At 40.6% G+C, this 124,730-nt stretch overlaps 2 protein-coding genes, 1 long non-coding RNA gene and 1 pseudogene across 3 annotated transcripts; 1 reads left to right on the top strand and 3 right to left on the bottom strand.

Annotated features, from left to right (window-relative positions):
• The first annotated feature begins 24,330 nt into the window (after positions 1-24,330).
• Positions 24,331-49,073, top strand: LOC129639349 (progesterone receptor-like). The gene is made up of 4 exons (XM_055564451.1): positions 24,331-24,833; positions 34,318-34,462; positions 36,034-36,133; positions 47,992-49,073. Exons 1-4 carry the CDS (start codon positions 24,563-24,565, stop codon positions 47,998-48,000), a joined length of 525 nt encoding a protein of 174 aa, XP_055420426.1. The 5' UTR covers positions 24,331-24,562; the 3' UTR covers positions 48,001-49,073.
• A 9,758-nt stretch (positions 49,074-58,831) lies between these two features.
• Positions 58,832-61,501, bottom strand: LOC129638928 (uncharacterized). The gene is made up of 3 exons (XR_008708095.1): positions 60,336-61,501; positions 60,060-60,166; positions 58,832-59,550 (listed from the first exon to the last, which is right to left on the bottom strand). It is a non-coding gene; the product is annotated as an uncharacterized LOC129638928 (long non-coding RNA).
• A 31,975-nt stretch (positions 61,502-93,476) lies between these two features.
• On the bottom strand, positions 93,477-95,397 carry LOC129638900 (germ cell-less protein-like 1). Its single transcript, XM_055563631.1, has one exon. The coding sequence runs from the start codon at positions 95,376-95,378 to the stop codon at positions 93,894-93,896; it is 1,485 nt and encodes a 494-aa protein (XP_055419606.1). The 5' UTR covers positions 95,379-95,397; the 3' UTR covers positions 93,477-93,893.
• Positions 95,398-113,396: 17,999 nt separating this feature from the next.
• Positions 113,397-123,967, bottom strand: LOC129638899 (endogenous retrovirus group PABLB member 1 Env polyprotein-like; annotated as a pseudogene).
• Positions 123,968-124,730: the final 763 nt, after the last annotated feature.

Here is a 124,730-nt window from a genome sequence, read left to right as displayed (position 1 = left end):
CGTGAGCATTCAGTCTGGTCTTTGACGTGAAATATGAAAGAAAGGTGAGCGAGACAAGTGCGTGTGTAACCACACGGAGGATGGAGGGCAGGATGGGAGAGGGGGTTGAAGCCAGCGAGTCTTGTGGGTGTGCTGAGGAGGTGGCAAGGGAGGCTGATCAGAGGCAAGAGCTGAAACTCTAGAGTTAGACTTCATTTTTCTCCTTACACTTCTGTTTGCTTTTCATTAAAATGGGTAAGTGATACCCAACAGGAAAAGTTAAAGGACTAACTATATGCGTAGAACTTTACTTCCATGACCTCAGACTCTTAATCTTTTTTTTTTTTTCTTTCCTTAACAGGTAAAGAAATTGGAGCTTCAGTTCAGTTCAGTTCAGTCGCTCAGTCGTGTCCAACTCTTTGCTACCCTATGGACTGTAGCACTGGGAAAACCATAGCCTTGACTAGACGGACCTTTGTTGGCAAAGTAATGTCTCTGCTTTTTAATATGCTGTCTAGGTTGGTCATAACTTTCCTTCCAAGAAGTGTCTTTTAATTTCATGGCTGCAGTGATTTTGGAGCCCCCCAAAATAAAGTCAGCCACTGTTTCCACTGTTTCCCCATCTATTTGCCATGAAGTGATGGGACCAGATGCCATCATCTTAGTTTTCTGAATGTTGAGCTTTAAGCCAATTTTTTCACTCTCCTCTTTCACTTTCATCAAGAAGCTCTTTAGTTCCTCTTCACTTTCTGCCATAAGGGTGGTGTCATCTGCGTATCTGAGGCTATTGATATTTCTCCTGGCAATCTTGATTCCAGCTTGTGCTTCTTCCAGCCCAGCATTTCTCATGATGTACTCTGCTTATAAGTTAAATAAGCAGGGTGACAATATACAGCCTTGATGTACTCCCTTTCCTATTTGGAACCAGTCTGTTGTTCCATGTCCAGTTCTAACTGTTGCTTCCTGACCTGCATATAGGTTTCTCAAGAGGCAGGTCAGGTGGTCTGGTATTCCCATCTTCTTCAGAATTTTCCACAGTTTACTGTGATTAAAGATGATATAACTTGGAACTTCCTTGGTGGTCCAGTGGTTTAGAATCTGTCTTCCGACAGACGGGATGCGGGTTTGATCCCTGGCCGGAGAACTAGGATCCCACATGCCGCAGGACAACAAAGTCTGCGTGCTGTGACTAGAGAAGCCTGGGAGGTGAAACGGAGACCCAGAAAGTGAAGCAATCTGCCCAGAGACACGCAGATGGGCAACGGCAGAGCCGAGATCCAAGCCCAGGCTGGTCTGCGTCTGCCACGCTTGCTTCTAGCCACTGCCGATGCTGCCTCCCTCTGTACGTCTGATGTCCGATTGTCAGGAGCACCAGGTGCTTGCTTCGGAAACCACAGCTACTCAGGGAAGGAGTACACACCTCCCAATCGCCATCCTCTCCAGGAGAGAGATCCTTGCTCCTCTCCCAACAATCTCTCCCCACTCCCCTTTATTCCTGAACAGGCAGGTTGGTCCACATCCTGCCAGGTTAACTGTGACTCTATTATTGTCAGTGTTGCGATGCCCCAGAGAGGGCGGATGCAGTCTCCTTCAGAGGAAGGATCATTTATTCTCTTCAGATCTCTCTCCTCAGCTAGTGGGGCATTTAGTAAGTCCCTGATTAAAAACAGTCACCCCTGGTCTCTTGGTGGCAGGGGCCAGGGGGTGGGTAGGGGGCTTGGTTCCAGGATCCCTGAGGATACCAAAATCCAAGCATGCCCAGGTCCCTTATATAAAATGGCACAGTATTTGTGTATAGTCTATACACATCTTCCCTTACACTTTAAATAGTCTCTAGATTACTTAGAAAACCTAATAAAATGTAAATGATACGTAAATAGTTGTAAATACAAAGTAAATACTATTGAAAATTCAAGTTTTGCTTTTTGGAGCTCTCTGGAATTTTTTTCTTCTTGCATATTTTCAATCTGCAGTTGGTTGAACCACAGATGGGAAGCCTACAGATACGGAGGGCAACTGTACTTCATGTTTGATGTACAGCCAAGACAAGGACTGATGGAGGGTGGGAGTGACCACATTTCTCAGAGCTTCTGTGGTTCACTGTGAGATCCTGACCTCTTGAAATGTGTCACTGGCAGACAGGCCACTGAGCAGCCTCTGAGTCCCAGGTGCCATTCAATTCTGAAGTCTCAGGGGACCCCAGGAGACTGCAGCAGAAGGGGGAGACACATATATCATCCTCATGACATTTGTGTTGACTTTAAGGGTTTAGCTTTAATCACAAGTGTGCATGCATGTGTAGTCGTGTGCAATGCTTTGCAACCCCACAGGCTGTAGCCCACCAGGTTTTCTGTCCATAGGATTTTCCAGGCAAGAATACTGGAGTGAGTTGCCATTTCCTTCTCCAGGGGAATTTTGCTGACCCAGGGATCAAACCTGTATCTCTTGCATTGGCAGGTGGATTCTTTACCACTAGTGCCACCTGGGAAGCCCAAGTGGAGGTTTAACTTTTGGAAAAAAAAAAACCCCAATCTTTAGAAGTAATTTACATGAAAACATACGTCTATACAAAATTCTGCATATGACTGTTCATGGCAGCATTATTCAAAATAGTCAAAAGTGGAAACAATCCAAATGTACCTCAAATGATGAACGGATACATGAAGTGTGGTAGCTCCATATAATGGAATATTATTTGGGGGAAAAAAGGAATGAAGCGCTGATACATACTACAACATGAATGAACCTTGAAAATTATGCTAATTCAAAGGAGCCGGGCACAAAAGACTACAAAGGGTAGGATCTCATTTATATGAAATATTCAGAGAGAGAAAAAGCAGAGCAGTAGTTGCCAGCGGCTAGGAGGAGATGCGGAAATGATAGCTATTGTGTGTGGGGTTTATCTGAGGGTGATGAAAAATGTTCCAAAATTGATCATGGTGACAACTGCACAACTCTGAGGATATACTAAAAATCATTGAATTATACACTTCAAATGGGTGACTTTCTAGTGTATGAATTATACCCCAAGAAAATTATTACAAATACAAAATAATTTACAATGAACATAGCTGTTTTCTTACAATTGATATTGATTCCAATTATGCCAATCACTGAGATGTCGTCTACTTCATGGTTACTCTATTTCACCCTGTTTGCTCTCAAATCAGCTACTTTTCAAGGGCATTTGCTGATTTCATTTTCCTTTCAAGACCACAAAAAAGGCATAAGGATTTTTTTTTTTTTCAAATCTGAGATCTTTTTATGATCAAAGTGATCCATTGTTAAAAATTCATACCATACAGAAAGAGCATAATAAACCTCAAACATCTACTCATAACCCCTTCCCCAAAGACTGCCACTCTAATAGGTTGCTTTACAGCCTTCCTGAGCTTTAATGAATGTATAAACATAAATGTAATTTGCACGAACTTGATCATCCAAGTACACTGTTCTGAAACCAGCTTTTTTTCTTTGACAGCCTGTCATAGATGACTTTCAACGACCAAATATTTTGATATACACCATCATTTTTAATACCTGCTTAATATTGTTGAATAGATAACCCCCAGTTATACTAGTCAACTCCACGTTAACGGATATTTAAGCTGTTGTCATGTTTTTTCTATGCTAAACAAGCTACAAGGACATTCACTGAGATATTAGGCTGGCCAAAAAGATCATTCAGGTGTTTTCCATAACATCTTACAGAAAAACCTGAATGGATTTTTTTTGGCCAACCCAATACATGCCTAGAAATGGCCAAAGGAGTCACGTATTTTACAACTGGATGTCTATTCCTTGATCTCCTTCTAGAAAGGAGGCTAATTGGGAGGATCCTGCATTAAAAAGTGTCTTTTAGACCTCAGCAACTGGAACCAGGGGACTAGCAAGGGGCTCCATTTGGCTGTCCATCACTCCCCACCTGGAGGCAGAGATGAGGACATCATATCTTTTCACTTCTGGTGAATTTCCACAGGTGGAAACCAGCCAAATCCTTGAGTTATGGCCATTTTTTTCAGTTCTAAGATTCCAAGGATTTCCTCTCTCAATTTCTGGTAACCTCTTTGCTACATAGTCCAAAGATTTCATGGTGATTTCCAAATTTAGACAAAATTCGTTATGTCTGAAAGTAATTGGAAGAAAGTTTAGGATCACAGAGTGCATGAGATGTTAGTACCAACTAAGGATGAGTTCACAGAACTAGTTACAGCAAAAAGAAGAACTCTTCAAGGTCCCAAAGAATCACTTGGTTTTTTGTGATCTTCTAACCTGTGGTGGATTCATTTTGATGTTTGGCAAAACTAATACAATTATGTAAAGTTTAAAAATAAAATTAAAAAAAAAAACCACACAACTTATTTTCAGAACCAGGCATTTAGCTACAAGGCCTGACTGGCTTCCTGGCAAATTTTAAAGCCTACATCCCTTAAATAAACCCTGCTTCTCTCAAGTGAAATAGAAGTTTCTATCCTTCCCTCAAACATGCTGTATTTTCCTACCTTGTGTCTTTGCCATTAATAATAAAAAGCTGGCACCATTTCCATCTATTATATTCCAGGCACTCTTCTACATGCTTTGGGGGGGGATATTTTAGGTAATTCAACGAGGCAGGTACTATTTCTCCCCATATACATGTAAGGAAAAATGAAGCTAGAAAGGTTGAGTGACTTACCCAGAGTCACACAGCTGCTCAGGGTCAAGCAGATCACGTCATCCTAATTCCAACACTTCTGCTCTCAATCTCCCCCTCTGCATTGCCTGACACCCCCCACTCTCTCTGGCTCCCAACAACCTAAATCCCTCAAGAGGCACCTCAAATTCCATCTCTTCTGACAGGTCCCCACCTTCAACCCCATGGAAGTTCTTTCATCATTCTGAATTCTTACTGTCTGAACTCCGAGGGGCTTATTGTCCTCAACACAGTTTCTTCAGCAGCTTTCAAGCACCAGACTGCCAGTGTCCAGCCCCAGCCCCAGGTCTCAAGGCGGTGCGGCCAGAGTTGTGTCTGCCACTAGACTGCAGCCCATCGGAGGCCGGTGTGACGGGTACCTCCCTGTATCTCTGGGGACGGCGGCCGCCCAGGAGGCCCACAGCAGACATTTCTGGGTTCACTGGTGAGTTAGGTGGACGATGGCAGTGTGAAGGGATGGCTGCTTTTCTCCCCCTGCCCACGAATCAGGGCCTCTGAGTCTCTGCCTGTTCCTGTGACCCACTGTTCTATGGATTCACCCCTTCCTGTTCTGAGGTGTTTCTCCTCTCACTGGGGAGGCAGCTCTGGCCAGATAATTTATCTCCATGCCCTGTCTTCTGCAGAGGGCGACGTGCAGCCTGGCAGGTGCCTGATAACAAATCCATTAAACCTCTGTCTCTTCTCCCAGCATGAGCTCCCGGGCACTCCAGAGTGTTTATCTTCCCTACCCAGCAGCCGGGTGGATGAGGAGGGTCTCCTTTCACGTGCAGCAAGTAGGAAAGAGACTGTACTTTGAGCCCCAAGTCACCTGAATGACACCCAAAAGACAGAACAACAGGAATTGTACCCTGCATGGCGTCCCCTCCCCTGAGGACCAGGGTTGGGCTGAGATTACTAGAAAACCAAACCCTGATGTCCACCCCCTTTCTCCTTCTGATGGCTCCTCTGCCCTCACACACACACACACACACACACACACACACCCCTACACATACACAGACAGCCCCTCCTTCCCTGGGCCCCTGACAAGAAAACTCAAAAGGGAACCCTGGTGAGGGCAAAGCCATTGAGATTATGTCATCCAAGGGTCTGGGGTAAGTGGTACCTGATCCCCGTGGTACAATTTGAGAGAATCAGGCAGAACTAACTCCTGGGCTACCTGCCACCAGGACCTGAAAGTTATCATTTAGGATTGTTGCCTGAGTTGGCCTCACAGTCTCCCTTTGGCTTCATGGCACATGGAAGAATCCCCACATCTAGTTTTATTCTCTTCAGTCCTGAAGGGCTGATGCTAAAGCTGAAACTCCAATACTTTGGCCACATGATGTGAAGAACGAACTCATTAGAAAAGACCCTGATGCTAGGAAAGATTGAAGACAGGAGAAGGGGACAACAGAGGATGAGATGGTTGGATGGCAGCACTGACTCGATGGACATGAGTTTGAGTAAGCTCCAGGAGTTGGTGAAGGACAGGGAAGCCTGGCGTGCTGCAGTCCATGGGGTCTCAAAGAGTTGGACACAGCTGAGCAACTGAACTGAACTGGGGGCCATCTTGAGATTCCTAACAATTTTTAACAAGAGTGATCCTTTGTTTTCATTGTGGGCTGGGCCCCACAAATCATAAAAGCTGCTTCTATTGATCAGAAGGGAGCAAGATTCTTCAGAAAAGGATGAAGAACGAAACAGTTTCTTGAAGGGGGAAGGGGCAGGAGAGGGCTGAAGGGCTATCCCTGAGAGCTGGGGGAGCTTCATGGGTTCCAATCGGCCCCAGAAGCTCAGGAAAGCTGAGGCTGGGCCACCCTGTGTCTTGCCCCTCCCCCATCAGCCTTTCCCAAGTCACTGAAGCCGGCAGAGCACTGAGAGCTGGGTCTCACCGCGGCCCCAGGAAGATGTCAGAAAGCACCCTCCCTCCTCGAAGGCAAACTAGTGCAGCCACTCTGGAAAACAGTATAGAGGTTCCTTAAGAAACTAAAAAGAGAACTACCCTGTGTCCAGCAGCCCCACTGCTGGACATATATCTGGAAAAGACAAACCCTCCAATTTGAAAAGATGTTCACCGCAGCACTATTTACAATAGCTAAGACATGAAGCAACCCAAGTGGCCATCAAGAGATGACTGGATAAAGATGTGGTATATATCAATATATGCAATGGACTATTACTCCAGCCATAAAAAAAGAATGAAATACTGCCATTTGCAGGAAACTGGATGGCCCTAGAGATAACCACACTAAGTCAGACAGAGAAAGACAAATGTCACACAACATCACTTCTGCGTGGAATCTTAAAAAATAGTATACAAATATATGAAACAGAAACAGAATCACAGACATAGAAAACAAACTGATAGTTACCAAAGGGGAAGGTGGAGAGGGATCTATTACAAGTATGGAGTTGGCAGGTACAAACTACTATACATAAAATAGATAAGCAGTAAGGATTTACTGTATAGGGAACTATATTAAATATCTAATAATAACCCATAGAGGAAAATAATCTGAAAAATATATACATATCTCTAACTGAATCACTTTGCTGTACACCTGAAACTAACACAATATTGTAAGGCAACTATACTTCAATTGTTAAAAAAAGCGTCCCCCTGCCTCCCGGCCCTGGGTGTGCACAGGGAGTGTGATGGTGGCTCCTCCTATAATTACACTCTTCTGTCCAACAGGCCCGGGGCTCAGCCTCCGGCTCCAAGTCCTTCTACAGGCCCAGAGCCACGGCAAGGCTAACTCTGAGCAATCCGCTGCAGTTTGCCAGGTGCCTTCAGCCACCGCAAACTGGGACTGGGAGCCCCTGGTTCACTGGAGTTGAGCCCATGCCACAGAGAGCCCATTTAAGGCTCCCTGTGATCCAGAGCCTCGTTAGGGAGCAGAAAAGTCACGCCCAACCTCATCCCCAGCAGAAGCCCTGCCCCGTCCTCTGGGAAAATCAGCCCTTTATTAAAGCCGGGAGCTGGGCTTTGTGAGTGAGAGTGGGGACTTCTTTCAAGCAGGATCCAGGTCTTAGACTCCTGTGTATTCCAGGATCAAGCTCAGATCCCTGGTAGGAAAGATGCAGAAAGGAAACAAGGGAAGGAGGGAAGGATGGATGGATGAGTTGGTCACCTAGGCCTGACTATTCAGAAGAGCACCTAGGAAACCCTCCTGTCTTCTAATCTCCAGAACAGCCTGTCAGATTCCACCAGTATTGCTGCATTTCTTAAGAACATTTTGGCCTTGAGAAGCCCTACTAAAATTCAAATACTCCTGGAAATAAACTCTGTGAGCTTTCTTCCAGGGAGATAAAGGGTGGTGCTCGGAGTCTGGTGAAAGCAGAAAGAAGGCGGGGAGGAGGAGGGAACAGAGGCAGCAGTGACAAACACAACTGCCCCGGAAGGAACACACCCGCGGCCACGGTGGGGAGAGGCCCTGTGAGCTCACTGCTGCCTATAGTGCAGATGGATCCAAGCGGTTCCTGGGCTGCGGTTTGCTGAGTTCTGCTTGTCCTAAGCTCCTTCGTGTCCCAGCTCCCTCAAGTCCAGGACCTGAATCCCTCTTCCTTCCTGAGCAACCCAAAAGCAGGGCCTCCCTTCACGGAGGGGAAGATCCAAAGCTACACAGTGGGTGGGAGCGCAGATACTCCGGGAGCCCTGCCTCCTGGCCCCTCCGCCCAGCACCCCGCCAGCCCCGCTGAGCCCCCAGCCGAGGTGCTTGGAAACGGGGCCTCCCGCTTGGTCCCACCGCAGCAGGGGCAGTGGGAGGAGGACCCGGAGGGCCTGCTCCCAAACCCTCCCTGGAGACCCCATCTCACTCCACAGGCTGTGACCTCGTTAAGGGGGCCTGCTGGAAAGCGGATTAGGCATCCCAGTGAGTTCCCGTCATGTGGTTATTATTATCCTCAGTTTTCATCAGAATTCGGAACCGGTGCCCTCTGGCCAGCTGCAGCTGCCCCCGGATCAGCTGATCAGCGTCAGCCCCCTACTGTGCCGCCCCCCTCCCCCCAGCCCTACCCACATTCCCCCTTTCAATCCATGTGGATTCATCAAGTGGATTCATCAAGTACTCAGCCGGCAGTTATGCTATGCTAAGTCACTTCAGTCGTGTCCGACTCTGTGCGACCCCATAGACCGCAGCCCACCAGGCTCTGCCGTCCCTGGGATTCTCCAAGCAAGAACACCAGAGTGGGTTGCCATTTCCTTCTCCAATGCATAAAAGTGAAAAGTGAAGTTGCTCAGTTGTGTCCAACTCTTAGCCACCCCATGGACTGCAGCCCACCAGGCTCCTCCGTCCATGGGATTTCCAGGCAAGAGTACTGGAGTGGGGTGCCATTGCCTTCTCCAAGCCGGCAGTTAGACCTGCCTAAAAGTGAAGTAGAGCCTCCCCACCAGAGAAGCCAGGATCAAGTGCTGGGGGGCGCTTCCCAAGAGGGTGCGGCCAGAGCAGAATGGGGCAGTGGGTGCTGGAGTAGCCAGAAATAAAGGCAGCCAGAGACTTAAGCACTGGCCTCTGCTCCCCTGTCTGGTCTCTGATAGCCTGGAAGGTTCCCTGTAACTGCCCCCTAAAGCAGCAAAAGGCATTCTCCTGTGAATTCTAGAAATCAAAGTGGTCTTCCCTGACCCCTGGCCTCCCCACGAGCTCCCCGACAGGCCTGGGAAGTGAGGATCACTTTTTTTTTTTTTTTTTTAAACAAAACAAGTGCTTGGGGAGTTATTTTTTTTAATAAAACAAGTTAGTCCAACAATTCCAAGGTACGGACTTAGCCAGTTTTGAACTGATGGATGACAAGGGCCCAGAGGTCAGTCTTTCCACAGAGGAATGGTCTCCCTGATGCCCTCCTTGGTCACGGTGAAGATTCTGAGTGCGTCCCCAGGGCACGCATCTCTCTCAGCAGCAGAAACACAGACGTCTAGCGGGAGCATCTCAGCTGCTCTTCACACCCGCTGCTTCGACCAATCAGAGGGCAGCCTCCAGGGTCCGTCACCCTTTCCCTCCCCCCTTCAACCTGGAACAGTCTCCTGGGGTGACCCGAAGCCTGGGGGCCAATTCAACCCCAGGCAGCCCCTTAGCTACTTCTCAGTGCTCCCCCTGACTGGAGAAGCTCAGCTCAGGGCTGCACAGGGCGCTCTTCTCACACACAAGGATGGCCGTTCAGGTCGTGGTCCCCGGGGTCCCGTCTCACCCACGGTGTTCATTCATTGGCTCGGCCGGATGTCTGCTGAGCAATTACTACAGGCCGAGCACTGGTCAGGGTGGAGGACAGCAAACCCACTCATCCTCAGGCAGCTCCCCGCCTGGGGAACAGACAAGGAGCAGGGCTGGGTGGAGATGACCATCGTGTGGGAGGCACTGCGGGGAGTTAGTTCCACGGCGTTTGCCTTCAAGAAGCTTAGAGTCAGGTGGCCAGGCTGACTCAGTGCCATAAGGCTGGAAGCAGGTCAGAGGGAGGCAAGAGCGAGCAGCTAAGAAGGGACATCCAAGAAGTGCTTAAGATAGGGGGATGAGACACAAGGCAGAGGCGTGGCAGACCCACAACAGGGATGGATCTGGGAGCTGGAGCTCAGGCGGGAGAGCAGAGGCCCTCCACTCTAGGCAGAGCCCTGGAACAACCACGTTTATGCTCTTTTTTAATTTTTTTAAGATTTTTAAAATTTTTTTGATGTGGACCACTTTCAAAGTCTTTTTTGAACTTGTTACATATAATATTGCCTCTGTTTTAGGTTTTGGGTTTTTTTGGCCCTGAGGCATGTGGGATCTTAGTTGCCTGACCCGGGATCAAACCTGCATCCCCTGCAGTGGAAGGCCAAGTCTTAACCGTGGGACCCCCAGGAAGTCCCCCCAGGTTTACATTTTAGAAAGTAACTGGCCAGAGCTGGGAGGACACTACCCTGGGGGAGTCTACCTTTGTTTAGTGAGCGATGCCTGACAACTGAACTCAAGCAACAGAGGTGAGGCAGGGCAAAGGGGCAAAGTGAATGGATTTAAGGAGGGTGAGGGGACAGGATGTGGTGACTAATGGATGCAGGCTGTGGGCCAGAAGGAAAACGACACCTGGCTTCTGGCTTGATCGGCCAGGAGGACAGCTGAGCAACTAAAGAAGGCAGGGAACATGGACAAGGGGCAGGATGCTGCGAATGATAAAGGGTTCCGTTTCGAACTTGTTGACACTGAGGCGTTTGTGGGACAAATAAGAGATGCTGGAAAGCTGACAGATGGTGTAATGGATTTGGAAGACATGGCAAACTGAAGGCATACAAGGACCTGAGATCATCCAGTTTGTAAATGATAGCAAAGTTAAACCCTGAGGAACACCATCAAGTAATCCAAAGGAAAAAGAGAGGAACCTGGGAAAAGTTGAACAGAATGATCAGAAATAGAAGAAAAATCAGGGGAGAAGGAGAGGACGTGCATTTTCCACATGTAACCAGAAAAGTCAATTCAAACTGATATAAGTAATAAAAATTATTTAAAGGTGCATGTAATTGGAAATCCAGGGCCAACAGTGGCTTCAGGTTCAGCTTGATCCAGCTGCTCAACAACATCAAGGATTCAGTTTCTTTGTGTCTCTTGGTTTTGCCTTAGGTAAGATGAGCTTTCTTCTAATGCCAGTTGCCAAAATGCAGGTTTCTTATCATCCCCTCAAAGTCAGGGGAAAGAAACCCAAACAGCAAGATATCTCCCAGAGAATCAAGGAACTTTTTTACCTGGAAAACTGCCAAAATTTTTCCCCAAGCTCATTGGCTTGAATTTGGTCATATCCCCACCCCTGAACCAATTTCTGTGGTTCTGACTAGCTTATACCCAAAAAGCACTTTCCCCAGGCTTAGAGCATAAGACAGACTTGGTTTTCCACAAAGCACTTAGAGGAGTAGATTCTTTAAATTTTTTTAAAAAAATTACTAAAAAATAGAAAGAATGCATGTTATGGGTAAGCATCACAGATGAGATCCTTTCAAGGAGGAAGTAATCAACAGCATCAAAAACAAAGAGATGGGGACTTCCCTGGCAGTCCAGTGGTTAAGACACCACATTTCCACTGCAGCAGCTACGGATTCGATCCTTGGTCAGGGAACTAAGATCCTGCACATGTGTGATATAGCCAGAAAATAGAAGGAGAAGAAAAAAAGAACAAAAAACAGACAGACTAAGAGTCATCTTTTTGTATGAGCTGGAATGGAAATAGCTGTGAGGGTAGGAGTCCATCTAGAAGTTTCCCTAGAAATTGTGGTCCCCAAAGGGAGTCAAGCCTAGGCATTGGACATTATGTGTGAGCACGAGTGTACATGTGTTGGGTGTGTGGGTGTACAGCGGATGGCATGGCCACAGTGGACCTTTGGGAAACTCACTCTGGCCTGAGGGAGGGGATACAGTGAAGGGGCAAGGAGCTGGCTCCAAGAGCAGGGGATGCTCTCTTAGGTACCTGGGAATGATCAGCCAGGTGGTGGTGACCGGGGATGGAGAAAAAGATAGAATGAGTGATGTTAAAGGACTGGGGAGTGTTTGAAAGTGAAGGGTGAGAAGGGGTGGTACTCTGGGTGTGAGGACAGGGCTGGACAGCCCCCACCGGCCACCATCGAGGATGAAGGCCCTGCCAGAACTCTCCTCCCCTCCCCAGCTGGTCCATCCACCGCTGAGATGCCAGTGAGGTCACACATGCTGCCACGGTCAGGATGACTAACTAGTCACTGCGGAAAGGAAATCGCGTATACACATGTGGGAAATGCCCCAGGCTCCAGCTGGCCCCACAGGTGGGGGCGGGAGGGCGAGCTCCAAGAGGAAGGGACCAAAGGGAAGAGATGCTCCCCCATCAAATTTTTCTACAAAAGTGCAAGTGGAAGAGGATTTTGCCCCAAGGAGCAGCTAAAGCAGAAGAACAGGATCTTCGGTCTCCATTTTGGAGGCAGCTCCCTCAGTGGCTGGTAATTTTTCTTCTGGAAGGTGAAGTGTTTGCAGTTCTTGTTCCAAGAACTTGAACCCCATGTCTTTGTTTTTTTGTTTGTTTGTTTGTTTTGCAGACTTTGGCTTTGGTTGAATGGGAGATGCTGGAAATCTTTCTGCAGGAGTCTGGACCAAGTTGCACTCTTGGCCACACTTCCTTGGGCTGGGCTCCATTTGCGAGGGGAAGAGGAGAGGGCTGGGGGGGGGGTGGCGCTGACAGAGCGGAGAACACACAGGGGGATGACAAAGCAGGGATGGACGGCTCTTCGCAACAGCCCTGGGAAGGAAAGACAGGAAGGAGAGTCCTGGCAAAACAGCTAATCCTCCATCTCTGCTTCCTCGCTCAGCATCCACAGGCCTGGACTTCTCACCCTCTCACTCCAGGTGAGAAGGAGGCGGAGGAGCTTCATATTTCTCACTCTCCTCTTTCACTTTCATCAAGAGGCTCTTTAGTTCTTCTTCATTTTCTGCCATAAGGGTGGTGTCATCTGCATATCTGAGGTTATTGATATTTCTCTCAGCAATTTTAATTCCAGTTTGTGCTTGATCCAGCCCAGTGTTTCTGATAATGTACTCTGCATATAAGTTAAATAAGCAGGGTGACAATATACAGCCTTGACGTACTCCTTTTCCTATTTGAAACCAGTCTGTTGCTCCATGTCCAGTGCTAACTGTTGCTTCCTGACCTGCATATGGGTTTCTCAAGAGGCAGGTCAGGTGGTCTGCTATCCCCATCTCTTGAAGAATTTTCCACAGTTTATTGTGATCCACACAGTCAAAGGTTTTGGCATAGTCAATAAAGCAGAAATAGATGTTTTTCTGGAACTCTTTTGCTTTTTTGATGATCCAGTGGATGTTGGCAATTTGATCTCTGGTTCCTCTGCCTTTTCTAAAACCAGCTTGAACATCTGGAAGTTCATGGTTCACGTATTGCTGAAGCCTGGCTTGGAGATTTTTGAGCATTACTTTACTAGCGTGTGAGATGAGTGCAATTGTGCGGTAGTTTGAGCATTCTTTGGCATTGCCTTTCTTTGGGATTGGAATGAAAACTGATCTTTTCCAGTCCTGTGGCCACTGCTGAGTTTTCCAGATATGCTGGCATATTGAGTGTGGCACTTTCACAGCATCATCTTTCAGGATTTGGAATGGCTCAGCTGGAATTCCATCACCTCCACTAGCTTTGGTCATAGTGATGCTTTCTAAGGCCCACTTGACTTCACATTCCAGGATGTCTGGCTCTAGGTCAGTGATCACACCATCATGATTATCTGGGTCGTGAAGATCTTTTTTGTACAGTTCTTCTGTGTATTCTTGCCACCTCTTCTTAATATCTTCTGCTTCTGTTAGGTCCATACCATTTCTGTCCTTTATCAAGTCCATCTTTGCATGAAATGTTCCCTTGGTATCTCTAATTTTCTTGAAGAGATCTCTAGTCTTTCCCATTCTGTTGTTTTCCTCTGTTTCTTTGCATTGATCACTGAGGAAGCCTTTTCTATCTCTTCTTGCTATTCTTTGGAACTCTGCATTCAGATGCTTATATCTTTCTTTTTCTCCTTTGCTTTTCGCTTCTCTTCTTTTCACAGCTATTTATGAAATAGGAAAAGGAGTACATCAAGGCTGTATATTGTCACCCTGCTTATTTAACTTATATGCAGAGTATATCATGAGAAACGCTGGACTGGAAGAAACACAAGCTGGAATCAAGATTGCCAGAAGAAATATCAATGACCTCAGATATGCAGATGACACCACCCTTATGGCAGAAAGTGAAGAGGAACTAAAAAGCCTCTTGATGAAAGTGAAAGTGGAGAGTGAAAAAGTGGGCTTAAAGCTCAACATTCAGAAAACGAAGATCATGGCATCTGGTCCCATCACTTCATGGGAAATAGATGGTGAAACAGTGTCAGACTTTATTTTTCTGGTCTCCAAAATCACTGCAGATGGTGACTGCAGCCATGAAATTAAAAGATGCTTACCCCTTGGAAGGGAAGTTATGACCAACCTAGATAGCATATTCAAAAGCAGAGACATTACTTTGCCAACAAAGGTTCATCTAGTCAAGGCTGTGGTTTTTCCTGTGGTCATTTATGGATGTGAGAGTTGGACTGTGAAGAAGGCTGAGCGCGGAAGAATTGATGCTTTTGAACTGTGATGTTGAAGACTCTTGAGAGTCCCTTGGACTGCAAGGAGATCCAACCAGTCCATTCTGAAGATCAGCCCTGGGATTTCTTTGGAAGGAATGATGCTAAAGCTGAAACTCCAGTCCTTTGGCCACCTCATGTGAAGAGTTGACTCATTGGAAAAGACTCTGATGCTGGGAGGGACTGGGGGCAGGTGGAGAAGGGGACGACAGAGGTTGAGATGGCTGGATGGCATCACTGACTCGATGGACGTGAGTCTAGGTGAACTCCGGGAGTTGGTGATGGACAGGGGGGCCTGGTGTGCTGCGATTCATGGGGTCGCAGAGTCAGACACGACTGAGCGACCGAACTGAACTGAACTGAATTGATGCATATAATGCATATGACCTATATGAAACAATGTAATGAAAATCCACATATGAATTCATCTGGCTTAGGAAAGTTTATTACCAATGCTCTTGAAACTGACTGTGTATTTCCTCCTGGTCCTTTCAGTTTTCCCAGGAAACTTCTAGCTTTAATTTTAGGTTTTTCGTTCTGTTGTATAATTCTGTAGGCTTTCTGATTATCTATGTGTCCCTTAACAATATATTCTTATGTGTGTTTTGACTTTGAAGGCTATTGCATACAGTGCAGCTGTGAACATTCTTGAGTCTTCTAGTGCTCATATGCAAGTTTCTATAGGTAAGGTATGCACCTGATTATAATATATGTTCATCTTGGTTGTACTAGATAGTGCTAAACTGTTTTCAAAATAATTATACCAATTCACATCCCATATCAGCTCTCTATGAAAGTTCTTGTTTTTGTATCTTTGCCATGCTGGATAGGTTGTATTTCATGGTGACCGTAATTTGCATTGCTGTAGTTACTAATGAGATCAATTGTATTTTTGTTCCCTGTTTTTATTTTTTCTTCCTCTGTAAAATGTCTGTTTATGTCTTTCTCTCTGATTTAAGGGATTCTTTGTATACTGCCTGGAGAAGGAAAATGGCAACCCACTCCAGTATTCTTGCCTGGAGAATTCCATGGACCGAGGACCCTGGCTGCAATCCGTGTGGTCGCAAAGAGTCAGACACGATTGAGCTACTGACACTTTTGTATACTATGGATATATATGTTACAAATATCTAATTAAAGAATGAGAAAGAAGAGCCTATCTGATAAAGTGGTTATGGTTGTTGTTTAGTCACTAAGTCGTGTCTGACTCTTTGCAACCCCATGGACTGTAGTGCTCCAGGCTCCTCTGTCCATGAGATTTCCCAGCCAAGAAAACTAGAGTGGGTTGCCATTTGCTTCTCCAGGGCCTCTTCTGAGCCCAGTATCGAACCTGCATCTCTTTTTTTTTTTTTTTTTTTTGAACCTGCATCTCTTGCATTGGCAAATGGATTCTTTACCACTGAGCTACCAAGGAATTTTGGCCAAGTGGTCATTGGGCATAAATCGAAATGAAATGAGAAGTGAATCTTGTACATATTTAGATGAAAGACCATTTTAGGTAAGGGAAACAGAATAAAGGCCTGAGGCAGGAACAGAAGCAAGTTCCTCAGAACTCAGCGAGTTCCAAGAACATGGGCATCAGGTGGATGGAGCTGGGGACACTGTAAGAGTCTTTGCAGAATGATATTGGGCTTTGTCGAGTTTGATAAAGAATTTGGATTTCATTCTAAGTAGGATGAGTAGTCACTGAGTGTATTGAGCAAGGAGTGAAATAATCCAAATGAAGTTCCCCCACCCCATGGGAAAGCATTCTATTTTAATTATAGCAGTGTGTACATGATTGAAGTTGTGAAAGGCCCATTCAGCTGAGTAGAGAATAGGCTGTGGAGGTACAAGGATGAAAGCTGGGAAATCAGCCAGCACATGTTGCAGTAGTACAGCTCTGATGACGGTGGCTTAAACGATGGAAGAAGTGGAAATGGGGAGAAATGATTGGATTTGAATTATTATTTCATAGTAATGCACCAGGATCTGCTGATGAATTAGATATGAAGTGAGAGAAGAAGTGAGGTAGCAAGGATGACACCAGAGTTTTTCCAGAGCAATAATGTAAATGGAGTTGAAAAATGGAAGCTTCAATTTGGGGACAGGTGTATCAAAGTTTGCTTTAAAAACATTAAGTCTTGGGGAGGGTGTTATTAGTTATACAAGCAAAAATGCTGAATAGTAAGTAAGATAGTTGAGTCTCGAATTCCCTGAGAAAGTTGAAGCAGGAGTTATACATTTGCAACTGTTCCATAAATACATGGCATAAAGATATGAGTAGATGCAGACACGTATAAAGAGAGTATAGCTGTGTAGGAGAAGTCTGCGGACTGAGTTTGGAACGCCACGATTTAGAAGTTAGGAAGATGTAAAGAACAAGCCAGAGAGACTAAAGGAGTGGCCACAAGAGGTATGTGGAAGCCAAGAGACTAGAGTGTTACAAGTAGAAGGAAATGATCAACTGTGTCGAGCACCACTGATGGTTTGATTAAGATAAGTAGTGAGCAGTGACCATCGTTTTTTGACTGGTGGAAATCACTGGTGTGCTTGCCAAGAGCAGTTCTATTGGAGTAGGGAGAAAAATCTGACTGGAATGGGTTCCAGGGAGGATGGGAGGAGAGAGAGTAATCTCACTTCAGTGGATGGATTGTGCATGAGAGGATTAGAGGATGCAGGCACAAGGGCAGACAGTTGCAGAGAAAAGTCCTTGAGTAGATGAAGAAAAATAAGATTTAGTGCTGAAGTGATAGGGGCACAGGCAGTCCATGCATTGCAACAGGAAGGAGGCAGAGTATCAGGCTACCACTAGTACGTGTTGATTACAAAGAAAACACTCTCTAGATGGATCTCCTCTTTCCCTAAGCCTCAAAAAATTAGCTTCTCTGCTTCTGTTTCCATCCTCAAAACGATGTCCATTAGGTGGAATGAGGGACAGCTATCAAGTCTTTCTCTCCACATTATTTCTAACACCTCCATGCCCATCCCTTAGCATCTGAGCCCATCTTCCCTCCTTCCAGCAAAACATTGAAAACTCCTGAAGATAGATGCCGGGGGGTGAGTTGAGGGTGGCTACTGGGCTCACACACCTAGTCTCTACTTAGGTTACCAAACCACCAGGTACTGTTGTTTTTCAGTGTACATAATGTTACATATTATACAGTTATTATGTATTTTTACTGAATTCTGGGTATTTTTACCATTATCTTTTTTCTCAGTCAACAGTCATATGAAATTATATAGATTTGTTCATTATATTAACAGCGATTTTTGTACATGAAGGTTAGGAATCACTTCTTTGAAAGACCACCTTATATGAAATTCAGCAAATCAGGAAAAAAATCACATTGCTGTTCCCATTCTCTTCTTTGTATTCTTGCTGGGATATTCCTTTTACAAGCTCTATGTTAAGCCAAAATAATAACTTCAGTAGCTCAAGAAACATTCCCTGGTGGCCCACTGTGCGGTAGGCGGTTTGGAAGACTTCAGGTCTGCGTTAACTGCAGGAGACCTGGCCCTTGTCCTCATGGGGCCTGGTGGAGGCGGTGGTTGTGTACTCGGAAGGAAGCAGATACAGCAATGGAGAAGAACTACAGAAAGACATAATCATATATTCTTTCATCCATTCAGCAGAGGTTTATTGAGGCAGTACCAGACACTGAGTGAATATACAAAGCTGACAAAGAGGCGATCTCTTCTTTGAAGATCACTGTAAAGAACAAGGGGACTTTCTCTTTAACCCTTTTCTTCTCTTAACATGATCTTCCCTTGGGGACTCTGATTTGTATCTACAACACTGTATGTGGTTACAATAATTGTATATCTAAATTTAAATATCTATCCAAATTTTAATCTAATGTTGTCCTCTGTGGAGCTCTGGACCTTAACTTAAAATTGCCATTTGTGGCAGAAATAAAGAACACCACTCCCTTCTATATTTTGCTCTATGATGAAACAAAGGCAATTTAAAAGTTTGGTGCAGATGTACCTGTGTTTTTACAGTTCACATGTTATATAATGTCAAAAGGACTTAAGGTTAACTGTATTTTTAATAACAGCTGATTGTTTTATTTAACTTGCTAAGAGAAAAGTCAGAGACCGGATGCTGGACAATGGAACTAATGAGGTCCAACTCATAGTGAAAAAGTAAAAGTGTTAGTCACTCAGTCATATCTGACTCTTAGTGACTCTATGGACTGTAGCACACCAGGCTCCTCCGTCCATGGGATTCTCCAGGCAAGAATACTGGAGTGGGTAGCCATTCCCTTCTCCAGAGGGTCTTCCCAATCCAGGGATTGAGCCCAGGTCTCCCGCATTGCAAGCTGATTCTTTACCGTATGAACTATAGGCTTGATTTCGAGTGCAAACCTCATCGAGAAAAATATTCTGAAGTAGTGTTTTCCAAACTGTTAATTCCCTGAGATACTAACAGATCTTTCATCAAGTAAAAAGGCCAGATAGACTTGGAAAGCACGGTATATTAACATTTTTCTCTTAGAGATCCATAATCCAAACAATGTATTGAAGGTTCTCAGATACAGGACTAAGTAAGGTAAGGATATCACTTTAACTTTATTAACACAGCATTGCTTAAACATATATGCCCATAGAAGCCTGTGTTGTTTGTTTGTTTCCTTGGGTTTTGGAGGAAGAGGAATATACGTGATTAAGAACATGTTTTAATATCAGAAAATTCAAACAAACAAAGTTATAGTTTTCACTTCCTCTCTCAATTATTTCTAATCATGTTTCAAAAGTCAGAGCTAATGTTAGTGAGTGTCTGCTATACCAGGCACTTGACCACATACCTTACACATTATCCTATCTAGACTGATGACAGTATTGTGAGGTAAATTCCCTATTTAAAAGCTGAATAAACTGATACTTGGATAAATAAAATAATCTACCCCCCATATAATGTTTTTAAATGATAGGATTCATACACAGATACGGCCAACCCAAGGTCCATTTTTCCCACATGCCACACGTTCATGAACTGTAGATAGATGAATTATTACATCTCTTAAGATGTGTTTTGGGAAGAACAAACATGTCTTGTAGGGGGTGGAGTATAGAGTGGCAAGATTGTAACAATTTAGAGCTTCAGGAAGAGTGCTTCAAGAAAAGCCAGAGCAATCAGAGATCAAATTGCCAACATCTGTTGGATCAACAAAAATGCAAGAGAGTTCCAGAAAAACATCTACTTTTACTTTATTGACTACGCCAAAGCCTTTGACTGTATGGATCACAACAAACTGTGGAAAAGTCTTAAAGAGATGGGAATACCAGGCTAACTGACCTGCCTCCTGAGAAATCTGTATGCAGGTCAAGAAGCAGCAGTTAGAGCTGGACATGGAACAGCAGACTGGTTCCAGATTGGGAAAGGAGTACGTCAAGGCTGTATATTGTCACCCTGCTTATTTAACTTATATCCAGAGTACATCATGAGAAATGCTGGACTGGAAGAAACACAAGCTGGAATCAAGATTGCCGGGAGAAAAACCAATAACCTCAGATACGCAGATGACACCACCCTTATGGCAGAAAACGAAGAAGAACTAAAGGAGCCTCTTAATGAAAGTGAAAGAGGAGAGTGGAAAAGTGGGCTTAAAACTCAACAGTAAGAAAACTAAAATCATGTCATCTGGTCCCATCACTTCACGGCAAATAGATGGGGGAGACAAGGGAAACAGTGACAGACTTTATATTTTTAGGCTCCAAAATCACTGCAGATGATGACCGCAGCCATGAAATTAAAAGGCACTTGCTCCTTGAAAGAAAAGCTATGACCAACCTAGACAGCATATTAAAAAGCATAAACATTACTTTACCAACAAAGGTCCGTCTAGTCAAATCTATGGTTTTTCTACTAGTCATGTATGGATGTGAAAGTTGGACTTTAAAGAAAGCTAAGTGCCAAAGAATTGATGCTTTTGAACTGTGGTGTTGGAGAAGACTCTTGAGAGTCCCTTGGACTGCAAGGAGATACAACCAGTCAATCCCAAAGGAAATCAGTCGTGAATAGTCATTGGAAGCACTGATGATAAAGCTGAAGCTCCAGTACTTTGGCCAGCTGATGCGAAGAACTGACTCATTGGGAAAGACCCTGATGCTGGGAAAGATTGAAGGCAGGAGCAGAAGGGGATGACAGAGGATGAAATGGTTGGATGGCATCACTGACTTGATGGACATGAGTTTGAGCAAGATCCAGGCGTTGGTGATGGACAAGGAGGCCTAGTGTGCTGCAGTCCATGGGGTTGCAAAGAGTCAGACATGACTGAGCAACTGAGCTGAACTGAACTGAACTGAGTGCTTCAGGAAAGCATCTTTTAATAATACTGTACATTTTTTCAATTCTTGTTAATTCTCCTGGTGTGCAAAGTTCTCCTTTAACATATACTGTTTGATCTGCTCTGAGTCATTAGCCTACAGATTTAGAGAAATAAAGGCTATATGAAGGGGCAGCAGTGTGGTCTGGTGGAAAGACCGTAGTCTTTCCCTGACCATTTTTAATTCTGTCCTGTTCCATCAGGTTACTTTCTATTACTGTTATCCATTTCACTCATAGTGCACACTATTGTTTGGTATTATCTTGCTCTTTATTTGTTTACAGGTCCTCTCCATCTTCCCCTCAGAATACAAGCCCCACGAAAACAGATACTTTGTCTGATTATTCAGTGCTGCAGTTTCAGAACCTTAAATGATGCCTAGCACATAAAACCACTCAATAAATGTTTTATGAGTAAGTAAAAGAAAGACTAAAAGAAATTAACCCTTGATTAATATCTCTGCTCTGGCATTTATTATCTCTATAAACTTAGCCAATTACTTAGCCTCTGTAAACCTATTCCTCATCTTAAAAAATGGAAATGCTAGTGTTTATTTCAAATGGTTGAGCATCAAGTTAAATTATATAAGATAGATATGTAAATAATCTAGTTTAATGTTAGTTCACCTTTCAATTTTGCTTTTATTGCATGTCCCCCATTCTTTTTCACTGGGATTCATGAAAAGACTGGATCACAAACAGAAATGTGAACATTTCTATATTAATTCAAATTGCACTTCGTATAATCAACATGTTAGGAAATTGTCTTGGAATTTATTTTGTGTATAAGACTTGTTACACGAATCAAAGTGTAAAATATTTGCTTTGGTTTTCAGTAAAATTACATAGTTTCATAGTGTAATCAAATCCTGATAACACCAGAATTGAACTCAGCTATGGAAAGGAATGCATTTGAGTCAGTTCTAATGAGGTGGATGAAACTGGAGCCTGTTATACAGAGTGAAGTAAGTTATAAAGTGCAACACCAATACAGTGTATTAACACATATATATGGAATTTATAAAGACGGTAATGATGATCCTATATGCAAGGCAGCAAAGAGACACAGATATAAAGAACAGACTTTTGGACTATGTGGGAGAAGGTGAGGGTGGGATGATTTGAGAGAATAGCACTGAAGCGTGTATATTACCATGTGTAAAACAGATGACCAGTGCAAGTTTGATGCATGAAGCAGGGCACTCAAAGCTGGTGCTCTGGGACAACCCAGAGGGATGGGGTGGGGAAGGAGGTAGGAGGGGGTTCAGGATGGGGGACACATGTGCACCCGTGGCTGTTTCATGTCAATGTATGTCAAAAACCATCACAATATTGTAAAGTAATTATCCTCCAATTAAAATTAATTAATTTTTTTAAATGAAAAAAAGAGAAAGGCGGTTAATGCAAATTAAAAAGAAAACCATGCTGGAGTTGTTGGGGAGAGAAGAGGCTGGTAAGGGTGTTAAGTCTTATTTTCTGTTAATCACAATATTTTAGGATTGGAAGGAATCAAACCTTTGTGCTTTTTTCCAGCATCTCTCATGTGCTTTTTTCCAGCATCTCTCATCTAAACTTCTTTTTCAGAATCCCCCCAGATGACCATGAAGTCCTTGCCTGAAAACCCAGGGAGATTGTGTGAGAAAGAGTTTGAACTCAGAGTCCACATCATCCAAGTTCTATCACTCTAATATTGGGCATGCCATCTTCTCTACTCTTCTTCTTCCTAATTTATAAATGGAATTAATAATTCCCACTTACTGTGAGGCAACATGATACATATATAAAGCAGATACCCCACAAACGTTAATTCCTTCCCCTCAAAGAACTCATTCCTTCGCAAAGAAACCTTCATCTCCTTAAACACTTCTGGATCCTTTCTGTGTTTTGACTGGCATTTGCTTATCTGTCCCCTGCAGGATCTAGCACAGTATGGGGGGACTCCATAGAATAAATAGAATCCTTTTTCTTAATAACAATACCTGAGCTGAGAAATCACCAGGGCAAGTGCTTGCCGAGTCCAGGCAGGTCATTTAAGTGGGCAGAGTGATCTGATTTAAGAAAACTGACCAAAGGCCTACCACCAGTTTGCGGGCTATCTGTGCCCCGTCCAAAGCAACAGCTGCAGCGTGGCTTTAACAGATTGTTGCCACCCAGCTAATTCAGAAATGTTTTCATAACTCTGGGAAGAATCGTGTGAGCCAAAGAAAACACGTCTGTGAGCCAGAACAGGCGTTTGAAGACAGCCGACTGCAACCTCTGCTTAGATGATTGCAAAGCGTTATCAAGCCTCCCTTAGCCTTTTTTTTTTTTTTTTTTTTTTCCAGGCGGAACAGCACAGACACTTGATACCATTAAGCAGCCCATGCCTGGCATAGAGTCGGCAGGGGCTGGAGTCCGGCCTGCCCTCTGATCACCCCAGGGCCTCTGGGAACTAGCAGTGGCCCAGTTGTATATCTTGGTCCCCTTCAACCACTCCTCACGTGGCGGATTTTCTACTCATCTTCCTGTCAGCCCGTTTTTCTTCCTAACACATCACAATTCAGCAGTGGGAAGAATTCTAGAAATAGAAATTCTACAAATGGTCTAGAAATACAAATGTGGTCTGACCAGCACAAGATGCGGACTCTCTCCCCCCTTAATTTAGAAATGAGGTTCTTTATTTTGGGTCCTTAGATCTCATACTACTCCACGTATTGATTTCAGGGAACTTCAACTGATCGTGAACTCACTGAAATTGTGTACAAGATTTTGTGGGGTTTGCATGTGTATATGCATATCCTTTAACAGATTCTTAAAAGAATAAAATTCAAAATAATACTCAACATCTACTAAAGGTTGTGTTTTAATTAATGTAGTTTTTAGCAATAATTTTGGGACAATTTGGTCAGAATAGTAATAACTATTCTAATACTCCTATCAGAATATTGGCCAACACTGAACTTGTGTGCGTGTGTGCTAAGTTCACTTCAGTCATGTCTGACTCTTTGCAACCCTATGGACTGTACCCCACCAGGCTCTTCTGTCCATGGGATTCTCCAGGCAAGAATACTGGAGTGGGTTGCTGTACCCTCCTCCAGGGGATTTTCCAGACCCAGGGATTGCATCTCTTATGTTTCCTGTATTGGCATACGGGATCTTAACCACTAGCGCCACCTGGGAAGCCCCCAAAACTGAGCTTAGTCTCTACTAAGAGCCATTTGTCTTTTCTATGTGTTTTTGTTTGTTTGTTTGTTTTGTTTGTTTGTTTTTTTACTGCAAAGCTCCATAACCTTGCCTTGGATACTGGTGGTGTAATTAATTCTTTAATCCATGTCTGAGACCTAACCTTTTTACTTACTAGGTCTCATTGTATTAGACTGATAACCAAAACCTATAACGCTATAATGCTGTAATTTTAAGACATTAGAAATAATTTTCTGCTGGAATATTTAGTTTCTGTGTATTTACATGATCTTTGTTTCTTCTTTTTTTCTTCTCTGTAGGCCGAAAGTTTAAAAAGTTCAATAAAGTTAGAGTTATGAGAACACTAGATGCTGTTGCCCTCCCACAGCCGGTGGGTATTCCAAATGAAAGCCAAGCCCTAAGCCAGAGAATCACTTTTTCACCAAGTCAAGACTTGCAGTTGATCCCCCCACTGATCAACTTGCTCATGAGCATTGAACCAGATGTGGTCTATGCAGGACATGACGACACCAAACCTGATACCTCCAGCTCTCTGCTGACAAGTCTGAATCAGCTTGGCGAGAGACAACTTCTTTCAGTGGTCAAGTGGTCTAAGTCACTGCCAGGTAATAATAATTTGTATATAATAGCATGTAACAAAAATTTTTGCTATGGCTTCATACTAGTGGGTGGCTAGATAAAACAGGCCATGCAATAAATTAAATGGAGTATAAACAGGGGGTTGTCGTGTGTGTTTCAGCAGTTCAAAATATTTATCTAGGCCCCTATATTATATACTGTTTGTCTAGGACCCTACTGTGTGCTATGGAAATAAAAAAGACATAGATAACATTTTGAGTCTTGTTGATGAATCAAGAAGTACATATATGAAGCAGTTAAGGAATAGCATAACTCTGTATTATCTACTAGATAGTATTATAGTTCACAGAAAGACAAATTGACCATCTTCTCAGAAACGTCTAGTTCATTCCAAATCCAAATTTAACCAACCTCATGTGGTTGAAAATAAGACTGAATGTATCTATTCATATAACAAGTCAAAATAGTATTCAGAGTGTAGCAGAGTAAAGTCAATTAAGAAATAAAATTGCTAAACCTAAAACAAATAATTTGGACACAGAGAAACCTCCAGTCACTATTTTTGTGAATTTATACTCAGACAGTGAGAATTTGAATTATGTCATCATGAAAGGATTTTCGTCACTTTATTAGTTACTTCTGCTCTCTCAGCACAGTTCCATAGGAGCCAAGAGACTGAAAGAATTACAGGGATGTAGTTCTCACCTGCTAAACCTTGGACTGCAAAGCTAAGAGAATAATACATGGGTAGTAATTACTTGTCAAATGGTGCTAGTGGTAAAGAACCTGCCTGCCAGTGCAGGAGATATAAGAGACACTGCTTTGATCCCTGGGTTGGGAAGATCCCCTGGAGGAGGGCATGGCAACCCACTCCAGTTTATTGCCTGGATAATCCCGTGGACAGAGGAGCTGGACAAGCTACGGTCCTTAGAGTCACAATGAGTCAGACATGACTGAAGCAATTTCACACGCATGTACAGTTACTTGTGGAGGCATTAATCCCATAATTAGAAATAAAACCTTTTTTAAAGTTATTTTCTCTTCACACTGATAGTAACCTTATACTCCTTTAGACTAGTTTATCGGATCAAGAATTAAACATATTATACATTTTAGTCTCCAAGTAAATTTAATAGCCTTTTTTTTAAAAAAGAATTCACTTCCCAATTTGCCTTAATACTATTTCTCAGTTATTCTACCTGAAAGGTTTGAAATATAATAGATGAATCGTTACTGAAAAGTCAAGTTTACATGAGACAGAAAGAAAAATAGATTCCTATTTGTTGACTCTTTAAAAAAATACATGTTGAGAAAGTTAATTAAGCTCGCTATTCTAGTGAAGATAAAGTAACATCAAAAATCAAAATGCCCAGGTTCTTATTAGTTTCACTCTTGTTGAAAGGCTTTTGACAGGTAATTTTTTTTAATTAGAAAAGTTCTGAATTTTTTTTTAAAGTTTACTGTAAAGTGGTTATCAAACTTAATAGATTTTTATTAAAATATTACAATAACATTGGTGAACTTTTTCGGTTTTAAAATATTAGTGTTTATGTATTTAAACATTTATGTTTTTCCATTATTTGGAAAGGTTCTTTCTTTGATTTTTGTTGACACAGCTCCTATTTCTTTGGTTTTCATTTTGTAGATTCTCTACTGTTAAAAAAAGACTCTATTATCATTTGGCAAAGTTAGAAAATAACCAATTATAATTACAAAGATAATTTATTCATTTTGGAAAAAAACTAATTGAGTCTCCTAAGTTGAAATACAACTATCTGTCTAGACTTTTGATCCCCACACACCCTCCAAAAGAGTGAGAGAAAATTTTCACATTGCATTTGGTGATGACTTTTTTAATGTTGCAAAATGTTATTTGTGTATAAGTAAAGAAGAATGATGGCATCACCAGTATTACACATGTTGTTTTCATTAACTGTATAATAAGGGAAGCATTAAAATTATCAAAGTACTGAGTGGCCCATGGTCTTTCAAACCATATTTTCATGGTCTGAATGCTGAGAGTAACTTGAATGAATGATGAAAGCAGTCAGTGAAACAGAGTGACCATACTGACCTCTGTGGGAGGACTCAGAAGGACACGTGTATAACAATTTGCTCTCAAAACTACTCGCTGCTCAAAAACTTCCAGCTTTATTCACATCAGTCACTCAAGAAATGTCTATTGCACGTTTCCTTTGTGCAAGACGTAACCCTTACTCGGTGGTGGTAGAGGAGCCAGCAGGCTGGGCTCGTGATGGCACTGCATTGTCGTGCAGCACATCCTTGCACCTGGTCATCAGTTTTGTCCATAAGGGAAACTTCTTTTATCTATCCACTCACAGGGTTATTGGTCCGTGAAAGATGGACTTAGTTAAATGAAGCTTATTGATCGATTACTTATTTAAAGTGGGAAAAAAAAAAAAAAAAAGATATTGCTCGGAAAACAAGTAGGTAGATCAGGCAGTTCTTTCACAAACAGAAAGTGTATTTTGGGAGTCAGCTTAAGATAAGATTTCAGGCCTTCTGAGGCATCAGAGAAGAGAATCTGCCCCGAAGCTCTGGAGAAAGGAATCATGGCCCTAAACTAAACAGGGACAGCGCTTATTCACAATATCCTTCGTTGTCTGATTAGGCTCAGACAATAGTAGACCTGTAGGGATTTGAAGTGAAAACACCATATGTAATAAGTGTTTGTTCAAGACCTAAAATTCCTTGGGTATATATGTTTATCCAAACAAACCAATGCCCTTTAACTTTGCAAAGAAAAAAAAGATAATTTTAAACACTTCTCTGGGAGAGAAAAAGATCAGATGCAGGCTGATGATCATCACCAAGGTGTCAGCACGCATGAGAGCCACAGGGCGCGTGGCTGCAAGCCCCCGAGAGGACTTGAGCTGCCTGCTCAGGGACTCCCGTTGCATCTTTGTCTGTGCTCTCCTTTGTCTTCGACGGGTCACAGTGATCACAGCATACCTGACATCTTTACCATACTATTTCAGAAATACCTTTCTTTTTCTATTTAATGGAGACTCACAAAATATGCCTCATGACAGTACATTTACAAGTGATCTCTGAGGTTACATTGTCTGTGACATATTGTATCTATATATGAATGATTTTACATTGACACTTAGCTCCAACTTCAGTGGGTAATGTTTTCCTTTTTGAAACTTGAAGTAGCATAATATTTGCAAAATTTAAAAAATGAGCAAGATGTATTCCCTCTGTTAAGGAACATTCAAAACAGTGTAATGAAAGATATTCAAAAAAGTGAAAGTGTCGATCAGTCGTGTCTGACTCTTTGCGACCCCATGGGCTATAGCCCACAAGTCTCCTCTGTCCATGGAATTCTCCAGGCAAGAATATTGGGGTGGGTAGCAGTCCCTTATCCAAGGGATCTTCCTGACCCAGGGATTGAACCCAGGTTTCCTGCATTGCAGGAAGGTTCTTTACCATCTGAGCCACCAGGGAAGCCTCAAACAGCTGTACAATTGATCCTAGTACAGCGAGGGAGTTAGGGGCACTGACTGTCCAAGCAGCCAAGAATCCACATATAGGTAAGAGAAAGCATTCTGAATAGAAGGAATAGTGTGGCTAATACTGTAAAATGAGGAAATCAAGAGGTATGTTTGGTGAGTAATAAATTAGACCAGGTCTGCACCCACAGATTCAACCAACCATGGATCATATAGTACTATAGCACTGAAAAAAATCTTGGGTGAGTGGACCCATGTTCAAATCTGTGTTATTCAAAGATCAACTGTAGTAGTATGTGAAAGTGACATAAGGTACGGATTTTAAAAACTGGAGACAGAAGAACATTTTTGTCTTTAGGGACAAGAGAAGGATTCCGAGGCAAGGTATCAGTTAAAGTACACCATGAAGGAGAAGTGAAACTAATAAATAGTGTTAAGAAGAGAAAGCATTCTGGATAGAAGAAATAGTGTGGCTGATGGTGTAAAATAAGGGAATCATGAGGTGTGTTTGGTGAATAATGGTAGACCAGCATAAGAATGGTTCTAGAAGAGTGAAGGTCCCTTAGTAACGTAAAAATGTTATCATACCTTCCTCCCACAGTATAGTAATTAAAATTGTTAATAGCTGCTGGTTGAGAGAATACAACTTGCATATGGTTTCTCAAACACCACTGGCGTTCTGGGGGTTTCATCATCCAAGAATTAAGAAACCACTGAGAAACTTATATTGGAAAGAATCGCAGAAAGTAAATTTAGAGGTGTACATTGTGGGCTGAGTCAGGGTAGACTTTGGATATTAAATGTTTAAGTACTCATTCCCAGTCCAACTTCATCCTTATTCTTTATTCTGTGTATTATAGCAGAATACATCGTAGCAGAATTGATGTGAGAGAAAGGTTCAGGAGAAATATTTCCTTTGCATAAATTTTGCCTTGATTCTTCTATTTATTTGCTGGAAAAAAATATTCAGGCCAATGCTTTGACATTTGTGAACATATTTTACTTTTCAGCCAGACTACTTGCATTCATCAGTATCAGAAGACTAGAACAGTCCTTTGCCTGTTTTGTTTTTTTGTTTTTTTTGTTTTTTTTTTGTTTTTTTTGCCTTTGAAGCATGCCAAAATATCTTTTGAGTCAGTAATAGCCATTGCATGCATGACAAAATATTTTTGTCTCTCTCCCCAAATCAAATGAATAAATTAAACTACTTCTCCCAAAAAAAAAGTGATGGAAAAGAAATGAGATTAGCCCTCTTGGAGTAAAGTCAGGGTTTGATAGTATTTTCATGAAGACACTAAAAAATGATTTTCTAATATTCTATTTCACTGAAACTACTATTGTCAATGTCACCAAAATCTTTTGTCAAATCAAATGAGTACTTTCAGCCCTTACCATGTTTCGCGTACCTCTGAAGCCATGACGGAGGAGCCGTGTCTTGCTGAACTCTTCCTGTAGTGTTCATTCCCTTCCAGGCAGATATGTTTCTCTCGATTTACACATCTGTTTCCTTTGTGGACTTGTTCTCCCATGAATTTGGCATTTCCTGGTTCCATCTTCTAGTCCAGTAGTTTCTCAGTCTGCAGGGCTGGATTTGCTCACTTACGGCCTTGTCTTCAGCTCCCATTATATTCTCATGATTCCTACTTACGTGGTGACAACCTAGATTCTCTACAAAAGTATTGGACCATATATTTATTGTGCTTATTACACATTTCTACCTACATGAGCTTCCAAGCCAGCATGACCTTCTACTCCATAAGCCTAAGACCTTTCTCTGTATCTTGAAATGGCACTGCAGACAGAATCTTGGTTATAATCTTTTGCTCACTTTTCTCCTTCACCTCTGTCAACTCTGCTTATTATATGTATGATTCATTATACATGCTATTTACACTGCTACTACCTTGAGCTATTTTAAGTCCTTATCATTTTCCCCTAGGTTTCAGTCACAGCCCCCGGCTGACACTATTATCACAGTTTCACACTGCCCACAGATAGTCCTCAATTCTGCCACTAGGATCATCTTTTCAAAAGCAATTATCACCTGTTATATTATTCCCATCCCTTTCCAGAACAACGTCAAACTTCTTAGCCTTACTATTTCAGGTCCTTCCGGCTCCTGAATTTACATTCTCTCTCCCTCTCCCACTTCATGCACCTCTGAGGCTTGGTTCCCACAAAACTCTTTGCTCAATTTCCAGCCTTTCTTCATCCACTTTGTTTTCCCTACCTGGTGGCCCTTCGCTTCTCCCACATTTTCCCCCAGCTAGTCCCTAACTAGTCTTCAGGATGCTAATCAGCTTGCCCTAGGAAGATTTCCCCAAGCCTCCCCAGATTGAGTTGAAGGTCCCTTAGCTTTTTGAGGACTATGCTGCCTTAAATCTTTACACTCAAGGTCGCATTTGTGCATAAGTTCATCAAACATATGGTAGTGATTACACTTGCTGTGCTGAAGCTTCTTTGTGCTTGTGTGGGAAGGTGCTGAGATAGGTGATGCTCTTCCCTTGTTATAGATTAACTGTTTCAGTACATGACAGTTTTTACAGGAGCACAACCGGTATATTGTATCAAATCTTTGGGATTAAGCCAGGAGAACCTAGAAGGTCATGTAGGCCAGGTGTTACCGTACACTTTCTTTTCAGTTTGTTTTAGGCATTAAGGCTTGGACAGTTTGTGACAGAAATTATCAGGTCAAGTCACTTAAAAGGAAAGAGCATTTTTCTTTACTACTTGTTGAACACAATTACAGGTCATCCACCACTTCTCTATGTGAAGGTTTTCATTTTGATCCTCATCTCAAAAGTACTGAGTTTACCTGATCATTATCATCAATGGGAATTTGATCTCAGTGTTCCCGTCTTTGTTTCAGTATAAAGTAATGAATGATATTACAGTTAATGGCTTCAAAAAACTGCACTTCTGTACTAAGCATGTTAAAGTCAATTTAACATTGTACACTTATCTCAGATAAACTCACTTAAAGGGGGAGTTAATAGAGTTATTTTTCTGATTTTTTTTTTCATTCTGTTACATAGAAAGAATATACTTTCTGCTATAAATATTGGTAATTTTATATTTTATTTCACCAAGATTTGCCTTTTATATTATAACATACCCAAAATAAGCCAAGTCTATATGTGCCTCCCTTGAGGGAGTCTTGCTTTTCAGGAATTAGGAAACTTTATTATTTATCTCTTATCAAATGATCCTAAACTTAATGGAAGAAGTAATTACCCATTCTTTAAAGCCTATAAAGTATGTAGTTTACAAGTGGCATTTCTATACTAGATGTATTGAGTGACTCATAATTTAAAAAAAAAAAACAGGTAATATATAAACATGAACTTCAAGATGCATGTATGACATGAAAATAAAGAGAGAATTATGAAAATTGCGTGCCAAGTTTTTCTTGGCTAGTTATTTTTAGAGAGTCTTTCTGTACCTGAGTCAGTCAGGAAGTAAGCAATAAACACCAACTCTACAAAGTTTTAAAAACCAAAAACATCCTGCTATCAAAAACCAGACAAAAAAGAAAAACATAATTTTCTGAAAAGACGTCAGGGCTTCACTGAATAGAAGGACAAGTTTGAAGAGGAGACAGAAACCAAGGCCTCTCTGGAGGGCCAAGACAAGCATCACAAATGACCCCATTGGATCCCACTGTCATTAGGCACCACCACCATCATAAGTAAAGCCTACCCATATCTTGATCTTTGTTTTACTATTTTTGGCTTCAAAGTCCAGATAGTAGGTATTCTACGGATCAAACCTAGATCACAAACCCAGGGAACCAGAGGCCTTAGCCAGCTTCCTTGTGGGAACGTAGGGTACTTGCTTTTGTAGTTTGGTTGACCAAACTGCAAACGATGGGAAGCTATTCGCATAGAGGGAAAAAGAGACAGGGAGGGGGAGGGAAGTCCCGCTGCCTCTAAAGGGGCAAATACCTGCTGTGGTACCGCTGATTATGAATACGTGCTAAGGTTGTTTTCAGTCTCTCTGAGACTAAGAATTTCCAGGAAGAAAAGAGTAGTCTTCCTGCTATTCATACGAAGATGGGAATAGCAGGAAGTACATGAAGGAAAGATAGCCTTTTCTGTTTACTTTGAGATAATTAACCAAATCAGGAAATAAAGTTCTTTTACCCTTGAGATCTAAAGAATTAAGTTTGACTCTTGAAATAGGTCCTTTGTAAGTGGACTTCAGCAGAGTCTTAGAAGGAATAGATGTTATTTTAAAAGTTTTATAGAATGTGGTTGATGATCCTACCAAAATGTTTGTTTTCTTTATACCTTCAATGGAATATTTCACCCACTTTTACTGTTTCAAGTACTCAAGTACAAATAATTTAGAGTTGTATATCTTTTGCTCCATATGTCCCCATACCTCTAACTCCTATGCAAACGGATCTTCCATTGGTCCCTCAAACAGGCCCAAAGCTTACTTATTTTCTCTCTCGCCTGTTTTTTCTCCTTTATTTTGTCTCAGTAATGCTGTTATCATCATCATGCACCATTCAAGTAAAAACTGAAACATCTATTTGACTTCCTCTTTTTCCAATCTGTATATATTCAGTTGCCAATTTCTTTAATTTTACTCTTTAAAACTTTCTCCTATGTGCTCTATCTTCTCTACTCCTACCTGTTGACTTATTTCGAGCTTTTATCATCTCTCTCCTGGCCTTTGGCAATAGCTCCCAATTTCTCTCCCTAACTTCAGTCCTTTTCCCTTGAACACATCCTCCACATGGCTGCCAGTGAGCCCTGCATAGTGTAAATCAGGCTATATCACTCCCCTTGCTGCTTCATAGGCATGCAAGACCACCCATGATCCAACACCAGCCCACGCCTCCAAACACCTCTTTGCCTTACCCTCCTTTACGTTATCAGTGCTAAACTGGTTATCTTTCCCCAAGCAGGCAAAAAGAGAATTGGAAAGAGCTGGGAAAAAACACTGACTATGTAAGTCACGATGCATTTGCCCTTTTCCTGCCATTCTTCCTCTGCCACCAAAACCAGAGAAAGATCTAAAAGGGAGAGGTTGTGAAGGTGTGAAAGACCAGGACACTCACACCACACACACACACACCCACACACACACCCATATACATACAGACTTTAAAGCTCTTAAGCCATAGGGGAGTTTAAAATGAAACTGGATTAAGTTTCAGAAGGCAAAAGTGATCAGAAACCTGTGGAATCCACTCAAACTTTAATTAAGAGTTGTTAAAGAAAAATTAGAGGTAGCAAAACTGAAAACAGGGGTTTCACAAAATAAACCAATTTATGTTTAAATCCCAAAGAGTTGAGATTCCTCAGCAGTCTGACTTTCTTCTGCTCAGGCATTATCTCTGTCTGGGGCAGTTTTCCTACTCTCTCTACTGCCTGGTGGATTCCTTCTTACCTTCTCTATCCTTTAAGATTCTTTTTAGGGCAAGGGTTTTGTCTTACTCATCTTTGTAATGCAGCATTTTAACACAGTGCCTGGTCCATAATTGACTCCCCATAAATAAATGTTGCATGAATGACTGATACATGTTTGATTTAATTAGCGAGTTCCCAGAAATGCTAAATCACAATGACTAATTTTAATGAATTCCAATCTCTTATCCTTTTTAATTTTTTCTGACTTTATTATTATTATTTCCTGATTTTTTTTGTATATAAATATTTTGACTGAAAACATTACCCTTGTTGTTGTTGTTCCGTTGCTAAGTCATGTCCAATCCGTTGCAACCCCATGGACTGTAGCACACCACGCTTCCCTGTCCTTCACTATCTCCCAGAGTTTTGCTCAAACTCGTGTCCGTTGAGTCAATGATGCCATCCAACCATCTCATCTTCTGTCACCCTCTTCTCCTCCTGCTCTCAATCTTTCCCAGCATCAGGGTCTGTTCCAGTGAGTCAGCTCTTTGTATCAGGTGGCCAAGGTATTGGAGCATACCCTACTTACATCTGTTTTCAAATGTTTATTTTTCAGGTTTTGACATAGTGATTTTTGACACAGGGATCATTCTATTTTTAAATTCGTTTTGTAGGTTTTCGGAACTTATATATTGATGACCAAATAACTCTCATCCAGTATTCTTGGATGAGTTTAATGGTATTTGGACTAGGATGGAGATCTTATAAGCGTGTCAGTGGACAGATGCTATATTTTGCGCCTGATCTAATACTAAATGAGTAAGTAGTAACTTGACTTTTGTTGTTGTTATTATCAAAAGTGTATATGTAGGATAATCTTGAAAACTACATTTCAGTAGATGATCATACACCCAGTGTCCTAAATAATAAAAATTTCCTGAAATGTTTCTTGGAACTACCTCAAAATATAACTTGAACTGACAATATTAGTAAAAATGTATTATTCGTGATTTGCTATTTAGAGCTTTCTCTTTTATTTCAATATATAGTAGTTGTCACAAATAAAAATTTCTTAAACTTCAGAAATGTATCAAGAAATACATTTGGTCTTCTTAAAGACCAAATAAATGTTTAGTTTATCAAGTTAAAATTTTTACATTGGCAGTAATGAAGATAATGAAGTAAACGAGGAATAATTTTGCTTAAAGGTATTGACTTACCTTCAAAAAGTAAAAATATTATTTGTCTTCCTAGAGGATAAATTAGACTGGTAATTTATTTAAAACATTGAAAGATAATAAAATTGAATCCAATTTGCTTGATTATATTGGAATTACTATACTTAACTTTCTACATATAACTTTAAACTGAATAAGAATCTTTTCATGAAAGTATTTGTACTGAACTAATTGAGTCTGTTGACTCAGAATTATGTAAAATGATAAGTTATACTAAACTTTACTAAAACTTACTAAACTTTACTAAACTTACCAAACTTTACTAAACTTTAGAGATTGCAGGTAACTTTCATATGTTATTCTATTTTATCCCACAGTCCCTTGAAATTTGTAAGGAATCAGCACCCTTTATTTCACAGTTCAGAAAACTAAGGCAGAGGAGACTTCGTAATTTGCCAAAGAATCCAAGTGATGGTTGGGATTAATTTTATCTCTCCTGAGTCAAATCTAGTTTTGTCTTGTTTTTCCCACTATTCCTGATCACTTCTTTGACTAGTGCAGATACTACAAAACAGTACATAGCTGAGAAAATACCTTAAGTAAATGCCCTTGGTATTTCAGAATTCATGTTTGTCTTGTCAATTATTTAATGCCGCTAATGTTCTCTTTTCTATATCACCATATATTTCCTCTAAAATCATTCACAGTGTAGCCATTTTACACGAATATTCTAAACTGAATGCACCAAAGTATTCTACACTATTCAATTTCTGTGAATTCACTCTCCCATTGGATTGCACACGAAATTGTACATAGTTTATCCACAAGGAAAAAAAAATCAGTAAAGAAATATTTTCTGAGTGTTTCTCAGCACCACATTTTTAACTGCTACAACTTTGCTCTCCTTTCTTGGGTTAGGTTTTTAAAATGTGATAGTAAAAGTGAAGAGCAACATTAATCTTAGTTAATGTGTATTTAAAATAAACTTCCAACTTCAAAAATTTTTAACCTCAAAATCCATCAGTGTGAGTAAATTTAGAAGACGTTTAAAATTCCAAATATTGAGTTTGTTTATAAAAAGCCATGTTCAACAAATCAGGTAATAAATTAAACTCATAACCGTTCATAAATTACTTAAACTAGCTAAGACCGTGTGTGTTTATTTTTTTTTCCACTGTTGGTTTTTCTTTTGTGTGTTGTGTGTGGTGCAAGACAGCGGATGAAGGAGTCATCATTCTATTCATTATGCCTAACCATGTGGCAGATCCCACAGGAGTTTGTGAAGCTTCAAGTCAGCCAAGAAGAGTTCCAAGTGAGTATAAGTAACTGAATGCAAGAGATTTGCTTTTTTAATTTTTAATTCATTAAGGAAACCTCAAACAACAGTACTATTGTATGATTATAGATGAGTTATGAATCTTAATGAGTTGGAAACTGCAAAAGAGAAGCATCTATAGACTATAGTAAAGTTACCTCATATTTCTCAGATTTTATCTATCACCTAATACTAAAATAGCCCATCAAGTAAGCCAGTTTCTATTCTTTTTTTGGGTAAAACATGATTAAATAACTTTTTCATATTCATCCAATTAACTATTATAAACTAATTAATACTGCGTAAACACAGTCTATGCTTCCCTTCACCCCCACCCTACAAAGGATTTACTCTATAAAGCACACAGTTTTATTTGTAACTGTTCACGTTATGTCAGGATAGTTATATATGTCTAACAGTTACAACACATAACTGCAAGAATCAGTAGCATAATATAATAACAGTTTATGGACCACTCACAGTCAGTCCAGAGGGTTGGCCAAGAAAACCCAGGCTCCTTTCATCCAGAGGCTCTACCCTTTGTATCAGCTTGGAGTCTTCCATTTTATCTGACTAGAGGATGAGCACTGAGTAAGAGAAGGTTTGAAGACTAGATCTGGAACTATCTTCCACCCACGTTCTATGCTATGCTATGCTAAGTCACTTCAGTCGTGTCCGACTCTTAGCGACCCCATGGACTGCAGCCTACCAGGCTCCTCCGTCCATGGGATTTTCCAGGCAAGAGTACTGCACCCTAATTGTGGGAGAGCTCGGGAATGCCCCCTAGCTGTGTACCTAGAAGAAATCGCGCTGGTCACCACAAGAGTGGGCAGACGTCCATTCATTCATTCTCACACACAAAGAACATGTGCCCCTCTGCCTCCATGGATCTCCCAGGGTCTGTGTGGAACACTTTTTAAATTGCTTCCACCTTTTACCCTTTCCTGTGCCCTTCCCACACACAGGTAGACTCAACCTTGACTGTTTGAATTGGTTCCTCCTTCAGTCATTGTGATTTGAAAGGAAACCACAGAGAGCTAAGACCTGAGGTAGGAAGTGAGACAGGAGTCTTTCTCAGAAAAGATTTCTGCAAGGATTTCCTTCTAGAGGCATGGATCTTACATGGTAGGGCCAGGGGAGCATATCAAGAGGAAAGGCAGAAAAGCTGAACTCGTAAGAAGGCAGTTTACCTCATGAAGTCTGTGCTCAGACACAGATCGCTTTCATGCATTGGAGAAGGAAATGGCAACCCACTCCAGTGTTCTTGCCTGGAGAATTCCAGGGACGGGGGAGCCTGGTGGGCTGCCGTCTATGGGGTCGCACAGAGTCGGACACGACTGAAGCGACTTAGCAGCAGCAGCAGCAGCAGGGAACCATAGCCCTTTACCCGACCCTTGGGAAGTCTATCTGGAGCACAGACCTTCAAGCATAATTTGATTAAAAAAAGCACAAAGTAGACAAAGGAATTGATATGGGACTGGCCAACAATCAACTGAAAGAACTTTAATAATACAGCAGTCAACTCCTGTCAATTCTTTTCTTGGTCGTAATGAATTCAATAGTAGATGTATCATAGATGGTCCTAGGTCTCCCAAATTAGTTGATAGCGTTAACATAATACTGTATTTATGGGTAGGCTACATTATGCAGGGAACCAAACAAGCCCTAAACCTCAGTAGCTTTCAAAAATTTCAAGTACTTATTCTTCTTACTATATTTTCACTGCAGATCTACAGGGAGACTCATTGTTATCACTCAGGTGTTCAGGCAGATGGAGGCAGCATCTTGACACCTGCCTCCATAATCACTAGAGCAGTGCTAAGGGAAGACAGTTGTAAGGAAAGGAAGGGAGATACACATGACTTCCACTCACATACCATGGAAGGCAAGGTTTTCAGCCATTTTCAACTTTAAGAAAAGGGAAAATCATGTACTTAGTGAATAGTACTACGTATAGAAACATATATAAATTATTTAGTATTATATGTAATAATTTGTGTAATAAAATCTACACAGATTTTAATGGGATTTTGAGGAGACACTTGGCACAGCTATTGAAATTCATCTTTAAATCTTAAAAAATAGGTAAGTATTACAAAAATATGGGGATGGGGAGAGAATTAGAAAGTTAGAATAATGAATAATGTGGAAAATACATACTCTGAATTCTTAGTCAAATCAGACTATATATACTAGAACTTTGTATCCTATAATGGAAACACTAGAAGTCTTTGAGTATGGAACAAATAAATATTGTTGAGAAAAGAAGCTTTATGTTTGAGGAAAACTTAGTTTGAATATTTAGCTAAAATTGTATCCTAAAATAAGTGGCTCATAGTTGTAAACACTTTAGCTTGTTAAAAATAAGCTAAAAGGAAAAAAAAATAAGCTAAAAGGAATAAAAATGAGAAATCTCAAAGAATACTTTTAAAAAATATATGCAATAGGAAAGTTGGCCAAAGAAAAGTTCAATGACTTGATAAGAATTTAAACCACCCATCTGCCATTAAAAATTAAAATACAGATACCCAGGAAAATATGGCAGGTTGAATACACACTTTAATCATTGTTCCTTTTAAACTACATAAAACTATTAGTCAAGGGATTTCTTTAAAAATAAAATAAAGTAAATAAAATGAAAGAAATATCAGTAGCAATAAAATCCCACAAGCCAGCAAGCAGAAACTAATTTAGTGTACCTGAGAAAGTGGAGGGCTTCCCGGGTGGTTCAGTGGTAAAGAACCTGCCTGCCAGTGCAGGAGACGCAGAAGATGCAAGGTTCTGTCTTTGGGTCAAGAAGATCCTCTGGAGGAGGAAATGGCAACCCGCTCCAGTATTCTTGCCTGGCAGAACCCATGGACAGAGGAGCCTGGCAGGCCACAGTTCACGTGGTCTCAAAGAGTCAGATGTGACTGAATGAGAAAGTGGTTTCTAAGCCAGAAGTAAGAAAAGTCAAAAAGCAAGTACCTTGATTTGTATCACTGAACCTCTAACATGTTTTGCAGTTAGTGACAACAGTGATCTTTTTTTTTTTTAATGAGAGTGAAAGTAGAATTAAAAACACCAAGTTCTCTTGAAAATGTGTTTCTAAATATCCACCAATGGTGCAGTTGTTCTGCAACTAAGGCAGAGATTGTAGGTTTATTCCCTGAAGAGGATGTAACAGAAGGCAGTTGGGTTGGTGGACTGCAGGCACTGATGAGGGTGAAGGGGGATAGTGTGAACAGATTAAGATTATATACCAAATGCTGAGACAACACCCTCCAAAATCACCAGTCCTCTGGAACACTGTCATCCAGGTTTATATTCTCCAGATAGGAAAATGAAAGATTCTTGTATAAAGAATTTATTAAGCTAGAAAAAAAAGAACTAAATATGCTAATAGCAAGGCTTTCTCTTTGAAATAGCTCAACCAGAATGCCCTACACTAAAGCTTATAGTCAATAATAACTACTCATTCAAACAGAACTAGCAATCAGCTTTATAGTTTCCATGCTTGAATATAAATAAACAACCAGGGCATCTGAGGAAGGTCTTTGATATCAAACATAAAGACAAAATAGAAAAATAATTTAGAGGAAAGAGAGACCATGGAGAAATTTAAAAGCTATCCTTTGTTGTTGTTGAGTCACCCAGTCATGTCCGGCTCTTTGCGACCCCATGGACTGCAGCACGCCAGGCTTCCCTGTCCTTCACCATCTCCCAGAGCTTGTTCAAACTCATGTCCATTGAGTCAGTGATGCCATCCAACCATCTCATCCTCTGTCGTCCCCTTCTCCTCCTGCCTTCAATCTTTCCCAGCATCAGGGTCTTTTCCAGTGAGTCAGGTCTTCACATCAGGTGGCCAAAGTACTGGAGTTTCATCTTCAGCATCAGTCTTTCCAATGAATATTCGGGACTGATTTCCTTTAGGATGGACTGGTTGGATCTCCTTGCTGTCCAAGGGACTCTCAAGAGTCTTCTCCAACACCACAGTTCAGAAGCATCAATTCTTCAGCACTCAGCCTTTTCATGGTCCAACTCTCACATCCATACATGACTACTGGAAGTGAAAGTTGCTCAGTCGTGTCTGACTCTTTGTGACCCCATGGACTATACAGTCCATGGAATTCTCCAGGCCAGAAGACTGGAGTGGGTAGCCCTTCTCTTCTCCAGGGGATCTTCGCAACTCAGGGATCAAATCCAGGTCTCTGGCATTGCAGGCAGATTCTTTACCAGCTGAGCCACAATTACTACTGGAAAAACCATAGCTTTGACTAGACAAACCTTTGTCAGCAAAGTAATATCTCTGCTTTTTAATATGCTGTCTAGGATGGTCATATCTTTTCTTTCAAGGAGCAAGCGTCTTTTAATTTCATGGCTGCAGTCACCACCTGCAGTGATTTTGGAGCCCAAGAAGATAAAGTCTGCCACTGTTTCCATTGTTTCCCCATCTATTTGCTATGAAATGATGGGACCGGATGCCATGATCTTCGTTTTTTGAATGTTGAGTTTTAAGCCAACTTTTTCACTCTCCTCTTTCACCTTCATCAAGAGACTCTTTAGTTCCTCTTTGCTTTCTGCCATAAGGGTAGTGTCATCTGCATATCTAAGTGAATGAGTGAGTGAAAGTTGCTCAGTCATGTCTGATTCTTTGTGACCCCATGGTCTGTAGCCTGCCAGGCTCCACTGTCCATGGAATTCTCTAGGTAAGAATACTGGACTGGTTTGCCATTCCCTTCTCCAGGGGATCTTCCTAACCCAGGGATCGAACCCAGGTCTCCCACAGTGCAGGGGGATTCTTTACCATCTGAGCCACCAGGAAAGCCCTATCTCCATATCTGAGGTTATTTATATTTCTCCTGGCAATCTTGATTCTAGCTTGTGCTTTATCCAGCCCAGCATTTTGCATGATGTACTCTGCATGAAAGTTAAACAAGCAAGGTGACAGTATACAACCTTGACATACTCCTTTCCCAATTTGGAACCAGCCCATTATTCCATGTCTGGTTCTAACTGTTGCTTCTTGTCCTGCATACAGTTTTTGCAGGAAGGAAGGAAGTTGGCCTGGTATTCACATCCCTTTAAGAATTTTCCAGTTTATTTTGATCTACCCAGTCAAAGGCTTTAGCATAGTCAGTGAAGCAGAAGTAGAGGATTTTCTGGAATTGTCTTGCTTTTTCTAAGATCCAGCAGATTCTGGCAATTTGATCTGTTGTTCCTCTGCCTTTTCTAAATCCAGTTGAACATGTGGAAGTTCTCGGTTCATGTACTGTTGAAGCCTCACATGGAGAATTTTGAGTATTCCTTTGATAGTGTGTGAGATGAGTGCAATTGTGCAGTAGTTTGAATATTCTGTGGCATTGCCTTTCTTTGGGATTGGAATGAAAACTGACCTTTTCCAGTCTTGTGGCCACTGCTGAGCTTTCCAAATTTGCTGGCATATTGAGTGCAGCACTTTCACAGCATCATCTTTTAAGATTTGAAATAGCTCAGCTGGAATTCCATCACCTGCACTAGCTTTGTTTGTAGTGGTGCTTTCTAAGGCCCACTTGACTTCGCACTCCAGAATATATGGCTCTTGGTGAGTGATCACACCATTGTGATTATCTGGGTCATGAAGATCTTTTTTGTGTAGTTCTTCTGTGTCTTCTTGCCACCTCTTGTTAATATCTTCTGCTTCTGTAAGGTCTATACCATTTCTGTCCTTTATTGAGCCCATTTTTGCATGAAATATTCCCTTGGTATCTCTAATTTTCTTGAAGAGATCTCTAGTGTTTCCCATTCTATTGTTTTCCTCTGTTTGTTTGCAGCGTTTACTTAGGAAGACTTTCTTATCTCTCCTTGCTATTGTTTGGAATCTGCCTTCAGATGGATATATCTTTTCTTTTCTCCTTTGCCTTTCACTTCTCTTCTTTAGAAAGGTAAAAGAACATATTCTATTCATGAAACAATACTGAATATATGACAAAGGAATAACACAAAGAAAAGAATTCTTGGAAAAAAATACATACATATATATAAAATTTTAAAGTGCCTAGAGATTTTGAAAGTTGGAAAACCTCTCAAAAGCAGAGGAAAAAATATCACTGTTCAGAAGGAAGTGTGCTTGTGTGCATGCTCGGTCATTTAGTCACGTCCAACTCTTTGTGACCCTATTGATTGTAGCCCACCAGGCTCCTCAGTCCTTGGAATTCCCAGGTAAGAATACTGGAATGAGTTGCCATTTCCTTCTCCAGGGGATCTTCCAGCCCAGGGATTGAACTTGCATCTCCTACAGGCAGATTCTTTTCCACTGAGCCACTTTGGATGTCCTAAATAGATGTTGGCAAAATTTAAAACTTCGGTGCATCAAAGGACCCAACACAAAGAAAGGTTAATCCATTGATTTGGTCAAAATATTGAAAAAGATATCTGATAAAGTAAGAGTATTAATATCCAGATGACATAAAGAATCTCTGCAATCCAACAACAACAAAAAGTAAACCAATTTAAAAATAAAGGCCTTAATAGACATTTCTCAAAAGATTTACAAATAGCCATCAAGCACATGAAAAGATGCTCAGCATCACTAATCGTTAGAGAAGCACAAAAGCCACAGGTGGATACCACTTCACACCCATCGGTATGGTTACTTACTGTCAGTAAAACAAAAAAATTATACGTGGAAAGAAGTCCTAGTTAATTCTATATGACTTGACTGTGATAACATTTTACATAGCTAAAATAATAAACTCTAAATATTGATCTAAGAAATATTATGAAAATTTTATTAGGAAGATGAGGAAAAGGAAGTTCTTCACATGTGAGTATATGATTGTGGTATAGGGGTGATCAGAGAAGGCAATGGCACCCCACTCCAGTACTCTTGCCTGGAAAATCCCATGGACAGAGGAGACTGGTGGGCTGCAGTCCATGGGGTCGCTAAGAGTCGGACACGACTGAGCGACTTCACTTTCACTTTTCACTTTCATGCATTGGAGAAGGAAATGGCAACCCACTCCAGTGTTCTTGCCTGGAGAATCCCAGGGACGGGGGAGCCTGGTGGGTTTCCGTCTATGGGGTGGCACAGAGTTGGACATGACTGAAGCGACTTAGCAGCAGCATAGGGGTGATGATCTGGAATATGGAAATAGAGCTTTAGCCCTATTTTCCTTACTGTTAAGAATTCAAATAACAGCAATATAAGGATGTCACTTAAGAAGGAAAGACCAAAATAAATAGTTGAAAAAATTGAAAGCATTGGCTTTCTGAGCATGGGAAAATTGGGGTTGCCTAGGTAGGACTCTTTGCCTTAATAAAGTTACAGCACTGACTAAATATTTTAAAACTGGGCTTTAAACCACAAACTTAGAAAATATATCTTAGTGCAAAAAAAAATGAGTACAAAACAGAAAAAAAAATTTAAATAAAACCAAATCACTAATAAGCATTCGCAAAGAGTCGGACACTATGATGAATGTCATTTCTGATATTTAAAGGATATATTCTTATAAGTGGAACTATTAGAGTAAAAGATATTAACTTTCTTAACACTCAAAATAAATATTTCTAAATTATCAACACTTCTTACTATTTATGTTGGGTGGTTGGTTCTGAGCAATTTTCATTTAGGGTAATTTTTTTTTTAGAGAGAAAAATAAAATATCATCTCATTTTCATTTCTCCAGTTGTTAGTGAGGTTGAATAATTGTTTTTTTTTACATTTTATTTATTTCTTTTATATATATATATAAATAAAATTAAAAAAAATTTTTTTAAATAAATAAATAAAATGTAAAAAAAAATAAAATAAAATAAAATGAAAAATTATTCAACCTCACTAACAACTGGAGAAATGAAAATGAGATGATATTTTATTTTTCTCTCTAAAAAAAAAGATTACCCTAAATGAAAATTGCTCAGAACCAACCACCCAACATAAATAGTAAGAAGTGTTGATAATTTAGAAATATATATTTTGAGTGTTAAGAAAGTTAATATCTTTTACTCTAATAGTTCCACTTATAAGAATATATCCTTTAAATATCAGAAATGACATTCATCATAGTGTCCGACTCTTTGCGACCCCATGGACTGCAGCATGCTAGGCTTCTCTGTCCATCACCAACTCCCGGAGCTTACTCAAACTCATGTCCATTGAGTTGGTGATGCCATCCAACCATCTTATCCTCTGTTGTCCCCGTCTCCTCCTGCCCTCAATCATTCTCAGCATCAGGGTCTTTTCCAATGAGTCAGTTCTTCCCATCAGGTGGCCAAAGTATTGGAGTTTCAGCTTCAGCATCAGTCCTTCCAATGAATATTCCGGACTGATTTCCTTTAGGAAGGACTGGTTGGTTCTCCTTGCAGTCCAAGGGACTCTCAAGAGTCTTCTCCAACACCACAGTTCAAAAGCATTAATTCTTCAGCACTCAGCTTTCTTTATAGTCCAACTCTCACATCCATACATGACTACTGGAAAAACCATAGCTTTGACTAGATGGACCTTTGTTGGCAAAATAATGTCTCTGCTTTTTAATATGCTGTCTAGGTTGGTCATAGCTTTTCTTCCAAGGGGCAAGTGTCTTTTAATTTCGTGGTTGCAGTCGCCATCTGCAGTGATTTTGGAGCCCCCCAAAATAAAGTCTGTCACTGTTTTCACTGTTTCCCCATCTATTTGCCATGAAGTGATGGGACCGGATGCCATGATCTTAGTTTTCTGAATGTTGAGCTTTAAGCCAATTTTTTCACTCCCCTCTTTCACTTTCATCAGAAGGCTCTTTAGTTCTTCTTTGCTTTCTGCCATAACAGTGGTTTCATCAGCATATCTGAGGTTATTGATATTTCTCCCGGAAATCTTGATTCCAACTTGTGCTTCCTCCAGCCCAGCGTTTCTCATGACGTACTCTGCATATAAGTTAAATAAGCAGGATGACAATATACAGCCTTGACGTACTCCTTTTCATGGAACCAGTCTGTTGTTCCATGTCCCGTTCTAACTGTTGCTTCCTGACCTGCATACAGGTTTCTCAAGAGGCAGGTCAGGTGGTCTTGTATTCCCATCTCTTCAAGAATTTTCCAGTTTCTTGTGGTCCACATAGTCAAAGGCTTTGGCATAGTCCATAAAGCAGAAGTAGATGTTTTTCTGGAACTCTCTTGCTTTTTCCATGATCCAGCTGAGGTTGGCAATTTGATCTCTGGTTTCTCTGCATTTTCTAAATCCAGCCTGCACATCTGGAAGTTCACATTTCGCGTACTGTTGAAGCCTGTCTTAGAGAATTTTGAGCATTACTTTACTAGCATGTGAGATGAGTGCAAGTATTGTTTATATTAGTAAAATATTGCATGATGTTGCATGATGCAAGTGTTGAATGATAAAATAATTAAATAACTTGCATTTACTACACATTTCTGTGATATTAAATTTTACGTGAGAATTAAAACATTCATATATGAACAATTTTGAATGATTTGATTATGTAAATATTCTCAATATAATATTATTAAATATCCCAAACTATTGGATTGTAGGAGCTCAGGTGACTTATAATTTTCTTGGTATTTTCGGTATTTTTCAAAATTTTTCTAATTGATACACACTATTTTTAAATAACTAAATCAAAAATAAGTATTTTTTAAAGTATTCTCATCTAAAATAGCAAGCATATTGCTAACTGCCCTTGACTCACTCTCTCCCACTTGCCACTAATATATTTACAAGAAATGCTGAAAACCCACATATGGAATCAATAAGAATCTCAGAGAAAATTCTCCAGTCATGTAATGCTGAGTAATAATTAAGAAAACAATGAATTCATATAAAGAGCTCAAATAAAATAGAAATAACTTCTTTACAGCTGGTTCATCATAGATCTGAAATCTAAGGAAGAGAGTAGAAAGGAGAATAATTTTCAGAGATATCCCAGGAGCATAGGATGAGAGCCTAGTGATTAGATGATCATATCCTGGGAGCATGTTGTTAGTGGTTGATACTAATAGTGTGAGGCAGGATGAGATTAGGCCTGATTTTCCTGAAGTAAGGATAATTGCTTCAAGTCTGGTCCTCAACAGGTAGATGGACAGTGTCGAAGGCTTTGGGTTGCTAGTTTTCCAGCTCAATGAGAAAACAATACTTCAGTAATCAGAAGAAAAAATAATTTTATAGTCATGGTGAAGAGTGAGGGAGATGTGAAAATTGGTTGGGATTGTTAAAAAGAGTTATGGATGTTTAAAATAGTTGCTATATGAAGTAAAGGGAATAGGTTATGATACTATATGTTATAACACTATATGTTATGATACACATACAGTTAAGTTTACTAGGTAAGTTAAAGAACATCTCAGCTTATTTTAGAGCCATATTAATGGATCATGCATTTGACTTAGCATCTGCTCAAAAGAGCATCTGACATTATTGTACATTCCTGTCTCAAATATTTAGTTTACAACTATACATATGCTGCATCTTTTTTGTTTTTTGTCTCCTGACTATTGATACAAGAGAAAGTCATTGATGTCAAGACAGGCTTCAACATGATATACATAGAGTTAAGATTTCAGTTGGCGCAAAAGTGTCCTATTGCCCAAATTACATAAGTCCCTTTTATACTGAGGATCTGAGCTCTTGAAGACTCTAAACCAGAGTTAACTCTTAGTTTCTATTGGCTTATTATCTCTGGCCTTCTTTTTCCAAGGGAAGTAGAAGTCAAGGTCTGTTGGGATACAGGGAATAAAGAAAGAGGTTTTTTAAAAGCTTTATTTATCTACCTTTGCTGGAGACATAGAGTTGACTTTGCTCAAATGAAGTACACTTCTCTCTAGAAATATTGCTAAAGGTGAAGATCATAAATATCTAGATGCATAAATCCATAGATTATGTGATTTTTCTTTCAGTAATCTGGATATAGTTGTGGAAACTTCACTTATGGTTGAAGATTTGTTTGTGGGACAGCTGCGACCCAAGTAAGAGGAAATAAGGGAGCTGGGAGTTCTGGTAATACAGTTGCTAAAGAAACCAACCAGGACATCTCAGACAGGTCACAACAGAAGAACCAGAAAGACTTAGGAGAAAGGCTGTAGGTTTATTGACTACGTAGTGGAAACAAGAGAATGGGCTACAGTAAGACGTTGTGCCTAAGATTTGGATGTATGAATTAAAGGTTTCTGAGGTAGAAGTGTGAATTACCAGTTAACATCATAATGGAAACGACAGGCATTTATCAATAAAATCAGCAACAAAATTTAAGTATTTACCATTACTGTTATTATTTAATATTGTTCTGGAAGACTTAACCAATGTATTGAACCATGAAGGAGAAATGACAGCTACAACTGTTGGAAAGGAAAAAATTAGGATATTATCTGAGTGTGGTATTGTCGTATACCAAAAAAAAAAAGGATAATCCAACACAAACTGTTAGATTTAACAATATTAATAAATGAATACATAAATAAAATAGAGTATAGCCAAGTGGCTGAATATAAGAGAAAATTCAAACATCAATGACTTTCTCTTGTATCAATAGTCAGGAGACAAAAAACAAAAAAGATGCAGCATATGTGTAGTTGTAAACTTAAACTAAATATTTGAGGCAGGAATGTACAATAATGTCAGATGCTCTTTTGAGCAGATGCTAAGTCAAATGCATAATCCATTAATATGGCTCTAAAATAAGCTGAGATGTTCTTTAACTTACCTAGTTGTTGTTACCATATTCTTCAAAAGAACTAGAAGTTTTACATGTCCTAAAACTGTTAGTAGCACTCTTTTCTATTTAGATATTTGTTTCTAGAGTTGCGTATCAAAAGAGATCACTGTACAGTTCAGAAAGTTATATTATAAAGTGCTAGTGTCATCTTTTTAAACATAACTGCCATTTATAATTATCTTCTTACAGTTCCTTTAGAAGGACTAAGAAGTCAAAACCAGTTTGAAGAGATGAGATCAAGTTACATTAGAGAGCTCATCAAGGCAATTGGTTTGAGGCAAAAAGGAGTTGTCCCTAGCTCACAGCTTACAAAACTTCTTGATAACTTGCATGATGTAAGTATTTTGGTTTTTAGAATATCAGTGATTATTCTCTGAATTCTATCTATTACTTTAGTGTGAAGTACAAGTTTTACTTCATGTGTGTTCGTCAAATTTATGTTTATACTTACACTTTAAAACAGTACTTGCATCATACTGCTCACAATTTATATTGTGCTTTTTTCATTTTCAGTATAGATCACTGAAATATCCTTTTACTAGTATTTGTGAAATTTGAGAGTAATGTAATGGTTGATAGGAATTGTGATACATATTCTTGAAAATGCTCCAAAATGTTCTTGTCTTAAGTTAGAAAATATTTTATGTAAACTGGAAAAGCAAAGATATGGATGTGGAGAAAAAGACTCTCATACCATTTTGGGTGGAGTTATAAGTCAGCAACAATGCTAATGGACAATCTAGCAGTGTGTGGCAATAGTTAAAGGTTGCATTCTTTTCATATTCCCACTTTTTAGGGTTTATCTTAAATAATTAGGCAAGTATTTAAGATATGTATGCCTCACTGCTTATACATGAAGGAAAAAAAAAAAAAAAAAACCCTTAGAAATGCCTAACACCAAACTGGATAAATATATAGGGTTCTGGAAATTACAATTACAATACAATTCTGGAAATTAATCCAGCATTTGCATACAAACTCTTATCATTACTGTGTTCAGAAACACTAAAATAATAGAGGCATAAAAATCTCTCTGCTCATTAGATCAAATATGAGGCCTCACTGCTGAATGTGAACAGCCAAGAATTATTAGCCATTTAGATAAAGTCTCTCAAATGTAAGGCAGAGAACAAAATAAACAGAAAAAAAAATGTAACTTGAAGGAAAAAGCTCCAGTGCAGATAACAGAAGAAAGCATCAAAAATTAAACTACTCACAGAAATAAGAATGATGGTGCATCCATGAAAAAAGACTAGAAAACATTTTAAAAAGAACACTTAGTGAGAAAATACTTTTGGATAATTAAAGGAGGGCATAAATTAAAAATTCAATATAAATAGAAAGCTCAGAAAATATAAATCTCAGGAAAACTCAGATAAAAGTAACAAAAAAGAAAAAGATATGAAAATTTAGAGAGATAGCAAATTTAGGGGATGAGTCCACAGGGCTTCATTTTCCAGTTCGTAGTTATCTCCAAAAGAGAGGGTGGAGAAAATCAAGGAGAGGAAATTGCATAAGTAGTCTTAAAAGAAACGTTGCTAGAACTGAAGGATATGAATTTTCTGAGCATAAGGGCCCAGTGTACAGACTCAACCCAATTGAACCAAGGCACATTATTGTAAAATTTCAGCATACCCAGAATAAAGAGGGTATCCTAAAATATACCAGTGAAAAAAGAAGCAAGTCACATCAAATCATCAGGATTCGGAATGTTGTAGAACTTCTCAACAAAAATACTGGAACCCAGAAAATAATGGAGAATTTTGAAGGAAAGAAAAATCTTCAAAGAATTTTGTACCAGCCAAACCATCAAACAAATATGATGGCATCATGAAAGTATTTTCAGACTTTCAAGGTCTCCTAGACCTTACCTCAAATACAGCCTTTCTCAAGGGCATCTGCGGGATTTCTTACAACAGAACCCTGGCGTAAGCCAAAGGAGTATGAGATTCAACCCAGGAGAGACGCAAAGGGGTGTCCCAGCACAGTAACTAATGCACAGGGTTTCAGGGTACTAGCACCAAGAAAAAAAAAAAGTTAGATTTGAGATACTACTAATCGTATGAACATACTGAAGTAAGTTTTTACAATTCTGTCAGAGAATTTGACTATGGCTTTGTGATAAATATAGAAAAAAACAAACAAAAAAAGCAGAGAAACATGAGGTGATTAGCACTAGCAAAATTAAAGTAACTCATATAGGAAAGGAAATGTAATCCAGCAAGAAACAATAAAAATTTTTATAATATAAATGCTAGATATTGATTTAGTCCAACATTGAGATATATCTATATAGAGAATAGGAAGAAGAGAAAGTATGTGTAGTTGAGGAGATGGGTGTAAAATACAAGAAAGCTAAATCCTTATTTAATAGGATCTTAATAATGTAAACTTTGGGAAATATAATTTATTAGAAATACAGAGGTAAATATCAAATGACCCAAACTAAAGGAATTCAAAGTGGTTGCATCTGTGTTTTTGCTCCTGTAGGTCTTGCAGTACTATCTGACTTTCAAAAATATGTGCAAAATATTATTTTGACAGAATTAAAATTAAATTAAAATGATGCTTTCCTCGCAGCACAGTGGTTAAGACTCTGTGCTGCCAGTGCAGGGGGTGTGGGATTGATCCCTGGTTGGGGAACTAAGATCCCGCATGCAGTATGGTGTGGCCAAAAAAAAGTTAGATTAAAATGAATCAGGTTGGGTTGTTTGTACTGACATAGAAGAGTTTGCCTATTGTTATGTGGGAAAAGCTGGATTAAGAAATAGACTATAAAGTAATTTCATTTATGGAAATACATATGCATATATATTATTATTATTATGCATATATATATTATGCATATACTTGAGTATGTGTAAACAGAAAAACTTGAAATATACCAAATGTTCACACTGCTTATCCAATAGGATTACAGAATACTTTCATTTCTTTAAATCTTTCTATATATTAGTATGTTTCATCATATGTATGTAATATTTTATATATTATTCTGGAAATGGAGGGAGTTTTTTCATTTTGGTAAAAAAACAACATCTGAAGCATTTCTATTATTAGAAAAATAAGCTTTGATGTTTACATAGTTTAGAAATTTATTATTTTCCTTACATGTTTCTTATCTATTTGTTAAACCAACAGCTTGTCAAACAACTTCATCTGTACTGCTTGAATACATTTATCCAGTCCCGGGCACTGAGTGTTGAATTTCCAGAAATAATGTCTGAGGTTATTGCTGCACAATTACCCAAGATCTTGGCAGGGATGGTGAAACCTCTTCTCTTTCATAAAAAGTGAATGCCATTTTTATCTTTAAAAAATTAAATTTTGTGCTATGTCTGTTTTTTGGGGGGGTCATGATTATGAGGTCACGAGTTTTTACTGTTTTTCTCAAAGCCTTACATTTATAACGTGTCATACTGTGTAAATTTCAAAGAAAAGTTGTGAGTTTAATTGTTTTCCTTTATAAAGCATAATTCAGATTTTTAGTGTTTTTGTGAACCCATATTTTCCTTAAGAGTTTGCAAGGTTGAAACACTACTAAAGTGATTGTTAATGTTAATCTTATCCGTATCATTTCATATCATTCAGGTGACATTTTTATCTTTCACATATAACAAAGCTACTTTAGAGAAAAGAAGAATCTTACACGTAAAAACAAAAAGCTGTTCTATGTTCTTTCTATATAGCTCCTTTTGTCTCCCTGATTATATTTACAAAAATGAAACAAATTGGTATGCAAAATTGTAGCTATATGAGTGTATATACTTTTTTGTGAGAAGGTAATTTATAACCTTAACCATATTTTCCAAAGGGTTTTTAATGCAAAAAATATATAGAAAAAGAGTTTAAAATTCTTGAAATAGATTGATGCTCCTCAAACTAAGAAAACCAGCTTATATGTTAAGACTGTTTCCCAGATCTGAAACACAGATCTCTAAGGAGGTTATTAAGGAAGGAGAGCCATAGTGGGTTATGACAAGTATATCACGAGTTTTGCAGTTTTCTACTAGCCTTTTGCGGGGGGAATTGTCCTTTAACAAGGCATTCTGAATTGAAATAGGAAGCCAGAAAGTCTGTGGTCTAACTCTACCCGCTACATCTAGGGCATGTGGACAGTCACTTATCCTTACCAAGTCTCTATTATATTTCCTCATCTTTAATAATAACTTTCCTGTAATAATAACTTTCCTGTAGAATGTTCCTTTTGGTCAGAGCTTGTTACTCACTTTTCACATCAAAGAAGAAAGGGATGGAGGGTAGGTGGGGGGAAAAAAAAAGAAGGGAGGGGGGAAAAAAGAGATAAGTATTACTCTCTCTACTGAGTGGGCATAGTGGACAAATCACAGTTAAAATGTTTTCAGTGTCTCTGATCCAGTCTAAGAGATATTTTAGGAAACATTAAATACTGGCTTAAAATAATATAACCAATAACTAGAAAACACACAATTCACACTGTTATATGAGCTGAAAATATCCCTTTGGAGACACACGAGTTTTTTTCTGAGGTATCACTGGACACCTAGATGTCACTATTTTAAACAGGTCTATGTAAAAAAAAAAAAAAATAGGTGTCACTGTTTTTTTATTTTTTTGTTTTTTTAAACAGACCTATTTAAAAAAAAATACACACACACACACATATAAAACAGGAAGAAACACTGGTAAAAACAAAAACCAATCATTTTTTCTTCTAAATAAAATAATTTGTACCAATTTTAGGCATATATATAATTTTTAACAGTTCAGAGAAACTAGTAGACCTAATTCTTTTTTGAAATTTCTTTAAAATTGGACATTCCCTTATAAATAAAGCATACTACTTTATGCAGATTAATAGTTATTAATGAGGAAAAAAAAACAACTTTGAAAACAATATAGGAAACATTTACTAAAGCATCTGATTTCTTAATGCATTTTTAAATTACCCATTCCCTTAAACTGATAGATACTTAAAGTTTACCAAGGGGCAATAACATAGAATCATCAATTAATGAATAATAATACAACCCCCAAAACAAGATAAAGTGATTTCATCTGACCAAAAAAACCTGGCAGATCATAATGTTACCATAACTGTTTCTTGCCAATAACTTCTTCCATTTTCAGAATGAATTAGATATAGAGCAACTGTAAACAGTGAATCTTCATAAGGCATTTGAAATAGGGATTAAAACAATTTCTAACCAGGACCCATGGCTTGAGTTCTTTAGGTCCATGTCCCAAACAGGTAATAAACAAATTTCATAATGCTTGGTTATAACGTTCAATAAGAGTTTAAATCAAGAATTTCAAATAGTCTTAACATTAGTAAAAAAAGGTCTCTTCCTTAGTGTGTCTGTCTACATGTCTTTTTCAGTGAATACAAGTGTGTTCCGATACAATGCTGAGTGCTATCTAGTCTTTCAAAGTCTTAAACACACAGACTCATTCTCTCTCCATTCTCCAGGCCAAAGTTATTTTCCTAAAATGGATCTAATTTTGCCATTTCCTCACTGGAAAATATTCATTGACTTCCAGTCACCCACTGCAGTGTTTCTCAAATATATATATATATATATATATATATATATATATATATAGCTGCACATTACAGTCTGAAAGAGTTAATCGCTCAACTGTCTGACTCTTTGTGACCCCTGGACTGTAGCCCACCAGGCTCCTCTGTCCATGGAATTCTCCAGGCACGAATACCAAAGTGGGTAGCCATTCCCTTCTCCAGGGGATCTTTCCACCCCAGGGATCAAACCAGGTCTCCCACAATGCAGGCAGATTCTTTACTGTCTGATCTACCAGGGAAGCTCACTACAATCTCTAGGAGAGCTTGTTACAAATATCCTTTCCTGGGCTCCATCTTCAAAAATTGTATTTTAATTGGTCCACTCTTCTTATCAATGCAGTGACATAGGAGTCACTCTGAAATGATGTTCAAACATCGGTTCCTGTAACTTGACTCTCTTTATCCTCCCCTGTCATACATTCACCTTTTATTCCAACCACATAAATCTTTAGGGTCAGTCTTCTGCCTTTATTTCCCCCTTTTGATACCAGTCCTGTCTCAGCTCAAGGCTCAGCAAAACATCACTTCTGTCGTATCTTCCCTGCATCTTCCAGAGAGTGACTTTTTTTCTCCTAAGGTTCCGCAGATTTTGTGCAGATCTGGATTACAATAGTGCATTATTCTATATTCTTACTCTACTACTAGTCTGAGAGCCACTTTGATATAGGACAGTCATGTTCCTTGTCGGGGAACTGAATGACATGCTCTCTGGGTTTGGTATTACAATGAATCCCATGTGGGTTTGTTGCATCAGGATGTGTTTCCGTGTGCATGACTTGATCACTTTCTCTTCCCATGGCCCCTAACTTCATCTCTTTAAATATTCCACCTTTTCTTTTCCTGCTTTGTGAGTTTTCTCCTTGTACTGACTATAACATAGAAAATATAAGTACATTTTTCATTTAGTAAGAACACACTTTATGCTCCCTGTTCTAAATTTTAAAACAGAATGGAGTACTATTTCCCCCCCTAAGAAAAATTCCACAAATATAGTTGTTTCTTAAGAAAATATAAGTAGCTCTAAATTGTATTCTAAATACAATTGAGGTTTGTATTAAAAACCTCAGTATACAAAATTTTCTCATCTCTGATTTCATTCAATAAATATTTATTGAGTGCCTGTTATAGCACAAGAAAATGAAGGTGTCTAAATCCTAGGATTTAATATTTCAAGCTAAGGTTTAAAAAAGTTCAAGCTTTTGAAAAAGAACATGACATAACCAAATGGAAGATATGTAGCCTCTAAATCTTTTCCTCTACAAATTTCTGCTTATTAATGTCTCTGTTCCGATGTAGTCGCATAACTTTTATCTTAATTTTATAGGTCATGTGCTTTCTGGAGGCTCTAAAGTGAAATTAAATCACACGAAGAAGGTTATATATCAGACAGTACTTGAAGGACACTGAAATAGATTATTGAGTTAGTAAAAATATTTCCCTGAAAAAGGTTTGAGAAGCCCTTTGGGTCTGAAGCAATTATACCTCCAGGGTCAGTTGTTATATAACAATTGCATTTTTATTTTTAAAATGGCACTTTTAAATTAGGCAGTACTATCATTTTTCATATTTCACATTAAAATAATTAGTTTCTGTGCAGGTAATATGCACATATGGTAGGTAGTATGTTTTCTCCAATAGCCATACCCTGTCAGCCTGTAAATTCTAAACAGCTACAGTGGATAGCGAGTACTGTGTAGAGAGCTGATCTAGACCCGCTCTCCCTTTCTCTGCTGTTTAATACCTGGCTGAGCAAGTCTGATTAAAATTGCCTGTGCCAATTGTTTTGTGATTAATAGAAATGAAAATGAAAAGAAATACACAAGTGTTCAGAAATAGTAACTGCTATTTTTATGTTTTCTTTAAGCCATAGTTCTAGTTAGGATTTTATCAGATTAATCTGGTATATTCTATAGTGAAACCAAGGAATCTAGAAAATGAAGTTGCTTTATTGCTACCTCTGTGTGCATATGAGTATTCAAAATATTTGATTTGCAATTAGAGTTCAAAGTATTCAGTTAATTTCTTCCTCTGAAAAAAATATAGTCTTTTGAGTTTGTGGCCTGCTTTATCCAAAATCTAAAGAGCCGGTTCCATTCATTATAATACAAAGAATAAAGGTACTGATATTGACCTTTTTAAAAAAGTATTTCTTTAAAATATAGAGAGGTTGACTAAAACACAGCCATTCCAAAAATCTATGCTATATAGTTCATGCTCAGATTATTTTTACTGTGGTAATAATTCTGCATAAAAGAATAATGGGTCTGGAAATCCTAATGAAGTCATCAGCTCCCTAAAAATCATTCCTGTCCTTAAGGCTATGTTATAAAATTCCCAGAAGAGATCTTCATGTCTGCTTTGATCTTGCATTGTTTTGGTAAGAAAGCTATTAAATTTCTAGAGTTTTTACTGTGAATACCTGAGCAATTTCTCTCATGTACATGTACTCTTTACATACCAGATTTCAGAACAGAATATCAATTCTTTTAAATATTCATATAATCTCCAGACAATGGTGTATAAGTACTCAAAAGAACATATTTTTTCAATTTTAAAGCTATTTTATTTTTATACTTGAGAATTCACCCACCATGTCTCCATTGATAAAGTTAATGGATAAGCAGACAACCCAAGAAAGGGTAACTACCAGTTGGATATGGGGAATTTTTGCAGCTCTTAAATTTTGCAGGAAATACATAGCTAGAAAATCTCACAGGTTTGCCAAGTCCTAAATTGCTTATCCACACTAGACTAAGCCATGTTATGATTTTGATGAAGATAATATTGCTTGATTTCTGTGGTTTCACTATGTTTTCCCTACTCAAAGTTTAGTGAAAAAGACAGTCTCTATCTCTCAACCTTGCATCCATTATCTATTTAATATATCATTATTCCACACCCTCTGGTCCTTATCAAATTATCAAATTTCACAAGTTGAACAAAAAGCAGTAGAATAAATGACTGCTTGCTTCATATTATAGAATCCAATCCAACCTGGATTAATCTATGACCATATGAATCCAGAATGTGAACTGGGCCTAGATAACTGCATTCAGGTTGGCTCACATTCCCATTTAAACTCAGGAAAAGTCCTTACAGACCATCAGTTACTTGGGGCCAATAAAACCTGTACGTCCAGAGTTAGGCATGAAACAGTATGGCCTTAAAAACGTGAAAGAAAAGAGGCTAAGTGTAGGTTTCTTTAATAATTTGTCCTCTCTACCATTAGACAAGATTTGAGAATTTAGGGAAGGGAGCATTGGTGATAAGTTAAAGGGCAGTAGTTCATAGTTGTTGTTCAGCCGCTAAGTCATGTCTGACGCCGTGACTCCATGCTGTCCTCCACTGTCTCCAGAGTTTGCTCAAATTCATGTCCATTGAGTCAGCAGTGCTATCTAACCATCTCATCCTCTGCTGTCCTCTTTTCCTTTTGCCTTCAATCTTTCCCAGCATCAGGGTCTTTTCCAGTGAGTCGGCTCTTTGCATCAGCTGCCCAAAATATTGAAGCTTCAGCCTCAGTCCTTCCAATGACTATTCAGGGTTGATTTCCTTTAGGATTGAGTGACTTGTTCTCCTTGAAGTTCATAGTGGCAGTGATTTAACATGTACGTTACCTAACTATCATATCGCCGAAGCAAAGACCATCTCAAAGGGCTCTGCTCCTCTTCTTGGAGTTGATCGCGTTCCAAGGCAGTGCTCCGGGCACTTGCCTGGAGGCTGCACCCCGGCTTGTCCACAGCCCTGTGCAGCTGTGGAGCTTGGAAGAGTGTTACAGGACTGCTGGATTAGCCCCCAAAAGTCAACCTCATTTTCAATTTACTGGCTCTTGTTGCTTTATGTCATGCTGACCTTACATGAGTTTGTTTGCTTTCTTTCTACTCGGGGAGAGATGGGAAGGCATTACTTTAAGCTTTTGAAAGCTAAAGCTGGTTGAAAGCTTTAACTGACAAAAGACTTACAGAGAAATGTGAATTAAGCAGCTAAGAAAGCTTACCCTCTCCATTGCTTTAAAGAAAATTAAATTATTAACTGCAGTGCGACATCAGTATCATGGTCAACATTTAGATATATATGAGCAAACTATTTAAATGATATTATAATCTTTTGAAATTGCTCTTAATACATCAAATCCTAATATATCCAATTTAGCAAGCATAACTTTTTCTAAATGAAACCTACTTAAAATGTTTTCCTCTTGTCAATTACATATAAAGCTTAACACCTCTTTCTATGAAATCTACTTACCTGTGACAGGTTTTTGTTGTTGTTATGAATTATTTATAGAAAGCAGTTGTTTAAAACTTTGCCATTAAACTTTTATGAACCCCCACCCTCAGAAAGCTAGATTTTTAAGTATCTCCCCACCAAACTGTATTCCTATTAAGAAATAATTGTTTTGTTTTCTTCACATTTTTTATTCAAAGACATATCAATTAGAGTTGCTGAGTAGCATAACAATCATGTCCACACTGATTTAATGGGTTTTGTGCAACTTTCACTGGGTAAATGAGAAAATGCTTTAAAAATATGTAATAGAAAAATAATCAATGGGCATCTATCATTGCTTTCTCTAAGAGCTTTAAAATTCATGAGAAACATCAGAAGTTTTATGTAAGTTAATATAATCATACCATATTCTCATCAAAACAGAGATATGCAGCTCTGCTTATTCTCTATAGACTAAGAATAGTATCCAACATTTACTTAAAGTGGTGAGTCCTGTATTTGGTGTAACCGAGGGTAGAAAGAGATTTTTCAAGTGGCAGTCTTTAGAACTCATCATTGTAACCAATTTAGTTTCTTCTTATGAACTGAGTACAATGTGCATTTTCACTTTTTCTGATACATGTACATCCACAAGAAAAGTCAGGACATAGAGTTTTTTTTTTTAAGTTTTTCATGTTGAAATTTGGGATAAAAACAAGAAAAATATAAAAATTCTTCTTATTTTGCAAGGAGTAAATACAACTTACAGAAGTGAAATGGAGAAGTACTCTAAACAGTAGCTTTTCCCCTTTATTATTGAGTGAACAATTATGCTGATGATACAAAACATGATTATCTACAATGATAACAATGGTAAATGTTAGAAAAATAATCACATACTCTCCAATCATATAAAATATAAATATGCCGAGAAGCTTACTTTTTGCTTTTTAATAAAGATGCCCATTTTCTAACTTGAGGATAAATAGTTTAGAAAAAAATCACTGATCTTTAAGTTTCTGTTTAGCTACCAGTTAGGTGTCAACACGTAAAAAGCAGGGAGAGAAAAAGGAGAGGGGAGAAAGAGACAGGGAGAGAGACAAGAAAGGGGGAAAGAAAGAGAAAGGGAGCAGGAAAGGAAGAATGAAGGAGGGACTACAAGAAGGAAAGAAGGAAGGAAGGGGGAGGAAGGAAAAAGTTAGGAACAAATTATCCATTTCAACTCTGAAACTAAAATTTTATTAATAGTTTACATTAATATGAAGTAACTGACTCTCGGTTATCTATGTTAATATAAAGAAAAAAAAAGCTCTGAAATACAAAAACAAAAAAATTGTGGGTTTTTTTTTTTTTTTCTGCAAAGTTGAAAAGTCTTACTTTAGGAGTCAGTTTTTAAATTTATCTTATTTAGGAATCATTTTGTTCTTCACCAACCGTTACAAACATTACTGTGTTGCATGTCAGTTATTCTACCAGAATGTGGAGAAAAGTAATGAATAAAATACATTAGACAGCAATCCTACCTTCTCTGAGTTTACAGTTGGATGGGGACTAGACTCAGGTAAATAGATAGTTACGATGCTGTGTATTGAACGTCATGGTAGAGAAAGTACAAGGAGCCATCGGAGCACATGAGGGGCACCTAGGCTGAATTTAAGAGTGGACAAAGGCATCTTGATAAAAGGTTTCTCAGTCGTGATCTAAAAGTGGTTTAACAATTAGTTGAGCATGCAGAATTAACAAACGCCCAAGGCAGGAAGGGAAGAGTATTCCAGCCAGGAGGTAAGGGCACAGGCACAGACCTAATGGTGAGAGGACGGGTGGGGGCTGATGATGAGACGGAAGAAAACCAGGTCCAGGAAATTAATGGTCTTGTAACCACGTTCAATCGTGCAGTCTTGATGCCTGTTTAAACAGGAGAGCAGCAGAATTCAGATTGGTGTATAAGAGAGCTCACCCTCACTGCCATCTGGAGAACAGAACTGGAGATAGAGAGAACATTTGTTAGGAAGTTGCAGTATTCTAGTGGAAAATAGTGGCCATAAACATAAGAGTTGGAGGTGATCATTTCCTCCTCCCTAGTTTTCCAGAGATTAAAAAAAAAAAAAAAGAATTGACAGAGTTTATGGAAATAGGTAAAACATGCCATATACATTGTCAAACATAGGTCAGATGCCTGTTCTGTCACTGTTGAAATTTCAAATTTTTCATTAAAAAAGATGATAAAAAAACTAAGAAATTTAGTATACCAAATTCTAGAATCTTATCAAACAATCTCTACCCCTCCACCAATATCCTCACTTTTACACATCTATTAAATCTCAAGATCCTGGATTTTGCACAAAGGTAAGACTAGAACAGCTTAAGAATCAGCAAATGGGAAAAGAAAAGGAAACTAAGCTGTATTCAGCTAAAAAAAAAATAAAGACATCTTTTGTATAGATCCTTCTTCAGATGCTGTTATTCAGTATAATTGCAAAATAGTACGTACAAAAATGCTTAGTTCTCTGCAAGGAGTCTTGACGTCTTGAGGATGTCTTATTCATGAAGACGTCTTCGTGATGCCTTCACAGGGGGCGTGGAGTCGAGGAAGGAGGGCTGGTGAGTGAGAGAGTGGGGAACGAACTTGGCACATGGAAATAGCCTATCTATGGCTTTTCGTTTCACAGAGCCTTATTTTGAATTATCTCCCCCAGTTTCCATCCAGTGCTGTTCTTCCTTTTCCCTTCCACTAACCCATGACAACTGGGAAAAGGAAGACACTTACGTGGGTGCAGTGGTGATGGGAAGGGGTCTTCTTTCTCCTGGACCTCAGTGGCCTCGCCCGTCCCTCACCATGCCTGGTCATCAGAACCCACTGCTGTCACCTCTTGTTTAAGACGCCGGCTCATAATCGCATCTGTTCTCTTTTGTCCAGGATGCAGGGGGCTGTGACCTCTTTGTGACTTGTCTGATTTTGTCTGATTGTCTGACTTGTCTGATTTTGAAGGAATCTTCCATTCCTTCCTGGCTCAGCACATCCTTCTGAGGCCCAGCTGCTTTCCCCATCTGGCTTCTGTGTGTGGTCACCTTTTCTGCAAAGCCCCCACCCAGCCGGCACCATGTTGAATCCATGCTTTCCTGAGATGTTTGCAGACTTTGTATCCTTGCACTAAAGCCATGGTTTTCTTGGATTTCCCCTGACTAGTCTGGGTATTCTCTTGCTCATCCCACTTCCTTCAAAACTGGGACGCTATCATCTGATCTTCTTACTCTTCCAGTTCCCTCTTCTGAATCACAGACGCCTCTCACTTTCTCTTCCTGTCTGTTGGAGGCTTCCCCTGGGTCTTAGACTGAGTCTGCTTCATCTATTCCTGGGAATCCTTTCTGTTTGAGTCCACCGCTTGAGGATGTCTTTGAGATTTAGAGAATCATTTTATTTTTTTCTTGGAAAGCCCCATCCTCCAGACTTGTCTTGCTCTAGATGTCAAGGACTAATTGTGAAATCAGAAGGTAAATGTCAACTTCCTTTAAGCATTTCTGCTGTAACAGTTCTAATTCTTCTTGGAGCAACATAGCTGCTTCCAACTCACTAGGACCAGGTGTCAAAGAGAAAAACACAAAAATTAATATATCTCAATAAATATATTCTTTGGATGTGCTTTTGGAATCATATGAATTTTTCTGTCAAGAGGGTGAGACTCTCTCTTCCCCTGTACACTCCTGGTTCTGTGTGTATGTGTGTGTGCTCAGTCATGTCCAACTCTTTGTGAATCCATGGACTCTAGTCCTCCAGGCTCCTCTGTCCATGGAATTACTGGTTGGGAACAAATGCATACCTATAAAAATTATAGCATAGTGGGATTTTAGTGGCATCATCACATACTAATTTTTAATCTAATGCTTTGTACTCACCTGAAAGATTTAGTAGACTTCTTGACACGTAGTTGATTTTTACATTTTGTTATGTCAAAGTTGATGAAGAATCCTCTCTATTCCTTGTTAGTTAAACTAGTGCAATATTTGGCAAGAGATACAAGGAATCATCATTTTCCTCTCTCAAGATCCATACCCCTTTAGGTTTCCATTGCTACTATCCTATTTTCAGTAGATTGTAGTGCTAATACAGAAGATTTATACCTTGAAAGATATTTTAGCCCCGATATACTTCTTGAGTCCAGTTCCACACTCCTAGCTCCTCATTTTTAAGTGGAGAGACAATATTTGAAATTCATCTGAGGTTCTTACAGTGAGGATTAGATTCTCCTTTTGTGTTTGCCTGGCACTGGTTCCCTGGTGATGGTCGGGTGACAAATGCAAAACTAAGAATCAGGTGATAGTGAGTGCCTGACAATCGCGTCACACACTTCTTTTCAATCTAATGTTCAGAACTCCACTTTGTTTCTACACTAGAGGTAGACTTCAGAGAAAATATTTTGTGATTTACGTGAAAAAACTGAGTCAGTCTGTTCCACTTGACAGGGCTCTGACATTAAATTGGTTGGTAGTTTGAAAGTGAATGAAATATATTTTTCAAACAATAATTTACCACTAATTAATTAGCCTGTGTGATATCAAAATAAGCACTTCTATATGTCTTACCTCAATACAGTTATATACAAGATGCATAAAATCATCAGTCACTTTAAATTTATGATCAACATTTCAGGTTGTATGGTAGTGAATGTGGTGAGATTATATAGGTTATATATTATATCGGTAATATACTTGACTGTGTGTATGTTTTAATGAAGCAAGGACTGACTCTCAAGACAATTACATTGAACCCAGCTAATTGTTCATGAAGACAAAATGCACTCAACTGTTTTCTAATAAGATTCAATAATGCAGTGTATCACACTGGTGAAGTAAAAGGTTTAATATTTATTATACTAAATATTATTGATTTTCATATGAAATTTAATGCATTTAACATTAAAGTGAAAATAATGTAATCTAATTGTTAACAAAGTACTTCAGACAATTACTGTGAATTTGGTTTCATTACTATGAATATAATTTAATACTGGACATATGCAAATATGCTCCTTTGGTAAATAAGTTCCTGTTGAAGTCATACATAGTTGTGTAAAAACATTCCCTTGATAGCTCCTTGTAAGATCAAAAATCATCCCTGCTGCTGCTGTTGCTAAGTCGCTTCAATCGTGTCCAACTCTGTGCGACCCCATAGACAGGAGCCCACCAGACTTCTCTGTCCCTGGGATTCTCCAGGCAAGAACACTGGAGTGGGTTGCCATTTCCTTCTCCAAACATCCCTGCTGCGGCTGCTGCTAAGTCGCGTCAGTCGTGTCCGACTCTGTGCGACCCCATAGACGGCAGCCCACCGGGCTCCCCTTTCCCTGGGATTCTCCAGGCAAGAACACTGGAGTGGGTTGCCATTTCCTTCTCCAGTGCATGAAAGTGAAAAGTGAAAGTGAAGTCGCTCAGTCGTGTCCGACTCTTAGGGACCCCATGGACCGCAGCCCACCAGGCTCCTCTGTCCACGGGATTTTCCAGGCAAGAGTACGGTGTGAGTATATATTCATTCTTAATTCATAGACTCCCACTGCTTCTACTTCTTTTAATCTGTGTTGATATCAATTCCTATTTATTTAGATCAGGAATCAATATGCATTTGATAAATGTTACCAGTCCTTTTAGCTGCTACTTGAGTAGATGCTATGCACAGGCCTTGTATTGGGAAGGAGTTTTACATATATTATCTCTAGTTCTTACAGTAATCTTTGCAAGTTAAATATTGAGTTCCATTTTACAGTAGAGAAGACAGAGGTTCAGAGTAGTTCATTAAATTTGAAAAACAATTTCTTGCACTAGTGCTCTTCAAAAAAAGAGAAAAAAAAGGACATTCTGTCACTTTTTTTCCAAATTACATTAGTTTTCCTGGCATACATATCAAATCTTTGGTAGTAGTTTTTATTTAAGAAATGAAGAAACAAAATCATCCTTATTAATAGATGTGCTGTATGTTTAAGTCTCATGAAGGTGAATTGGCTTTGGAATTCTTACTAGAAGTATAAAAAGCTTCTGAAATGGGGAGTCACTTTTCTGGGGAGTCCAGAATATAAATAACATCAATTTCCCAACATTATAGCCTCTGTTCAGGAATTCATCAAATATCAAAAGAAACTCAACTCCTCCCCTATTAAATTTATTACTAAATATTTAAGTCAGATTTAATTACTAGAAATTATATAGAGAGATAGACAGAGATTTGTGCAAGCAGTTAATTGACATGGTCTGTGTAGTTGTAAAAACAGGTCTTTTATTGATAGAGAAATAACTTTGGATTGAACAGTCCACTGATAGCTTCTAGGTCTTAAAAATTACTAGAATACAGTGCCTTTTAAAATATATACATATTAAAATATATTTTAAAATCCTACTCAAAGTGAAATTAGGGAGTATAATATACATCCTTAAAAGTCAAAGTTTCTTGATTTGTAGCCTCAGGGTGGCTCCAAGTGCCTTGGCAACGAGTGCTTTATAATGGTTGGAATTTTGAGGATATATTCTCAATATTTCCATTATTATATTTACTAAGTGGCTTTGATAAATTGATGCCTTAGTGCCTGTCCTACTTCAAATATCTTGCTCTATGTTTTAATCCTTGTGTACCAGAAGGTTAAGATAAATAACCATATAATCTTTATTTAAAGGTAAGACAGATATAGACACAAAGTATTTTTGTTAAAAATTACTTAAGGTTGGACCATGTTCTAGATAGAGAGAAACAATTGTGGTAAATATAAAATTATTCATAGAATTCATAATTAAATTTTGAAATTCTTCCTGAATTTATTGAGTTTTAGCAGAACTGCACCATGAAATTGTTTCCTTTAAGTAAGATTTAAATCAGACCAATGTGGATGATATGAAATAGAAGAAATGTTTTTATTTGTCAGACTTATTTTGTTCTTCACAAATTTTACACATTTCCTAATGGTGACAGTGATTTAAAGATGTACTCTTCTTGCTGAAACATTATAGAGTCATAAATAATTTATCAAAGGAAAGAATAATTTTAGGAATTTGGATCAATGTCCAAAAAGAATTAGATTTTTTTTGTGAAATTTTAATAGTTTACAAGCCATTATTACAGTTATTCAAGTTCCTAAATGACATGTAAATTATTGAAATCATGTGTGGTAAGAAATTCATATTATCTAAATTCCCACAAAATGTGAGAAAATATAGAAAAGGGGGAAAATCTACAAATTATGCAACAAAATTTAAGCTGAGGGGAGAACTACTATATTCACGTTAATTGAGCCAGGGACTCTACAGTTAGCTTGGTCAAATTTTGGAATTTTGGTTGAAGTATGTTGTTCATTTATTAAAGGATAATTATCACTAAGAATTTCTAAAATAATAATAATAATGATGATGACCTGGTTGAAAAAAGGTAAGCATGGAGTGAACCAGAACATGCATGCTTGTCTATCTCGTAAGTAGAGGTCTAAGGACCAGTTTCGAATAGTTCTTAAAGTTACCCAAATACATGTAGAAAAAGCCAACAGCAATATTGCACTTAGTTTTAAAAGATTCGTCACTTCCCTAAAAGGTAATGCTTTGTGATCATAGTATCTGTCTTCAATTCTTTGAAGCTCAATGTCTTCACCTACCTAGCAGAGAATATTTCAACACAGAGCTTTGCTTTTAAATGAGATGTCTACAAAATTCCTTTGCACACTGTAAAACACTATACAGATATATTTTTTCTAAGAAATAGATAAGCACATGCTAAAAATCCTTAATAGTTACAACATATATTTTATGATGTAGGTAGTTAACAGTAAATCAACCTTTGGTGGCCAAATAAATATGATTTTTAATAACCAAACCAATACATTCACTGATAGAGCTCCTTATTTGTTGAAAAGCCATAAAAGTGAAAATCCTCACCCTGCAAATGAGAATGCTGGTTGGGCACAGAAGCACGTGAGAGAAGGCAGTGTGTGTGGAAGCCCGCCTGGGGGCTGGGCTCCCCAGTCTGTGCACCTTCAGGCTGCTAAGGTCAGGCTTGAGTTTGTGGACCTGCTCAGTCTGCTCGACCACGACCTGTCATAGGTGATTGCTAAGAGGGTTTTTTCTTAAAAAGAAAAAAAAAAAAAAAAGAATATTGTCAAAAATGGTTGTTTGCACATCCCGTGAATTTTTCTTCCTTCCAAATAGAGACTCATGTTCATGACTACTATTTAAAAGGACTTCATTTAAAGCGCATTTTATGAAAATAAAATAATTCCATGTTTAATGTTCATGTATACTTAATATCTTCTCTACAAGTAGCTCAGTTAATAGAGTGTTTTTTAATAACAAATATGTTTTTGCAGTGAGGAAACCGGCCCAAGTAGAGGTGATGTGGGGACAGGAAGAGGTAATTGTTTGTTTCTAAATTATCTGAGTTGGCCATCTAAGACTCTTGTCTGGTGGTTCATTTTACCTTTGCTGTGGAGATACAAAATAAATTTCTTCCAAAAACTAAGAAAATACTCAATTCAGAGGCTATTTATCTTTACATCATTTTCATATTTTTAATAACTTTCTTGCACAGAATTAAGTTGCATATATCATGTGGAGCTATAACTCTTCAACTTATTGCAATGTCAAGTTATCTATACTGAAGTAGGGCTTACGTTGAAAGTATTCTGGAATGCAGAATGTCTCAACTCCACATGCATGCATGAGTGCAAGCTCGCATACACAGCAATCTAGAGAAAGATGTAGCTAGGTTCCTTTTACAAGAGAGAACAAGGGTCATCAGTGCAGGCTAAAATACAGGGGGAAATAGTTTGGAAGCTTAAAAGACTTGTGTTCTATGCTGTACTCTGACGCTTCTTACTGCATCAGTGTGAATTACCTAACCTGTCTGAACCTCATTTTCCCTATCTGAAAAATGAGGACATATGATATACAGGTATCTCAAAAGCTTTGAAACTTACAGTTCTATTCACTGCATTGTAGACTCTTTAACTTTGCCTTTTCTTTACATTGAAATCTAGACAAAAGTAGTTCAATCTAACTTTTAACAGATTTTTAATTTATATCTTGGCTTTGTTTAACTTCATGCAATTTGAACTTGAGTGTTTCCATTTAACTTCTGAAAAAATGAAAGGAAAACTTACTCTTTATTTCCTACACATCTATCAATAATCTGAAAATTATGGTACTTACAGAAATTTCCCCAAAGTGATTTTTACCCTCTCAGTTATAAAATTGGATAGCTATAGTATATAACACTAATGAAATTTAAAATATTGACTTGTGATATTTTCAAACCTAATGTATTTTTCCTGCATTAAAACCTACTTTTCTGTACTTTATTGTCAGTAAATTCTAATTCTCTGATATAGTGATTTGTGTCTGATACGCAAAAACAATATTCCTTTCGTCTTTCCATCTCCTCTCTACACATTCCCTTTAATAACACCTTGGTCCTGAAGAACAAATTACGTTTTCCTCTACACTTTCTTGAAGCTGATTTTAATGTTATAATTCAAAATGTTAATTTGCATTTTACTTCTTCCCTGTTATATTCATATAATCCTATTGTTATAACTGCTTAAAATAATAAGCGAATAGCTTCAAACCATACCCCGAGGATAAATGGTTTAGATGGGAATATGGATGTCATTTTATTAAGTCCAAGTTAATTGTGAAATAATTTCAACTGAAAATTAACAGTGTGCATGATAAAGGTAAAAATTAGTTATTTAAAAATCATCTTCAAAATGTGTATTTCAAATTAATAATGTCTTCTGTATTAATTTGAACGTCATTATGTTTTAATTGTTCTCTGAATCAGTATATTTTTCTATATGGAATTTTTGAATGACATGAAAAGAAAATGTACCTCTAGAGATGCATAAGTTAATTCATCTTGTAATAAATAGAAATTTATCATTTAAAACATTGCTGTTAAAATGCATTATTAGTGCTGATATATTTTATTCACTTCTGCATATCAAATTCATTATTTTAACCATGTTCCAAACATGACAATCTAAGTATCTAAATTGATCCTCTTACCCAGATATATGTTGTACTTGAATTATCTTTTTGCTTATATATGTAATATGTTTCTTCCCTTTTTTTTTTCTCATTATACTATTTAAGGTGATTTAAAGCAGAAGTATGTTCAGAGAGTCATAGGATATTAGAGTTACACTGGCCTTTACAAATCCTCTGGTTCATGAGTTCTGTATCTGTGGTTCAAGGAGTGGCTTTGAGCAGCTTAAACCCAACACAGTCTGTATATAATTTTAGTGTCCGTATGTACGTGTGTCTTCCATTGCTTTCATTTTTAACTCAGCAACAGCAACAAAAATTTGTAAGGAAACAAATCAATTCAACCACTTCATTTTGCAAATAAAGAATCTGAAGCTCAAATGAGTTTACAAGTCATCCAAGGTCATGGAGGTTGTGACTGTAAAAGTTGGAGTGAGGTACCAATGTGTAGGCTGAACACTGAATGTTATTGCTCAGGTAGAACTCCTGACAGAAGTGGGTTTTCAGCTGATATAGAGGCTGGAAAATTGCGGGTTCCCTTTAATTTTGTTCACATAGATTTGAGTTACTGAATTTAGCCTCCCATTTCAGTTAGCATCACAATATTATTTTGATACAACTATAAGATTATTATTTGCTATCCATATTTTATGGATTAATATGTATAGCAATAAAATATGGATTTATTGAAAAATTGAAATGAATTTCTCATATTTCTGCACATAAATGTTGTTTTGGGACACATTAAACTTCTATCATTCTTTTTTCTCAACCAAAAGCAATGATAAAATGATAGAAGTAGGCATTTCTGCTCCACTGATGATTATCTTTGACCTATTCATCAATAAATGTGTGAAATCTTTTACTTTCTTATTTTCTCAGGCTAAAAGAGAGACAAAAGCAAGGATCACAATAAAGTTTAATGAAGAGTTTATTAGTTCTAGAAATTTGTAACTTATCTACATCTCATCACTAATTTTCACAAAATTCAGTAGAGTGATTTCATATATGAAATGAAGCAATAAATGATCTCTCTCTATATTTTATGTTTTCAAGTATTTAAAATCACAGTTTTGTAAACCTGGAAGAGGAATGAAACTGCATTATCTTCCAAAAGTAACCAAGATAAAAAAAAAAAGAAAGAAAGAAAGAAAAGGAAAAAAAGAAGATGCAGGTTGTCAACTAAATGCTTGATCTAATGACCTTTAAAAGAGAATCCTATTTTAATGAATGAAGGTCTATTAATAAATTGGCTTAAAATGATTGGGGGGGGAATGAAATAGAAAACATTTCTTCAGACTATCTAAGAACCTGAAAAATGACAAGATGGAATGTCCCCCACAGTTCCCAAGAAATTCACCAACATACATCAAGGTTGTATCATGTGCCATTCAAGATCTTAAAGGGTTATCTAAGTAGAAGACAAAGTCCATCCACATTTAATTCATGATCTTATTAGAGCTGAGGAATACTGCGCACATGATAAAAACTCAAGGAAATTTATGCCATTTTATAACTAAATCTTAAATCATAGGTTTCAATTCTAGTGTTATAATTCAGGGAAGGGAGAGAGGCTAATGTAGCCCAAAGGAACGTAGTCTGGAGCTGGGTCTGTTGGGCTTGGAAAGGTTGACAAAAAGGGAAATAGCAAATCAAAGTGGTAGCATGAAATGCTTCAAAGATGCAAACTTTTGACAAAGTCTTTGGAGAACAAGGGCAATGAAAAAGCCAATGAAAACAGTAGTGCTTGAGTATCTGAGAACTTCATATTATGAAAACAACAGTTCAGTGAAAGAAGGGGCCTAAGACAAGTATCTTAAGAAAACTACCATGGTTTGACAGTGTCATTAAAAAAAGATGTTAAATAAATAAGAAAAACAGGAAAGATTATTGAAAGAGAAACTTAGAACTTGAAAAAGAATTAAACTGTACTATCACATGAAAAATGTCACAGCAAATAAATCTTGTCCCCACAGTCATCTGCAAGGGCCTTTCATTTAGGAAGTATTTAATAGCTAATTATTTCTCAAAGCTCTGTAGCTGCTATTATGACTTATTTTTACTTATAAAATTTCTCAGATGTTGAAATAAAAAATTTCAACATCTGAGAAATGCAAACCCAACTATGTCAACAGAGCAGCCACTCACTTTACAAGCAACCCAAAGAGAGACAGAAAAAGAGCCTGAACAGATGCTGGAGGTGGGGGGGGGGGCAGGTAGGTGAGTTGGTCCCATAGCAGACTGTGGTCCCTTATGGGGTCAGAGTCCTTTCATTGCCAGAAGAAGCAATTGAAAGAAAATGTAACAAATCAGCTTCTCAATTACATTAACAAAGGTTTTAGCTTCCTATGTACAGTACTTTTAACACTCCTCTGTGTTCTAGCTGTGAAGGTCAATGACCATTCCCATGAATCTCTGTGTGTTTATATCAAAAGTACAATGTGATCTTTGGCAAAGGAAGTGCCTCTGGGTTAGCTGGGCTTTATAGGTAGTTACTGTAAATACAATTGAAAGCTAGCTAATTTTACACTATTGCTAAAGAATGAACACATTTATTAATGGCATCCAAAGACTCAGAAGTGATCCCAGAGAGTTGTGAAAGCAGAGATGTCTTTTGCATCCACACTGCTACTGTGTCTCTGCCATTTCCCTTAAGGCACCTTCCACGTGTCTGCAGGGGCTTTGGGAACTCAGTCAATCCCAGGCACACGAGCCTCCCCCAGCCCAGGTATTTGCTGCACACTATACCTGTCCACACTCACTCCCTGCAAATCCTCTCTCAGAGAACTGCTTCATAGGAAGCAACTGATCAATTAATAGTCTAAGAAGTGAATAAATGAAAAAAAATACACCTTCCTGTCATATCCATTTCATAAAGGAAAACATGTCTTATCCATAGGAAATAGTGTGATTTCTGTACTAGGCATAGGCCTCTTGAGGAAAGGTTTCCTGGATAGTGAGGTCTTGGAATTTAGTTTAATAAAAAGGTAATTTTGAAAAGATTACATTTTTTGTTGATGAGGGCTCCTATGGCTAGAAATAGTCCAGAGTAATGAAGGTCTAACATCTCTCCAGTTACTGCTATGAGAGAAGATGCATATACTTTCCAATGAGACTAAAATTGTTACACAAGTGGGCCCTGATAATGCTTCCCCATAAATGTGTACTTATTTCTTAGGGTCTGTTGGAGACCTTGAGAAGTAAATAAAGCAGTAAATGTGTTTAGAGTCCATAATTCATGTTTATTGTTGTAAGTGTCTGAACATCTGACAAATAATAGGGCTTCAGGGCAGGAAAGGACTGGGGCCGTTCCTCTTTGCCCTTTGAGTAAAAATCTTAAAACTTTCAGAAGTTTCAAAGGAAACGGAAGTGAAACATTTTTTTTTTCACCTTGGCAGATTTGTGGGTGTTATGAGTTGGGTTTTGAAGGGAACAAGTTCAGAGTGAATCAGAACTCAGCTCAGAGCTCCATGGGTCCAGCCAGCACCTATCATTTATGCCATTCCTTGAACTTGCAATGTGCTGCTTTTTTTTTTTTTTTTCATTCTTAAAAGGCCAAAAAGAGATGCTTCAACTAGAAATATACTTTTTAAGAGTACATTAATTCAGGTAATATATTTAAAAAAATCTACAACATAAAAGAAAGTTTTAACATATATCAAGTGTCCATGTAAGTAGGCAAGTTGTACCACTAAGACATACTAAATTAGGTATAATTCTTAAAACAGGTGAAGAGAAATAAGAACAATGATATCAATGGTAACAATCTCCCATGAGTGTCCTCCTCTGCTTTGTTATTTGTCTTTTAAGTCTTTTTTATCCTTGAAGGATTGAATCCAAATCTTTCCTAGGATGATTTCCCTAATCCTTTTAGTAAGGAACAATGTTTCCTTCCTAGGAAGACCTTGCTTAGCGTGGCAGCCACAGGAAGTTGACACAGAAGACCAAGAAACACTAGCGAGGCTTTGCTGAGAGACAGAGGGCGAACATTCACCAGTCAGGTTTGCCTCTCAACATCACTGACTCTTTTGTTAAAAAATCCCATGAAATATTTATTGTGCTCTATGGAAAGGTTTTAGTAAATAAGAGTCTTAGTTTGTTTAAAAATTTTATAAAGAAATTAAAAAAAATTAAAATCCAAATATTTTAAGCTGTTCCTTCCTACCTCATACTATTTTTTCTACTTATCTGTTAATATTATATTTCCTATAGGACTATCTTTCATTTTAAATAAGACTCAGGTATCTTTTGAGATTTAAAGCACCAGGAATAAAAACAAAATAGGTATTAAATCTTTTAATGGAATATGAAAAATAACATATATATATATGTATAACTGAATCACTTTACAGTATAGCAGAAATTATAAATCAACTATGCTTCAATAAACTTTTTTAAAAAATAAAAACCAAAACACATAATGAAATAGAAGTAGTAATTCAGCTTCTCCCCTTAAATAATGCCTATGGATTCTTATACCATTAGAATTCAATTTAGCATGCCTTCTTCACTTCTTCAAGCAGCAGCTGACATATTAATAATTGCTGATATTTGGATTGACTTCTACCATTTGAAAAACTTACACAATCACTGTCTCATGTGTTGTCTGGAAAAGCATCCCTGATGGAAAGCAAGAATTTATTATCACTACATTTTTGAAGTACAGAAAATGAAACTCAGAAAGCTGATCCACCTCCTCCAATGATAACGACCCGAGCGTGAGAAGGAAATGCGGCTTTCGTCCCTCTCCCGGTCCATCCCTCTCCCCTCGTTCAGCTCCATCTTTGCTTACGGTTAGACTAGCCTCTTCTTTGTGGGAACAGGTCAGTTTGGAGAATGATCACAATTCTCTATTCTTAACATTCATAGAGACGCTGGCTGCCAGTCAGGCTGCCCGTGTGATTTAATTTTTAAATGTAAACCATTTTCTAGAATTTTTTTAAAACCATGTGAAAAGCTTTGAACAAGCATGCCTAGTAGTGTTGTTTTCCTCCACCATTAAATGAAGGTTTTGAAAGTCTGGTATTTAAAACTATATTTATCCTATTCATCTATGTTATCCCACCCAGCAGTGCTAGCAACATGGAAGATTTTTATTTAGTATTTTTGATTCTCATCTGAGAATGCATACCTATTAAATTTGCATCTTGTAATGCATTTCTAAGCCAAATCACTCGATACAACCAAGAAACCCAGCACGCATTAGGCCAGTTCTGGTATCGTGATTAAGAGGAAAATTATCATCAATATTGGTGGAAATTATGCCTTAACTCGGGCTAAAAGAAGCAACAAGAATCTGTAATTTCCCACGAGAGGCACTCGTTATGAAGAAAAAATAAAGACTTTTAAACTTATACTTTCTTGTTATTGTTGTTGTTTAGCTGTAAGTTGTGTCCGACTTTTCTGTGACCCCCCGGACTATAGCCCACCAGGCTCCTCTGTCCATGGGATTCTCCAGGCAAGAATAATGGAGTGGGCTGTCATTTCCTTCTCCGTGGGGTCTTCCAGACACAGGATGGAACCCAGACCTCCTGCATTGCAGGCGGATTCTTTAAGGTCTGAGCCACCAGGCAAATAACCCTTTCTTGTTACCGCAGTTTCTTAAATTCACTCCACATCTGTAAAATTTACATAATACTTTTCTTTCTAGGATTGATATAAGAACTAATAACAATAGAAACTGTTTATTAAGGGGGCTTCCCTGGTGGCTCAGACGGTAAAGAATCCACCTGCAGTGCAGGAAACCTGGGTTCGATCCCTGGGTTTGGAAAATCCCCTGGAGAAGGGACTGGCTATCCACTCCAGTATTCTTGCCTTGAGAATTCCATGGACAGAGAAGCCTAAGGACCACTTCTTGTACTACTAATAATCTATGAGATATTTTATTAGTGTTCCTGTGTTATAAGTTAGAATATTAGGGTTTAGAAAATCAGGATTCAAATCCAGAAAGTTGGAGTTTAACCACAAGTCTCTCTGCCCTCTGTGAGGTGATTATACTGACAGAATAAAACCATCAATACAGGTGACACCACAAGAGGAAAAAAAGTCAAGTAGAAGAATTCTATGAAAATGTAAAGTCCTTATCCAGAGAACAGAAAGTTCTTTTTTTCCCCCTTTTTTTTTACTGAGCCCTTTGCCTATCATTGCATGGAAAAGGAAATGAGCAGCTTACAGGATTTCTTGTCATGAGTCTAAAGGGCCCCAGATCTACATGCCTGAAATGAAATGACTAAAGGAGACAGGCTAGCCTAGAGCCCCGGACAGTCAGCGTCCAAGCGGTGAGGCCCTTCCTTCTCTTTGCAGTGGCTGTGCTCCACTCTTACTCAGAAAGAAGCAAACCCACACCAGGAGGATTTTTTTTTAATTTTTGAAGAGTTAATTATAATAGATTTAATCTATGTTTTAAGAAGAATTTGCCAAATCCCACCTCAGCACAGGTATCTGGCGGCCCTCACCAGAACAAAGAAGCGGCAGAGAAAACTCCTCTCCCCCCACCGTCCCTGAAAGGATGCTCCTAACGAGAAAACAGAAGGTAGCAATATGGGTTAAAATGTGGAGGCAACAATATTTCAGTGAAGTGTGCTTCACATTCACAAAGACTTGATGATATTGATTATGACTGGCCCTGATCCTGAGGATCTCAGGCTGAAAGATGCTGGACACTGGGTAAAAAATTCAAGCTGTTGTTGTTGTTTTTCTGAGATCCCAGTAAGCCTATTTTAGATGACTGTTTAAAATGTTCATGTTCTTGGCCGCCTCCTGGTCACACACAATCATCTTTATTTCACACACAAGCCAATATTTCCTCTGCCCACTCACTGTGCCAATGAGATAATGCAACTTTTCCTCAGCACCTTTAGATTCTGCTGAGCTCTCCTGTTTGTTCACAGCTATCTGCATTCAACTCTGCCAACTAGACTTTTTTTTTTTTTCCCCTAATGGAGCCTGTCTGTTTACTTGTAAGGCAAATGAGGAAGCTGTGTTGGCGCCAAGGGCTTCAGACGTTGGTAAGAGTTTCCTCATCCAAGAAGACCTATTCTTCAACTGGAAGAAAGGAACAGAAAGGTTGAAGCCTTCCCCTAAATGTACTTAACCCAACGATCGGGAACAGGTAGCCCACTAGCTGCTTTTAAGATTGTGTTGCTTGGTCCAACAAATCTTTCAATATTCTGAAATATTTGCCAACACTCTGAAAGCAAGGGATTACAGACAAATACCCAGATCTCAGCACCTCTCAAAAAATCAGAAAAGCCTACATTTTTGCATGGCAACATCCACTTATTTAATCCTCCAACAGTAAGTAAATGCCATGAGAGTACATCTATTCTAAAGAGAGGGAAACTGAGGCCGGGACCTGAGTGCAGACAGTCCGGCTCCTGAGCCCCTGAGTTCCACTGCCTTTGCACCCACGTCTCTCATGTCTCCTGCACTGACAGGCGGGCTCTTCACCACTGAGCCGCCAGGGGAACCCTACTGCCCTCCAGCCCTACCTGTTTGCAGGTGGGTAGGTAGACCTTCGGGAGTTTCCCAGGTAGCTCAGTGGTAAGGAATCTGCCTGCTGATGCAGGAGGTATAGGAGAGATGGGTCCAATCCCTGAGGCTAGAAGATCCCCTGGAGGAGGGAATGACAGCCAACTCCAGCATTCTTGCCTGAAAAATCCCATGGACAGAGGAGCCTGGTGGGCTACAGCCCATGGGGGCCCAGAGAGTCGGACACGACTGAGCAGCTAAGCACGTGGAGATTAATAGGTCTGTGCCTTTTAGGTACAGCATTCTCTAAATCATGAGTCTCACTTGGCTCACTTTGCACTTTTATGTTACCTGCCTGAACTCTAAGTTTGGCTGTAAGATCCCTGCTAACCCATGCTTTCGTGGCCATATCCCTGTCAGGAGATTCTGTCTTTCACCTTTTAAATTTTGCTGGGGAGTACTCTGGGAGGAGAAGTACACTAGTCTATAGAAGTTTCATAACAAACTATATGATAGATATTATCTCTGTTTTTTCTGATGGAGAAACTGAGGCTAACAGAGAAGAGCTGCACAGAATTAGACAACTAAGTTTACTGCTAAATGAGGACTCCAACCTGGTTTTCTGACCCCAAGCCCAGCCTTATCTCCATTTAAGTATAATCCCTATTGACCACTGAAGCTTGTGTCAAGACATTTGGTGACAGGAACCAAATGACTGCAAGAATCAACACATATACTAAAATACAATTTATACTTAGAAATTAACAAGCAAACATGCTATGTAAAGCTAAGGAGGACTTCAGTCTTCCTTGACAGTGAGAGAGCTGAGGCTTTGCGCAACTGCAGAGAGAAACATTGGGTTGGGAGCCGGGAGGCAGGGCAGCAGACCCCTCTATTCACTCACCCGGTCACTTCGAGACAGGCCTGGGACCGGGGGCCCTTTGCTGCCATGCTTCGATGCTTGCATCTGAGCACACCACTCCTTGAGCGCCAGCGTACAAAGACGCTGTGTGGAACTGTAACTGTGTGCATGCCCAGTTGGGGCAAATTTTAGACCCAAAAGATACAAAGAAACCAAAACACCCAGCTGCCACTTTTGAGGAGCCTGGGGTCAAAAACAGGGTGTTGGGCGCAAAAGCAGGATACTGACACGCCCCCTGCACACACACCATCTAAGGGGTGGGCAAAAACAAGCCACACCACTGGCCCAACCCCTGGGCCATCCTACCTTCGCTCTACTTTCACCTGCAGGAAGGGGGCACCTAGGGAACCTGGTGTTTGTTCTGGCTCCACCCTGCTTGTCGGGGCAGGGGCCCCAACCAGCCCAGCATGAGTTTCTTGTCTGGCCTCTGGCCAATTTCTATTGACTGGGGGAGGCCAAGAACTCTAACTGGTAACAGCATGAAAGTGAAGTGAGGTGAAGTGAAGTGAAAGTTGCTCAGTCGTGTCCAACTCGTTGTGACCCCTTGGACTATACAGTCCGTGGAATTCTCCAGGCCAGAACACTGGACTAGGTAGCCTTTCCCTTCTCCAGGGGATCTTCCCAACCCAGGGATCAAACCCAGGTCTCCGCACTGCAGGCAGATTCTTTACCAGCTGAAAAGGTCTCTTGTTTATTCCATGCCTCCCTGTGTACTCAGCATTTTATAACAGTCTTCAGACATAAGTGGCAGCAGCATCCTCTGTCCAGAGACATACAGCTCTTGTCACTCTGCAACCCCTAAGTTTTCTCTTCATTCTCCCTTCTCCCTCTTTTCCCAAGTCTACCTTTTCTGACTTGAACGTTTTCCCTGGCCTTTCTGTCGTAAGTCTGTTCTGTCCATCTGCAGTAGAGCATCCCTCTGGAAAGTACTTAGAGGTGAATACAGAGAAAACATTTATAATAGAGAAAGAACTCTATCTAGGTGAAAAGTGTTCCTATGGGCCATTTGCTGTAATACATAACTTTTAAAGCAGATTCATCATATTCTTATGGAATCACAAATAAAACTCATCATTATTAACAAAATACTAATTTTAAAGGTTAGTTTGCAAATCTATATGACATAATTGGATTGGTGATTTTAGTTACTCAGCATGTAAATGGGGAGAGAAGCATAACACAGTGATGGTCTGAAATGGGTACATTCATCAACCATACATATGCATGGTAAGTCATATCTCACAAACGTTGAGCCTTTTATATCAAGGTTCCTGGTTCCTTCAAAACTGCAGGTGAAATTAGCAGTACTCAGCCACCATGTATGTTAAGCACAGAATTTCTTCATGATTGATATTCTTCAGTTCTGCAAATGGTTTAGTAGAATGAGGAGGAAGAAGGTATTCGATTTGGTTGACTGTAGCTGAAACTCAACTACACTGCTTAACCAATATGGTTTTTTCCCTCACAAAACAGCACAATTTGCAGTTATATTCCACAATAACATAAATGACCCAGGCTCTTTCTTGCTTTCACCTTTAGGGCCACAAATTGTTGCTTCACCTCCAGGCCCTCATCCAATTTCCAGGCAGGAAGAATAAGAAGAGAAATCACAATGAAAAAGGGTGTAGCACTTAATCAAATCAAATCAAATCAAATCAAACTGAAACCTGCATAGAAACTTCCCATTTATAACTTTTATTTACATATTAGTGGCAGAAACTGTATCAGATAGTCTCCTTGCTGTGCTGTGCTTAGTCATTCAGTCGTGTCTGACTCTTCGCGACCCCATGGACTCCTGCCAGGCTCCTCTGTCCATGGGATTCTCCAGGCAAGAATCCTGGAGTGGGTTGCCATGCCCTCCTTCAGGGGATCTTCCTGACCCAGGGATCAAACCCAGGTGTCCTGCATTGCAGACGGATTCTTTACCATCTGAGCCACCAGGGAAGCCCAAGAATACTGGAGTGGGTAGCTGATCCCTTCTCCAGGGGATCTTCTCAAGCCATGAATTGAACCAGGGTCTCCTGCATTGCAGGCAGATTCTTTACCAGCTGAGCTACCAGGGAAGCCCACTGTCTCCTTAAAGGAAATTTAAGTTCCATAAGCATGGAGGAAGATCAGATTTGGGTAGGCCGCTTACACAGTGCTCCTTCCCTGGGCTCAGAGAACGTGGTTTCCTGGGGCTCACAGTCTGCTGCTGCTGCTGCTGCTGCTAAGTCGCTTCAGTCATGTCCGACTCTGTGCGACCCCATAGACGGCAGCCCACTAGGCTCCTCTGTCCCTGGGATTCTCCAGGCAAGAATACTGGAGTGGGTTGCCATTTCCTTCTCCAATGCATGAAAGTGAAAAGTGAAAGTGAAGTCGCTCAGTCATGTCCGACTCTTTGCGACCCCATGGACTGCAGCCTACCAGGCTCCTCCGTCCATGGGATTTTCCAGGCAAGGATACTGGAGTGGGGTGCCATTACCTTCTCCGCGGGCTCACAGTCTAGTGACTCACAAGTAGCTAACAGAGAGATACAACCCAGATGGTATACTCTGTGATGAAAACGTGATTCAGGTCACCTGATTCAGAACCCGCTTGCCAATGCAGGAGACCCAAGAGACAAGGGTTCAATCCCTGGATCAGGAAGATCCCCAGGAGAGGGCATAGAAACACACTCCAGCATTCCTGCCTGGAGAATCCCTTGGACAGAGGATCATGCTGGGCTACAGTCCAATGGGTTGCAAAGAGTTGGACACAGCTGAAGTGACTTAGCATGCACGCACAGAAGCTATATATACTCAGCTGGAGGACACGGCTTTTGTTTTCCTATGAGGATTACAGGTTCTAGTGACTAACTCCCCAAGCTAAGTAGCCAATCATGCCTGCTGCTGCTGCTGCTGCTGCTAAGTCGCGTCAGTTGTGTCCGACTCTGTGCGACCCCATAGACGGAAGCCCACCAGGCTCCCCTGTCCCTGGGATTCTCCAGGCAGGAACACTGGAGTGGGTTGCCATTTCCTTCTGCAATGCATGAAAGTGAAAAGTGAAAGTGAAGTCGCTCAGTCGTGTCCGACTCTTAGCGACCCCATGGACTGCAGCCTACCAGGCTCCTCCGTCCATGGGATTTTCCAGGCAAGAGTACTGGAGTGGGGTGCCATTGCCTTCTCCAAGCCAATCATGCCTACTTCCAGTTATTCCCTTGGTTGCCCTTTGACCTCCTGGAAAGCTACTAGGGAAGCCCCTGGGTTTATTGCCCTGTGTTCCTCTTCCTGGTATCACTGCTTCCAAGGTCTGTAGGTGAGCAGAAAATGAATGTATTTGTTAGCATACAAATGCAACAGAGGCTTTGAACCAAAGAGAAGTTTCTCTTTCGTGTAACAAGCAGGTGGTCTAGGAGGATGGCGGTTCTGCTCCATGAAGTCATGAGGGGGCTCTGACTTTTATCTTGTTTCTCCAGCCACACTTCCTGGGTGGCACAAAAGCACTCATCTTTCAAGAAGCAGGATGCAGGAACAGAGTGAAGAAGAGATTGTCTCCTATCTTTAAGAGCCAAGAAGGAAGATGTAATTATTTATTCTCTTATTGCTCTGTTGGAACTTAATCGCACAGCCACTTATAACACCAAAGAAGGCTGGAAAATGTAATTTTCTTTTGAGCTACCATGTCACAAGCTAAAAAATGGGGTTCCTATTACTGTGAGAGAAAGGAGGACTTTGAGAGTGCTGGGAACTGACGGTGTTCACCATACTCAGCTACAAAGCCCAGGAACTCAGGATTCCCAGTGCTTTGGTCCCATAAGTATTGTTTCGATGATCTACATGGTCCTATAATTATTGGTTCAATGATCTACATGGTTCCATAATTATTGTTTCAGTGATCTATGAAAGTGAAAGTGAAGTTGCTCAGTCGTGTCCGACCCTTTGTGACCCCATGGACTGTAGCCTATGAGGATCCTCCGTCCATGGGATTTTCCAGGCACGAGTACTGGAGTGGGTTGCCATTGCCTTCTTCAGTCAATGATCTATATGGTCCCATAATTATTGTTTCCATGCTACATAGACTGTGCCAAAATTTGGTGACTTAAAAGAATTCATTATTTGTTCTGCTTTTATGTGTCAGAACTTGAACAAGTGTGTTGTTGTGTTCACAGGAGTTGTCTGGGCCACACAGAGCTGGCTTTGGGGCTGGAGCACGCGGCAATGCTACTCCTTACATCCTATTCCTGTGGCTTCAAATAATTGCTTGTATTAGTCTCAGCTTCTTCACAGCGCAGTGAGGGGCTAGCATCCCCAAGCTGGCCCAGAACTGGCACAGCACTTGTACCACGTTCTACTCGTCACAGCCAGCCTAGATTCAGGAGGAGAGTGACCTGCTCCAACTCTGGAAGGGTGGAGAGGACATGGGCAGTGAAGACTGTCTGCCACTTCTGGAAGACTATTACTACAGTCACCAAGCACAGTTTGGAATTTTGATTCTTCCTGCCTGTCCTTCCCCCCTCCCTCCTTGCGATTTTAACAGGCAGAAGGTAGAGGCCAGATGGTCCTTAAGCAATTCCCCACTATTTCCATGAATCAAGTTTTATTATCACTAAGAAAAGCAACTCTTTTAAAGCATCCATTATAAGAGGTATTGGTTTATTTAAGGCAATGTTTCTCGCCTAAAAAGACCTGATAACTATATATCTCTGTTTAACATATATTGGGGAAAGATGGCTAACATATCAAAGCCAAACTTCATAAACATTGCTATGACAAAATTAAAAATAAAATCCTCCGCCACCTTCAGCAGTTTCACTTACTCTACAACCCCTGAGTTTTGTGCTTCACACCACTCAACACCCCCTGGGGATAGGGAAGACGGGTCTGCCCCAGGAGTCCCGAGATACCCACCATCAGGGAGAGAGTGTGAAGGCCCTCTGCTCTGCAAGGACCAGAAAATTCCTTCTGGCATAAGGATCTCATTAGTTCCCAAAGCAGAAGAAAGGCCACCTCCTCAGGTTCTAGGTCATAACTTGGCCCCAGGCAACAGGCTGACACTGGGGTCTAAACCCCTTGCAGCTGCCTCTGGCCCCCTTTAGGACCATCCCCCTCGATGTGTGCTGTGGTCCCAGCATTTCCTCATCAAGCAGCTGCAGCATTTGGCTGGCATGGGCTTTCGAGCTTAGTCAACAGAGCCTCATTCCTTGGGTCAAGGTGTCCCCACTCAAACTCCACTCCCACCTTCAGGGTCAATCCCTGGTTCTGACAGACACACTGGTCACAAATGTTAGCGTCCATGTATGCAGCAGCATTTGGTATTCTTGATCCTGGAGAAGGTAGATCAACTGAGTGCTGAAATTTGAGAGTTTGATCATACCTATGGACCCTCTTGCTGAGAGGGAAAACGTGCATATACTGACAGCCTAGGGAGTTCACAGCCCCCCCACCCCAACCCAGGAATCCTATCCTTTAAATTCCAGTTAAAGCCCCTGATTTTGTGGGCTGCACTAAGCAAGCAATCTCGTCAGCATTGCCGCTAGTCAGCGCCTGGAGGGCTGTCCATCAGAAAGGCTCAGGTGAGCCTGTCACCCACGGCCACCACTCACGGTGCCCAGGGTTTTTGGCTGTTTCTTTCAGCATTGATAGCTTTGCCCATTGCCGGTATTGCTGTTCCTTCCCCAGTACCCTACAGACATCTGAGCCACATTTGAATCCCCTAAATTACTCATTCAAACAATGGCCGTGTCATGTCACTTCGACCTCTGGAATGAATCATTTCCTTGGACTGACCCTGTTTGTCTTTCAGGGTTGAGGTAACATTGCCTCCTTAGCTTGCAGGGCCTGATACACATGCTCGACACTCAAACACAAGCTCACCCTGCATTCTGGTCTCCGTAAAGCTAATCTGATCACATCCCTCTCCCTAAAACCTTCCTGCCGCTCCAGGTTGGCCCTCCTCATGAAATCGGCTCTGCTCGTTTGTACCTCTTCCTGTCCTCCCACCATCTCCCTTTAATCTTGAATGGGAGAAACCCCACTCAACTGCTTGTTGGTGGTGGTGTTCAGCTGCTTTACAATGTTATGTTCGTTTCTGTTGTATAGCAAAGTGAATCAGCTACACATATACACATACCCCTCTTCCTTGGATTCCCTTCCCATTTGGTCCTCACAGAACACTGAGCAGGGCTCCCTGGGCTGTACAGTCGGCAATCGTTAGTCATCTATTGTATACAGTGTAGTGCATATATGGGGCTCCCAGATGGCTCAGGGGTATCGAATTTGCCTGCTATTGCAGAAGATGGAGGTTTGATCCCTGGATCAGGAAGGTCCCCTGGAGAAGGAAATGGCAACCCACTCCAGTATTCTTACCTTGAAAATCCCATGGACAGAGGAGCCTGGCGGCCTACAGTCCATGGGGTCGCAAAGAGTTGGACACTACTGAGTGACTAAACAACAGAACAAGTGGATATACGTCAATCCCAATCTCCCAGCTCACCCCACCCCCACTCACCTTGAAGTCTCTGGGTCTCTGTTCCCTTGATTCCTCGCCCATGTTCCATTCTTGAAGGTCTACTGAGGACATTTCCCTTCATGTGTAAAAGCTTTCACATGTGTTTCTCTATCACACTTTCTTCATTTGTACCATTGTTTTTAACTCATGTCTGTCTCCCTCATTGAGCTATGGACTTGAGAACAAAGACCATATCTATTATTTTTTTAAATGGTGAGCAACTGGAACACTGCTTGGTGCTATGCTTTGTTATTTGAAAGGATGAAGACACGGAAAGAGAGGAAGTGCAGCTCATCCCAGCCCTTCCCCACTCCCCATTCTCATCCCTCCCTCTCCCCACCCCTCACTGTGAGCCCTTCCTCTGCGCGAGGGGAACTCCCACCTGCCTGCAGAGCCCTGCCCTCTTCAGCTTCTCAGTTGGCCAAACTCGGTTGGATGGCATCCAGGCACAATCGCCCACAGTCTCTCTCTGCATACAATCTACTAGTGTATTCCTTGTCATCACCTCTACATTTCCTGGATTCAGAACAGCACCTCTCCTCTGTGCTCTCACAGCACACAGCGCTCCATCTTCTCAACATTTTGACATTTCATTGATTTATCTATTATCCCAATAAACCACGGTCCTCTTGAAAGGAAGAATAATGTCTCATTTACTCGGGCTCTCCAATGATTTGCATAGGTCCTGGTGCTCAGTGATTGTCTTTTGAGACTTGTCTAAATTCTCGTTTTTCTGTTTTTCTTTGTGAAGCCCTGACAAATGGTGAGTCATCCAGATGCACTTAAACACTATGACGGAAAGCTGTGCTTTGAGTTCATTCCTTGAAGTGTTAGTGATAAAGCTACTTTTAAAAAAGCTTTGCATCAGTTTTTGTGACTTCTTCCAAGGGGTCCTATCTTTGGCCTTTAGAATAATAAGACATAAGCTCTGTCTCTTCTTGCCCTTGGATCTCCCTGAAAGCCTCATCAAACTTTCAATAAATCAGTGCTTTTCAAGTGTAGTGTTTATACAAAAGCACTCGAAATCTTATTACAATCAGATGCTGCTTCAGAAAGCCTGAGAGTCTACATCTTTAAACAGCTCTTGGATGGTTTCAAGGTTACACATGGAGTAGCAATTCTCTGGTCTAAAACAATTGTTAGAGAACAGGGCTTGAATCCTCTCACCATCTTTGGTTTTCTTCTGGGTAAGGTTGAGTTTGCCAAAGACCTCTTTCAAATGCAGTGGTCGGTGAGTTTTTACCACACCCCACTAAGTGTCGTTCTTGGTGGTTCAGCTGTATAGAATCTGCCTGCAATGCAGGAGACGCACAGGACAGCGGGTTTGACCCCTGGGTCAAGATGATCTCCTGGAAGAGGAAATCGACAGAGGAACCTGGCGGGCTACAGTCCATGGAGTCGAGAAAGAGTCAGACGTTACTTAGTGACTAAACAACAACACGCTGATTGTAAAGAGTACTGGATTTCAAAGCAGACACGTGGGCTTGAGTCCAAGCTACCACTATCAACTATCTGACCTTTGGGAAGTTGAAGAAAGTAACCTTTTAGTCTCAGTTTTCTTAAAAAAAAAAAAAAAAAAAAAGACATCCAATGTCTGTGTCTAGTAGTTGGAAGGATCAGAGGATCATGAGACAGTATGGACTTCTGGTTATGTACCATGTTTTTGGTGCCATTGTTTAATGTCTATTATTACAATTTAAGGTTTCACTGGTTCTTTTGCCATTTACATCAGAAAGTTGCAAAATTGTCATATGCCTAATTTAATAATAATTATTATCCAGTAATATCTATTAGGTTCAAGGCATTGGGCTAGATATTTTATATCTACTTTTCAGAAATTCTTGAACACCGAAAATAATTTTTTTTCTTCCTTTTATAATAGCCAATGCTAGTGAATATTATCTTTTGCCTTCCCGTTGCATGTGTACCCCTCAGGGAAGACACCCTTCATCAGAGGATATCCTTTCCAGATAAAGTTAAGACTTTTCAAAGGTCAAAGCATATAAGAAACTGTCCTCCCCACATATCTAAAAATTAGTGGTCAGATCACAGCAGAGGATTCCGGGATTCCACTGAAAACATACTGACACGGCCCTCAGTTTTCTAATTAGTGATATGAGAGATTCTGACTCATTTCTAAATCTTGTTCTCAAAAGCCTCAAGGATTCTAGATGCCAAAGACTGTGGGCCTGGATGCGGGAACACATGGAGATGTACCCACTAGTAGCTAGGCTCACGTGTTTAACATACTGGCTTCCAAGCATGAATTATTGAAGAAATATTTCTGCTTTTGTTGCTCCAAAAATGTTTGAGAGACATTTGAACTGTAATTGCTAAGGCAGCATATAATGCACTCAATCTGTGAAAAATAAGCTTGTCTGTAGATACCTGACTTAGAGATATCAAAATCCATAATGAGTATTGGGAAATATATGTTATTACTTTCCTTTCTCTAGCCCAGGCTGACCAAGGGAATCTTCTTTAGTAGACTAGCTCCTGGTAATTTGGAAAGGTAGAAAGTTTCAGGTAACTTATTTCTATCAGCCAGCAGAGCCCTGCTGAATGCCATGCTTGGCTCATTGACATGAAACACCCAGAAACAGCATTTGTAAGTAAGTATTCAATTAGTATTTTGGGAACTTGTGTTCCCAAGGGTGTCCCATATGAAGAGGGGACACCTCTTCAAATGTTCTCATCTACATATTTTTTTTTTTTAAATAGGAAGAACTGCTGTGTTTTTCAGTTTTAAGAACTCAACTTCTCTGGCTCAAGAAATTCAATTTTAAGTTTAGCATAGCTTAATTTTCAAATTTTGGAGTTATTTTGTATGGAATGGTTTAGAAAATCGAGCACTTCTACATCACTGCCAAATCATCCATCTTAATTCAAGTATTTACAGGTCTATCAGAAGAACAGAGACATTACTTTGCCAACAAAGGTCCATCTAGTCAAAGCTATGGTTTTTCCAGTAGTCAGGTATGGATGTGAAAGTGAAAGTCGCTCAGTCGTGTCTGACTCTTTGTGACCCCATGGACTGTATGTATAGTCCATGGAATTCTCCAGGCCAGAATACTGGAGTGGGTAGCCTTTCCCTTCAAAGAAGATCAAGTCTTGTATAATCTCTATACTTAAGAACATTATATAATGATCACGAGGAAGGTTATGTTTTCTCCATCAATATATAAATAACTTCAGGGTAGAACCATGCATTTAGCGGATGTTAAAGAATGAATCCCGTTACTCCTGGGCAAGGAGACATAGACACAAAAGCAACACAGATGGATTCTCTAAACTCTAGAAATGTTTATTAGTAGATTCATTCATTTAATGAAAGGGGCTGACCCTACTGTAGACCAAGCTCTGATCTAGTGCCTGGATTCAATGATGAATAGGCAACATGTCCCACACACAGCTCCCAATTTAGAAGGGGGAAACAGTAAAAGTATTTGTCTTGAACAAAAGCAACTTAAATTCCACAAAGGAAATAAGGTACCCCCAGTTCATGTCGCTATCTTGTGGCTACTTTCTGGTACTGTTTTCATTTTTTACATTATTAACTAAACTTTAGATTTTCTTTGGACATCATCACTTTTTCCACTTATATCTTCTTTCCTTTCTAGAATGCAATCCAGGGGTCTAGTCTTCCAAGTCTCCTCTGATCTGTGACTCTTTCTCAGTATTACCTTATTTTTCAAGACTTTGACAATCTTGAGACGTACTGACCTAGTATCCATCCTGTAAAACGTTCCCCATCTGGATGTGCCTGACATTTTTCTGATGATTAGACTGGAGTTATGGGTTTTGGGAAAGAAAACCACAGAGGTGATATGCTCTTCCCATCACATCATCTTAAAGGTTACAAGACAACTGCACAATATCCATGATGATAATTTTTATCACTTGGTTAAGATCTTGTCTGTCAGCCTTCTCTGTAAAGGTACAATAATTTTTCTGAACTCTATTTTTAGAAGCTAGTCATTAGGCCTAGCTCATCCTCAAGTGGGGAAGGGTTTAACTCAAATCCCTACAGGAAAAAAAAAAAATATCAATTGTTATTTGAAATTCTTCTGTACAGAATATTTGTCTCCTCTCTATTTTACATTTATTTATATAAATGAAATTTATTGCCATTTCCTTGCATCAGTATGGTTATGGACATTTTACACTTCGGGTTATAATCCAATTAGCCAATGCTACATGACTTATTTTGATGTTTAAAGCATTCCAGATTTGCCTGTTAGGATATATATATATATATATATATATATATATATATATATAATACTTTTAAAAAATTATTTCTAAAATATCAGTTATAAGAGATTCCATCTAGGTCAGTTTCTTCTGGAAACTTGACTGATTTGATCTCCTTGCAGTCCAAGGGACTCTCAAGAGTCTCCTCCAGCACCACAATCGAAAGCATTAGTTCTTTGGTGTTCAACCTTCTTTATGGTCCAACTTTCGTATCTGTACATGACTACTGGAAAAACCATAGTTTTGACTGTAGGAATCTTTGTCAGCAAAGAGATGTCTCTGCTTTTTAATACACTGTCTATGTTATACAGTGGAAGTGAGAAATAGATTTAAGGGACTAGATCTGATAGACAGAGTGCTTGATGAACTATGGATGGAGGTTCATGACACCATACAGGGGACAGGGATCAAAACCATCCCCGAGAAAAAGAAATACAAAAAAGCAAAATGGCTGTCTGAGGAGGCCTTACAAATAGCTGTGAAAAGAAGAGAAGCGAAAAGCAAAGGAGAAAAGGAAAGATATGCCCATTTCAATGCAGAGATCCAAAGAATAGCGAGGAGAGATAAGAAAACCTTCCTCAGCGATCAATGCAAAGAAATAGAGGAAAAGACTAGGATGGGAAAGACAAGAGAGCTCTTCAAGAAAATTAGAGATACCAAGGGAACATTTCATGCAAAGATGGGCTCGATAAAGGACAGAAATGGTATGGACCTCACAGAGGCAGAAGATATTAAGAAGAGGTGGCAAGAATACACAGAAGAACTATACATAAAAGATCTTGACAACCCAGATAATCACGATGGTGTGATCACTCACCTGGAGCCAGACATCCTGAATGTGAAGTCAAGTGGGCCTTAGGAAGCATCACTATGACCAAAGCTAGTGGAGGTGATGGAATTCCAGCTGAGCTATTCCAAATCCTGAACGATGATGCTGTGAAAGTGCTGCACTCAATATGCCAGCAAATCTGGAAAACTCAGCAGTGGCCACAGGACTGGAAAAGGTCAGTTTTCATTCCAATCCCAAAGAAAGGCAATGCCAAAGAATGCTCAAACTACCACACAATTGCACTCATCTCACACGCTAGTAAAGTAATGCTCAAAAATCTCCAAGCCAGGCTTCAGCAATTCGTGAACCATGGACTTCCAGATGTTCAAGCTGGTTTTAGAAAAGGCAGAGGAACCAGAGATCAAATTGCCAACATCCACTGGATCATCAAAAAAGCAAAAGAGTTCCAGAAAAACATCTATTTCTGCTTTATTGACTATGCCAAAACCTTTGACTCTGTGGATCACAATAAACTGTGGAAAATTCTTCAAGAGATGGGAATAGCAGACCACCTGACCTGCCTCTTGAGAAACCCATATGCAGGTCAGGAAGCAACAGTTAGCACTGGACATGGAGCAACAGACTGGTTCCAAATAGGAAAAGGAGTACGTCAAGGCTGTATATTGTCACCCTGCTTATTTAACTTATATGCAGAGTACATCATGAGAAACACTGGGCTGGATCAAGCACAAACTGGAATTAAAATTGCCGAGAGAAATATCAATAACCTCAGACATGCAGATGACACCACCCTTATGGCAGAAAATGAAGAAGAACTAAAGAGCCTCTTGATTAAAGTGAAAGAGGAGAGTGAGAAGGTTGGCTTAAAGCTCAACATTCAGAAAACTAAGATCATGGCATCCAGTCCCATCAATTCATGGCAAATAGATGGGGAAACAGTGGCTGACTTTTTTTTTGGGGGGGGGGGCTCCAAAATCACTGCAGATGGTGATTGCAGAAACATGAAATGAAAAGAAGCTTACTCCTTGGAAGGAAAGTTATGACCAAGATAGATAGCATATTAAAAAGCAGAGACATTACTTTGTCAACAAAGGTCCATCTAGTCAAGGCAATGGTTTTTCCAGTAGTCATGTATGGATGTGAGAGTTGGACTATAAAGAAAGCTGAGCGCAGAAGTTTTTGAACTGTGGTGTTGGAGAAGACTCTTGAGAGTCCCTTGGATGGCAAGGAGATCCGACCCGTCCATCCTAAAGGAGATCAGTCCTGGGTGTTCACTTGAAGGACTGATGTTGAAGCTTAAACTCCAATATTTTGGCCACCTGATGCAAAGAGCTGACTCATTGGAAAAGACCCTCATGTTGGGAAAGATTGAAGGCAGGAGGAGAAGGGGACGACAGAGCATGAGATGGCTGGATGGCATCACTGACTCAATGGACATGAGTTTGGGTAAACTCCGGGAGTTGGTGACGGACAGGGAGGCCTGGTGTGCTGCAGTTCATGGGGTCGCAAAGAGTTGGACATGAAGCAGTGACTGAACTGAACTGAACTAGGTTTGTCACAGCTTTCCTTCCAAGGACCAAGCATCTTTTAATTTCATGGCTGCAGTCACTGTCTGTAGTCATTTTGGAGCCCAAGAAAAGAAAATCTGTCACTGCTTTCACCTTTCCCCCTTCTATTTGCCATGATGTGATAGAACTGCATGCCATGATCTTAGTTTTTTTGAATGAGTGTTTTTTGTTGTTTTTTTTTTTTTTTTTTTTTTGAGGTTTAAGTCAGCTTTACACTCTCCTCTTTCACTTTCATCAGGAGGCTCTTTAGTTCCTCTTCACTTTCTGCTATTAAGAGTAGTATTATCTGCATACCTGGAGATTGAAAACATGACAAACAGTTTCCACCTGTTCTCCTGTGACTCTTATGGTTTCTGGCCAGGAGGATGGGCAAGTCCATCCTGAAAAGGTTCTCTCCAGAGCGTTCTAAATCTCTCACCCACTTCCCACTTTCCTCTTGGAGAACTACCGCTCTACATATGTCATCTCTGAACTTTTTTGATTGGGTACCCCATGATTAAAAATTTTAAGTTATGTCCCCTTGATATTTGGGTATTTATTAATTAAAAAATGACACCCGTGTACTTCTGTATTCATACATTGTTGTTGTTTTAGTTGCTACGTCATGTCCAACTCGTTGAGACCCTACGGACTGTAGCCTGCCAGGCTCCTCTGTCCATGAGATTTCTCAGGCAAGAATATTGGAACGGGTCTCTGTTTTCTTCTCCAGGGGATTTTCTTGATCCAGGGATTGAACCTGTGTCTCCTGCATTGCAGGCAAATTTTTTACCACTGAGCCACTTCGGAAGCCCATTCATATATTACAGTCATGATAAAGAAAACACAAGAATAGAGATTAACAGAAGGCATGCTTAACAATAAATAAATAGAAATGGGGACTTCTCTGATGGTCCAGTGGCTAAGACTCTGCCCTCCCAATGGAGGGGACACAGGTTGAATCCCTGGTCAGGAAACTACATCCCACAAGCGGCAACTAAGACCCAGCACAGCCAAATAAATATTTTAAAAAATAGAAATGGAACTTCCAGTATTTTCTTATCAACCCCTAACTCACCTGGTGCTCCTCCCCAGGGTGTAAGTAGCCTTTTGGGAGACCACTGCTCTTGGTTCCTATTTGTAGCTCAGGGCCTAGCACTCAGTAGGACAGACGAGTCTGAATGTGTTAGAACTCGATCTTGAAGAATATGATTATTTTGAAAATATGTAAGTGGGGAGAGGGAGCACACTGAGAGACTCATAGATAAACATGATGATTTATTGACTTTTTAAAGTGGAAACATTAAGATAGGACCTTACAGGGAGGACATAGCATTCAAGTCATAATTGATTGCTTGGTTAATTAAGTTAAATATTTTTATTTATCTCTCATCTCCATTAGCATAGAGCCCCCATCTTTACACATTCTAATAGCTCAATAATCTCCTGCCTGGCCTGTGAGGCGGGTTCTGACAGGGAGACAATCAAGGGGACCAGGGGAGCACTCTGGGGGGAGGGATTCCGTGAGGAGTCACCCAGGACAAAGGAGCCCCAAGTCCCAGCTATTAGTTAATTGGGTGCTGGGGAAAACAGGCTTGAAGGGCTGAGTGAAAGGGATTATTACAGGTTCCTAATGGCTGGAAATTGATTTAACGCAGCACTGCATTTGCACGCAAGCCAGAAAGTTGGTAATAATCCACAGTGGGACTTTGCAGGAAGAGGGATGGAGGGTTTGGGGCCACTGAGTAGCCTCTGCAGGGGTTTCTTTGAACTTCTTTCCTGCCACTCCAGGAGCCTTTCTTAGGGGAGCACAGAGATACATTCCAAACAGGAGAGCGTTCTCATAGACTGCCTTCAGGAGCTCCACACGCTTGACAACAGGAGGCGAAGACAGACAAACAGACACACATTCAAACTAAGGCAAAGAATGATGGTTGCAGACAGAGACAGGGAGACAGGCAGAGGCTGATTGACACAGATAGAAAGACAGAGACAGACAGACTGAGAGACAGAGAAAGACAGACGCACACTGAAAGAGAGCCAACAGACATAGAGATAGTGATGGGGAGAGAGAGAGAGTCAGAGAGAAACAAGGTTGGGGGTGGGGAGAAAGACAGAGACAGGTTGGGACAGAAAGGGAAAGACAAAGACAGACGGATGGAGAAAGAGACACAGAGAGATGCAGATACAGAAGGATACAGAAGCACGGGAGAAATACAGAGACAGAGACAGAAACATAGAGACCCAGACACAAACGGATTGTCAGAAACAGAGAGAAACAGAAAGATACAGACAGTAAGACAGAGACAGACAGTGACAAAGATAGGCAGTCTGAGACAGAGACTGAGGTAGACAAAGACAGAAGGTAGAAATTAGACAGGGATGCAGACAGACATAATGGAGACAGAGATAGGGGAAGACAGAGAGAGCGGCAGACATACAGAGAGGGAAAGACAGAGACAGGGATAAATCCTCATCATTGTCAAGGACCACGTGGTATCCCATAGGGGTACATCTCCTTTAGTGTGGCGTTTAGTTTGCTGTTATTTAGCTTGATGGTTTCCTGTAGCGTTACCATGACTATACATTTTGCCCTGCCTCCCCATCTCCCCATGCCTTTACGAAGAGGCTAACAAAATGAGTATCAACATGGGAAAAGGTTTCTTCCTCATCCTGAGCAGTCAAAAAGAAAAGAAAAAAAAGTGAAAAAATAGAGACAGGTATTGGCTAAATTGCCCAAACTGGCAAATGGCAACAGTCAGGGTTTGTGAGAGTTTAAATGTTTAAATGAGTGTATTTCAGCTGTCACTGTTTGTACATTATTGAACATCTTTCTATTGTAAGCAGCAACAAGCAATTTAAGGATTTAAAGCTAGTTGGGTAGGAAAACAAAAGCAGACCTTTCAGTCAAGGTACACTTGTAGCTAAGTAGTCTCTGAATTTCCCAACTGAGGATACCTCTGTTTAGATGAAATGGCATCTTGGCATTCAGCTCGAGAAAAAGGAATTTCAAATTGCTTAGAAAGTTTATATAAAGAAAGTGAAATTCTTACCGAAAAAGAAATATTAATAATAAATTTTACCTTTCAACTGAATCATGACTTACTCTTCTCCCCAGTTATTTTGAAACACAAATAAAATGAAGTCTATTGTTTGTAGTTGGTTAGGTATACAGAATATAAGGGAACACGAGAAAGGGTAGGAGGCTGCAAAATTAAGGGCAAACATTGAAGGATGCAACAGCAGCTTCCTGGTTAAACCATTTCATATAAGTAACTGTCATGTAAATATTACTCTAATACTAGTATGTGGATTTGTGATAACAAAGCCTTTCAAATCTCCTTAAAGAGTAAAAGGAAGGAATGAATGGATAAAGTCAAAAGGAATTTGTTCACTGAACGACAATGGATAAAATCTAATTGGGAAGAGAAACATAAACCACCAGTAAGGAAAATTCTGATTTCAACTAAGTAAAGCATTAAAATCTGGTGACTATTTTTTTTTTAATTTAAATTTATTTATTTTAATTGGAGGCTAATTACTTTACAATATTGTATTGGTTTTGCCAAACATCAACATGAATCCGCCAAACACCAATACAGTATACTATTTTTTTTATTTGTTCATCTTGTATTAATTTATCACACTCTTTCCAAGCATGTATTTATTATTTATATGGCTTCTTAAATAGAGTTTTCCATTCTTTGACCTCAAAATGACTCAATGGAGGGAATGGGATGGTGACAATTTGTAAGTGAACAGTAATCAGAAACTAACAAATTCAAATCATGACTAGTGTGCTTCTCCTTTTGTGACAAAAACAATTTTTATCTTACCCTTTTGATTACTAGTGTGGACTTCTCGTGATCCCACTTCCAGATGCCAAATAATTCCCATTATAATTCAAAAGCGTTCCTTTCCAGAGGTTACCAGACCTGTTTTTAAGCGGGAAGGAGTCTTTCCAAGTACAATTCCAAGGTCAAATGTTTCTGAAGGGCAAAGGCCATCAAGGTGCTTAAAGAGTGCATTCTGGTGCATAAATAATTCATGACTGTGTGCCGCAGAAAAAGTCTGTCTAGTACCGAGATGTCCTCATAGAATCAATCTGCTGCCTTCCACTCCACCCCCAATATAGGGTTGTATAAGATTTGAGACGTCTTTCTAGGGTTAAAACGCTAGGAAAGGCAAAATAAAGCCAAACTAACATCAAGATATGATATAAAGTCAACTAACCTAAGAATATTGAGGAACAACCAATAAAGAGAAGATCATCAGTGTAGCCTGGGTGCGTTCACAGAGTGAGAGATCATGGGAACCAAGTACTACACACTCAGTGGCAGGGAATGGGGAAAGGGAAGCAATCCAAAGGAAGCTAGCGGTAGTGGTGGTAATGAGTGGGGCAGAGTGGCTCTAAACACGCGAACTGAAAGAGAAACCAAACTGTTTCTTTAACGTTCCTTTAATCAAGCTAAAGGAAATGCATATTTTCAAAGAGTTTCCCTAACAGTGGTAGAGTAGGTAGGTTCACAGGTTGCTCTCTCAAGTCAACTGGTCTTTGACTTGGCAGAAATGATGGGAGGGGGCATTGATGGATGGTAAACCAGGAGGACAGGTTGCCACTTTAACAGCACAAATAAGTTCTAAAGGTGTTGGGGGAGCAGGGCTTTAAAATTTCTCCTCTTCATAGGCTCAGGTAAACAACCTCAAGTATTATGAGCTACAGTTCAACAAAGACTCTGACAGAGTTGGGCCACCAGAGGTGGGCAAGTCCGGTTGGTCCCGCAGAAGGAGCTGGCATCTGGACAAAGCTGGTCGTCCCTGACCCCAGGGAAAGAGCTGCTCACCTCTCTGAGATTTTGTTTTCAGGAGTCCTCACTGAGGAAAACGCCCCTCTCTGGGGAGGTACAGGAAATTACAGGTCACATATATGGGGAAAACCACATCTTCGTTCTCCAGATTCACCACCTCTAGCTCTTCATCCTTTCCCAGTGAAAGCACTTGGAATTCTGTCTGCTTCCGGAAAATGGCTCTTCCAGCCCTGTCCAAGGAGGCCAGGCGCAAGCGGAACGCGACCTTTCTCTGCCAGAGTAAGCTGACCCCGAGACCGCAAGATTTCTTCAGCGCGCTGTGCTTGAAAATGATGCGCCGGTTGGCATAGCACACCACCAAGTCCCAGCCGAAGTTGAAGCCTGCCCACCGCCAGGTGCGCTGCGCATCCCTGAGGAGCCGGCCCCCGCACCGCATGCTGGTCCTCTGGAGGTCGGACACGAAGACATCCACGGGCCCGAGGTCTCTGGTCTGCTCAGCCCGGAGGAGGGCAAGCCACTGCTCTTTGTACACTGGGGCCAGCCACGTGGCAGGGATCAGTGCATCCTGGTCGATGATGCGTGCTGACGGCAGGTCGCAGATTATGTAGGCAAGCCGCAGCTGCTGGAACGCTGGCACGAAGGCTCTGCCCTGCTCGGTCTCCAGGAAAGCGGTGCCCTCTGACTCCTGCCTGGACCTGGCAAACCACGAGTCGGCGTCAGGCAGTAGGTCTCTGCGGGGGCCTCTCCATGTCGGCTGCAGCTGCAGGAACATCCACTTTTTCAGCGTCGTGTACACATCCATCTCTACCTCCATCACGATGAGCTCTGAAGAGGCAATGACCTCTTTCATGAGATCCAGGCTAATTTCTCTCAATAACTCCTCACTATGCTGGGTCATCAGATTGTCCAGCAGCCACTGAAGACACATGGCCCTGATGTTCTGGAGTCCGTAGCTCTCAGCAGAGCAGTAGTAGCTGCACACGGTCTGATCACTGACCGTCTCCTTCATTACCTCCCCGCACTGCTGAATCAGCTTGTCCAGCTGCAGCATGCTGGCTGTGGCCAGCATGGGGACCACTCGACCGGGTGGGATGAGCACAGAGTTTCGGTACAGAAAACCTAAGGCCTCGTGCAATGCCTCACAATCAATGTTCTCGTCAGGCATCTGCAACTCTACAATATCCATGGTTGTCTCACGCCACGCACCACTGAACATGCTAGCAAAGTATCCTGACTGGCACAAGTAGACCTTGTGCAAGTTCCACTCCTCCCCCAGGGCACGGATCTGAACATCACTCCCTTCTCCTCTCAGAAAAAGTGTCTTATAAATGGACTCGAATCTGTCTTTTGCTCTCTTCCTGTGGGTCGCTTTTGTGAGCTGCCCTTCTGGGCCTGTCTTCCGCTTGTGGCGCCCTTGACTAGTGGTGGGTCTGGCATTTTCCCTCTCCTCCCCTTCCTCTATCACTGCCCCTGCTACCTCTTCGGCCTCCTCCTCCCCCTCAGGAGCACCTGGCTCCTCTGGGGCATGCCCCACTCTGTTCGAGGGCATCCAACTCTCTACTGCTCCCATGGATTTTACCTCATGGGTACAGAGGGCAAGCTTCCTCCCCAGACGCAGCTGCCGCTGGCACTAGCTCAGCCCATGGTGTCGTGGGATACGGTTGATGTTTGTGACGTCATCTTGGACGCCACGCAAAGCCACGCCCACGAGGCTTTCCCCGACCCCTCCCACTCCCCATCACGGGAGAAGTGCACTCTGTACCAGGAATTCCACTCTGTGTATCTTTCCCTCCAGGGATGATTTCTCTGGGGCTCCCTTCATAGGATAATGGTGGAACAGAGGACTTTGTGTATGAATTTTCCCCATGAATTTTAAGAACATAATTTCCTCTTCCCCATTTGAAATACTTAGTGATCACTCCTTTTTTTGGATAATTACATCTTGGTTCCAGCTCTGTGCTCTATGCACCTTAATTTCTGTAATTATTTTCTTAGGGTATCCCATCATTTGTGGCTGTGAAAACATTTTCTGTGATAAAAGTGGCAATGTTTGCCCAGTCTTTGCTTTTGTCTCTATTTTAGACACCAGCTAAGCATGTAACAAACTTAAACAGTGAAAGAAATGAGGAGGGAATGAGATGGATTTTGATTTTTGAGGAAATTAATAATATTAAATACTGACAAGTGTTACATGCTACACAGATTATACTGTGTAGAGAGAGTCTGGACCTTTCAATGACAAGGAAAGTACAATACAAGGGAAAAAACTTTGAAAATGGTAAGTCTCTCAGGTCATTTGAGCTTGCCTAAGTAGAATGTTTGGGGCTTCCCAAACATTCCCAGTGGTAAACAATCCACCTGCCAATGCAGGAGATGCATGGGGCATGGGTTGGGAAGACTTCCTCGAGGAGGAAACGACAACCCACTCCAGTATTCATGCCTGAAAAATTCCATGAATAGCAGAGACTTGCAAACTAGTGTCCATGGGGTCGCCAAGATTCTGTCCTATTCAAATCATGTGAGTAGAATGTTTACACACTTTGAATAGGACAGGATAACCTTAAATCACATTTTAAATATTCTCTGTTAGATGGCTATAGAAAGTTGATAAGAAGGTCTATATAATGCTTCAGGTTCAGTGGTGCTTGGCATGAGACAAACATGAATACTGACTCTAGAGTTGTGACATCTTATGGTGAATGGTGAACAGTGCCGCCAGATTCGTGGTCTCCGAAGGAGAAGATTTAACTCGGGACCAAAGACAGTCTCAGTCAAGACAGTCTCAGTCACTTGGAGCATTGTGTAGATTTTATCTAAAGTGAAAGTGACAGAAAAAGCTTGAGACATAGACATCAGAAGGGAGCAGGAGAGAACCCACCTCACTAGTTTAAGCAAGGCTTTATACACTTCTCAACTAGCTGCTGAGAATAGATAAAAGATACCTCAAGACTGCGAGAATTTTTCCAGACCCTTTCCTCTAACATACCTCCTGGGATGACATCAGCACGAGATCAGCCAGAAGGAACAGGTTAACCCAGAGCTACAGCTGTGGAAGTTTTTACCCAGACCTTCTCCCATAACATATATCCAAAGCTTAAAAAAAAAAAAAAAAAAAAAAGGCATGTCCTTGAATAAGAGATACTGCTGCCTACGAGGCCTACATATCTATAGGAAAGACTGTGAAAAAGAAAGAATGTTTATCTCCTCCTTAAAGGGGCCTTAGGCTTTGACTCCTTATCAACCTGCCTAAGTTAAGTCTCTCATTTCCCCCTTTTTATTTTAGGAGAATATTGTTGCTGAGGGGAAAGGGGCAGAGAAATCTGTCAGTACCTGCTTCCTGCAGGTGAGGGGCACTGACCCTAAGTGGTTGAAGCAACATATTCTCCTCCAATATTTTGGCCACCTGATGCAAAGAGCTGACTCATTGGAAAAGACCCTCATGTTGGGAAAGATTGAAGGCAGGAGGAGAAGGGGATGACAGAGGATGAGATGGCTGGATGGCATCACTGACTCAATGGACATGAGTTTGGGTAAACTCCGGGAGTTGGTGACAAACAGGGAGGCCTGGTGTGCTGCGGTTCATGGGGTCGCAAAGAGTTGGACATGAAGCAGTGACTGAACTGAACTGAACTAGGTTTGTCACAGCTTTCCTTCCAAGGACCAAGCATCTTTTAATTTCATGGCTGCAGTCACTGTCTGTAGTCATTTTGGAGCCCAAGAAAAGAAAATCTGTCACTGCTTTCACCTTTCCCCCTTCTATTTGCCATGATGTGATAGAACTGCATGCCATGATCTTAGTTTTTTTGAATGAGTGTTTTTTGTTTTTTTGTTTTTTTTTTTTTTTTGAGGTTTAAGTCAGCTTTACACTCTCCTCTTTCACTTTCATCAGGAGGCTCTTTAGTTCCTCTTCACTTTCTGCTATTAAGAGTAGTATTATCTGCATACCTGAGGTTGTTGATATAGGTGACTGGTTTTATCTCTAGGATTTCTATTGTTATCCCATGGTCTGTATTTCTGTTTTGGTGCCAGTACCATACTGTTTTGGTTACTGTAGCTTTGTAGTGTATTGTGAAGTCAGGAAGCCTGATTCCTCTAGCTCCATTTTTCTTTCTCAAGATTGCTTTGACTGTTCCGGGCCTTTTTTTTTCTTCCAAACAATTTGTAAACATTTTTGTTCTATTTCCATGAAAAATATCATTGTAATTTGGTAGAGATGGCATCGAATCTGTTAGTCAGTTTGGGTAGTGTAGTCATTTTCCCAATATTGATTAATCCACTCCAAGAACATGGTATATCTCTCCACCTTTTTGTGTCATCTTTGATTTCGTTTATCAATCCTTATAGTTTTCTGAGTACGGGTCTTTTGCCTCCTTAGGTATGTTTTCTTCTTAGGTATTTTTATTATATTTTAAATGTGATGTAAAGTGGGATCGTTTCCGTAATTTCTCTTTCTGATCATTCGTCCTTAGTGTATAAGAATGCAAGAAATTTTGGTGTATTCATTTTATATCTGGCAGATTTACCAAATTCAGTGATAAACTCTGGTAGTGTTCTGGTAGCATCCTTATGATTTTCCATAGTTAATATCATCTCATTTACAAACAATGACAATTTCACTTTTTTCCCCCCGTTTTTGATTCCTTTTATTTCTTTTTCTTCTCTGATTGCCATGGCTAGACTTCAAAACTGTTTTGAGTGGTACTGGCGAGTGTGGCCATCTCTGTCTTGTTCCTGGTCTTAGACAAAATGCTTTCAGTTTTTTGCCGTTGAGACTGATGTTTGCTGTGGGTTTGTCTTGTATGTCCTTTATTTTGTTGAGGTAGGTTCCCTCTGTGCTCACTTTCTGGAGAGTTTTTAATCATAAATGGTGTTGAATTTTGTTGAACATTTTTCTGTATCTGTTGAGGTGATCATATGGTATTTGTTCTTCCATTTGTTAATGTGGTGTATCACATTGATTGATTTCCATATATTGAAGAATCTGCGCATCCCTGGAATAAATCCCACTTGATCATGGTGTATAATTCTTTTAATGTGTTGTTGATATATGTTCTAGAGAGGCTATTTATCATAAATGGATGTTGAATTTTGTCCAAAGCTTTTTCTGCAGATACTGAGATGATCATAGGGCTCTTACTCTTCATTTTGTTACTGGGGTGGTATATCACAGTGATTTTTTTTTTGTGTGTGTGTGGATAATGAAAATTCCTGGCACCCATAGGACAAATCCTAATTGATCATGATTTATGATCTAATGCATTATTGAATTTGCTTGACTAGTATTTTGTTGAGAATACCTTCCTCTGCAGTTTTTTGGAATGGTTTCAGATGGATCAATATCAAGTCTTCTCTAAATGCTTGGTAGAATTCACCTTTGAAGCCTGGGTCCTTGTTTTGTGAGCGTTTTAAATTTCTGATTCAATTTTAGTATTGGTAACTGGTGTGTTTTTATTTTCTATTTCTTCGTGGTTCAGTCTGAGGAGATAGTACCTTTCTAAGACTTTGTCTTCCTCTTCTATGTTGTCCATTTTATTGGTGTATAGTTGCTCATTGTAGTGTCTTATCGTCCTTTGTATTTTGTAGTCTTGGTTGTAGCTTCTTTTCTATTTCTGCTTTTATTGATGTGGGCCCTCTCCCTTTTTTTCTTCATGTGTCTGGCTCAACATTTATCGATTTTATTTATGTTTTCAAAGAACCAGCTTTTAGTGATAACACTAGTGACCGTTTCTACTGGCTTCTTTTAGCTTCTAGATCATTTATGTCTGCTCTGATCTTTAGGATTTCTTTCTTTCTACTATCTTTGGGTTTTGTTTGCTCTTCTTTCTCTAGTTGCTTTAGCTGTAAGGGTTGGTGGTTTATATTAGATTTTTTTTTTTTTTTTGTCTCCTGAGGTAAGTTTGTGTCACTAAAAACTTCTGCTTTGTTTCTCTTTGTCTGCTTCTGTTTCTGCTTTGTCCCATACATTTTGGATCGCCATGTTTTCATTTTCAGTTGTCTCTAGATATTTTTTAGTTTCCTCTTTAATCTCTTCAATGATCCATTGGGTGTTTTGTAACAGAATTTTTTAGCCTTCATGTGATTCTGTTGTATTTTCTCCAGTTTTCTTGTTTGTTTTGGTAGTTGATTTCTAGTCTCAGAGCTCTGTGGTAAGAAAAGATGTTTGTATGATTAAATTTTTCTTAAATTTACTGAGGCTTCCTTGTGGCCTAGGTTGTGATCTCTTATAGAGAATGGTTCATATTCATATAAAAAAGAATGTGTAATCTCTTGCTTTCAGATGGAACGCACGTGCTCTGTGTGTGTGTGTGTGTATGTGTGTGTGTGTGTATATATATATATATATATATATATATATATATATATATATATATATATATGAAAGCAATGGCACCCCACTGCAGTACTCTTGCCTGGAGAATCCCATGGATGGAGGAGCCCGGTAGGCTGCAGTCCATGGGGTTGCTAAGAGTCAGACAGGACTGAGTGGCTTCACTTTCACTTTTCATTTTCATGCATTGGAGAAGGAAATGGCAACCCACTCCAGTGGTCTTGCCTGGAGAATCCCAGGGACGGGGGAGCCGGATGGGCTGCCGTCTATGGGGTTGCACAGAGTTGGACACGACTGAAGCGACTTAGCAGCATATATATATATATATATATATATGATAAGATAAAATTAAGAGCATTTAATATGTAATGTGTTAATTCAGGCCTGTGTTTTCTTATTCATTTTCTGTCTGGATGATGTGGGGTTGATGTAAGTGGGGTGTTAGAGTGTCTTAGCATTATTGTATTAGCATTGATTTTTCATTTTATTTCTGTTAGTATTTGTCTCATATACCTAGGTGCTCCTTTTTGGGTATATATATTTGCAATTGTTATATCTTCTTGTTGGATTCATGCTTTGTACATTATGTAGTGTCCTTCTTTGCCTCTTGTAGCAGTCTAAAGTACATATTGCCTGATATAAGTATGGCTTCTCCAATTAATTTTTAAAAATTTTCCATTTGTTGGAATAGCTTTTTCAATCACCTCACTTTCAGCCTGTATGTGTCTCTAGATCTGAAGTAAGTTTCTTGTAGGCAGTATATATCCAGGTCTTGTTTCTGATCCAGTCAGCCATTCTGTCTTTGGTTGGAGCATTTAATCCATTTATATCTAAGGTAATTATAGATAAGTGTGTTTTTCTCGCCATTTTGTTACTTGTTTGGGATTTGTTTTCCTTTTTTGTCTTTTGTTCACTTCTCTTTTGGTTTGATGACTATAGTTAGTGTTATGTTTCTATTCCTTTTTTGTGTCTATATCTATTATACATTTTTGGCTTCCAGTTATCATGAGGCTTTTTTATATCAGTCCATATATATACATGATTGTTTTAATTTGCTGATCTCTTAATTTTAAACACATTTTAGAAACCCTGCATTTGTACTCTCCTCCCCTCACCATGACTGTTTTTGAAGTCATATTTTGCATCTCACTGCTTTGTGGATACCTTAACTGCTTACTAGGATGACAGTAGATTTTACTCTTTTTTTTTTTTTTTTTCCTAATTCCTTTTAACCTTCCTACCAACTTTGTGTGGATAATTGCCTACCTTTACAGTATGTTTGTCTTTATCAGTGAGCTTTTTCATTTCCTCATTGTTTCCAGTTGTGGCCTTTTCTTTTTTCTTAGAGACGTTCCTTTACCGTTTGTTGTAAATCTGGTTTAGTGGCAGTGAATTCTTTTAGGTTTTGCTTGTCTATAAAGCTTTTGATTTCTCCATCAAATCTGAACAAGAGCCCTGCTCAGGAGAGTAATTCTCGGTTGTATTCTAGGTGGTGGTTTTCTCTTTCCTCAGTTTAAATGTATAGGGCCACTCTTGTCTGGCTTGCAGAGTTTCAGCTGAAAAATCAGGTGATAGCCTTATGGGAGATTCCTGGTTTCTTATTTCTTGCATTCCCCTTGCATCTTTTAACATTTTCTCTTTATCTTTAATGTTTTTCATTTTGATTACAATTTGTCTTGGTGTGATTTATTCCCTTTGGGATAATCCTCTAAGGGACTTCCTGCAACTCCTGGACTTGGGTGACTTTTTGCTTCCTCATGTTATGAAAGTTTTCAGCTATTATCTCTTCAATTATTTTCTCAGGCCCTTTGTCTCACTTTTCCTTATGGGGCCTGCATAATGTGAATATTAGTGCACTAGTCCAGAGGTCTATTAAAGTGCCCTCATTTCTTTTCGTTCTTTGTTGTTGTTGTCGTCATCCAGCGGTAGTGATTTTCAGTACTCTGTCTCCCAGCACACTGGTCCATTCTGCAACATTTAATCTACTGTTGATTCCTACAGTAGGTATGAATCCTACTGTAAAAAATTCCTAAGTTATTTTTTATTTCACTTTTGTTCTTTATGTTTTCTAACTTTTGTTAAAAACTTGTGGCTTCTTATCCTTTGCATTCATTCTTCTGAATTCTTTTGTTATCTTATTATCATTACTATGAATTCTTTTTCATGTAGATTGCCTATCTCCACTTCACTTAGTTCTTCTTCTGGGGTTTTATATTTTTCCCTCATCTGGAACATATTCTTCTGCTGCCTCATTTTGCCCAAGTTGCCATTTGTGTTTTCATATATGTGGTAAGTAGCTACATTTCTTGATCTTGGAGAAGTGGCCTTATGTAGGAGAAATCTTATGTGTCTCAGCCATGTACTCCCCTCTCAGCACTCGTGTTTTATGATCTAGGGGTTCCCCCTAATGGGGCTGCACATGTCCTTCTGTTGTCGCAGGCTGACTACGTAGATGGTCTGGTAGGCTTGTTTGACCCCAAGTCCTGTTGGTTATGAGGGCCTGCTTTGTGCAGATGGTGCTGGTTGCTATTCATCAGAACTTGGTCACAAGTGCTTGGCTGTAGAGCCCAAGGTGGCTCTGGGGCTAGTGCTGACTCGCTGGTGAAAGGAATCAGGATCCCAAAGACTTTAGGGTTGTTTCCACCCAAGGGCAAGTGAAGTCATATCCTGAGGACCGTATTGGACTACTACTGGCAGGCAGGAGTCTGGTTATAGGCCCAGGGATCTCAGAACTCATTTCAAATCTTTGCTGGATGAGGGAGTCCTGACAGAGTGGGATTTGGGGTCCAGGAAGTCCTACACTTTGCGTTGGCCTGATAGTGGACAGAGCCAGGACCCAGCTGTCCCCAGGTTATGGTCTGGCCTACTATTGTCAGACTCAGTCTGCAGGATCGTAATTTTCTTGTTTCTGGTGTCTGCTCCTTTGTGGGTGTGGTTGCTCTAGAGGCTAGTGCAGGCTTCCTGGAGCAAAGGGCCAATGCCTGTCCACTGATGAGTGGAACTGGGTCTTAGCCCTGTGGAGGGCAAGGCCATGCTTTGGGGCATGTTTAGATGACACTATGGAAGTCTTTAGACATCCTCTCTGCTGATGAGGTATTGTGTCCCCATTCAGTTTGCTTTTTGGCCTGATGTGAACCATGCTAAAGCTGAAACTCCAGTACTTTGGCCACCTCATGCGAAGAGTTGACGCGTTGGAAAAGACTCTGATGCTGGGAGGGATTGGGGGCGGGAGGAGAAGGGGACGACAGAGGATGAGATGGCTGGATGGCATCACTGACTCGATGGACGTGAGTCTGGGTGAACTCCGGGAGTTGGTGATGGACAGGGAGGCCTGGCGTGCTGTGATTCATGGGGTCGCAAAGAGTCGGACACGACTCAGCAACTGAACTGAACTGGACTGAATCCATCGACAAATAGTAGATTTTCATATCTCTGATATGTTTGCCTTTTAACTTCTATACTAGAGTTTAAAGTGATTTGTGCACCAGTACTACAGTATTTGGTGGTGGTGGTGGTTAGTCACAAAGTCGTGTCCAGTGCTTTTGCAACCGTATGGACTGCAGTCCACTAGACTCCTCTGTCCATGGGCTTTTCCAGGCAAGGATACTGGAGTGGGTTGCCATGTCCTTCTCCATGGGATCTTCCCGACCCAGAGGTTGAACCCATATCTCCTGCATTAGTAAGCACATTCTTGTTTGGTGAGCCACCAGTGGAGCCCCGTTACAGTATTAGGCTTCTGAATTTGACTATATTCTTACCTCTACAGTGAGTTTTATGCTTTTTCATAAGTTGTCATGTTACTAATTAGCATCCTGTTGTTTCAGATTGAAAAACTCCCTTTTGTGTTTCTTGCAGGGCAGGTCTAGTCGTGGGGTATACGCCTGCAGTTTTTGTCTGTCTGGGAAGGGCTTTATCTCTTCTTCATCTCTGAGGAATGACTTTTCTGGGTAGAGTATTCTTATTTGGCAGTGTTTTTCTTTAGCACTTTAAATATAGCTTCCCAGTCTCTCCTGGCCTGCAAGTTTTCTGCTGAGAAACCCCAACTGCTAGCCTTATGGGCGTTCCCTTCATGGGAAGATTATTTTCCCTCTTTCTTCTTTCAAGATTTTTCTCTTGTCTTTGATTTCAGACATTCTTATTACAATATGTCTTGGAGACTATCTTTTCAGATTGAGTCTTTTGGGGGACTTATGAGATTCATAAACTTAGATGCCCAGATCTCTCCCCAGATTTGAGAAGTTCTCATCATTATTTCTTTAAATAAACTGTCTGCTCCTTTCTTCCTTTTCTCTCCTTCCAGGACTCCAGTCATGCATGGATTCTTTCTCTTAATGGTATCCAATAATTGACTTAGGCTATCTTTACCTGTTTCTTTCTCTTTTTTTCTTTTTGATTCCTCTGGCTTGATAATTTCAGATAACCTGTCTTTGAGATCACTGGCTTTTTCTTCTGCTTGGTCGAGTCTGCTGTTGAAGTTCTCTATTGCATTCTTCAGTTCCATCATTGTACTCTTTAACTCTTGGACTTCTGTTTGGTGTTATTTCAATGGTTTTGATTTCTCTGTTGCACCTCTCATTTTGTTTATGTATTATTTTCCTCATTTCATTTAGTTTAAAAAAAATCTGTGTTTTGTTTCAGTTCACTGAATTTCTTTAAGAGGATTATTCTGAATACTTTGTCAGACAGTTCATCGTTCTCCATTTCCTTAAGGTCAGATATTGGAACTTTATTCATTTCCTGTCATGTTTCCCTGATTATTTGTGATCTTTGTGTCCTCGTGTTGGTGTCTGCTCATTTGGAGATGTCGGCATCTCTTCCAGTGTTTACATGCTGGCTTTGGCAGAGAAAGTCCTTCACCAGTCACCCTGTCCAGAGATTCAGATCACTCTCTTTGCATCAGTTTCTCTTTTTGCACATGTTAAAATAGATGATTTTAGAGATTTCTACATGCTAAAATAGAAGACTAAAGACTTTGGCTAGTAAGGCCAATGTCTGGGCTTCCTCGGTAATGGTTTCTATAGAGTGTGTATTTTTCCTGTGTTTGGAATTTGTTTTCATATATTTTGTATGTCTCCTGAGGTTCTTTTTTTCCCCTTGAAAACTGCATATTTTATATAATATATTACGGCAACCATGAGAATCATATGTCTGATCCTCAGTCCCACCCCGGTTTTTGTCACTGTTGTTGTCATAGTTCTATTTGTGTGACGATTTTCTGAAATAGTTATGTAAAGTCTGTATTCTTTGTCATATGTGGCCACGAAAGGCTCTGATGGTTAGCCAGTGGTCTGTTAACAACTGGACAGACAGAGATGAGTTCCTTAAATACCTGGAATCAATAAGTTTCCCAGTGTGCCATGGGGCTCTGTGTACCTGTTAGGACTTACCTTCAACCCTTCAGTCACAACCCTTCATTAACAATCCTGCCTTAGCTTCCACTTTCTCCTTGCAAGGAGCTTCAAGGTCAGCCTGAATAAGACAGCTTACAGTCTTTTCATGTCTTTCTTGATCACAGGCACAATCTTATGCACAGCCTTCTACATCCCCAGGAATATATGGGAGCTTTTCAAAGCTCTACATGGACATATCTATTCTCTAATTTTCCTTTTAACATTTTGGTTATCCTACTGTCTTCTCCACCTGTTTATCTACTTCTGGAGGCAGTTGTGGTCCTATTGCCTCTAACAGTTTTTGACGATTGTCCCTGGGGAAAATTTGTTTCCCATCGGGTGAGCTCTGAGTCAGACCAAATAAAGACAACCTTGTGAGTGATTGTCCACCGGGGCTTCCAGGGAATCACCAGACAGGTCAAATAATAACAATTTTCTGGGAATGGGTCTTGGATGGAATTCCAGTCCTGTTCTGTTCTCTCTGGCAGCTACCAGGCTGTTGGTGTTCACTGCAGTTTCAGGCTGTTGTTTCTCAAAGTTACCATGAAGCTGGGGACGGAATGGAAACAGGACAAGTTAAAACACCAGAAAGCTTGCAGTTTGATTGCCAGTTTTCTCATTACTTTTAAGAAATAGATAATTTCCCAGAGGTTGTTCCTCTTCTCTTTTAACCAATGTCATCTTCAATTTGGGCTTGAAAGAAGGGTAGAGGTTCTCCAGGAAAACAAGGGAGTTTGAGTAAAATATTCTTTGCACAGGGACAGACGTTTCATGGGAAAATTTGTATGCAAGAAAACCTGAGGAAGGAAAGAGAACGATGTGAATTCCAAGATAAATAAAATCTGAGCCTTCTCGGAATGTGCAACAGTGAACAGAGGGGACTTTTCCTGTTTCATGCCTGTTTTACGCTCTTCTTTCTAGGCACTTCCCCCTGTATCGTCTTGACATCGGGCCTCTTTATACATTTTCTATGAAAGAGGCACCAGCTGATACTCAAGCTTGCCTCTTTGGTGTTCAAGAGGGGTGGGAGACAAATGAATAGAAAAAGAAGTTGTCTCATCTTGGAGACAGTGTCTGCCACAAACTTCAAAATAACCCGTACCTTCTGGATCTCTAGAATAATAATGACTACAAAGACAGTGGTGATGATGATAATATAAATAACAGCTAACACCTGCCTAAGTCTTCCTACTTGCCAAGGACTGTTGAAAATGTTGATTGGTATGGAAATAATATATAGCCACAAGGACACTGTGGGGTAGATACTGTATTTTACCCAATGTGAAATGAGGGCCAAATACCTTTATTCCTCTCCCTATTCACAAAATTCCTGTGAATTCCAAATCATATCAAATCAGGTGTACTGTACTGGCTACTCCAGTACAACGCCACACGTTGCAGTTGCCTTTCAGAGATACGATTTTCTGAACGGGTACACAGTTATTGGTGAAACTGTGAAAGAATAAACACAATACAATGTTTCCTTGATTTACATGATCATTTCATATATAATATAGAAATGTCAGTCCATATTGAAACTGTGTAAACTGTATGATTTGCGGTTATCCACAAAATGGAGTTTGTTTCTACCTTGGGATGCATTTAAATGGCTTTTTCACTTCAACTTGTATTCAGTAAGCTATTTGACGACCATGTTATCTTCCACTTAAGGGATGTTCTGCACATCCCTGATCTTGATCACCAGTAATTCCCTCCCATCTTTTTTTTTCTTTCTTTCTTTTTTAGAGATTGGTTTGTGGTCTCCGACCTCCACTCTCTCTCATTTTTTAATTTTTTTTTGGTTTTTGGTCACACTGCACAGCAGACAGGATCTTAGTTCCCCGATCAAGGATCAAACCCGTGATCCTTGCCGTGGAAGCTCAGAGTCTTAAACACTGGACCGCTAGGGAATTTCCGCCCGCCCCACCCCACATCTATCTTTTGACATTCAAAACCACCCATACACATTTCCAAAACATGCACTAGGTTTTGGAATTATCACTCTTTTGAAAGTACTGCCCTGGACTCTGTCATCAATAACTGCAAATCATGTCAATTTCAAGCATTGCAATGTCCCAATAAATACTTCCTCTCTCCAACCCACTTCCCAAGTGCCCTGAAACTGACAGTTCGACAACCCCCAATGGGACCTACTCTCCATTAGCCCTGCAAATTTTTACTGTTCTTCACACTTTTTATGTCCTTGTTTCCCTCCTTACCCAGTTTCAGGCCTTTGATCAATTATTAAAATACCTCTCCTATGTATAAATAACCTCAAATCTCCCTCCCCACCCCCCCACCCCCCGCCGTGTCACCCACCCTCTACCTCATACCAAAGTTCCATTTCTGTCAGATCATCTCCATACCTGCTTAAAACCTGCAGGTCTCCAATGCCCAGTTGAATGTCGCTAGAGAAACCGTGATGAATGGTACCATCTTAAATCCATGACCATGAATCTCAAGTGGGTCTTTAAAGTTGTCTGAAAATAGTACTACACTTTCCTAGTCCAGATCTTTCCAATCGTGGCTGAATATTAGAAAAAGATATAAGAGCTTTTAGTAATACCAATGCTCTGACTCTGTGTCTAGAAAGTCTGCATTTAATTGGTAGTACAAACCATTAACAGCTCTCCAGGTGATTCTTTTGTTTGTTTTTTGGTATTTGGTTTAAAAAAATTTTGTCTTTGTTCTGTTTCATTGAGATATATTTGACATACAGCACTATATAAATGTATAGTGTCCAGCATAATGACTTGATTTATAGATATAGTGAAATCATGATCACCACAAGTTCAGTGGTCAACTACTATTTGAGAAGGGAGCCAAGAATATTCATTGAATATTTAATGGAGTGGTCATTCTTCAATAAATGGTGCTGGGACAATTGGATATTCACATGTAAAAGAATGAAACTAGACCCCTATCTTTCTCCAGGTAATTCTACCATGAAGCTGGAGTTAAGAACCAATGCCCTAGCTCATTCATTCTCCTGCTCTCTTGGATGACCCTTTCCTACATTGTCTCTCTCCTCATACCTCTGTCATCCTCTCTCCTATCCTCATTCACTGCCACTGACTTTGTTTTCCACTTCACTAAAAACATAGAGGCAATAAGAGAAGAACGTCTACAAACTCCCACTGTCATTGCATGCCACCTGTGCTCATGATACTTGGCACTTCGTCCAGTGTTTCAAATGAACTCCAGGGCTTCTATCTAAAGCCATTTCATTCCGCTCATGCACTGGGGTCCCACTCATACTTGACAGTTTCCCAAGGAAGTTGCTTTAGAAATTCTCCCACCCACTCCCTCTCTTTCCTTCTTTTTCTCTTTCATTCTTGTCAGTAAACAGACATGCTGTAACTTCCCCCACTTACGCCCCCCAGCTGCCATACCATTTTTCTCTTCCTCTTTCTGGCAAATATCCTTCAAATGCATATCTATTTTCACTGTCTCCAAATCCTTTCCTCCCATTCTCACATAAACATACTCCACTCAGGCTTTCTCTCTTAATTCTCCGCTGAAACTGCTTGTATCAGGGTCACAAATGATCTCCCTGTTGCTAAATCCAATTGCTGTTTCCCTGGTCTTCATCTTACTTGACCCTCTCAGCTGCATTTGAGGCAATTGATCACTCCTTCCTCCTTGAAACTTTTTCTTCACCTGGCTTCTAGAGAACCATTTTTTTTTCCTGGTGTTCCTCCTACCTTCTTAGATTTTGCTTGTCTTCTTTATCTTGACTTCTGGATGTGGTTGGCTGTGAGCTCCATATTTAGGCTTCTTGACATCTCTAGTTACTCTCACTCCCATCGAGAGTTCATCCTGGCTAGTGACTCAGAACCCTGTCTGTAGCAGGGGTTTTTTGTTTGGCCTTTTTTTTTTGGATTGTGGTAAAGTTATGGCCAATTATTTATTCCAGATCCTTTTCTCTGAGTAAAAAGACAGAATCTCACAAGGGAAAATGAACAGACAAATTCTTAACCTCTTTGTCTTTTCTCTATATTGCTACTATAGTTATGGCATGGCATATTATTACATCATATTGCTTTATACTATATATGCTTGTGTTTTCTTTGTTTTCTTCAATTTTTTATATGGTTGGTGCTTTTGCCAATTTCCTTTTTACCCTTTCTGCTCATTTGTAAGGTTCTTAGCCTATCTCTTTTTTTAAATGTAGTTGATTTACAATATTATATTAATTTCAGGTGTATACAGAAACATTAATTCAAAAAGATACATGCATCCTAATGCTCACAGCAGCAGTGAAATTCTGCCATTTGCATCTACGTGGGTGGACCTAGGGAACATTATACTTAGTGAAATAAGTCAGAGAAAGTCAAGTACTGCATGATATCACTTATATGTGGAACCTGAAAAATAATACAAATGAACACACACACACGGACACACATATTCGTCCTATCTTTAACTCTACTCTTGGTGTCTTTAGGTCAGTGGTTTTCAGTGCAAGGCACCTGCACCAGCAGCATCAGCATAACCTGGGAATTTACAGTACCCATCTCAGACTCACTCACTCAGAAACTCTAAATCATAACAATCTGAGTTTTCACATAACCCACCCTCTGCATGTTGCTAATGTATACAAAATTTGTTTATGTCTCTAATTTTCAGTTACTGTCAGAAATAGAACAGTATATACTGGCTATCCTGTATGAAAGCTGAAGATTTAGTGCCTTTATCCTTCTCATATCTACCCATTTCCTGCCCTCCCTGTAAATGTTTTATGGGTTGCTATCCTCTCAGATCGAGGGACATGTTGTCATGCTGGCACGATTATCCCTATAGCAGCTTCTTCCTTGCTCGCTCTTAGTCATGCTGCTGCTGCTGCTGCTGCTGCTGCTAAGTCGCTTCAGTCGTGTCCGACTCTGTGCAACAGGTTGAACACTTAGGTTGTTTGCTATCAATTAATATTACAGGGATGCCTATTCGTGCTGTCATTCTATATTGACCAGAAGCAGAATACCTATGTATAGCTTAAATTGCTCCAGCTAGTTTATATGGTTTACTCTCCTTAACGTCTCAGCACACGCCCCTGGTTGGGAGACTAGAAACTAGTCAAAAGTAGTGTTTGTAGCCCTGTGGTCATGTTTGTGGAAGAGTCTGGCCTGCTTTCCCGGTGGAATTCTCTCTGTGCTTTGTTAAGCTTCTTTACAGTGTTTCTGTTGTGGTCTTTCTTCTCTAAATATAGAGCTGTCCCCAAAGACTGAGGTTCGAAATTTACATGCCTGCAGTAAATCATACCTGGGCCAACGTTACTGGCAGTTTGCATGCTGCAATTTTGACTCTGTGGAAGGGAAATCCTAACATTCTGTGAGCTCCTGTGAGAGAGTCTCTCCATCCTCAGTGTATGTACTGTGGCAATTAGAAACTTTGGGGAGGCATTGAGATGACTGCATTCACCACCCAGAATCTCTCTGCCCAGAGAAAATCACTGCAAAGATGTTACTGTATTTCATTCACTCCTTTTCTCCAGAAATGCATGCATGTATGTAGGTATATAGATATAGCTATCTATATAGGTACATATCTACATACATACACATACATACTGTATTTACACTACCTTTTGGAATAAAAAGAATTTAAAATGCTCTTTTATCATTCAATACAATGAAAAACTTAATTGTATGGATACCCAAAATCCATCAAATGTTTTAGCATAATTATTTAACTACTTCCCTAATTATTTCTACTATAATTAGTACTATAGTGAATACCTTTGTTCATAAATATTTCAAGGAATATATTTCTCTTATTAAAATAATCAAGTGGAGATGAAAGGTTTAAGATCTGTTACAACAGACTGATATGTGATTCAAATAGAGGTATGTGGCTGTATTCCATTGACATGTACCAAGGAGCAAATGAAGAGTAAGTGACAATTTAAGCAAGGTCAGAGTTTTATAGGGTAGCAAGCAAGATGTTCTTGCTGTTTTGGATTAGGCAGCAGTTTTCTTCTTTAACTGCAAGTCACAGTTGGAGGTTGTTCCTGGTTGTGTGCTGTTTGCTTGGGGTGATTGATGCAACCTCAATAAACAGAGCAGTATTTTCTGAGAAAAGTTTTTGCAAGCCTTGTAGCCAAAGTTTGCAAAGTGGGGGAGGTAGAAAGGACAGGAAGGAAGGAAGGAAGGAAAGGATGGGGGAAAAAAAACGAGAGGAAAGGAAAGCAAAGGAAGGAAGAGGAAAGGAAGAAAGAAAGGGAGAAATTGGAGACCTTTCATCATGCCTGTTTTAGTCCTTTCAGAGTCCCCTTGGCCAAGATGAATTCTTTTTCACTGCTGGACCATCTAGAAAAAGATACAGATAGATATAGATATGGATGTGGATATGGATATAGATATAGATATAGATATAGACATAGTATAGATGTGTTCAGCCAGACTCCTCAGGAGCTAGAGTTAAAGGAACTTCTTGAGAAGAGTTGGAAGAGGCTTGTTCTTTGGCTTTTTGTTTTCCTTAATCGTGGCTTGAATCATCTGCTCGGTACTGCTGTTTTGATTAGATGTGATAAGACTGACTTAATGAGGAGTCACTAGCCCTTGAGGGGAAAAACGTGTAAGGAAGACAGCCCTACTTGGAATCTATAGGAAAAGATGTCCCATCCCTACTACCTGAAGCTGACTCAAAATGTCCCGAGAGGTAGGACAATGTCATTCAGTTATCAGATGTTTTAGTTATCTTCACAGATGTGTTAATACATCAAAAAGCCACAGTACAGGTTTCTGGGATTCCACTGGATTCCACTTGCAGCAGTTTTCAGCAGTGACAGTGCATGTTCTCCCCCTAGTGCCAGAATGATTCCAGTTGATGATGGGAGACAGCCTTTTGTCTGGGAGTTTCCGTATTTATCAAGCAAGTATGCCAATACTTTTAATGGTATCAGTGAGTGGCTCAGGTGAATTCATAGATGATGGCATGGAATACTCAGGCATTACATGCAGGAACTGTGTAATTGTGTGGTCTACAGGGTACCCCTCAGGTGATAGCTGCAGCATAAAATCCATCCCGAGCAGTGAAGAGCCCTTCAAAACTGGTGTTTTTTCTATCAGCCTCTTCACACAATTTCTTTTCATCATCAGTGGCAACGGATGTTTTTCAGAAGGGTCTACCTGCCCCTAACCTAAGCTGTTCTTCTGGTTTAGAGGATAGCTTACGGTGAATGGTGGCAGATTCGTGATCTCCAAAGAAGATTTAGCTTCGGGACCAGGGACCAGGCTTGATCACTCAAGAGCTTTTGTGTAGCAGAGTTTTATTAAAGTATGAAAAGGGACAGAGAAAGCTTCTGATATAGACATCAGAAGGGAGACAGAGAATGCCCCCTCACTAGTCTTAGCAAGGGAGCTCTATACTTTTTAAATTGGTTATTACAGTAAATCAAAAGAATGTCTCAAGGTTGTAAAGGTCTTCCTAGATCAACTCCCATAATTTACATTTTAAGATGACAGGATTAGAACTAACAGTAGAAAGATCTTACCAGACCCACTCCCATAATGTACATTGTAAGATAACAGGATTAGTCAGAAGGTCCTCAGGAAGGAGAAACATATCCTCAAGCAGGATACATTGTTGTTATGTAATCCTTAGTACAGAGTTTAAGCTGAGTTGTTTTGTTGTACAATCATCAGCTCTAGGCTAAGGAAAAAAAATGTTTTATGAATAAAACAAACAAACACGTTTGTCCTTTTCTCCTCCTTGAGAACTCCAGACCCCTACCTCCTCTTTGAGAACACCAGATGCTCTCTCTCCTCTTTGGGGATCCCGGACTTTTACCAACCTACCTAGAAATTGACTCTCTCATTCCCCGCTTTTCTTTTAGGAGAATGATGTAGCCAAGGGAAAGGGGCGTCGTTTTTTGTTCCATAACTACTTTCTGCTGTTGAGGGGCGTCATCCCTAAATTGTTGAGGCAACATATTCTCCTAGCCCTCATATTGAGGGTCTCTGATCTAGGGGCCCCAAGTAATAGTTGAAGGAGGCTGTGGCACTCCTAGGAGCCTGGACAGCCATTTGTAACGTAAAAGCTTTCAGAGGGTTAGAAACAAATCCAGTTACACAGTTGCAGATGCAGGGAGCAAACAGTAAAAACAGAACAATTAGAATTACTACAATTAAGATAGTTTTCTACCATGGGGAGCTAGTTAACCTTTCCCAAAGTGAGGTGTCTGAAGCTTTGAGAGAATCCATAGCCTGAATCATCTTGTTCATGTGTTTAGTATGTGAGTAGCATTAGTACTCATATCTGGTATATGTGTGCAACTTTGGGTATGAATACTGGCACAAGTTCCTTCTTGTGCAGCTGTTAGAATATCTAAGGCCAATCTGTTTTGTAAAACCGCCTTTCTAATTTGTATTTGTTTAGCATTAAGGGCTGAACTAGCTTTTTGAGAATCTTGTAAAGCCTCTTGAGTTAACTTAGTCAGAGCATCAACTCGTAGCATAACATCTGTGTCCCCAGAGAGGGGATGGATATTGCAGCCAGATAATCATACCAGTGAAATACAGACCTTGCCCAGCGAGTTTTAAGCTGTGGCAGATCAGCAGGATTCTCTGGAAGCTCTGAAAATATGAAGCCACGAGTAAAAGCTAGACCTAGGGTGCACCTCCCTATCCAGCCAGGGGGAAGCCATGCCCATAGATAAGAGCCACATATCCAATAGGTCCTGTTTGGAGCAAACCAGCATGACTGAGGGATCCAGTCCCAATGAGTTCCTGGCCAGGCAAAAGGAGGGCCTGAACTGGAATTGGAAAACACAGGAATGATTACATTGCATATTTCTTGAGGCAAAACCCCCAATTGTTTCCGATCGTTTTAATTAAGTTGTCAGCTAACCTCTGGGGATGGCTCTATTTGTTCCCAGCGTTTGGGAGCATTAGGTAGTAGGCGTCCCTTTTCAGGAGTTAGCCATATGACCTCATCCCATATTTGATAAACATTAGGTAGGAAACCATGAGATCTAGACCCATTTACTTTCTTAATGTTCAGCAAAATAGACATTAAATCAAGATGCTGTACGATCAAAGTTGAAAGTCACATTATAGCCATAGTTAAGGTACAGAGTGTTACACCAGTCCATTTTAGGATTGCTAGATGTCATCAGATTAAAGAGAGGCATCACATGTGATTGTTGTTGGTGAAGATATTTTCACAGAGTTGAAGAAAGTCTTTTCCTTGAAATGGAAAAACCCACCATGGGAACCCTTCAACTGATGAAGAGGGGAGCACTCCGCAGACCCAGCAATTAGACCGATTGTGGAATGCAGCATAAGAATGAGCCCAGGACAGAAAGGCGTTGTCTTGAGGGTCAAATGGCAGACTCGGGACGTTTGGAGTCAGCAGAAGCAGGCCCATGTCGATTGTCAGGCCCATCTGAAAAGTAAGAGGTAAAAGCATAGAGGATAAAGACGTCAAATGACATTGTTTAGTTTTGGTCAGGGTGCCACTTCTTAACTTGAGTGTGGTGCACCCAGGAATCAATTGCAGGCACCTTGAGGGCTGTGGGAGAAGAAAGAATAACCTGGCAAGGGCCTTCCCAGAGGGGCTCGAGAGATTGATCTCCAGATCCCAATGTCTTTTTCAAGACCTCGGTGCCTGGTTCAGAGGCTTGTTTGACTCCGGCTGGGTCAGGAGTCACCTCCCAGAGTTTCCGTAATGTCTGTTGAAAGGCTGAAAGCTGCGTCACATAGTTAATTCTAAGGCTGATTCTAATTCTAAGGGTCTATAACAATGTCTGTGCATAAGAAGGGTCTTCCGTAGATACATTCAAAGGGGGACGGTCCTTCCTTTTTAGGGGCAGTCTGAGCCCTCATTAAAGCTATGGGTAGAACTTTAAGCCAATCGTCCTGTGTCTCTTGAGTTAATTTACGTAGATGTCTCTTAATAATGTCATTAGCCTTTTCAACTTTTTCTGAAGATTAGGGTCTCCAGGAACAGTGTAAGTGATACTCGATTCCTAGAGCTTTCGACACCCCTTGAGTTACAGCAGCTTTAAAGGTGGAGCGTTGTTGCTCTGAACTTTAGAGTTTAAGATCCCACTTACATCATGACAAGTCAGTACAGTAAGATTTCGCCCATTCCTTAACCTCGGGCTTTAATGGATACTGCTTTTGATGTGGAAATAGGTCAGGGTCTTTGAGCTTGATAAGGACAAGAACAGTATTTTGTGCTCGATCCACAGTTCCTCCGTCAGCCCACACTTTAGGATTTACATTTTGTTCAATCAATGGGAGAGAAAGAGCAGACTCCATATTCATGACTACAGAGGCCTGGACCTTCCTCAGTCTGTCCCTCCCGAGAAGGGGTGAGGGGGACTCTGGCATGATCAGAAACTCGTGGGAAAACAGCACAGAGTCCCGGTTGCAGCTTAAAGGATGACTGAATATTTCAGTCATAGCCTTTGGCTCATCCTGACAGTCCCATTACAGTAGTGGATCAGGAGGAAAGCAGACCAGGGGCTTCAGTGAGCACAGAGAAAGTTGCCCCAGTGTCCAAAAGAAAGTCGACTGATTGGCCCCCCACAGTTATTAATACCCGGTGTTCCTCGGGTGTCATTAGGACAGGAGCTTGTGTGGGGATCCCTGGGCACCTTCAGTCCTGATTGTCCTGAGAGTCTGACCCCTGGGACCTGTGCCTCTGGGGGCAGTCTCTCCTCCAGGGTGGTCCTTTACAGACCAGACAGGGAGCCAGGGGCGGCTTAGACACCTGAGAGCAACTTCGCTTGAGATGCCCCTCCTTTCCACAGTAATAGCAAGCCCATCCCTTTTCACCTGGCTTCCTCTGGACATTTTTCTCTTCAGGCTGATTCATAGCAGTTTTCATAGCCATCACTAGAGCCTGAGCCTTTTCTTTGGTTCTCTTCTGTTGTCCTTCCCCCTTCTCATATTCTCTACTGCAATATACCGTCTGAGCCAGCTGTAACAGTGTTTTAAAGACTGATTTGGCCCAAACGCCTGTGTTTGTGACTTACAGCAGATATCTGGAGCCGACTGGGTGACTGAGTGAGAAATCTATCTTTTAAGACCATTTCTCCTCTGCACATTTGGGATCAATGTCAGTAAACTTGTGGAGAGCCTCCCGTAGCCTATCTAGGAATTTACCAGGAGTTTCCTTCTCTACCTGTTCTATGTCAGCCAACTTAGCATAATTTAGTGGCTTCGTTCGAGCTCTCTTAAGCCCCTCAATAAAGCAATTGTCAAAGAGGGTCTGCTCCTGTCTCCCTTCCTCTTTGTGATAATCCCAGTCTGGCTCTGCTATGGGAACTGCTTGGCTCCCTGTAGGGAGGAGGGCTAGTTCGTGTTCCCTCTTTCCCCTTGTCTCACGTTCAAGCCATTCATCTCCAAAAATAGTAACTTCCCCCAAAACTCAAGCTCTCGAGTCACGAGTCAGCATCTGTCCCAAGACATACATTACATCTCTCCAAGTAAGCTCATAAAGTAAAGTGAGTCCTGTAAAGGCTTCTATGTACTTTTCTGGATCCTCTAGTCTCCCAGATCTCTCTTTATCCGTTGTACCTCTGGGTAAGAAAAGGGCTTATGGATTTTTATGGATTGGTTATTTTTCCCAGTGGGGGCCTCCTGCAGAGGCAGTAAGTTGTGTGGCTGTTCCTCAGCCCCTCTAGCTACGCCTCACATACGTTCCGAGGGATAGATTAGAGAAACCTGCTTTTTCTCATCCTCATCCTCTTTCTCGTATTTTACCTTAGTTTTGGTTATCTGCACCTTCTCTACTTTGACTGTCTGAGTTCCCATTGAAACCAGAGCAGTCTGAGGCTGCATTGGAACTGGGGTTGTTTGAACTTCTATCGAGACTGAGGCAACCCTTCCTGGAGGGGTGCCTTGACCCTCAGCTTGCTCAGTTGTGAGCCCCAGATACAGAAGCAGAGGCAGAGTAAGAGGATAGGAGGGAGCTGAAGGCTTTACACCCAAATCTGTACCCTTAGGACTTAAGTCTGGTATATCTCACAGAGAGAAAAAGGGGAACACATATGGCACTTCTACCCATTTCCCTTGTTTTCTACAGAACCGGTCTAGTTGTAAAACAATATCGTAGTTAAGAGACCCTTCAACTGGCCACCCTTGTCTGCCACCCTCCAATGGATATTGTGGCCATGCAGATTTGCAAAGGAAAGTCAGGTGTGTCTTCTTTATGCTCTGGGGGTCAAACTTACCCCAGGTTTTCAGGACACAATCCAAGGGTATGGGTCTGGAACTTTGAGAGTGGAGGAGGAAATGGCAACCTACTCCAGTATTCTTCCCTGGAGAATCCCAGGGACAGAGGAGCCTGGTGGGCTGCCATCTGTGGGGTCACACAGAGTCAGACACCACTGAAGCGACTTAGCAGCAGCAGCAGCATCGGTAAGAGAGAAAAAAGCGGCAACCAGCGCCTTTGCTTCTTTCCATCGGAGGTGTCCCTCCCTGCTCTAGATGGGGGTGGAGACAGACTTTCCACCGAAGCTTTTCCTTCCCTAGACGGACTTAGTCTGTCACTTGCTGACTCAGGCGCCTTCCCTTCAGCCCGCTCATTCTACCATCGAGGCAAGGGGGAGATGCACCAGGGGTAGACCTGATGGCATCCCAAATTGATTTCTAGTTCCATACCACCACGACCTTTGTTTGATTCGTGCTTTTCCTCTGATGCCACATGGGCTGTAACAGAGTAGTTTCCTGGAATGTTTCCCAAGCTGGGACTGCTAGGGGAAGCATCCGTCTTATGAGTGCCTGTGCACATTCCTGAGTACAGTCCTGACCACAGTAGAAGCGGTGAGTTATAAAGGGACAAACAACAATCAATACGTCCCTTCTCTGTGTCACCACACCAGTGTATGTGACAGCAAAAGAGGTGGTAGAGGGTCGGCCCATGAGGAAAAAGTGACTTTTGTCCTCAAGCTATTAGGGCCAATCCTTCCAGCTCATTTTCACAGATTCCACAAAAGGAATATCTAAGGAGTTGAGACAGAAGGCACTGGAGAGCTTTCTCTGGTCTGCTAAGAGCTAGCACTACCAAAGGAAGAAGCCCATTGTACTTCCAGTCTGGAATTCCTGACCTATGTTCTTAGAAACCTCATGCTCTCTAGCAGCACTTCCATCCATGTAGTTCGGAGGCACAGGTATGGCAAGGACTCGCTTTTAGGACTCTGGCCCCCTATGGAAGCAGTCAAGAGAGAGAAACCGCTGAAGCTAGAGCTTCACCTAGTTCCCAAAGGTGCTGCTGGAGCTAGAGTTCCACCCCGTTCCTGAACGTGCTCCTAGCAAGTCTGGGTTCCCCATGACTACCAAGCTTGGGGTCTAAGTAAAAGTACACAGTAATGGCATGGATCACAAGTCCCTTGAAAGTCTAAGATCTGACGGATTAGGTTAGTAGTTCTAACTCCCCATGGAATTACGAAATGGTGGAAGAGACCAGGAAAAGGTGACCAAGAAAGGAAAGTTCAGCCCACGTGCTTTGCCCTTTTCTGGCCACTCCCCTCGCAGGGACGTTGGGTGTCTCTTGGCATTGGCAGGTCGGTATAAACTCCCAACAAGGCTCCCTTTTGGGGGGCTGCCTCAGGCATTACGAGGCACCATGAAACTGCAGAGCAGGGCTCAGTGCTCATTTCATACTCATTTCGGTACGTCTCTTTCCTTCTACATTCACACAGACAGGCACGCCATAGAGTTAGTAAAGTAAAGCAGAAAGCGTGTATACTGAGAAAGCAGAGACTAGAGCTCTGAGTGTGTTTACCTTGTCCTGAAGATCCTGGACGAAGCCCCAAGATGTTAGCTTACAGTGAACGGTATCAGATTCATGATCTCCAAAGAAGAAGATTTAGCTTTGGGACCAGGGACCAAGCTTGATCACTCAAGAGCTTTTGTGTAGCAGAGTTTTATCAAAGTATGAAAAGGGACAGAGAAAGCTTCTGACATAGACATCAGAAGGGGGACAGAGAATGCCCCCTCACTAGTCTTAGCAAGGGAGCTCTATACTTTTTTAATTGGTTATTACAGTAAATCAAACGAATGACTCAAGGTTGTAAAGGTCTTCCTAGACCAACTCCCATAATTTACATTTTAAGATGACAGGATTAGAACTAACAGTAAAAAGATCTTACCAGTCCTACTCCCATAATATACATTGTAAGATAACAATAAGATAGTCAGAAGGTCCTCAAGAAGGAGAAACATGTCCTCAAGTGGGATACATTGTTGTTATGTAATCCTTAGTACAGAGTTTTAGCTGAGTTGTTTTGTTGTATTATCGTCAGCTCTGGGCTGAAAGGAAATAATGTTTTATGTGACTAAGACAAAGGAGTGTCAGCTCAGTTCAGTTCAGTTCAGTCGCTCAGTCGTGTCCGACTCTTTGAGACCCCATGAATCACAGCACGCCAGGTCTCCCTGTCCACCACCAACACCCGGAGTTCACTCAGACTCATGTCCATCGAGTCAGTGATGCCATCCAGCCATCTCATCCTCTGTCGTCCCCTTCTCCTCCTGCCTCCAATCCCTCCCAGCAGCAGAGTCTTTTCCAATGAGTCAACTCTTCGCATGAGGTGGCCAAAGTACTGGAGTTTCAGCTTTAGCATCATTCCTTCCAAAGTAATCCCAGGGCTGATCTCCTTCACAATGGACTGGTTGGATCTCCTTGCAGTCCAAGCGACTCTCAAGAGTCTTCTCCAACACCACAGTTCAAAAGCATCAATTCTTCGGTGCTCAGCCTTCTTTACAGTCCAACTCTCACATCCATACATGACCACAGGAAAAACAATAGCCTGGACTAGACAGAAATCTGTTGGCAAAGGAATGTCTCTGCTTTTGAATATGCTATCTAGGTTGGTCGTAACTTTCCTTCCAAGGAGCAAGCATCTTTTAATTTCATGGCTGCAGTCACCATCTGCAGTGATTTTGGAGCTCAAAAAGATAAAATCTGACACTGTTTCCAATGTTTACCCATCTATTTCCCATGAAGTGATGGGACCGGATGCCATGATCTTCGTTTTCTGAATGTTGAGCTTTAAGCCAACTTTTTCACTCTCCACTTTCACTTTCATCAAGAGGCTTTTTAGTTCCTCTTCCCTATCTGTCATAAGGGTGGTGTCATCTGCATATCTGAGGTTACTGATATTTCTCCCGGCAGTCTTGATTCCAGCTTGTGTTTCTTCCAGTCCAGCGTTTCTCATGATGTACTCTGCATAGAAGTTAAATAAGCAGGGTGACAATGAACAGCCTTGACGTACTTCTTTTCCTATTTGGAACCAGGCTGTTGTTCCATGTCCAGTTCTAACTGTTGCTTCCTGACCTGCATACAAATTTCTCAAGAGGCAGATCAGGTGGTCTGGTCTTCCCATCTCTCAGAATTTTCCACAGTTTATTGTGATCCACACAGCCAAAGGCTTTGGCATAGTCAATAAAGCAGAAATAGATGTTTTTCTGGAACTCTCTTGCTTTTTCCATGATCCAGCGGATGTTCACCACTTGATCTCTGGTTCCTCTGCCTTTTCTAAAACCAGCTTGAACATCAGGAAGTTCATGGTTCACATATTGCTGAAGCCTGGCTTGGAGAATTTTGAGCATTACTTTACTAGCGTATGAGATGAGTGCAATTGTGTGGTAGTCTGAGCATTCTTTCGAATTTCCTTTCTTTGGGATTGGAATGAAAACTGAACTTTTCCAGTCCTGTGGCTACTGCTGCATTTTCCAAATTTGGTGGCATATTGAGTGCAGCACTTTGACAGCATCATCGTTCAGGATTTGGAATAGCTCCACTGGAATTCCATCAGCTCCACTAGCTTTGTTCTTAGTGATGCTTTCTAAGGCCCACTTGACTTCACATTCCAGGATGTCTGGCTCTAGGTCAGTGATCACACCCTCGTGATTATCTGGGTCGTGAAGATCTTTTTTGTACAGTTCTTCTGTGTATACTTGCCACCTCTTCTTAATATCTTCTGCTTCTGTTAGGTCCATACCATTTCTGTCCTTTATCGAGCCCGTCTTTGCATGAGATGTTCTCCTGGTATCTCCAATTTTCTTGAAGAGATCTCTAGTCTTTCCCATTCTGTTGTTTTCCTCTATTTCTTTGCATTGATCGCTGAGGAAGGCTTTCTTATCTCTTTTTGCTATTCCTTGGAACTCTGCATTCAGATGCTTATATCTTTCCTTTTCTCCTTTGCTTTTCACTTCTCTTCTTTTCACAGCTATTTGTAAGGCCTCCCCAGACAGCCATTTTGCTTTTCTGCATTTCTTTTCCATGGGGATGGTGTTGATCCCTGTCTCCTGTACAATGTCAGGAACCTCATTCCATAGTTCATCAGGCACTCTGTCTATCAGATCTAGGCCCTTTAATCTGTTTCTCACTTCCACTGTATAATCATAAGGGATTTGATTTAGGTCATACCTGAATGGTCTAGTGGTTTTCCCTACTTTCTTCAATTTCAGTCTGAATTTGGCAATAAGGAGTTCATGACCTGAGCCACAGTCAGCTCCTGGTCTTGTGTTTGCTGACTGTGTAGAGCTTCTCCATCTTTGGCTGCAAAGAATATAATCAGTGTGATTTCGGTGTGGACCATCTGGTGATGTCCATGTGTAGAGTCTTCTCTTGTGTTGTTGGAAGAGGGTGTTTGTTATGACCAGTGCATTTTCTTGGCAAAACTCTATTAGTCTTTGCCCTGCTTCATTCCGTATTCCAAGGCCAAATTTGCCTGTTACTCCAGGTGTTTCTTGACTTCCTACTTTTGCATTCCAGTCCCCTATAATAAAAAAGACATCTTTTTTGGATGTTAGTTCTAAAAGGTCTTGTAGGTCTTCACAGAACTGTTCAACTTCAGCTTCTTCAGCCTTACTGGTTGGGCCATAGACTTGGATTACTGTGATATTGAATGGTTTGCCTTGGAAACGAACAGAGATCATTCTGTCATTTTTGAGATTGCATCCAAGTACTGCATTTCGGACTCTTTTATTGACCATGATGGCTGCTCCATTTCTTCTGAGGGATTCCTGCCCGCAGTAGTAGATATAATGGTCATCTGAGTTAAATTCACCCATTCCAGTCCATTTGAGTTCGCTGATTCCTAGAATGTCGACATTCACTCTCACCAATCTCTTGTTTGACCACATCCAATTTGCCTTGATTCATGGACCTGACATTCCAGGTTCCTATGCAGTATTGCTCTTTACAGCATCAGACCTTGCTTCTATCACCAGTCACATCCACAGCTGGGTATTGCTTTTGCTTTGGCTCCTTCCCTTCATTCTTTCTGGAGTTATTTCTCCACTGATCTCCAGTAGCATATTGGGCACCTACTGACCTGTGGAGTTCCTCTTTCAGTATCCTCTCATTTTGCCTTTTCATACTGCTCTTGGGGTTGTCAAGACAAGAATACTGAAATGGTTTGCCTTTCCCTTCTCCAGTGGACCACATTCTGTCAGATCTCTCCACCATGACCCACCCGTCTTGGGTTGTCCCATGGGCATGGCTTAGTTTCTTTGAGTTAGACAAGGCTGTGGTCCTAGTGTGATTAGATTGACTAGTTTTCTGTGAGTACAGTTTCAGTGTGCCTGCCCTCTGATGCCCTCTTGCAACACCTACTGTCTTATTGGGCTTCTCTTACCATGGGCGTGGGTTATCACTTCACGGCTGTTCCAGCAAAGCGCAGCCGCCTTTCCTTACCTTGCACGAGGGTTATCTCCCCACAGTCGCCCTTCCTGACCTTCAACATGGGATAGCTCCTCTAGGCCCTCCTGCGCCCGGGCAGCCACAGCTCCTTGGATGTGGGGTTGGTCCTCCCGGCCGCCGCCCCTGGCCTCGGACTTGGGATTGCTTCTCCTGGCCACCGCCCCTGGCCTCGGGCGTGGGGGCGTCAGGTAGCTTCTCCCGGCCACCGCCCCGACCTCAGATGTGGGGTAGCTCCTCTGGGCCAATCCTGTGCCCTCTCGGCATATCCCACTCAATCAAGGGTAGACTCCATTACTGGAGTCACCCTGACCCTTATAGTCAAATTTGCTCATGGCATTCCGTTTGTTCATGATAGTCAGCCTGCTTTGTGAAACTGGTTGAAAGTGAAAGTCACTCAGTCGTGTTGGACTGTTTGCGACCCCATGGACTACAGAGTCCATGGAATTCTCCAGGCCAGAATACTGGACTGGGTAGCCTTTCCCTTCTCCAGGGGATCTTCCCAACCCAGGGATCGAACCCAGGTCTCCTCCACCGCAGGTGGATTCTTTACCAGCTGAGCCACACAAGGGAAGTTCTGCTAAATACATCACTTACCTTGAGGAACACAAAATCGGCTTTCTCTAGTTGTAATACATGATGCTTATTCTCCTGATAGAGGCCGTGCCACAATGAGGTACTATTTGTTATGTAACATCTTATAGAACACCCATATGGCATATGCTAACTTATCTTGTGTGTTCAGGATAATTGCTAGAGACTTTGTGATCTGTTAAACTAAACATCCCAGCAGATCTTGTTTTCCAGAAACGGGTGGGGGAGGGGGGAGGGGTTAGAGAGAGAGGGATTATCCAGTAACAGTCAAGCCAATTTCTTTTAAAAACTCACCAGGAAGGGCTTCTCTGGCGGCTCAGATGGTCAAGAATCTGCCTGCAATGCAGGAGACCCGGGTTCAGTCCCTGGGTCGGGAAGATCCCCTGGAGAAGGGAATGGCAACCCACTCCAGTATTCTTGCCTGAAGAATACCATGGACAGAGGAGCCTCGTGGGCTATAGTCCATGGGGTTGCAAAGAGTCAGACATGACTGAGCAACTCTCTCTCTCTCTCTCTCTCTCTCACACACACACACACACACGAAGAATAACTGACTCCGTATTCATATAGGCTTTGTGAATTGATATTCTCACATTAGGGAAAATAATAACTAGCAAGGTGGTCCAAAACTTGTCTTTGATTCTAACAAAAGTCATGTGGTGCTCAAAGGTGAACCCAGCTGGATTCATTGCCTGGTTTTTATAATCCAAGCCCTTGACTTCAAGTCCTGTTTCAAGGACTAATAATCATTGTGTTTCATTTGATTACTTGTTTTGCAGTTGGCCAATGCATCCTGTCTGGAGTCTTAAATGCACAGCCCGTGTCACACCAGAGTATTCAATGATGCATTCTACTACAAAAGGAGCAGGAGAGACCAATCCATGTCCTACTACAGACTACATTCTCTAAACAAATTCCTGATCATCAAAATCAG

This window comes from Bubalus kerabau, chromosome X (genome assembly GCF_029407905.1).
Source record: "Bubalus kerabau isolate K-KA32 ecotype Philippines breed swamp buffalo chromosome X, PCC_UOA_SB_1v2, whole genome shotgun sequence".
Lineage (NCBI taxonomy): Eukaryota > Metazoa > Chordata > Mammalia > Artiodactyla > Bovidae > Bubalus > Bubalus kerabau.
Note: the sequence above shows the minus strand (reverse complement) of the source record. Positions and strands in the feature narration are given on the sequence as shown.

Bases quoted from the DNA above. Each gene is read 5' to 3' on its own strand.
- LOC129639349 (XM_055564451.1), top strand. From the start codon at position 24,563: ATGAGAACACTAGATGCTGTTGCCCTCCCACAGCCGGTGGGTATTCCA. The intron at 24,834-34,317 runs GTAATAATAATT...TTCGTTTTGTAG, and splicing joins GTGGTCTAAGTCACTGCCAG to GTTTTCGGAACTTATATATT. The intron at 34,463-36,033 runs GTAAGTAGTAAC...GTGTGGTGCAAG, and splicing joins CCTGATCTAATACTAAATGA to ACAGCGGATGAAGGAGTCAT.
- LOC129638900 (XM_055563631.1), bottom strand. From the start codon at position 95,378: ATGCCCTCGAACAGAGTGGGGCATGCCCCAGAGGAGCCAGGTGCTCCT.